At 53.5% G+C, this 138,512-nt stretch overlaps 2 protein-coding genes and 19 non-coding genes across 21 annotated transcripts; 11 read left to right on the top strand and 10 right to left on the bottom strand.

Moving 5' to 3' along the window:
- Positions 1 to 2,956: 2,956 nt before the first annotated feature.
- LOC142005128 (uncharacterized) lies at positions 2,957 to 9,256 on the bottom strand. Its single transcript, XM_074982818.1, has 5 exons — positions 9,110 to 9,256; positions 8,213 to 8,264; positions 7,322 to 7,509; positions 3,769 to 3,786; positions 2,957 to 2,971 (listed from the first exon to the last, which is right to left on the bottom strand). Exons 1-5 carry the CDS (start codon positions 9,254 to 9,256, stop codon positions 2,957 to 2,959), a joined length of 420 nt encoding a protein of 139 aa, XP_074838919.1.
- A 3,709-nt stretch (positions 9,257 to 12,965) lies between these two features.
- TRNAQ-CUG (transfer RNA glutamine (anticodon CUG)) lies at positions 12,966 to 13,037 on the bottom strand. The gene has a single exon. It is a non-coding gene; the product is annotated as a tRNA-Gln (tRNA).
- A 3,048-nt stretch (positions 13,038 to 16,085) lies between these two features.
- Positions 16,086 to 16,167, bottom strand: TRNAS-GCU (transfer RNA serine (anticodon GCU)). Its single transcript has one exon. It is a non-coding gene; the product is annotated as a tRNA-Ser (tRNA).
- A 7,767-nt stretch (positions 16,168 to 23,934) lies between these two features.
- On the top strand, positions 23,935 to 24,007 carry TRNAA-CGC (transfer RNA alanine (anticodon CGC)). The gene has a single exon. It is a non-coding gene; the product is annotated as a tRNA-Ala (tRNA).
- A 6,732-nt stretch (positions 24,008 to 30,739) lies between these two features.
- Positions 30,740 to 30,812, bottom strand: TRNAF-GAA (transfer RNA phenylalanine (anticodon GAA)). Its single transcript has one exon. It is a non-coding gene; the product is annotated as a tRNA-Phe (tRNA).
- Positions 30,813 to 39,341: 8,529 nt separating this feature from the next.
- TRNAL-UAG (transfer RNA leucine (anticodon UAG)) lies at positions 39,342 to 39,423 on the top strand. Its single transcript has one exon. It is a non-coding gene; the product is annotated as a tRNA-Leu (tRNA).
- Positions 39,424 to 46,308: 6,885 nt separating this feature from the next.
- On the top strand, positions 46,309 to 52,095 carry LOC142005133 (C-signal-like). The gene is made up of 6 exons (XM_074982822.1): positions 46,309 to 46,455; positions 47,300 to 47,351; positions 48,053 to 48,240; positions 49,902 to 50,060; positions 51,008 to 51,127; positions 51,982 to 52,095. Exons 1-6 carry the CDS (start codon positions 46,309 to 46,311, stop codon positions 52,093 to 52,095), a joined length of 780 nt encoding a protein of 259 aa, XP_074838923.1.
- A 6,286-nt stretch (positions 52,096 to 58,381) lies between these two features.
- Positions 58,382 to 58,453, top strand: TRNAP-CGG (transfer RNA proline (anticodon CGG)). Its single transcript has one exon. It is a non-coding gene; the product is annotated as a tRNA-Pro (tRNA).
- Positions 58,454 to 61,846: 3,393 nt separating this feature from the next.
- Positions 61,847 to 61,918, top strand: TRNAP-AGG (transfer RNA proline (anticodon AGG)). Its single transcript has one exon. It is a non-coding gene; the product is annotated as a tRNA-Pro (tRNA).
- A 7,906-nt stretch (positions 61,919 to 69,824) lies between these two features.
- Positions 69,825 to 69,898, bottom strand: TRNAI-AAU (transfer RNA isoleucine (anticodon AAU)). Its single transcript has one exon. It is a non-coding gene; the product is annotated as a tRNA-Ile (tRNA).
- Positions 69,899 to 74,449: 4,551 nt separating this feature from the next.
- Positions 74,450 to 74,522, top strand: TRNAA-AGC (transfer RNA alanine (anticodon AGC)). Its single transcript has one exon. It is a non-coding gene; the product is annotated as a tRNA-Ala (tRNA).
- A 7,349-nt stretch (positions 74,523 to 81,871) lies between these two features.
- On the top strand, positions 81,872 to 81,944 carry TRNAK-CUU (transfer RNA lysine (anticodon CUU)). Its single transcript has one exon. It is a non-coding gene; the product is annotated as a tRNA-Lys (tRNA).
- Positions 81,945 to 87,212: 5,268 nt separating this feature from the next.
- TRNAL-CAA (transfer RNA leucine (anticodon CAA)) lies at positions 87,213 to 87,321 on the top strand. The gene is made up of 2 exons: positions 87,213 to 87,250; positions 87,276 to 87,321. It is a non-coding gene; the product is annotated as a tRNA-Leu (tRNA).
- A 12,154-nt stretch (positions 87,322 to 99,475) lies between these two features.
- TRNAS-UGA (transfer RNA serine (anticodon UGA)) lies at positions 99,476 to 99,557 on the bottom strand. The gene has a single exon. It is a non-coding gene; the product is annotated as a tRNA-Ser (tRNA).
- Positions 99,558 to 107,214: 7,657 nt separating this feature from the next.
- Positions 107,215 to 107,288, top strand: TRNAT-CGU (transfer RNA threonine (anticodon CGU)). The gene has a single exon. It is a non-coding gene; the product is annotated as a tRNA-Thr (tRNA).
- Positions 107,289 to 109,130: 1,842 nt separating this feature from the next.
- On the top strand, positions 109,131 to 109,202 carry TRNAQ-CUG (transfer RNA glutamine (anticodon CUG)). The gene has a single exon. It is a non-coding gene; the product is annotated as a tRNA-Gln (tRNA).
- Positions 109,203 to 113,453: 4,251 nt separating this feature from the next.
- On the bottom strand, positions 113,454 to 113,526 carry TRNAA-UGC (transfer RNA alanine (anticodon UGC)). The gene has a single exon. It is a non-coding gene; the product is annotated as a tRNA-Ala (tRNA).
- An 8,707-nt stretch (positions 113,527 to 122,233) lies between these two features.
- Positions 122,234 to 122,307, bottom strand: TRNAI-AAU (transfer RNA isoleucine (anticodon AAU)). Its single transcript has one exon. It is a non-coding gene; the product is annotated as a tRNA-Ile (tRNA).
- An 11,670-nt stretch (positions 122,308 to 133,977) lies between these two features.
- On the top strand, positions 133,978 to 134,050 carry TRNAK-CUU (transfer RNA lysine (anticodon CUU)). The gene has a single exon. It is a non-coding gene; the product is annotated as a tRNA-Lys (tRNA).
- Positions 134,051 to 137,174: 3,124 nt separating this feature from the next.
- Positions 137,175 to 137,247, bottom strand: TRNAV-AAC (transfer RNA valine (anticodon AAC)). Its single transcript has one exon. It is a non-coding gene; the product is annotated as a tRNA-Val (tRNA).
- Positions 137,248 to 138,050: 803 nt separating this feature from the next.
- On the bottom strand, positions 138,051 to 138,124 carry TRNAT-UGU (transfer RNA threonine (anticodon UGU)). Its single transcript has one exon. It is a non-coding gene; the product is annotated as a tRNA-Thr (tRNA).
- Positions 138,125 to 138,512: the final 388 nt, after the last annotated feature.

Consider the following 138,512-nt stretch of genomic DNA (forward strand, 5'->3'; position numbering starts at 1 on the left):
CCTCCCAGGGAAGTGGAGATTAGGAAAGCAGCAGCCAGTGGAGCCGGGCCAAATATTTCTGGCTGCCTCTCACCTGCTTTGCAGCACCTCTGGGCTGTGCTGGAGAGTTCAGAGAGCTGCAGGAGGCAGCTGTCATCGTTCTGGAGGAAGAAGTAACAGACACTGACAGGTGGGCAGCTGAGGTGGCTGCAGAGTGGGCCTGGGGAGCATGGGAGGAACCCCAAAGTCCTCTCTCTGTTACTAAGGCAGGGAGGGGATACCCTTGATTTTTGTTATTCACCAACAGGTCTGTGCAGCCCAGGGCTCGGCATTAAGTCCTGGGCCACTGAGCACTGGGGAATCCCATTCACAGTGTGTATTGCCTCTTGGCCCTCTCCAGACAGGTCACTGCTAACCAGATCCTGCCTCACATTTGTAACACAGACACAATTCCCTGAGCTGACAGGAGCTGCGTTCTGCCCTGTCTGTGGGACCAGCTCCTGCCCCAGACCTGCCTCTGCAGATGCACCCCACGCTAGTGAGTAACAGGGAGAGTCTCACTCCCAGGAGCACACACCCAGCTCTGCCCCCCCAGTGGTAATTCCCCTCTCCCTCAGCTGCCCCCAGTGCTGAACTGATGCACCCGCACTGCCTGGGAGCAGCCTGGGACCCTGGGACCCTTCCTGTGGCTTCCCTTTGCTTCCCCCTCAAAATCTCCTTATCCTGCTGGGATCATAACCCCTGCAGGGACATCAATGGTGCAGGTGGAAACAGGGCAGGATCCTGCACCCACAAGCTGTCTCTGTTCTCACCCAGCCCCTGGGGAGGGCCCAAGGTTTCAGCTGGTGACTGTGCAGTGCAGAGGGAGGAGGAATCCGGCTGCCAGAGGGGAGAGGTGGCAGGTGTGAGGGGAACCCGGGCAGGGCTCATGGCTGAGGGAGGAGGGGAAAAGGGAAGTGGGAGGGGTGGCAGAGTCTGAGGGGACAAGGGGGATCAGGGCACTGGGGAGGGGAAGGAGAGACAGGATCTGAGGGACTCACTGCAGGGCCCAGGACAGCTGGCAAGGGGCAGCTGGGGTTGGGGGAACCCCCAGCTGGGCTCCGAGCAGTGGGGGATGGGTGAGAAAGTCTGAAAGGGGAGGCCAGGCTGGTTGGGGAGGGGAGGAAATCTCAGTCCAGTGGCCCTGCAGCTGCCTGTTGCTCCTTTCCAAGAAGGCCCCTTTGGAAGTACTGCTCAGATAGCCAGAGCGTTTTTCAAATAGCACCCAAGTCATGAGTTCAAGCCCCAGGCTGCCTGTTGAGAGCTGCTTTCTGTTGCCCTTCCCCTAACCCCTCTGGGCAGGAGAACAAAAGAGATGAGGGGAACAGGGTGAGTGGCTGGCAGGGAGCAGGCCAGAGTCACCACCCCAGGCTAAGGGAGGGGCTGCAGATTGGGTGTGGGTGAGGAGAGGATTCCCCATGTTCTCCACAAGGCAACACACACCTCATACAGGAAGGGACAGCGGGAACAATCTGCCAAGGTAACAAGCCTTCCCAACAGCTGCACTGGCTTTTTCTGCTCTCCATTACCTCCCCAGGCCTTCCAGCCTCACCTCAGAGCGCCAGGCGAAGCCAGAGAAAGTTGAATGGCCCCTACAGTCCTCCTGCAGCTTGCTGTGATTGTACAGTGGTTAGTACTCTGCACTGTGGCTGCAGCAACCTTGCATTGAATCCAAGTGGTAGCAGTAATAGCCCAGTGTTTGGGTAGTGCTGCTTTTAGTTCACCAGGAGGATGGTGAAATATTGAAATGCTTTACCTAGACAGGTGGTGCAATCTTCATCCCAAGAGGTTTCCAAGTCCTGGCTTGAGCAAGCCCTGGCTGGGATGATTTAGTTGGAGTTGGTCCTGTTTTAGGCAAAGGGCTGGACTGGATGACCTCCTGAGGTCCTTCCCAGCTCTAGGATTCTATGATTCGAATCTCATCTCCACAGGAATGGGCCTGCACAGCTCAGTCTCTGGCTGGGGGAAGTGCCGTGGGGCACATGCTAAGGAAGCCCAGGGCAGAGAGAGGGAGTCCTGGGAGAAAAAGCAGCTCCAGGAAAGCAATGAGGGCACAGTGCATCCTGCCAGCTGAGGGCCTTAAACATTTCCATTTAAAACAAAGATTAACCTGGATCTGGGGCAGGGCTGGGCCGTCTTTAATCAGGCTCAGCACCTTGTTAGCAGCTTGTGAGCAGCCACGGCTAACCTGCCTTTGCTTTGAAGTAGCCCAGGCACTTTGAAGTACCGGCGGGTTAGTCACTGTGAGAGACAAGCTGGCACTTCCAAGTTTGCTGCTTCAAAGTTACGCGGGGGGGGGAATAGTGCCTATTCCAAAAGAGAGAATGGGGGCTGTATGGACAGGCACCATGGCCGAGCTGCTTAAAGCTTATTTCAGAATTATTCCGCCCAAATAGGCCATTTGATAATGAAGCCTTCACGTGACAAGGAAGGCCCAGAATAAACAAAACGTATTGGAAAACAGCACGTCCCCACACAAGAGAGCCTAGTTCAGATTAGAGCCCTTGAAGCACACTGGCGCTATGGCGACACAGCAGCATTATTTCGGAATATTATATATAATAAACTATTCTTTATAGAAAGAGCCCCAGTTATCTGTCCATACAGCCCCCATTCTCTCTTTGAAGCAGCAAACTTGGAAGTGCCAGCTTGTCTCTCACAGTGACTAACCCGCCGGTACTTCAAAGTGCCTGGGCTACTTCAAAGCAAAGGCAGGTTAGCCGTGGCTGCTCACAAGCTGCTAACAAGGTGCTGAGCCTGATTAAAGACGGCCCAGCCCTGCCCCAGATCCAGGGCTGCTACACAGACTGTGTGTGCCCTGCCCTGCTGTAGGGGTTGAGCCTGACTAATCAGCTGTGGCCCTGCCCTGACCTAGGGCTGGGGCTTACATCTTGACTGCCTAAGTGGGATGTGGCCAATCCTGCCCCACGGACAGGGCCTATATGCTGCCCACCTGCAGCCCAGATAAGGAGGACTGGGCCTTATGGGGACTGCTGCCCGCCCAGAACGAGGCAGGGCTGAGAGTTGGGGAGGTCTTGTGGCCTGCTCCACCCCAGTTGGGGCACACCCTGGCCCACACCGGGACACACTGTGTTAGCAATTTGCCCTGGTTTGGCTTTCTCAGCTGTGCCCAGACAATCCTCCTGTATGACAGACTGATGAAGAGAGACACCCAGTGTATCCAGAGGCTCCTGGCCTCCCCCTCCCAGTGCCCCCTGGGCTGCCTCGGGGGCAGGGGCTTCTTGGCCCAGGTTAGGTAGCATTGGCCAGGATAACTCAGGGTGGCTAATTCAATATACTGCACAAGTGCGGGAGAAGGGGTGTCACTGCCCGTGAGCTCTCCCTGGGCCTCTTCCCTGCAGCAGTGAGGTCCTGGGTGTTTTCCTCACTCTCAGCCACCCTCTCCCAGCTGGACACCCAAAGCTCCTGCCTCACAGACCAGCTCTGGGCTTTGGCTGAGGAGGGAGGTACCAGTGGTCACATGGCATCTCCACCCAGGTGCAGCCGGTGGCTTCCAGGACAGGACAGACCAGGCCAGGCTCAATCAGGGCCTCTGCGTTAGCTCAGTGGGTTTATTGAGGCCAGAGGCACAGCTAACAGCACGGTCACTGGAAAAGCCTGGCCCAGGGCTCTTGGCGCAGGGCTGGGAGCATCTCACCAAGGAAGAACTTTCCCTTCCCAGTTCACAAAGCCTCCATTGTCCTTCTCGCAGAGCGTGGAGAGCACGTGCAGCATCCCTCTGACACTCACCTCCACCGTCACTGGGGCCTGTGGGTGGGGGAAGCAGAGTGAGGTGGGGGAGCTGACTTTGGGAGCATCCCAGGACCCCAGGGGCCCAGAGACAGGACGAAGTTGAGCCCTTGGCCCAGCTGGAGTTCCCTTGAACTGTCCCTCCCCTGAGTGGCATGAATTTTCTTGTGTGTCCCAAGGCAGGGGGTGTGCAAAACACAGCTGTGTTGTGATGCATGACCTTCACCCTGGTGCACGTAACACAATTCATGCGGTGGGAGTGGGGCCAAGGGGTGTGAGTGGGGGTGGGGCTCTGGGCTGGGACAGAGGGTTGGGATGCAGCAGTGTGAGGGCTCTGCCTGGGAGTTTGGGCTTTAGGGAAATGCTGGAAATTAGGGATTTGGGCTACCAGAAGATGTGGAAGGTGCTCAGGACTGGGGGGTGGGTGTGGGGATGGGGGTCCCCGATCTGGGCTGGGGAGCTGGAGTGGGTTTCAGCTCTTGGCTAGAGAGTGGTAAGTTGAAGCTGTCCAGAGTCCAGGATGGGCTTTGGGCTTTGGGGGTACATGAAGATACTGGGTGGAGAGCACAGACTTGACTGCATGAAAGTACCTGTGAGCTGGTGCCCATAAAAACCCCAGAGCAGCAGCAGCAGCAGCTCTGCTCACCTTCACTCTGGGATGCCAGCAGCTTGAGGAACCAAGCAAGCGGCAGCAGGAGGTTGGAAGCCCAGAGCACAGCATGGAATCCCTGAGGGCCTCTGAGTGGGACACGATCCCTCCACGCAGGGCAGAGGCGGAGGGCAGGATGGGTTCCAGCACAGCCATTACCCCTACAATAAACATCTGCTCCTAACACTTGGCAATCACTGTCCTCTCCGAGCGAGGTACCTACCTGGATGGAGTCAGAATTCCCCATGTCTGTCTGTACCCAGCCAGGATGGACAGCGACACTCAGGATCCCGTCTCCACCATACCCCAAGGCCTGGCACTTGGTGAGCATGTTCAGAGCAGCCTGCAGGTGAGACACCATGAGCAGAGACAGCAGAGTGTGTGGGAGGGAATGAGCCTTGTAGGAAACGACCCACCCTCCCGAAGGGAGGGATGGGACAGACAGAGAGACAAAGGTGCGAGAGCAGAGCTCCTTTTGTTTTTGTCCTTCTATGTGCAGAATAAATTTTGTGTGCACTGAAGCATGTGTGGATGGCACCCACCAATGAAAACACACGCTGCCGGCTGTGCGCGCTCTGCTGATCACCTGGGTGGCATGTGAGTTTTTCCAGGATGGCTGCCCAAGGACTCAGCCTGTCAGAAACACTAGTGAGAAGAAAACACTCGTGTGAGCTGCAGTCTCTGATGGGCTCAATGAGGACAGCAAGCCACCGAGATGCAGGTGTGGCTGCACTCTGATGAGCCGCTGATGCTGACAGGCCTGCAGTGAGCCGTGACAGGTGAGCACACATGAGAGCCGTGCTGAGGCTGCTCTCTGTTACGCAGGATCTGGGCAGTTAGAGGAAAGTGGAAATGTGACATCGATGCTCCTTTGGGGTACCCGACATTTGAGCCAGACGCAGCAAGGATCTGACCCCCTTGAGTTGAACTGGGGATGGTCTCAAAATGGGGTATGTCCACCCCAGGGGGGATAGAATTCATAGCTCCGCAGTGACCTTCCCTGAGCTGAGACTGGCTGGACGGGGGCTGAGCTGCCCTGGCCCCTCAGAGTGTGAGGATTTCTCCAGCGGGATACAGGCACAACAGAAAGTTCCTCACCGGATGGGAACTCTGATCTGAAGCCCAAGTGAATTGCAGGCAGACAAAAATCTGCCGGCCCTGCCCAGCACAGCGCTGGAGGCTGGAGTGGTGGCAGTAGGATGGGGAACAAGGGGAAGACACCGACTGACAGGGGTTTGTGCAAGTAGCAAACCCAGGCAGCAGTCCGGCCCTGCTGGGTGTGCCCTGTACCTTGCTGCAGTGATAGGAGATGATTTGGACCATGTCCCAGCCACAGACATTCTGGATGGAGCCAGCCAAGCTGGACATGTTGACGATGGCCGCCTTGCTGCAGCTCAGCCCTGTCTGGGGGCTTCCCTGGGCAGCCTGCTTCAGCAAGGGCAGGAAGGCCTGGGCAGTGGGGAGAGCAGAGCAGCCGTGAGGTCAGAAAAGGAACCAGCCTCGTGCTCGTGAGACAGGCCACCAGAATGCGGTGGGTCTCTGCTCTTCCCCCTGAAACCCAGCCCCTGGCCAGGCCAGAAGTAGGAGCCCCACACAGGCAGGTGTGGGGAGCTGTGGACCCTGCTCGTGCCCAGGTAGGAGCCCAGAATGACCCAACTCATGTGCCCGCCTTCGGAGTCCTCATCCAGGGCAGATAGATGGGGGGGTCTGCGGCTCCCCACAGCTGCCCTCATGGCTCTGAGTATGGCCCAACTGCAGCTCCTCAGCTGTGAGTCTTTGCTGGGCCAGGCTGCAAGCCAGAGCCAGGGCAGGGGAAGAGTCATGTGGACACATGTGGGAACCCCCCTTATATCCTGGGCAGGAGGCCCCGGGTTCAGGGACTCAGGCTGGATGTTGCTCCCCCATGTGCCTACCCTGGGCAGGTCAATGGTTTGAGTTGCCCAGCCAGGCTACAGCTTGTGGCTTGGCCTGGAGCCAGGGTGTGTGGGGAGAAGAGTGGAAGGATGAGGACCAGGGAGGGCACGGAGCCTCCCCACAGCCCTGCCGGGGTTGGAAGAATCTCTTTCCCCTGCTCTGAGGCATCTCCCCACCAGCTGCCCTTGGCGTGAAGCTAACTGGTCTGTGCCGGCTCCGCAGCAGGTGCCTGAACCCCCCGGCCTCTGGCCACACAAGCCCTGACTCCCCGGCCTGTGCCAGACTCAGTCTCCACACACAGGCCAGCTACAGACCCACCCAGCGTGGAGCCCTCTGAGCCTGTCCTGCCCCCCCCCAGCCCCTTGTGCTCCCCCACACGCAGGGTCAGCAGGGCTGCTGCTCGCAAGGCAGCCGAGGTGAGCCCAGCCGGGGGCCATCACTCTGCTGAGCACCCAGCACTGAGATGGGTTTGCAGTGAACACACGGGGAAGCTCATTTTCTGGGCTGTCGAGTTAGTGCCAGTTCCTGGTGCGAGTGACTCAAAAATTCCCTCAGGCTGGGGATGAAGTGGGGGTGGGGCTGAGTGTGGGTGCAGTGTGGGTGGGGCATCAGGGGAACAGGCTGAGTGGGGGCAGGGCATGGGGTGGAGCAGGCACCAGTGGCCCCTCCTTCACCCAGACTCCTGCCAGCGCTCGGACCCAGACCCCCATTTGTGAGCCTCATGAGCTGCCCAGGGGGTCCAGGGGCTTCAGACAGATGCTCACAAGCACTCGGTGCCTTTGGTGTGCAGAGCCTGGGCCATGCAGGGATCTGGGGGTGAGTCTTCATTTCTGAGAGGTTCAAGTCCCATGATGCACCTGCAGCCTTTGTGCTCCCAGCCAAGGCCCCACATTGATCCAGTGACCCAGTCCCAGGGAAGGGAGGATGCCTGGCCCAAGCACAATCAAACCCTGGTGCATCTGGCCATGTGCTTTCTGTCAGGGCCCTTACCTGGCTCACCAGCAAGGGCCCCGTCACGTTGGTCGCGTACACCAGGGCCATGTCCTCTGGTGTCTCTGACTCCAGTGTGTTCAACTTCGCCATCCCAGCATTGTTTATCAGCAGATTCAGCCCCGAGCCTTTCAGGTGTGTCTCAACTCTGGCTGCTGCCGCCTTGATGCTGGCTGGGTCAGTGACATCTACAGCGACAGAGCAGGGGGTCAAGAGCATGATTCCTCCTCTCCGATGTCACCCCCACCAGGGTACGGCCCCCTGGGCCACAGGGCTTCTTCCATTGGGCTCAGAGGTGGGAGAGGGGTTGGGGAAGGGAGTCGGGGGGTGGGAACTGCTGCTGGGTCCAGGCACGAGGAGCTGTGCTGGAGCAACAAGAGGAAAGGCCAGTTCAGAGAGACAATTATGATCATTTCCTTGGACAATCTGAGTAGCCTAGAAAATGGAAATGTGCTGGAGTTAGTGGTTAGTTCATACGTGTGGCGTTGATCTCACCTAGACAAAGGAAGTGGATGATTTAGAATTGCTTGTGATGCATTGTAGGTGAGACAAGTCCCCAGCTGGACGTGCAGGGCTCCATCCCAGAAGTGGGAATGCTGGACAGAGCTGCCCTTATGTGATTTTCACAGAAGCAACCTGCCACATGGTGGTCCTGGGGCTTTCCAGCCTCTCCAGAGCCAACCAACCCTGCCAGAATTTCCACTCACACCTGCCTCCTCTGGGGCTGTGGAAGGTGTCAAAGGGCTCTCAGCAATTACTGACTCTGGTCCTGTTCTCCTCACTGGGATTGGGTGAACCTGGGAGGTGGGGGATGCAGAGAGGGATAGGAACAGGAAGAACATGCCGCAGGGAGATGGAACCTCAGCTCTGGGCCTGGGGCCGGGCACCCACCCAGCGCAATGATCACCAGGTTCGGATGTTTGGCCTCCAGCTTCTGCAATTCCTGAAAAAGAATGAAGTAAATGGTTATTGACATTGGGCCCACGCCCAGGGCCAGGCTGGGCAGAATCCAGATCCCCACTGATCCTGGGAACCAAGTCAATGTCTTAACTGCTTTTCTCCACCAAGCCTCCTTGTGCAACAACCTGCCCTGGGTTCTGCAGCAGTAGGAGGCTTCTAATTGCCCCTGAGCATTTCCAGTGCCATTGTCTAACTCAGGGCGATGGAGTCTGGGACACAAATCACTTCCCCATCACTAATGGGGAGTGGGAGGAAGGGGTTGGAGGGCAGTTCCCCCAGGAGAGGTAAGGGAAGTCCCATCCCAGCAGCTGGGAGTTGACAGTGACACAAGCTCTCATGAGCTGCTTGTGATTGGGGATTTTCTCAGCTGAGGAAGGAGCTGGTGCCATGACCCAGAAGTTACTCAGAACCTGCAGTTCCCCAGGCTGGGTGTGTGAGCAGAGCTGAGAAGACAGAGGGCCTGAGGCAGTGACAGACAAGGGAGGTGTCAGACTCATGAATTGGGCTCCCTGGAGGCTGGTGGGACTGGGTATAGCTGTGCTATAGTCATTATTCACCTATGCTGGGCGAGCCGGTCCACAGCCCCTGGGTAGTTGCCCCAGGCTCAGCCAGTGCTGCCACATCCTCACTGCTCTGGGACCTGAGCTGCCAGGTGTAGACGGTTTGGGGTGCAGTTGTGCACCTTCGAGCTGGAGCAGGGTCTGCAGTCATTGCCTGCTCTAGTGTGTGGGTCTCAGCCCCAAGTGCTGCAACACTGGAAGCCCCTTGGGCAGCTTCTGCTTCCCCCTCCAGCTACTGCTTACTCAATCTCCCTCGCCCCGTTCTCACCTGCATTCGCTCTCCTGCTGCGTCCCGGCAGGTGGCAAAGACCCACTCCGGTGGGTTGGAGTTCCCCAGAAGCTGCTTGACGAATTCCAGACCAATTCCTTGATTGGCCCCGGTCACCAGAACGCTGCAGAGATTCAAGCCAGCCATGGTCCCTCCCTGCCTCTGCTCAGTGAGAGCTGCACTAGTCAGAGCCCTGAGTTCCCTGCCTGCTCACAGCTGGGGTTATGGAATGATACATCCAGGGAAATAACTCTGCTGCTATCAGGTGACAAAACAGAAAGTGCTCCAATAAGCCAGACCTTATTTGTCTATTTGTTAGTCCTCCTCTCAGGTGAGCGGGTTGGTCTGTTTGGTTTGGTTTGCTCCTTCCTCATCTTTTGGTGCAGGGCCAATCAAGTTCTGGCTGCCTTCCTGTGCAGAAGGGCAACACCGCTGCGGTGACCGTGCCCTGACCGAGGAGTCGCTGCAATAATGATCCACTTTCCACAGCTCTCAGAGGTGCTGTACGCAGAAGAGGGAGAAAGTGGGACTGGGTGAAGGACTGTAAGATTATGTAGATGGAGGCCAGGATTTTGCAGTAGAGTTCTGTGGCTTGTTAATTTTGGCTCCAAAGCGGAGGGCAAGGCTGTGCACGGCTAAGGATGTAGATGTGTATTTGTAGAGGCAATGACAATGGGTCAGGTGCCTGTACCCAGCCCCGCTAGAGCTGGAGAAGACCTTACACTGTTGCAAGAGACAAGGTCGGGTTCTTGTCAAGGAGTCTCTTCCACAATCCAAGGCAGCACTTTCCCGAGAGTGACCGTGTTTCCGTTTGCTGAATACGGGACACCCGTAAAATTCCTCAAGTTTGAGCAAGTTCAGTTGGATTCCAGCAGAACGCAGCCTGCAGGGTCACACGCCCAGCCCAGATTTCTGTCAGGGTTCCCATCAGATTGTGCCCAGCAGCAATTTTTGTAATGTGTGTGGGAGGAAAGGGACAGGAGCTGCTTCCAGCCACAGCATATGGGGTGGGTGGGAGGGATGACTTGGCCCATGGCTTTGCAAAGCTCCTCTTTTCTCCCCACCCTCCACTGTGGCTGGAAACAAGTTGTCCTTTCTCGTCTGCACAGAGTCAAAAGGCAGCAAAGAGCTCCAGGCTGCTGCTGTCCACCGACATAAGCCAGCTAGCTCATGTCCCCAGCTCCAGTGTGGACAGGCATTCTGTCTGTCCTGTCCGTGCGCCTGGATCATTTCTGTGTTTCCAGTTTCCATAGGCTGCTTTCCAGGTTGGGTCTATCATAGAGGGGGCATATTGCCTTCTGCCCTGGAAATGATCCCGTGTGCTGATTCTCAGCCAGTCACTCCCAGGCTGTTCTGTGGAGCACTGGTGCTCCATGCAATGGGAATGGCCGTTCTGGGAAAGAATTTCCATGCTCGTGATATTTTTCCTTCTCAAATATTAACTAAGAAGTGACGTGTCTCTAAAAACGCTGATGGGTTTGAATAGTATTTCGGAGGGCTGGGACCAGCAGCTTTCTGCCCTGCGTGGGCTTGTTTTGGTGGGGGGCTACCAAGTGGGAAGAGGAAGGAGGCACTAGAAGCACTTAGCCCCTGGCCTGACACTGCCTTGGAGAAGAGGGAATAAAAACACACCTCCCCCTGGAGAACGTGGGCATCAGTGCTACTGTCTCTCTCGTGCTGAGCAAGCGCTCTACCACTTGAGCCAATTCCCCTCGGGCTGAATGAGCTCTTCTGACCCACTGAACTCATTCCAGAGGTGACAGCGTTCCTGCAGCTGCCTCATGGCTGGGGCTCAGGCACACAAAGTTACGTCTGCACAGTGGTAGTCCTGAAGTTTGACATAGGACTTATCAGTAGGACTGACAAAACCCACGGAAGCATCTGCTCCTAAATAGCTGCTCGTCTGTGAGGCGCCAAAGGACTTCTTGTTGTTTTTATCAGCTACTGGCTCTTTGCTGAAACGTGGTCCTGAAGAGCCCCCAGAGCTCCTTTTCTGAGGGTGGTCTCAGGGTGCGCTTCTTGCTCAGGATGAGAAAGCTCCAGGGTTCCCAAGCCCAAACTAGCCCTTCTTCTGCCTTTCTCTGACAGTGTGTCAGGACAAGTGGGGGCTGGTGTCCTTGTGTGTGTTTTTCTTCCCTTCAATTGCTCAAGATGTGGCCCCTGCTGTGATGACACCTGTCCCGTTTGCTGTGGCAGCACCTCTCACTGGCAGAAGCTGCAAAGGTCCAGCTTTTGACTCAGCACTTGTCTGGATAACTTGGCATTTCCCCCCTCCTGGGACCAAGTCCTTCAATTCTCTGTCACTCCCACAGTGACCCTGCAGTCTTCTCATTCCCTGCCACAGGCCTGGTCCACACCATGACCTCAGTGGCAGCTGGGGGAACCTAGGCCCATCCTCCCTCTGCTCTAGCCCCAGAGGGACCCGACACCCAATACAACTGGGCTTTCCCTTCCCAGCTCTCACTGCTCCTCCCTGGACTCCTTCCTACACCTCCCCCTTCAGTTGGCTGGACTGGCTCTGAACCCTCAGCCACTCAAGTGTCACTCTGTGAATGTCTTGTCTCTTCACTCTCAAGGCCACCTTCTGACCCATGGCAGTGGTGCTGGTGTTAGCCTGCCTCACTCATGGCTTGATTTAGGGGGCTCTGGGCCAATGCATGCAGCCAATGCAAGCCCAGCTTCCCCGACACACTCACTGCCCTGTGGTGTGTGTGCGCCCAGGGACAGGATTGGACTCTGGGGTGTTAATGATATGACTGTAAATGGTTGTAGAGGGACAGTGGAGCTGCACAGGCCAGAGCCCAGATGAGGCCAATTCTCTCTCCCTGTTGTCGGTTGCCCTACAGCACCCGAGGCAGAGGCCCAGGCCAGGCAGCCGCAGGGACATTAGCTCAGCACAGGTGCCCACTGAGTGTGTGTCTGTGGGACAAGGTGAGCCCAGGGCAGGAGCAAAGAAATGCACAATAGCACAGGGGGCCTCTTTAAACAGCCACACCTGCCCCTCGGGTGTCCCCAGCCAGCCAGGGAGTGGCAGAAAGGTTCCTGGCAGTGCTCACCTTGGGATGTTTCAAAAGCCCAGGCACCACTCAGGTGAGGTGGCTGAGTGAAAAAGGAAAAGGATAGCTAATGTGTTGTACTCTGCACACTGCATTCAAATCCCATTATTGTTTGGCCTTTCTGCTTCCTTTCCTACTGACGTCTCTTCTGTGCCTCCTGCTTTGTGCACACCCCATCCCTGACCCTGCTGGCTTCCAGCTCCTCTGCTGGGCAGACTCCAAGCACAAGGTAACTGCATGAGGCTGGAGGGGGATGCTTTAATTTTCCATGGCAGGGCCCAACATATCTCTGATGTCAGTTCAAAAGTGCCGCACTCCCCCCTGCTAAGCAGGGCCCCGAACACACCTGGGGAATGTGATGCCTCAGCCAGGCAGAGGGGAAAGGACAGCTGTGACTCAGCTGCATACAGGGGCATGGGAACCTGCCCGGGAGGGAAGGTCCTTTCCCCAAGGCTGACTCAGGGGCTCTGGTTTCTCCCAGCTGCTGGGCTGGGCTGTGCAGAGCTGGCAAAGGGGCAGACATTTGCCCCAGGGAAATGAATGTGGCACTCCCCTCTCTCTGGCCTTGACAACAATCCATCTATTTGCATCACCTGCCACAGGTCCTCCTGAATTCCCAAAAGGGCTGCTGTGTTCCAGAGACCCAACTTATTGCAGGTATATTAGTGAAACACCCCAACAAGAGACCCAGCACCAGGGGGCCTCATTCATCAACCAGGAGGAAGAAATCCTCACTCACATGCATAAAGATTCACCCCTTGATTTATAGATGGGGAAGAGGCTTACAGTGAACACACAGAAGGCCCCACTGAGATTTGAACTCAGATCGCAGGATTCAGAGTCCTGAGTGCTAACCATTACACCATAGGACCTGTCCATTGGTTTTTCTCTCACCTCCTGTAACTATTTTTAAGCTGGCACCTTGCAGTGCTTGCCACCCTCCAGCTGTTTCACCACTCAGGACACTGCTTCCTGCCCCATCTCTGCTGCTGTCCTCCCCCAGACATCAATCCCTGCTCTTCTTTCTGCTAAGCCCAGAGAGACTAGACAGGTTCATTATTCTTTTCAAGTAACCAGCCTGGAGAGAAGTAAGGGAGAAGCAGAGACAAGAAAGGCTGGTGGTGATTGTCGAGGAATATCTGGGTGAGGGAGGGTACAATAACCCTGGCTCTGAATTCACACACATTTAAAAGTGCGCAGATAGATGTGGCTGAATGGGATACATTTTATAGACTCTCAGTGAGCACCTCTCTGCTCATATCACTCTCTCTTGTCAGCTAAGGGAAGGGTTTCCTAGGGTTATATGCATTGGCGGTAGCAAATGTTGAGGGTTCATGTCCATATGAGAAATACACGTAGAATAGAAATCCAGAATGTGATGGGAAAAGGGAGGTCTTTAGATCTGACCAAAAAATCTCTAAAACTGTATTTAGACAGTCTACCACTGAACTGTACCACCACACAAAGAGTGCCCCTTGGATTCATTCACCTTCACCCTCCTTCAGGACAAACACAGTTTCCCCCAGCTTCTGTCCCTTCCCCAGCTCACAGTGGTTTTACAAATGAGGTTTGATTAAACTTTGTTTCTCGATGCACATATTACAGCTCATCCCCTGCTTCTCTGGCTTCTCCCACGAACAGAGCTACAGCCACTTAGGAAGACAGATTTCCACCATGTGTGGGGCACCTCTCTCTCATCTGCTTGGAGCATCATCTATCATTACAAAAAGAACCTGCTGAAGGACACCCACCAATCAATCAGATGCTGCTGAGTGCAGTCAGTGGCAGTAACTTCTTTATCTCGCACTTTTGATGATCCTGCAGCTTGCTTCCTGGGGATGGTTAGACTGCAGCTGCTATTTAGAGACACAGAGGTACAGACATTTCAGTGCTCTGTTCTGGTTCTGCTCCCCCTCCTGCAGAGAGGGCAAATGGAACCTTTGCAATTGGCCCACATTTCAAATAAGGTATTTCCAGATGAACCATGCAATTGGCAATGCACAAACTGCGCCAGTTATTTTGAGATACACCTGCAGTCTAACCATAGGTGCTCAGTGTCTTTCCTCTTCCTTTTTGGCTGCCACCCCCAAAAAAGCCATGCAGTGGTGAGGGTCTCTGAGCTGTTGATCCAGCCTTGGCAGTGATTGAGCTGAGCTCTGAGGTGTACATATCGGTGAGCTGCTCGTCTTTCAGTAGTGCAATGGCTTGGGGCAAATATTGCAAAGAAACGTTCTGAGTTCAAGTTTCTTCACCTGTACCAGATGCTGTTTGGGAAGAAGGGGCTTTTGAAATCCAGGGGAGTGTTTCGAAGGGTCCCCTATTACACTCACAGTGTGTATTCTGAAAGCAGCACTTTCAAAGCAAGAGTGGCTGCCATTATGTTAATGAGGTGCTGCACATTCATGGCAGTGCCTCGTTAGCATCAGGCGACGTGGCTCATTACCACAGCCCCTCTCAAACAAGAGGCTAGTGTGGCCAGAGCCTCTGTGAACTCCCAACCAAGGCTGTTGTGGCCTCCCTCAGCTAGATATTCCCTACCAATCACCACGGACCTTGCCAATCTTTGCATCTCCATGACTTCTTTCCAGACTGGTAACTGGAAAAGCAAAGAAAAGAAAAATGAGCTCTGGGGGCTTCAGAGAAATGTTCCCCTCTGGCCAGTTGCCGCGAGTAGCAACAAGGGTTGGGAGCGATGTCTGGGAGTAGGCAGGGGGAGATGGGGCAGGAAGGAGCACTCAAGGTAAGTGACTCCCCTGGCATTTTACAGCCTTGCAGCACAACACAACCCCAGCTGCCCCAGCTCTGAGAGCAGTACCTGGATGTGCTGGTGGCTGAGTGCCCTGGGCTGGGGCTGGGAAGTAGCCGTGTCAGCGTCTCACTCAGGTCAATGCTGGAAGGGAGTTTAGCCCATGAAAACAGCCCAGGGGCAGGGAAGTGTTTCCGTGGACTCTCCGGCATTTCAGTGGGTCTGGCTGCTTTGGAGCCAGGACACTGACCAGTCCTGCTGCAATCGTTACCCCAAAGGGGCTTGGGGGTTCCAGTCTCAGACACAGCACACAAAGGTGGGCTCAGCAGCACTGCAAGAGCCACCCCACAGTGTGGCAGCCGCCATGTGCGGTTTGACCTGAAAGCCCAGAGCTGCTCCTTTCCCACAAGGACAGGAGTGTCCAGGGGGCCTGGAGTACTGGCCTGTCACCAGCATGTGAATCTTCAGAACATCCATTGTGGGTTAGAACAAAGGTCCCTCCAGTCCCATGTCCTGTCAGGGCCAACACCTGGTGCTGCAGAAGGTAGCAGCCCGGCACCCCTGGGAGCTGAACCCAGCAGCTCCTGTGTGCTCGTTTCAGCTGTGGAGCAGGAGATATGTCCCAAAGAGGCTTTTCCCCAGCTGCTGAGAAGCACAGAAGAATTCAGGGCTTGCTCAGGGTGAGACAGTTGAATGGAGACCTGCCCCAGGCCCTGTGGCTGGATCTATTGCTGTCAGGGGCAGAGAAACATTCCTTCCCCCTGGGCAATATCTGCTCTTTTCCCAGATGTGCACTGCCCAGCCCAGGAGCTGGGAGAGACCAGAGCACTGCATCAAGCCTTGGGGAACCAGCCCTTCACTCAGAGGCAGCTGCACCTGTGCCTGACCTCAGCTTAGTCAGGGCTGCCCCCTCCTTGCCAGGGAACTACACCCCTGGCTGTGTTTGGGGCCCTGCTTAGCTCCAGGCAGCAGCACTGCAGGGGGCAGAGGTGAGTGGAGCTGACACTGGAGTCAGGCTTGGCACTTTCAGGGTAAATGAAATCATCCCACCCCCACCTCTGGCAGCTGGAGCTCAGCTCAGCCTCACAGAGGTGTCCCGTGTTTGGAGGCAGCAGGCTCAGCTATGGTGGAAGTAGCATCCCAATATAAGGCTGGAAATCAACAAAGAAAGATGCGATGAGGATGGGATTTGAACCCATGCATGCAGAGCACAATGGATTAGCAGTCCATCGCCTTAACCACTCGGCCACCTCATCTTCTCTTGTTATGTGTTTTTCATATGTCCCAAAGTCAACCCTGCCAGGAACCTTTCTGCAATTCACTAGTTGGCCAGGGACACAGGATGGGCAGATTTGGCCCGGCAGTGCTACTCTCACTCCTGTTCCCTGCAGTGTGGATTCCTGGGGTGAGCAGGGCCCCAAATACAGCCGGGGTGCAGCACCCCGGCCAGACATGGGGACAAGGTTGGGGGCAGCCCTGGCTAAGCTGCAGCCACTCACATGGGCAGCTACCACTGAGAGAAGGGCCTGTCCCTCAGGCTGGCTCAGGGGCTCTGGTCTCTCCCAGCAGCTGGGATGAGCTGGGCTGTGCACAGCTGGGAAAGGGACAGACACTTGCCTGTGGGGTTGAATGTCACACTCCCCTCTCTCTGACACTGAGAGCAATAGATCAGTCTGCAGCACCAGCCACAGGGCCTGAGGCAGGTGTCCATGTGGCTGTCCCACCCTGGAGCCCCTGGGGTCCCTGCTCAGCAGTACCCTCAGAAAGGCTGTTTAGAAATAGCATAAGAACATAGCTGCCCTTACCCAGTCTATAAGGTGAACATAAGAACGGCCATACTGGGTCAGAGCAAAGGTTCATCTAGCCCAGTATCCTGTCTGCCAACAGTAGCCAGTGCCGGGTGCCCCAGAGGAGGTGAACCGAAGACAACGGTCAAGCGATTTGTCTCCTGTCATCCGTCTCCCGCCTTCAACAAAAGGCTCAGCACCATCCCTTACCCCTTGCTAATAGCCACCTATGGACCTCACCTCCAAATATCTATCGAGCTCTTTTTTAAACTCTGTTTGAGTCCTGGCCTTCACAGCCTCCTCTGGAGAGGAGTTCCACAGGTTGACTGTGCCCTGTGTGAAGAAAAACTTTCCTTTATTAGTTTTGAACCTGCTACCCATTAATTTCATTTGGTGTCCTCTCCTTCTTATATTATGGGAACAAGTAAATAACTTTTCTGTGTCCACTTTCTCCACTCCATTCATGATTGTACCTACCTCTATCATATCGCCCCTCACTCTCCTCTTTTCTAGACTGAAAAGTCCCAGTCTCTGTTGCCTCTCCTCATGTGGGACCCCTTCCAAACCCTTTGTCATTTTAGTTGCCCTTTTCTGAACCTTTTCTAATGCCAATATATCTTTTCTGAGGTGAGGAGACCACATCTGCACACAGTACTCAAGATGTGGGGATACCATAGCTTTAAAAAAGGGCAAGTATGATAGTCTTATTTCACCCACTGCCATTTTCTCCCTCCCCTGCGTACAACACCACTTACAGCCGTGGAAGCTCACAGCTTTAGATCCGAGTTCCCATCCGGTGAGGAACTTTCTGTTGTGCCTGTCTCCCGCCAGAGAAATCCCCATGCAGTGATGGGCCGGGTGCAGCTCAGCGCCAGTCGAGCCAGTGTTAGCTCAGGGAAGGGTCACTGAGGAGCTGTTAATTCTACCCCTTTCTAAGGGTGGGCGTACCCCATTTACAGACCATCCCCAGTTCAACTGAAGGGGCGCCAGATCCTCACTGCATCTGGAAAAGTTATGGGAAAACCAAAAGGAGCATCCATGTCACTTTTCCACTTTTCCCTAACCAACCAGACCCTGCATAACCGAGAGCAGCCTCAGCACAGCTCTCAGGTGTGCTCACCTGTCACAGCTCACTGGAGGCCTCAGCATCAGTGCCTTATCAAAGGGAAGCTATACCCGCATCTGTGTGGGTTGCTGTCATCACTGAGAGCATGAGAGAGTGCAGCCCACAGGAGTGTTTTGTTCTCACGAGTGCTTCCCAGAAGCTGAGTGCTTGAGTGGCCATCCAGGAGAAATTCAAATGCTGCCCAGCTGATTAGCTGAGCACCCACAGCCAGCAGCATGTGTTTTTATTGGAGGTGCCCATCCACACATGCCTCAGTGGACATAAAATTTGTTCTCAACATGGAAAGACAAAATTAAAATTAATGCCGCCTCACTTCCTTGTCAGCCTTTCCCATCCCTCCCCTCAGAAGGGCAAGTCATTTCCTACAGGGCTCATTCCCTCCCCCACACTCTGCTGTCTCTGCTCATGGCATCTCGCCCACAGGCTGCTCTGAACATGCTCACCAAGTGCCAGGCCTTGGGGTACGGCGGAGACGGGATCCTGATTGTCGCTGTCCGCCCTGGTGCTGTGCAGACACACATGGGGAATTCCGGCTCTGACCAGTTAGCGATCTCGCTGGGAGAGGCCAGTGGTAGCCACATGTTGTGGCGGATGTTCATTGTAGGGGTAATGTTTATGCTGGAACCCACCCTGCCCTCCACCTCTGCCCTGCATGGAGGGATCGTGTCCCACTCAGATGCCCTCAGGGATTCAGTGCTGTGCCCTGGGCTTCCAACCTCCTGCTGCCGCTTGCTTGGTTCCTCAAGCTGCTGGCATCCCAAAGTGAAGGTGAGCAGAGCTGCTGCTGTGAGGAGCTGGAGAGGGGGAGCTGGTCGTCATGTGCACCAGCTCGCAGGTACTTCCATGGGGGTGATATCTGTGATCTCCACCCAGTATCCTCATGTACCCAAAAGCCCAACTCCCAGCCTGGACCCCTTCTACACCCCACTCCCTACCCAGAGCCTAAACCCACTCCAGCACCCCACCTTCAGAGCCTGGACCCCCATCCTCACACCCACCCACAGTCCTGAGAACCTTCCACACCCAGAGCTCACTTGTGGCAGCCCGAATCCCTAATGTCTGGCACCTCCCTAAAGCCCAAACTCGCAGCCAGAGCCCTCACACTTCTGTACCCCAACCCTCTGTCCCAGCCCAGAGCCCTTCCCCCACTCAGACCCCTTGGCCCACTCCCACCACATGAATTGTGTTAAGTGCACCAGGGTGAAGGGGAGGAGTCACACGTCAGCTGCGTGTTGCACCCCCTCACCTCGACACACATAAGAAAATTCATGCCACTCGGGTGTGGGACAATTCAAGGGAATGCCAGCTGGACCCTGCCTGTGGGCCCCTGGTGTCCTGAGTCAGTCCCAGGGCAGGCTCCCCCCTAACTCTGCTTCCCCCCGCAGGCTCTACTGAGGGCGGAGGCGAGTGTCCGAGGGATGCTGCACGTGCTCTCCACGCTCTGCGAGAAGGACAATGGGGCCTTTGGGAACTGGGAAGGGGAAGTTCTTCCCTGGTGAGACGCTCCCAGCCCTGCACCAGGAGCTCTGGGCCAGGCTGTTCCAGTGACCCTGCTGTCAGCTGTGCCTGTGTCCTCAATAAACCCACTGAGCTAACGCAGCAGCCCTGCCTGAGCCGGGCCTGCTCTGTCCTGTCCTGGGAGACACTGGCTGCGCCTGGGTGGAGCTGCCATGTGACCATTGGTTCCTCCCCGCACAGCCAAGGCGCAGAGCTGGCCTGTGAAGGAGGAGCTTTGGGTGGGTGGCTGTCTGGGAGGGGGTGGCTGAGGGTGGCAGCTGGGGTGAGGAGGACACCCAGGACCTCACTGTTGCAGAGAAGAGGGCCCATGGAGAGCCCACGTGCAATGATACCACCTTTCCTGGACTCATGGGCTACGTCTACACGTGCAGCCAACATCGAAATAGGTTATTTCGATGTTGCGACATCGAAATAGTCTATTTCGATGAATAACGTCTACACATCCTCCAGGGCCGGCAACGTCGATGTTCAACTTCGACGTTGCTCAGCCCAACATCGAAATAGGCGCAGCGAGGGAACGTCTACACGTCAAAGTAGCACACATCGAAATAGGGATGTCAGGCACAGCTGCAGACAGGGTCACAGGGCGGACTCAACAGCCAGCCGCTCCCTTAAAGGGCCCCTCCCAGACACAGTTGCACTAAACAACACAAGATACACAGAGCTGAAAACTGGTTGCAGACCCTGTGCCTGCAGCATGGATCCCCAGCTGCCGCAGAAGCAGCCAGAAGCCCTGGGCTAAGGGCTGCTGCCCACGGTGACCATAGAGGCTCGCAGGGGCTGGAGAGAGAGCATCTCTCAACCCCCCCAGCTGATGGCCGCCATGGAGGACCCAGCAATTTCGACGTTGCGGGACGCGGATCGTCTACACGGTCCCTACTTCGACGTTGAACGTCGAAGTAGGGCGCTATTCCTATCGCCTCATGAGGTTAGCGACTTCGACGTCTCGCCGCCTAACGTCGAAGTTAACTTCGAAATAGCGCCCGACGCGTGTAGACGCGACGGGCGCTATTTCGAAGTTGGTGCCGCTACTTCGAAGTAGCGTGCACGTGTAGACGCAGCTATGCAGTGTGTTGAATTAGTTGTGCCGAGATATCCCAGCCGACACTACCTAACCTGGGCCGAGAAGCCCCTGTCCCCAAGGCAGGCAGGGGTCACTGGGATAGGGGGGCCAGGAACCTCTCCATACACTGGATCTCCCTCTCTCTTTATGTGTCTGTAAGATAGGAGTATACTCTGGGCACAGCTGAGAGAGCCTAACCAGGGCAAATTGCTTCAAACTGGGTGTAGAGGTTGGGTCAGGCATGTGCGCCCCCTCTGGGGTGGAGCAGGCCACAAGACCTCTCCAAACCAAGGCACTGCCTGGTTCTGGGCAGACAGCAGTCTCCATGGGCCCCAGTCCCATTTAACAGGGCTGCAGGTGGGCAGTCAAGATAGAAGCCCCAGCCCTAGGGCAGTCCATTAGTCAGACTCAGCCTCTACACACCCAGTGTGTGGAGAAGCCCTGGGCCTGGGGCAGGGCTGGGCGAGGTTTAATCATCCTGAGCAGCTTGTTCACAGGGCAGGGCAGTCCAAACAATATAAGAGCCTTGGGCCAGGGGCAGGGCGGAGCGGTTCAAACAGTATGCCAGTGGGTTTTCCCTGAAGCAGGTCACAGCCCCAAGCACACCACCAAGGCACTCTGGGTTAGGAGAGGCAAAGGAGATGGGGAGGGGGCACATGCACACCAGCTCTGGTCAGTGGGGATCCCCCAAAACACATCGACATGGGCTCTGATGGGGCGTTCCCCCGGCTGCTTCCAACCTCCACCTCCCTTGTCTCAAGGTCCCACTCCGTGTTATCTGGGAGGCTGGGCAGTTCTTTGTCATCTGGGTAAGTCGCCGCCATCAGGTCTGGAAAGTCGGGCATGCCTACGTCAGTGGGCTAGTGCAGTGACAGCAGAGCTGTAGGCTCAGGATGGTTCTGGACCCCTGGGTAGGTCTGGGATGCACAGGTAGCTGGCAGCCAGCAGATCAGGACCTTCCCTGGAGTGATTTCATAGAGGGGCAGAGAGCTCAGGTCAGTCCAGGACCTCTGAGTAGCAGGTAAGCAGGAGGGTCATCTCCACCTCTGGGGTCATGTCAAAGCAGCAGGTGGGCCCTTCTGGCCAATCAGCCACCTGGGTGTATGGTCTTCGGCTCTTGATTCCAGGACCTCAGCCAGGCTCCTCTGCTTGGTGTAGAGGCCACCCTTTTAGTGAGCCCTGGGTCCTGCCATGAGCATGTCCTGTCTCCTGTGTCAGTCTCTGTGGGGCTGGGCACAGGTGTTCTGGGCTTACCCATTGAGGCCTCCAGCAGGCGTCCCCTTCTTCTGGGGATGGGGGTGCAACACCCCTTTGCTTCACAGGGCTGCTTACAGCCCAGCACTGGGTGTTCTCCCCACATGGCACCAAATCAGTCACAAAGACCACATCTGTTGCCAGCCTGGCCAGCAAGAAGTCACACAAGCAGTTTTCTTGCACACCCCAACTTCCTTTGTGCCACAGCCCGTATCCTCCTCACACAGACGTAAACCAATCTCACCAAGTCCACCCAGGTTCTTCCAGTTCCAAAGGACCTGCCACAGCCCCAGGTCAAGGTATCCAGGAGGTCTTACCCAAAAGAGCCCACTGGGCCAATCCTTTTGCTTTTATTAATAATAAGAAGGACAAGGTGGAGGGTAAAATTGCCAAAACAATCAAATAGTTGCAAAGTTTTTGACGCAGACTTGCAGCAGAAATGGGCCAGGCTGGTGTCTTCAAAGTCTCTACAGCTAGCAGAGAACCATTTTCATCCCTTGACCATTGGGTCCTGGGCACAGCACACTTCTGCTACTCCACACCACTCAGCTGTGAAGGCTTTACCCAGCATGCAGTCTGGTGAGTATCCTGCACTGATGCTGGCAGAGGGCGAGTGTCCTACTGGCGAGTGGCTTTGCAGCCATGTGCTAATCCTGTAGCTATTAACCGGAAAGATGGTGATTCAAGCCTACCCAGGGACGGTGCTGTTAAGAGTCTGCTACTGACTACCTTTGTGTGAGTTTCCTTGTTACTGGAAGCAGCCTTCCCTCTCAGCTTCTTACCCAAAAGGGCAGACTGTGCCAATACCGCACAATCTAAATTCGAAAGCTTACTTCAGGAATAAGAAAGGGAGAAAATGTTGACAGTCAAATGGTGAGAGCCATCAAATTACAGAGCCCAATTGCAAAGATTTGGTGCAGGCTTGAAGAGCTGCAGAGTGAACTGCCAGCTGGCTAAAACAAGACTCTAACCACCTTCTCCTCCTCCTCTCTGAGCGTGGCTCAGAAGGCCTTTTGGGCTCACTTCTTAGCAGAGAGGTTCCACAAGAGAGGAATTGGAATGAAGACCAAAGTGGAGGCGCCCACCTGCACTCTGGGGGCTCTTGGTCCCACAGGGGAGTGCATCAGGCTGAAGAAATCAGTTTCCCAAACTTGGTCAGAAAAATCACATGAATATCTGAGAGGTGTCAGGCAAAAGGAGTAGCATTGTCCCCTTCAGTGGTGTAACATCAAACAGTCCCCACCTTCCTCCCCCCATTCAATTCCAGGGCAGGGAGGAAAAGGTTTCTGCAGAACTATCCAGAATAACAGCTTCTGTACTGCATCCATCCAGTGGTCTGGCCACTGGGGGAGGGCAGCAGCCCACGAGCCTCAACCTCTGCAGCTCTCATCCCTTCCTTTGTCAGCCACCAGAGAACCAAGGCCACATCTGTGTTCCCTCGGACATTGCCCATTGTCAGTCTGGTGGAATTTCCTTTGGGGCGGAAAGAATTTTTATGGGTAACACCAATGCTGGGCTCATGTGTAGATTTGCCTCATGGGTACAGATAAACATCCTTGCTATAAATACATATTTGGAACAGCTCATAGGTAGGGAAGACAATCAGATTTAAGCAGCTGATAACTGACAAGGAGCAATGCTTCTGATGATTATTTCATATGACGTCATTCTAAAAAGAATATTAACGCCCCATTTCTGAACCTCTATTTGATCACCCATTCTAACAGCTCCAGCTGTTAAACACACCCAGATGGGACACTCTGAAAATGGCTCGAGAAATAAATCACAGACTTGGCTATTCAGTAAAAGCTTAAAAATATGCCCCAGAGGAAACCCCTCCTCCCACAGACCACTCACTCTCCACTGCAGCTGCTCTCAGAAATGAAGCATCTGCCAAAGCACCGCATGCTACAGACCCCTGCAGTTCACAGAGTCACCCGTTACATGTACCTCACCTGCCCAGGGAGCTTAATCAAGCTGAGTCCAGGGAGGGGACACAGCCCCCAGAACATGTGCAGAGGACACCAGACACTACAAAGCCACAGGAACCTCCCTGTCCAGAGCAGCCAGGCCACTAAGTCAAGATGCCCCAAGGGCTCACCTAGAGCTGGAAACTGTCATTTTGTCATTATTAGCAGCACTGTCTGAACAGCTCAGCCAGCCAGCTGGTAGGAGCGGGTCTTACAAGTGTCGTCTTAGGAAAGGAGCTGGGGAGCTGCAGGGACGTGTGGACTCAACAGTGAGGGGGCTGGGGCAGTAGTCTGGCATACAGTCAGGGGAATTAGCTCAAGTGGTAGAGCGCTTGCTTCGCATGCAAGAGGTAGTGGGATCGATACCCACATTCTCCAATGACTACTTCAGTCTCCACACTTTTCTTCCAAGGCAGTGTGAGAGCAGTGCCTCCTTTCTCCCCTGACTCGGTTACCCCCCAGAAAGCTCTCAGTGTACAGGGGGGATCTGCAGCTCTGTGCTCAGCTGTGTGCAAGGGCTCAAGGGAGCACTTTGAGCATCTCCTCTCCCACCTGTTGGGAACAGACACACATTTGATGTGGAGGCTGGATTTGAAAGAGGAAGCAGTGGCCATGGACCTCCTTGGCTGAGAGAAAGTGGTGATGCACATGTGAGCCATTTACCTCATAGGGAGATACCCCTGCAGCAGGTAGGAACGAGTTGCAGGTGTGTCATTTGGTGGGCAGGCTGAGTGCTGCATACACAGAGGTTCTGGGGTTGGGGTGACAGCTGTGGGGTCTGCTCCTGTGGGCTCTGTGTCTGTGGTAGGAGAGCAGCCAGGGCAGCTGCTGCTCCAAGGCCGTGAGCTGGGAGCAGCTGAGCTCAGGAGCAGGCAGCAGGCTGGGGTCCCTCCACTGGAAGCACATTGCAGTGGGTGGTGATGGTGTTACCCCTCTGCTAGGGAACATGGGCCTTGTTAGTGTCGTTCTCAGGGCAGAGGGGATAGGCAGGGTCTGAGGAAACACCCAGCAGGGGCCTAGGACAGCGGGTGAGGTGAGGGGCAGCAGGGTCTGAGGGAATTCCTAGCCAGGCCTCAGGGCAGTGGGGAATGGGAGACACAGACTGGGGCGGGGGGGGAGGGGAGCCAGGTTGGGGCTCAGGATGGTGGGGGGAGGGGGTTTGGGAATGCGCAGGTGGGATGCTGAGCTGTGGGGGAGGGACAGCGATCTCACTGCAGGGGTAATACTGTCCTTGCAACTGCCAGTTGCTCCTTTCTGAAAGCACCTCGGAGAACCCTGGTCCTCTGTGGGTTGGCTGGCTTGTTTGGTTAACACTGAGCCCTTTGCTACCTCCGAGACAGCTTCAGGGTGCTGGTCTGTTCCCCTTTGCTTGACTGCTAGAGAGAGCAAGAGCCAAAGATCAAGGAAAGGCGTTGAGTGGCTTGTAGGGAGCAGGCCAGAGTCCTGCTGAGAGGAGGTGGCAGGATGCAGATGCTTTGATGGGTGTGGGGGAGGCTCTGACCTTTACTCCCCTCACTCAGTTACCATTCCAAATCCCCTGTCCCTGGGGTGCTGGTGAGTGACAACCTGACTTGCAGTGCTGGGTGTCTTCTGAGCAGCTGCTGCTGTGCCTGTCACAGCCCTGGGTTCATAAGGGGGTTCTACACAGCAAAGCTATTTCAAAATAACTATCCCAGCATCTGCAAAAGTCAACCGCTGCTTTGGAATAATTCAGAAATGAATCGGGGTTGGCTTATTTTGAAAGGCGTAAACCTCCTTGTACGAGAAAGAGCAGCTCTTGGGAACAGGGGCTGCTAAGACAGGGACTGGAGCCTATTTTGAAATCAGCCATAGTACGTGCAATTGCTACATCTGAAATAGGCTTCCTGTGTGTAGACGCTGCATTTGGAAATCTTGATCTTGCCACTCACTGGTTCTGCAGCTGTCCCAAACACTTCCTACACCTCCCACGATATCGACACAACAAATTAAAGATGAAACAATTGACCTCAACATGGAGCCAGTGCAGTCGGTAGAACAGGTCTCTTTTTCATGTACAGCTGCACTGCACATTTCAAGAGACTTTTCTGTGGCAGATGGCCTGGTAGTCCTGCGCCAGAGAAAAAGGCATTAGTGGCTCCCAGACTCTTGCGCTTTCCAGCTCTGAGCCAAGGGAGCTGGAAGAAGAATCCTGATTCATTTACTGTGCGGTTCCATTGGGGATTGCAGAACCTTAAGCTGTTGTTTTCCTCCCTTCAATTTGCCCAGCACCAGCTGGATCAGACTCTACCTTCCCCACAGGGACGTCTGCCATCCAGCGCAGTTAGTGGTGGGGAAGAACACGTCAAAGAGGCTTCTCCTCACGCTCATCTTCCTCACCCTGAGTTCTCTCCCCAGCCTCCAGGGCAGAGCTCTCGAGTAAAAGACTCCCTGCAGCAAAGCCCTGGGGGGCTCTGAGATGGCCCCTGTCCTGCAGCCTGTCCCACCTGGCCATTGTTCTGCACTGTCTGTGAGGTCACCACTTCCCACCTCCTTTAACCAATCAGTGACTGCTATGCAAAAAGCCCTTGTGATGTCACTGCCACACCCACCCCTTGAATTCTGGGGCCCAGAGGTGTGTCACTGTGGAGTGAAGGGCACAAGTCTGTCCCAGTACATAAAGGGAGAGGGACATGGATGGTTCTTAGCCAGGAGAGTCAGAGAGGGGAGCTCATACGCTGGGTGTCCCTAGTCTCTGTGTGCCAGAGGTGTGTGGTGCAATGGAAAACGTTCTGGCCTTCTAAGCTGTCGTGATCACCTTGATCTGAAGCTCATCACCAAAGAGATTGTCTTGTTAGTCTGTAAAGTGCTGCATTTGTGCGGTTTTGTGCTGTGTGGTTACCTTGAGTTAAGGCCAGTCATTCAAAGGGTGTGAGTTCAAATGCTGCCAGACTCACTTTGGTGTGCATTACCCGTTGGGAGGGCTGGTGAAGATGGCAGAGCAGGGACTTCAAACAGCCGGGATCTACACTTCAGAGACCTCAGCTCTGTTTTCTCTTGTCTTACGCCACAACTGAGTGAGGCAGCTTCTGCTGCAGGGAATCTCCTCCATGGGACAGCTGCCCCTTTCCCCAGCATGGCAGTCCCCACTGCCAGGAACCCCTGCTGCATTTCCTGACCCCCGCCCCCGGTGAGAGCTTTCACAGTCCCTTTTCTCAGCACATACCACCACCAGGAGATTCTGGGGCTCCCTCTCCTTTGCTGCCCCTCATCTCTGCTGTTGCACCTCCACCTCTGGTGTCTCTCCATGGGGCACAGCCCCCCATCACCATGGAGCCCTGACACAGGAGAGCAGCTCCCCTATATCTGGAGATGGGTGTCCAGTATTTGCCACAGAGCATTTGACGAAGGCTTTTGACTTGGTCAGCAGGGATGGTCTGTTCAAACTGCTGCACAAGATAGGCTGTCCTCCACGGTTACTCCAGATGATCCAGTCGTTCCATGAAGACATGAGAGAAACCATCCAATATGACGGCGCATTATCGGATGCTTTCAGAATCAGGAGCGGCGTCAAACAAGGATGCGTGCTTGCTCTGACATTGTTCGGGATCTTCTTCGCACTCCTCCTGAAGCATGCCTTTGGATCTTCAACAGAGGGCATCTTGCTGCACACAAGATCTGATGGGAAACTGTTTAACCTTGCAAGGCTGAGAGCTAAGACTAAGGTGCGAGAAATCCTCATCAGAGACATGCTGTTCGCAGACGATGCTGTTGTAGTGTCTCACACAGAAGACCAGCTTCAAAAACTGCTGGATCGGTTTTCCAAAGCGTGCAAGGACTTTGGGCTTACCATCAGCCTAAAGAAGACAAATGTACTTGGTCAAGATGTTGCTGAATCCCCATCAATCAGCATTGACAAGTATACGTTAGAGGTTGTCCACGAGTACGTTTACCTCGGGTCCACCATCACTAACACCCTGTCGTTGGACACTGAGCTGAACAGGAGGATCGGAAAAGCGGCCACAACTCTGTCCAGATTCAGCAAGAGAGTGTGGAATAACAACAAGCTGTACACTCACACCAAAATGCAAGTCTACAGAGCCTGCATCCTCAGCACCCTCCTTTATGGCAGCGAGACTTGGACCCTGTATGACCGCCAGGAAAAGAGGCTGAACTTCTTCCACTTGCGCTGCCTCAGGCGCATCCTTGGAATATCATGGAAGGACAGAGTGACCAACACTGCCGTCCTCGAGCTAGCTGGAATCCCAACCATGCACACCCCCCTCAGGCAGCGTCGGCTCCGCTGGCTTGGCCACGTCCACAGGATGAACGATGGAAGGATTCCAAAAGACATGCTGTATGGTGAGCTAGCCTCTGGCAAAAGAGCCCCCGGACGCCCCCAGTTGTGCTACAAAGATGTCTGCAAGAGAGACCTCAAAGAGGTAGACATCGAGCTGGACAACTGGGAAGAACTAGCAGATGACCGCGGCAGATGGAGGCAGGGGTTACACAAGGGCCTTCAGAAGGGCGAGTTGAAGATCAGACAGCTAGCGAAGGAGAAGCGAGCACACAGAAAGCACAATAACGACTTGCCAGACACCCACTACATCTGCAAGAGATGCAGCAAGGACTGTCACTCTCGTGTGGGTCTTTATAGTCACAATAGATGCTGTAAATGAAGTCTTACATTGAAACTTTAAAGGGAGCGATCCATAGTCTGTGCAGACTGAAGGATGCCTACTGCTACTGCTGCTTGGGCCAATGCATGGGGCTCTGCAGCTGGGAACTGTCAGTGACTTTTCTGAGATGTGTTGGTCCTTTCTGTAGCCCCCACTGTGGGAGGGCTTTGCCTGGTCCTGGGCTGGGTTCTTTTCTGGGGCTTCCAGAAGCTCTGCCCCTGCCAGTTGAATGTTTCTTGGTCACAGACACAGGCTTCGTCCTGTGCCTGGGGTGGGCCCTGACACTGCTGGACGAGTGTGATGAAGCCAAAGTGCTGTGAGCTCAGTCTGAACCAAGTGGCCTTTGTGTGTTAGATTCCTGAGCCCCCTGGCTTGGGGCCTGGTTCTCCTGCCCAGCACAGGCCACTGTGAGCAGGGCCCTGCATATCTGTGATGTACAGTACCCTCGTGTGTTCAATGGAAGAGAACCCTGAGCTTTGCAGGCAGGGAACTGATCTCCGCTGAAGGATAGGTTTGCTCAGTGCTGGTACATTGGCAGAGGAAAATGATAAGTGTTTAAATCTATTTCAAAAATCCAGGGAAAACCCCAAATGGACTGGAGATGAAGATCTATTTCCCTTAAGACAACCATCTGTGAAGGAGCACCTGGGACTTTTTCAGCTGCAGTCAAATGCTCCACCACGAAGCTGTACTCTATACTAGTGGAAAACGGAGAAAGTTTGGTTATGCTGTAGAGGCAAGTGTGATGGAGTGGGAGGAGTGCATGTGTGAGACTCAGGCTGGATGTGTGTGAGAGAAGCAGAGCAACTCCCAGCAACTAAGGATGACCCTGGGGCTATAACCTAGGCTGGCAGGTAACACCTCTGCCCTGAACAAAGAGGAGGGAAGAGCTGATCTGGCTTTGAATCGGAGGGGGCAGTTAGAAGCTGGAGGGGAGAGGGAGCTTGAAGCCAGCCAGCCGGGCAAGGGGGAAGCTACACCACAGAGAGGAACCCCTCAGGCTTCTTTCCCTAGGATGAGATGGAATGACTTTCTCTGATTGCTGCACTGACTCTTCTGTGAGAAACTGGACCTCTGTCACCTAATAAACTTCCTACTCTACCTGCTGAGTGAGAGTCGCTCCTGCCCACGGCCAGGGTGCAGTGCATGGGGACCCCTGAACCCCATCACAGCAACTCTACCTTTCTCAGAAGGAATGCATGTATGCCAGTATCAATAGCCAAGGTAAGCAGGGTGCCAACCTCCAAAGAATCACAGGTGCCCAGAAATTGTTTATCTGCAGGTCCCATGGCGTAATGGCAGTGTTCAGAGCTCTGCATTCTGCAATCTGATTTCAAATCTGTGGGTTTTGCTATAAATCTCTGTCTCTCCAAGGCCTTTCTTCTCCACAGGTACACCTGAGTTGGAGCTTTTTCCTCCTAGTGGATGAGTGAGGCCCTCTGGAGCTCCATCAACAGTATTTTAACTTTAGGGGAACCTCACAGAAAATGGCCTACGTTCCCTAACTGCTTCAAAGCCCTCCCTGTGGACCAAGCACAAATCTCGTGCTGCATTTTGTTGGCTGGAAAAATATGCAAGGGGTTGTGGACTTTGTTGTCACTCCACCATTTCCTGTTTGTCAGACCTCTTTCCCTTTTTCAGCCACCCACTTGCCTGGCCACTCTTTCCTCATCCAGCAGCTTAAAGCTGGAAACTAAGAAAAGCGAGTCCTTAAAGGCTTCTCGGCCCACCACCTCAAAGGGTGTATCAAGTGTGGAGAGGCAATCTCACATCTCAGGGAAGATGGGCGAGCTCAGCACCTTCTGAGCTGGCTGCTTCTTCTTGCTTCAAAGAGAAGAAATCAACAGCATACAGGCACCTAAACGCAGCAAAGGGAACAACTACTGTTGCTGGATGTTTTTTGTTTCACTAATTACAAAAGTGTTCCCATGTCTCATTGAAAGGTACTGCAGGCTGTCTGATTGCTGGCACTCACAGGGGCAGGGAATGCCCGGCTCCAGGCCAGCCACAGAAGCAGGAAAACAGGCCAGGACACAAATGACATACTGTGTTTTTTGCTGATTTCAGCTTGGAGAGTTCTGTGATTACCAGTGCACCACAGAATCTCGTCTGTGTTCCTCTGACCCTCCCCTGCAATGCCATCCACCAGTGTGGCATTTGCTGTGACACCTGGATGGCCCAACCTGGAGAAAGTGGTGGTGAGAGGGCCTCAGAGCTGCCTTTCACTCGCTCGGCGGGTTGAGCAGTGGACTTTTGGGAACACTCAGCAAGATCTGTGAAGTTGGCTGGATCATACTGGGCACAATGGGGCTTTTTTCCTCCCCTTGCTGCGGAAGAGCAAGAGAAGAAAGGAAGAGCACGCTAGCACCTTGGTGTCCCAGAAGGGCTGACAACATCCTTTCCAGGAGCATTTGCCAGGAGTAAGGCACCAAGCAGTCACTAATTGCTCTCTGGCCAAAGTTCAGAAAAGTTCTGCTAAAGCTTGGGATTGAACCAAGGACCTTTAGATCTTCAGTCTAACGCTCTCCCAACTGAGCTACTTCAGCAGCTGTTCATGAGGTTTTCAGGTCATCACCTCAATATTGGAGGTGTTTTTCTCAGCTATTGCTGTGATAGCAACTGTCCTTGGGAGGCAGGAGGAATGTTGGCAGCTTCCTGAGTCAGAAGATTCTGCAGGTGTTTGTCTCTGTCGGAGGGGTTGGAGCAAATGCGGTTATATCTTAATGCTGGGCTGTAGACAATGGATCGTGTGGTGTGTCTGGGATGGAAGCTGGAGGTATGAAGGTAGGCGTATTGGAGATGTTTTTCTCCAATCACAAGGCCTTTTACAGAAGATACTTTACCTACAGCCTGAGTCTCACACATGCACCCACACGCCCCCCCCCCACACTATCAAAATCTGTTTCATTTTTTCACCCCCCCATGTGTTACCTGTGGGGGCGGTGAGTGGGTGGTGGTGGGGGCAATGTGTGTGTGTGATGGGAGGCAAGGTCAGGAGCATGGACTTGAAGGCTTTGCCCTCACTGATGTCACTGGCTGGGAATCACAGAGCTATCTTTGCCCCTCAGCCAAAAGAAGCTGTGCCAGGCAAGTGCCCCTGCCCTATCCCACATGTTCAGTCCCAGCCAGACCCAGCCAAAGCCTGTTCCTGAACCTGCCTCCCATCGGCCCCTCACCGACTGACCTGGCAGAGAAGGGGCCAATCCAGCTGGAGCTGCTGTGCTAACAGAGCAGCTGGAAAGGAGCAGAGCGTGACAGGAGGAGACACAAAGGCTGCAGACCCTGCCCATGGCCCTGCTCTGGACCCACCCAGCAGGGACACATGGGCTGAGCTGTGCTGCTCCCAGGGCAGGGCACCACAGTCCCCTGCTCACCCCAGGAAGCAGCTCTGCAGGGGACATGAGTGATCAAAGGTCTGTTGGGCCAAACCTGCCCTTCCTGTATCCCTGGCCAGCCAGTGAGTGGCAGAAAGGTTCCTGGCAGGGTTGAAGTTGGGACATATGAAAAAGTTCCAGGCACGTTGGGTGAGGCGGCCGAGTGGTGAAGGGGATGGACGGCTAATCCATTGTGCTCTGCAGGGCTTGAATCCCATCCTCACTGAACCTTTATAGGCACCACCCTGCTGAGCTTTGTTGAGTTCCAGTCCTATTGTGTGATGCTACTTCTAGCACAGCTGAGCCTGCTGCCTCCCAGCGCCTGTGCTGGGCAGACTCCAAGCACAGGCCAACACTGTTGCTCACTAGTGTGGGGTGTCTCTGCAGAGGCAGGTCTGGGGCAGGAGAGGGCCAGGAGACAATACACACTGTGAATGGGATTCCCCAGTGCTCAGTGGCCCAGGCCTTAATGCTGAGCCCTTGGCTCCATAGACCTGTTGGTGAATAACAAGAATCAAGGGCATCACCTCCCTGCCTTTGTAACAGACAAAGGGCTTTGGGGTTCCTCCCATGCTGCCCACACCCACTCTGCAGCCACCTCAGCTGTCCACCTGTCAGTGTCTGTTACTTCTTCCTGCAGAAGGACGGCAGCCGCCTCCTGCAGCTCTCTGAACTCTCCAGCACAGCCCAGAGGTGCTGCAAAGCAGGTGAGAGGCAGCCAGAAAGATTTGGCCAGGCACCACTGGGTGCTGCTTTCCTAATCTCCCCTTACCTGGGAGGTCCATGGGCAGGGGAGCCACAGAGCCTCTAGGACTTTTCTCCTAACTCGTTTGGGTTTTGTCAGTGACAAACAAAGGGATGTGAGAGGAGAGTAACTCTCCCTCTCCTGCCCAGCTGAGATTGCGCTGTCAGCAGCTGTGCACAGGCAGTGCCAGAGAGCCACAGGGCTGGGAGGATCAGTCTCTGTTCTTGTAGCCAGAGGAGCCACCTTCCCCACACCAGTTTCCGCTACGTTTGCCTGAGCTCTTGTCTGTGCCTGGATTCTTCCCAATGTTCCTCTCTCATCAGCCTTTGCCTCCCCCAGCCATGACTGGGATTGCCAAGGGAGGGGTTTTTGGTTCCCCAGACACCTGCAGGAAAATGCTGCTCATGATGCACAACAAAGCACCACTGGGAGTTGAACCCAGGATCTCCTGTTTACAAAGCAGGTGCTTTTACCAGTTAAGCCTTGGTGCCCCCCTTGCTTGAGCTGTGGGTCCTGACAGGGAGGTATCTGTGCTCGTCTGTGTCTTCAGCCAAAAAGCCGTCCTGTAGCACTTTAAAGACAACCAAACGAATTTATCAAGTGATGAGCTTTTGTGGGGGCCGACCCACTCTGGTGGATGCCCACAACAACCCCTTCCCATTGCCCAGCACAGACATTGTGCCCGACGGAAGCTGGAGTTGCCGCCGAGAGGACATTGCGGATGAGAGGAAGGAAAAACCCCCTTTCACTTCCTGTCCCCTCTGCCGTGTGCGGATCAGACTCCACCAATCTACCCTCCTCTCACCCCACCTGCCCCAGTGCCAGGGTCCCACCAGCAGAGCCTGGAGTCCTGCCCCCCTTTGCTCCCTCAGCCTGACTTTCACTCTGTGCTCCCCACACCCTCCTTTCTCCCTCTTCACACCCCAGGGGTGGGGCGAGGAGGGCCCAGCTCCGGGGCAGAGTTATCTCCTGTCTCTCACGGAGTGGGGGATGGGCTGTGCTGCCCCGGCTGGAGCTTTTCAGGGTGAGCATTTGCTGCGGTGTAACTAGCAGAACATTTTGCCTTTCTGTCTCCTTCTGCCCTTCAGTCCCACTTGTGACCCTCCACACAACCCCTTTGCTCTATTACCAGCCCAGTGCAAATCACTGTGCCCTGGGGGTGGGGCTGACTTCCCCGCTTTCCCTGTGTGAAACCTTTGAGCAGGGCCTGGGGCTGTTACTGTGCAGTTGCAGGTCGGGGTCCGCTGGGGGTGTGGGGCTCCCAGTCATGTCTGGTGCCCCCGCCCCATGTCACAGAGGTGTGTGCCGTGTGGGGTACATACCTGACCGTCCACTGCCGCAGTTGGGGGTACCCTTGCGTGGGCAAATCCTCCTTGCTGAACAGCTGCAGGTGGGCCATGGCAAGACCCAAGTGGGCATCAGTGGGGAGCCACAGACCCCCCCAATCTGCCCTGGATGAAGACTGTGAATGCAGGGACATGAGCTGGGGATCATTGTTGGCCTCTACAGGGTATGAGTAGGATCCATGGCTCCGCACACCTTCCTGGGTGAGGCTCCTGCTTCTGGGCTGGCCGGGGGCTGGGCATCAGTGGGAAGAGCAGAGACCCCCCCATTCTGGTGCCCGGCCTCACGAGCAGAACTCTGGTTCCTTTTCTGACCCCACGGCTGCTCTGCTCTCCCCTCTGCCCAGGCCTTCCTGCCCTTGCTGAAGCAGGCTGCCCAGGGACGCCCCCAGAGAGGGCTGAGCTGCAGCAAGGCGGCCATCGTCAACATGTCCAGCGAGGCTGGCTCCATCCAGAATGTCTGTGGCTGGGAAATGGTCCAAATCATCTCCTATCACTGCAGCAAGGTACAGGGCACACCCAGCAGGGCCTGACTGCTGCCTGGGTTTGCTACTTGCACAAATCCCTGTCACTCGGTGTGTTCCCCTTGTTCCCCATCCTGCTGTCATCATTCCAGCCTCCAGCACTGTGCTGGGCAGGGCCGTCAGGTTTTGTCTACCTGCAATTCACTTGGGCTTTAGATCAGACTTCCCATCCGGTAAGGAACTTTCTGTTGTGCCTGTATCCCGCCGGAGAAATCCCCACGCTGAGATGGGCTGGGGACAAACCTCTGACCATTTTCCAGTGATAGAGAGCCTGGCTCAGTGGTGGAACACTTGACTGCAGATGAAGCTATACCAGATGCCCCTGTTTGGATGGTTTTTTTAATGGAAATCCGTTTTCATCTCTGGCTCCTGTATGTTTTGGGGTTGCACTGGATGCTTGACATGGATTTAAACACTTCACACTTTCCTCTACAAACGTACAAAAACTGAGCGAACCCGTCCCTCAGCTGCCTCAGTTCCCAGCCTCTGAGGCTCAGGTTTCTGTTCCCATCGATCACACAAAGGTGCAGTAGGATGCACATGCGCAGGGCTCTGCTTGCCATGGGCTGCACTGGGCAGGAGAACCGGACTCACAGCCGGGGGGCTCAGGAGTCTGACACAGAAATGCCCTTGGTGCAGGCTGACACACCTAGGCCGTGTCACACTCAGCCAGCAGCAACAGAGACTGACCCAGGCCCAGGAACAAGCGTGTGGCTCTGAGCAGTAAATAGTCACCAGGCAGGGGGCAGAGCTGGGCAGAGGGCCAGGCAGAGTCCTCCCACAGAGGGAGCTGCAGAAAGGACCAATGCAGCAGAGAAACAAAGAAACATAACTGCCGAGTCTCACACATTGGCTCAGAGCTACCGAAGCAAGATACGAGTGAGCCAGGCTGATGCCAGCCCCACAGCCATGGGTCAGTAATTCGCCCTGAGACTGAAGGGGCGAGAGGTCCCGTGAGTGACTCCTTCCCCCAAAAGGCTCATTTGTGAGTTTACCTCTGGGCACCCAGAGGGAACAGACCCCTTGGGGCACAGCCCATGCACAGCACAGTTTAGTAAGCATGAAAGGAAGCACAAAAATCTACCCCAGGAGCCCCAGTTTGAACTCTTATTGCCAGAGACAACGACATCTCCACTGCGGCTGCTCCCAGAAAATGGAGCATCCACCAAAATGCTCGCAAGTGGCAGACTTGTGCGGTTGACACAACCAGCCCTGTTGCATGTATCTCACCTGCCCAAGTAGCTCAGCAAATCTGTGTGACCAGGCAGGTGACAGGCACAGAAACACAGAGGATGCCAAGAACAGTAACAGCTGGTAACTGCCAGTCACCAGCACCCCTGGACAGAGGCATTTGGAATTCTTTTGGTGATGCCAACAGTGACACCCAGCAACCCCCCACCCTCCAGGCTGACCCCTGCACAGCCCCCTGGGCATCGTAGAGCCTATTTGTCCATTGCAGCCAGGACAACAAGCAAAGGTGAGCTAAAAGGTACTGCAGGACTTGAACCCCTCATGGGAGCATTAGGAGACTCCCAATAACCAGTTCATCTCGCCAGCCTCAGTGGAAAGGAGCCATGGGCAGCTGCAGAGAGTTTGTGGTCTCTGGAATGAGCTGTGCGGGTCAGGACATTTGCTTATTCTGAGGGTCATGCGCTCCAGGGGTAGAACATTTACTAGTGCTAGTGGGTGAGTGCCCAGGGCTGGGGCTGGGAAGTGGCCATGTCAGTGTCTCACTCAGGTCAACGCTGGATGGGAGTTTAGCCGGTGAAAACAGCCCGGGGCAGGGAAGTGTTTCCCTGGACTCTCCGGCATTTCAGTGGGTCTGGCTGCTTTGGGGCCGGGACACTGAGCTCTCCTGCTGCAGTCGTTACCCCAAAGGGGCTTGGGGTTTCCAGTCTCAGACACAGCACACAAAGCCGCCCTCAGCAGCACTGCAAGAGCCACCCCACGGTGTGGCAGCCGCCATGTGCAGTTTGACCTGAAAGCCCAGAGCTGCTCCTTTCCCAGAAGGACAGGAGTGTCCAGGGGGCCTGAAGCACTGGCCTGTCACCAGCCTGTGAACCTTCAGAACATGCATTGTGGGTCAGAACAAAGATCCCTCCAGCCCCATATCCTGTCAGGGCCAACAACAGGTGCTGCAGAAGGTCGCAGCCTGGCACCCCTGGGAGCTGAACCCAGCAGCTCCTGTGTGCTCCATTCAGCTGTGGAGCAGGAGATATGTCCCAAAGAGGCTTTTCCCCAGCTGCTGAGAAGCACAGAAGAACTCAGGACTTGCCCAGGGTGGCACAGTGGAATGGAGACCTGCCCCAGGCCCTGTGGCTGGCTCTATTTCTGTCACGGGCAGAGAAACATTCCTTCCCCCTGGGCAAGTATCTGCTCTTTTCCCAGATGTGCACTGCCCAGCCAAGGAGCTGGGAGAGACCAGAGCACTGCATCAAGCCTTGGGGAACCAGCAATCCACTCAGAGGTAGCTGCACCTGTGCCTGACTGCAGCTGAGCCAGGGCTGCCACTTCCTTGCAAGGGAAATACACCCCTGGCTGTGTTTGGGGCCCTGCTTAGCCCCAGGCAGCAGCACTGCAGGGGGCAGAGGTGAGTGTAGCTGACAGTGGAGTCAGTCTTCACACTTTGAGGGCAAACGAAATCATTCTACCCCCACCTCTGGCAGCCAGAGCTCAGCTCAGCCTCACAGAGGTGTCCTGTGCTTGGAGTCTGCCCAACACAGGAGCTGGGAGGCAGCAAACTCAGGTGTGCTGGAAGTTGCAAACAATGGGGCTGGAAATCAACAAAGAAAGATGCAATGAGGATGGGATTTGAACCCATGCAGGCAGAGCACAATGGATTAGCAATCAACCACCTTCACCCCCTCATCTTCATGTGCTCCAAGTTTTTCATCCTTCCCAAAGTCAACCCTGCCAGGAACCTTTCTGCACGTCACTGGTTGGCCAGGGAAAGAGGATGGGCAGATTTGGCCCAACAGTACTACTCTCACTCCTGTCCCCTGCAGTGCGGCTTCCTGGGGTGAGCAGGGCCCCAAAAACAGCTGGGGTGCAGTGCCCCGGCCAGACATGGGGATGAGGTGGGGGAAGCCCTGGTTCAGCTGCAGCCACTGACATGGGCAGCTGCCTGTGAGAGAAAGGCCTGTCCCCAAGGCTGGCTCAGGGGCTCTGGTCTCTCCCAGCAGCTGGGATGAGCTGGGCTGTGCACAGCTGGGAAAGGGGCAGACACTTGCTTCTGGGGTTGAATGTCACACTCCCCTCTCTCTGACACTGAGAGCAATAGATCAGTCTGCAGCACCAGCCACAGGGCCTGAGGCAGGTGTCCGTGTGGCTGTCCCACCCTGGAGCCCCTGGGGTCCTGTAGCCAGACACAATCCCCCTGGTCCACTCCATCTTGCCCCTTCTAGGTGCCTCTGAGCACACAGCACAAAGGAACAGCACAGTCTTAGAGCGTTTGAAAGCACAGACGCGCCTATCTCAAGCCCAGCGTTTAGATGCTTCAGAACACAGATGTGCAGTGTCAGCATGACCCTGGACTGAAGCGTACAGACAAGGGGGCTAACAGGCTAGATGTTGACCACAGGGCCTCAAATTGCTCTCGGCTGCTACCGATAATTGAGACTCCCACACTGCATGCAAAGCCGAGCTGCTGCGCCTTCAGCTGTACCCCTCGCTTTCCCAATGAGCCAACAAGACAGCAGGGGCTACAGGATGGGCCATTAAGCAGGCGAGGCAGCGTATTGCCCAATCATCTGTGAGTGTGACCCAGAAACCTACCACACGCTCTGTAGCACAGACAGACAGACAGACAGACACATCCTGCACCCAGCTACAAAGGCTGTTCACACACAGAAAAGAGGTTCTGATATTTGACAGCTAAACCATTTCCCTCAAATGTCATATTAAGCACATCTGCCCATCACACAGGCAGGTGGAGGGTTTGTGGTCCCAGTTGCTCACAACCGGACACATCCAAAGCCATGAACCACCAGCCTGGCTCAGTCACAAAGGGACAGTGGTCCCTGCTGCCCCAAGGCTGACAGAGAGCCCCTCAAGACCACCACTGCCCAATCCACCCAGGACCTGCTCCTTACTCACTCAGACAGAGCTTTGCTTGTTTTCCTTCCACCCAGAATCCCACTTCTCTTCCTGGGTTACCAGGAGCCATTCCTGGAGCACCATTGGACAGGCACAGGATTCTGCCTCCCTGCAGCCAGCCTCACCTGCACAGGCTTTGGCAGGAGAGAGAGTGGTGCTCCATTAACTGCACTGAGGTGCTAAGCTGCTCTCCTGCCTGCCTCAGCTTTACTTCCTTCTTCTGCCCCGTTCCAGCCTCACTTCTTCCTTTAGCAAGTCACGCAAAGGAGGCCAGCAGGAGAGCCGGCCTCAGTAGGTCAATCCTCAAGGGCAGAGGAGGCCAAGACACAAGCCTCCTGAAAAAGACCGGCCGAACTTGTGTAGCTTCCCCAGTCTGAGAGCGACGTATATGCTCTGCTGATACCTCTACCCTTTTTCACACAGCAGTTGGGTTTACCCCGGAGACAGAATGAGACCAGCTCTTCTCAGCCCCAAAGGGGAGCAAAGCAACCAAAGCACTGCTGTTTTCATGGGGCTTTAAACAAGTACATTGCACGTGTAAAGCAAATGTAACAACCACAAAGCTACAGAAGTTCTATCTGGGTTGGGTTCCCCTCCCATCACGTCCATCCACAAGTCACTGCTTACCCTGGTCCACGTGGGGAGCCCTTCAAAGGCTCAGCTGCCAGAGCAGAGGATGGCAGCTGCACCCAGGAACTGTGACTCCAGCTTTAAGAGTATCATGACCAGTAATCCCCATCACCTTCCTCTGTGTGTCAGTGTGATCTGGGATAAAAAGCAGCCGAGAGAGACGGCAGGGGAAGGTTAGGATGTGCTAAAAGCCATCTTTTTGGAATACTGTGTCACAGCCCCCTTTTATTGAAAACATGCTGACATTTTCACTAGGTATGACATATGAGGCTTTTTAAAACTTCCTATGTACTCTTGGTGTAAACTGTTCTGAAACTCAGGAAATATCAAGAGAGGTTGATGCTCGCTGGAGGTGCCTTTTGTAGGCATTGTGGCCGAGTGGTCTAAGGTGCTGGATTTAGACTCCAGTCTCATTGGAGGCGTGGGTTCAAATCCCACCACTGCCATCTCTTCATGAACTGGAAGATGGATAGAAAGCTGCATTGATGGCCAGACCCCAAGTGTTGGAACTGACATCTCTGTTTGGAGATGGGTTTCAAATATAATGTCCTCATGATCAGTTCTCTGTCTTGCACGGTTCAACATCTTTATTGAAAAGCTGGATGAGGGGCAGGACTACACCCTTAGCAAACTTGCAGATGACCCTAAACTAGGGGAAGAGGTAGATCTGCTGGAGGGTAGGCATAAGGTCCTGAGTGACTTGGATAAATTGCAGGGTGGGGTCAAAAGAAATGTCATGGGGATCAATAAGGACAAATGGGCTGTGGCCACATTTGGCCAAAACCTCAAAATAACCATGCTAATGGCCAGCTGCTCTGCTGATAGGAATAGGGGGATTTCAAAGTCTGCGGGGTCCTTTGGAAACCTGCTTGTGCACCAAAAGGAGATGATGCCAACACCCAACCCCATTGGATGACTTCACCGTAGTTGCCAACACAACAAGATATTGCATCAGGAACTGGATTTGAGAGAAGGTCTGCCAGATCCAAACGACCACCTGTCTAGACTAGAGACCATGTTATGTCGTATTTCCAGTGCTTTCGATGTAGGATTTCTGCCAACAGTATAGTGGCTTATTCCATATTTGTTGCTGTAGTTAGAATCAGTTTTATTTTAAAATGAAGAGGCTTCTCAAGAGGGGAGGGAATGTGGTGCTTTAGGTGTAAGACTGCTTGTAACTACTAGAACTGTGAATCCAGGCTGCTGGCAGTCTGGAAACACAGAAAACATGAAGAAGAAGTTAGAAGATTCACAGGGGCCTTACAGAGAGCTACAAAATGGTGCAGCAGCTTTGTCAAGAGGTCTCACTTTTGGAAATAAAGTGTGTGGAAGTTTATTCGTGCCTTGCTTGTACGGTACCACAGGCTGGTGGGAGCAGGTCCCTCACAATCCTGGGTGTCCCTGAGGAGCGTCACACTCAGCTTAGAAGATTGAAAAGCTGAGTTCCCTTGTTCCTGCTCTGCCCTGTTTGTGTGCAAAAGGACACTTGCCTCCTCTGTCTGCCTCCACATCAGCTCCAGTAGCTCCGCACCACAGCAGTGGTTCACAATCCGTGACCTGTTTGCAGCTCAGTCAGCACCCACTTGTGACATCCTCACAAACACACAGGTAGTATTGGACACAGCCCACATTATGCACTGTGGTTTCATATGCAGCCTACAGTAGTGAACAAGTTGAGAACCATTGTGCTCGAGATGCTCAGAAGAGCCAAGTTTGGGTTAAAATTCCCCTCTGGCTGGTTCACCACCCATTCAGCCCAGCCCAGACTCTGGGAATGGGAAAGAAAGTAACTTCTGGAGGACATGAAATACCCTCAACAAGTTCAGCAGCTCCAGATCAACCAAGAGATTATCAGAGTGAGAATCGGGTGCTAGATAGAGGGGTCTGTAACTGTACCCGCTGAGCCCCAGGGGAGGGAAACCAGCATTCATTGCTTCTGTGAACTCCAGCACAGACAGAGAACTGCTGCCTGGTTCTTCTTTCCCCTGCAAGTTGTGTAGGGACAGAGGTCATCAATGGCCTTGGAAAGAAGCTGTAACATTTGTAAGTTCTCCCTGGTTGTTTACACAGCTTTTCATTCCTGTGCTGGCTAAAGTAGGGCCAGCCAGCCAGTCAGCTGCTCTGGGACTGTCAATAGGGCTGCAGGGAGTTGCCTCATCAGAGACCTTGGCTTCATTACCTGCTTGCCAGAGGGTGGTCTGGAGGGTTGTTACTCATTTAAACCCTGACAGTCTGACATTGGGATTTCTGAGTGCCCCAGAACACACCTTACTGTCTCCTCTTCACTAGCAAGTAGCCCCTTTTTGATTTTTTGTCACATGGCTGTCAGTGTGAAGAGGCACAGCGAGGTGAAGTGCATGCACGGTCCCCCGCCCTGCTCATGAACTCTCTGCAGGGAGACACCAGCTAATCTCCTGCTTCTCAGAAATTTTCTTCTTCCTGTAAAGAATGTGCCAACAGGAGCTTTGTACTGCTGAAGGATTTGGGGAATGTGTCCTCAAATGTAAAGGTGAGCCCATGTAATGCCTTGAAAACAAAGCCTGATGGGAGCAAGTGAAGCAAAGCGTTTTCATCTCTTGTAAATAGCTTGTTGTTGGAAAGTCACATTTTATGACTTTACCCAATGTAAGAACTGAGGAATCTCACCAGTGCTTGAAGTTGTTGTGGGCTACAGGGCACTCATGACTGCTGTGTCAGATATGGATTACAGAGGGATCCCTTCATGGAAACATTATGAAGTGAAAAAGGGTAGGACTAGTGGTTGATTCAGCTTGCTGGAAGCCTTTGGGCTATACAGCGGTAAAACTGGTTTGACTATTTCTTCCCCCCGCTGTTAGAAGGTGGACCTAAAAATGGGTCAATAACTATTCTGCTAGAATTCATCCTGGTGAATACCGAGATGCTGCACCTCGATGCAGAGCTGAATACCAGTGTGAATCGAAATCCCCTATGAGCTGGTAGCTGAAGCCCTGGAGTGCTTCAAACACAGGGTTCTGTCTATTGCAAAACCCACAAGACAGGAGAGGGACGTCTGGTGTGAGATGCAGCCAGCAGGTGTGAGCGGCGGGTGGGCAGCTGGCAGGGGATGCGGAACGCCGGTCCAGCACGAAGGTTGCGTTACCTCCAGTTCAGAGAGGGAATGCAGCAAGGGCCATGTCCACACTAGCCTGTTCCTTTCGGAAGGGGCATGGTGATGAGTGAGGTCGGAAGATGATAATGAGGTGCTGCCATCAACGTGCAGTGCCTCGTAAGCATAATGGAGCACAGGGCGATTGAAAAGTGCCACTTTCGAATCTTGTACCATTTGTTTGGGGGGGCCTGTCGAAAGGACCACCTATTATTCAAATGTCCCTTCTTCCTGTTTTGTTTTATGAAGGGGTGAGTGTAGACAAGTCGAAAGTGATGTGTCAGGGAGTGCAGGGACTGGGGAGACTTGGAAGTGGGGCATTTGAAGTGGATAGGGAGAAAGCTTGGGTGTGTGGATTGGCTCTTTCCAGTATAGGACGGCTGAGCCTGAGAGGGAAAGGGCACTGCTCCATCTGCTTGAGCTGGGATACTTACTTGAGGCTTGGTTGTGAACTCTGGGTGTGGTATTTTCCCCAGCTTATGCCATATGACTTTTCTGCCTCTTTCATTAAAAGCTCATTTTCTACACTCAGACTCTGTGCTTGTGAGTGGGGAAGCATTGCCCCTGCGAGGCACCCAGGGCTGTGCAAATTTCCCAGGCTTCTGGGTGGGGGCTCCAGCCGGTTCTATGTGAAATGGATGAAAAGGGACCCCTCGATGTTGAAACAGACCCTGGTTGCTGCCGACTCATTCTGACAAAAGGCTTACATTACACAGCTGTAGACCCTCTTATCAGACTGAGCTCCTTCATGAGTCCCTCAGTAAATCAAAGGGGTGACTATCCTCCAGTCTCTTTCACAGAGTACTAGAAGTGGAAGGGACCTCACGATTTCAACAAGCCCAGTTCCCTGCACGTTTCCTCGCACAGAGTCCCCAAATGTCAATCAAAACTCCAGTAGCTGAGATTTATTCCCCACAAAAAGATCATTTGCATGTATTTCGAGGTGATATTGGTGCAGGAGTCCAGAACTGTTACAAGAGAAAGAAAAGAGAAATTCCGGTCTAATTCCTAAATATGCTCATGCTGAGCCAGATTGGAAGGTTTCCCTTCCTCATAACTTCTAGCAGTTTGTGCTTCCTGGGATGCTTTTCTGATTAGGCCACGTCAAAGGCTTCTTTGTCTTTCCAATATTGTTGCTGCCTTCATTGTAGGTACAGGAGGAGAGGAGAAATGATCATGACAACGTCCCTTTCTTTACACGCTCCTCTGGGTGCCAGAAAGATCCTCGGTGTGTCTCAGAGCCAAGCAGCTCATGGTGTCCAGCCCATTGAGCAGCTGCCTTTCATGGCCATTGTGAACCTGTCACCTACATGTCCCTTCCTAGTGAATGACCAGGGATGGTAACTTAACATCTAGCTGAGTGTGGGTCACTGCTTTGTTGCTACTGCAGAGTTAATCTCTGGGCATTTCTCAGATTCTGAACAAAGAAAGAACAAACACAAAGAAAGAGCAAATGTTTTGTCTTCCAAGGTAAGAAACGTACGTTTTTGAGAGAGAAATTTATCCCTTATTGCTTCTACCTACCTGAGTGGCCTAATGGATAAGGCGTGGGCCTCTGAAGCCAAGGATTCTGTGTGCAAATCCTAGCTGGGGTAAAGCCCTTTTTCCTGACTGTCAATCTCAAGATAAATGAAAATGTGGGCTTTTAAAATCAGACAGGGTCACTTCAGCAATTGTGCATCACTGGTGCTCTTGAAGTGCCTGAGGTTGGCTTCATATGAATGAGTTGCTGCATATTCATATCACTGCCTCATTTGTATCTGTCATGGGGTTCAGGCTTCCCCAAACTCTGCACCCCATCTACAGGCAGGAGTGACTCTTACTCAGCAGGAGAACAGCAGGTTTATTAGCTGACAGGACACAGCATCTTACAGAGGAGTCAGTACAGCAGGCAGAGGCAGCCAGTCCAATCCATGCTGGTGAGAGGAGGCCCTGAGGGCCCCCAGAGCTGGGTCCTTCCCCCCTCCTTTGTCTCTCTCCCTCCCAGCCCAGACGAACTGCTTCCCACCTCCCAGTTTCAATTTAAACTCCTTGGGCTCGACCTCCCCCTTTGTCTGCAGTACAAAGGTGTTACCTGGTTGCCAACTTACCTCCAGCAGGAGCCCCACACCCTCTGTGAGCCACTCACATAAACACACACACATACCCCCCACATCACAGCATCTTCTGAAGTGGCACACTCCCATAGCCCCTGCAAAAGAGAGGCTAAAGTGGCCCCACATCCTGCATGTATCAGACAGAAGTTGGGCTGTGGAGAAGGAGAAAGGGGTTGCTTGAGAAGAAGCAGATCCTGAAAATAGGCCACTGTGGGAAAGGAAGACACTCAAAGCTGTGGGTACCCAAAAGGCTCCTGTTACCACCTGCCTTCAGCCTGAGGAGACGGATGGAGTGAGACCTCTCCTGCTGGCAGCACAAACACTCTCCTGTTCCTGCCCTGGGCTTTGCCGTTCCTCTGCATGCAAGTGACAAACACTCTCTTTTGAGTCATTGATCTTCAGACCCCTGCAGGACAAACCCGGCTTCCCCAGTTCCTTTTCCTCCCCACGTCCAGAGTGGTTTTACAAATGGAGTTTAATTAAACTTTCTCTCTCTGGAACAAAAAAAGCAGTAAAGTAGCACTTTAAAGACTAACAAAATAATTTATTAGGTGAGCTTTCGTGGGACAGACTCACTTCTTCAGACCAGAGCCATAGCAGAACACACTCAATATTTAAGGCACAGAGAACCAAAAATAGTCATCAAGGTTGAAAAATCAGAAAAAAATCATTATCAACGTCGGTAAATCAGAGAGAAGAGGGGCGGAACGGAGGGGGGGGGAGTCAAGAATTAGATGAAGCCAAGTATGCAAAAGAGCCCCTACAGTATCTCAGAAAATTTGCATCCTGAGTGAAACCACATGTTAATGTGTCGAATTTGAATATGAAAGAGTTCATCACGAGCATGGAAATTCTTTCCCAGAACAACCATTCCCATTGCATGGAGCACCAGTGCTCCACAGAGCAGCCTGGGAATGACTGGCTGAGAATCAGCACACGGGATCATTTCCAGGGCAGAAGGCAATATGCCGCCTCTGTGATAGACCCAACCTGGAAAGCAGCCTATGGAAACTGGAAACACAGAAATGATCCAGGCGCACGGACAGGACAGACAGAATGCCTGTCCACACTGGAGCTGGGGACAGGAGCTGGCTGGCTTATGTCGGTGCACAGCAGCAGCCTGGAGCTCTTTGCTGCCTTTTGACTCTGTGCAGAGGAGAAAGGACAACTTGTTTCCAGCCTCAGCGGAGGGTGGGGAGAAAAGAAGAGCTCTGCAAAGACAAGGGCCAAGTTATCCCTTCCACCCACCCCATATGCTGTGGCTGGAAGCAGCTCCTGTCCCTTTCCTCCCACACACATTACAAAAATTGCTGCTGGGCACATTCTGATGGGAACCCTGACAAAAATCTGGGGTGGGCATGTGACCCTGCAGGCTGCGTTCTGCTGGAATCCAACTGAACTTGCTCAAACTTGAGGAATTTTACAGGTGTCCCATATTCAGCAAACGGAAACATGGTCACTCTCGGAAAAGTGCTGCCTTGGATTGTGGAAGAGACTCCTTGAGAAGAACCCGACCTTGTCTCTTGCCACAGTGTAAGGTCTTCTCCAGCTCTAGAGGGGCTGGGTACAGGCACCTGACCCATTGTCATTGCCTCTACAAATACACATCTACATCCTTAGCCGTGCACAGCCTTGCCCTCCGCTTTGGAGCCAAAATCAACAAGCCACAGAACTGTACTGCAAAATCCTGGCCTCCATCTACATAATCTTACAGTCCTTCACCCAGTCCCACTTTCTCCCTCTTCTGCGTACGGCACCTCTGACAGCTGTGGAAAATGGATCTTCATTGCAGTGACTCCTCGGTCACAGCACGGTCACCGCAGTGGTGTTGCCCTTCTGCACAGGAAGGCAGCCAGAAGTTGATTGGCCCTGCACCAAAACATGAGTAAGTAGCAAACCAAACCAAACCGACCAACCCGCTCACCTGAGAGGAGGAGTAACAAATAGACAAATAAGGTCTGGCGTATTGGAGCACTTTCTGTTTTGTCACCTGATAGCAGCAGAGTTATTTCCCTGGATGTATCATTCCATAACCCCAGCTGTGAGCAGGCAGGGAACTCAGGGCTCTGACAAGTGCAGCTCTCACTGAGTAGAGGCAGGGAGGTGCCATGGCTGGTTTAAATCTCCGCAGTGTTCTGGTGACAGGGGCCAATCAAGGAATCGGCCTGGAACTGATCAAGCAGCTTCTGGGGAACTCCAACCCACCAGAGTGGGTCTTTGCCACCTGCCAGGACCCAGCAGGGGAGCAAATGCAGGTGAGAACGGGGCAAGGGGGGTGGAGTTAGCAGTAGCTGGAGGGGGAAGCAGAAGCTGCGCAAGGGGCTTCCAGTGTTGCAGCACTTGGGGCTGAGACCCACACACTGGAGCAGGCAATGACTGCAGACCCTGCTCCAGCTCGAAGGTGCACAGTTGCACCCCAAACCCTCTACACCTGGCAGCTCAGGTCCCAGAGCAGTGAGGATGTGGCAGCATTTGGTGAGCCTGGGGCACCGACCCAGGGGCTGTGGATCTTCTTGCCCAGCATAGGTGAATAATGACTATAGCACAGCAATACCCAGTCCCACCAGCCTCCAGTGAGCCTAATTCATGAGTCTGACACCTCCCTTGTCTGCCACTACCTCAGGTCCTCTGTCTTCTCAGCTCTGCTCCCACACCCAGCCTGCAGAACTGCAGATTCTGAGTAACTTCTGGGTCATGGCACCAGCTCCTTCCACAGCTGACAAAATCCCCACTCACAACCAACTCCTGAGAACTTGAGACACTGCCAGATCCCAGCGGCTGGGGGGAACCCCCCTTACCTCCCCTGGGGGAACTGACCTCCAAAAGCCTCCTCCCAGTCCCCATGAATGATGGGGAAGTGATTTGTGTCCCAGACTCCATCACACTGAGTTAGACAATGGCACTGGAAATGCTCAGGGGCAATTAGAAGCCTCCTACTGGTACAGAAACCAGGGCAGGTTGTTGTACAAGGAGGCTTGGTGGAGAAAAGCAGTTAAGACATTGACTTGGTTCCCAGGGTCAGTGGGGATCTGGATCCTACCCAGCATGGCCCTGGGCATGGGCCCAATGTCAATAACCATTTACTTCATTCTTTTTCAGGAATTGCGGAAGCTGGAGGCCAAACATCCGAACCTGGTGATCATTGCGCTGGGTGGGTGCCCGGCCCCAGGCCCAGAGCTGAGGTTCCATCTCCCTGCAGCATGTTCTTCCTGTTCCTATCCCCCTCTGCATCCCCCCTCCCAGGTTCACCCAGTCCCAGTGAGGAGAACAGGACCAGAGTCAATAATCGCTGAGAGCTCATTGATACCTTCACCAGCCCCAGAGGAGGCAGGTGTGAGTGGAAATTCTGGCAGGGTTGGTTGGCTCTGGAGAGGCTGGAAAGCCCCAGGACCACCATGTGGCAGGTTCCTCCTGTGAGAGTCACACATGGGCAGCTCTGTCTGGCATTCCCACCTCTGGGATGGAGCCCTGCACGTCCAGCTGGGGACTTCTCTCACCTACAATGCATCACAAGCAATTCTAAATCATCCACTTCCTTTGTCTAAGTGAGATCAACTCCGCGCGTATGAACTAATCACCGACTCCAGCACATTTCCATTTTCTGGGCTACTCAGATTGTCCAAGGAACTGATCATAATTGTCTCTCTGAACTAGCTTTTCCTCTTGTTGCTCCAGCACAGCTCCCCATGCCTGGACCCAGCAGCAGTCCCCAACCCCCACCTCCTTTCCCCAACCCCTCTCCCACCTCTGAGACCAATGGAAGAAGCCCTCTGGCCCAGGGGGCTGTGCTCTGGTGGGGGTGACATCGGAGAGGAGGAATCATGCTCTTGACCCCCTGCTCTGTCGCTGTAGATGTCACAGACCCAGCCAGCATCAAGGCGGCGGCAGCCAGAGTTGAGACACACCTGAAAGGCTCGGGGCTGAATCTGCTGATAAACAACGCTGGGATAGTGAAGTTGAACACACTGGAGTCAGAGACACCAGAGGACATGGCCCTGGTGTACGCGACCAATGTGACGGGGCCCTTGCTGGTGAGCCAGGTAAGGGCCCTGACAGAGAGCACGTGGCCAGATGCACCAGGGTTTGACAGTGCTTGGGCCAGGAGTCCTCCCTTCCCTTGGTTTGGGTCACTGGGTCAATATGGGGCCTTGGCTGGGAACACAAAGGCTGCAAGTGTATTGAGGGACTTGAACCTCTCAGAAATGAAACCTCACCCCAGATCCCTGCATGGCCCTGGCTCTGCACACACACTGCTTCAATCCCTCACTTTTCACACCCAGAGCATCAGTGCAAGGACAGCGTCATTCATGAAGCCCCAGTTCCCTTACTTGAGAGACCTCTGTCTCCCCAGTCCCGCCACTATGTGTGGCCTTAAGAGGACTCTCTCCCCATCCCCTCAGATGTGGCCCAGCCGGCAGAGGGGCATCTGTCTGCTCCGGGGCTGAGGGTGACTGCAGCACGGAGCTGCGAGATGGTCTCTGGCTGGCCGGGCTGGGGTCATGGACGTAGGTCCACAGCCAGGAACTACGGCCCTTCGAACTGTGAGGACAGAAACGTGTCCTTTCTCCTTGACAAATAGTCCCCAGTGGGATAAGCAGCAGGAAGGGGCTATCAGGGCTGGTTCCCTCTTTTACCAAAGGCACCGAGTGCTTGTGAGCATCTCTGTAAAGCCCCTGGACACCCTGGGCAGCCCATGAGGCTCACAAATGGGCACCTGGGTCTGAGTGGCGGCAGGAACTGGCACAAACTCGACAGCCCAAAAAATGAGCTTCCCCGTGTGTTCACTACACACCCATCTCTGCTGGTGCTCAGCAGACTGATGGCCCCAAGTGGGCTCACTCCAGGTGCCATACGAGCTGCAAGTGGCAGCGCACAAGGGGCTGGGGGGGAGCAGGACAGGCTAGGAGGGCTCCACGCTGGGTGGGTCTGTCACTGGCCTGTGTACAGAGACCGAGTGTGGAACAGGCCGGGGAGTCAGGGCTTGTGTGGCCAGAGGCGGGGGGTTCAGGCACCTGCTGCGGAGCCGGCACAGACCAGTTAGCTTCACGCCAAGGGCAGCTGGTGGGGAGATGCCTCAGAGCAGAGGAAAGAGATTCTTCCAACCCCGGCAGGGCTGTGGGGAGGCTCTGTGCCCTCCCTGGTCCTCATCCTTCCACTCCTCTCCCCACACACCCTGGCTCCTGGCCAAGCCACAAGCTGTAGCTTGGCTGGGCAACTCAAACCATTGACCTGCCCAGGGTAGGCAGGTGGGGGAGCAACATCCAGCCTGAGTCCCTGATCCCGGGGCCTCCTGCTCAGGATATAGGGGGGGTTCCCAGAGGTGTCCACATGACTCTTCCCCTGCCCTGGCTCTGGCTTGCAGCCTTGCCCAGCAAAGACTCACAGCTGAGGAGCTGCAGCTGGGCCATGCTCAGAGCCATGTGGGCAGCTGTGGGGAGCCGCAGACCCCCCATCTATCTGCCCTGGATGGGGACTCTGAAGGCGGGAACATGAGTTGGGTCATTCTGGGCTCCTACCTGGGCATGAGCAGGGTCCACAGCTCCCCACACCTGCCTGTGTGGGGCTCCTACTTCTGGCCTGGCCGGGGGCTGGGTTTCAGGGGAAAGAGCAGAGACCCACCGCATTCTAGTGGCTTGTCTCACGAGCACGAGGCTGGTTCCTTTTCTGACCTCACGGCTGCTCTGCTCTCCCCACTGCCCAGGCCTTCCTGCCCTTGCTGAAGCAGGCTGCCCAGGAAAGCCCCCAGACAGGACTGAGCTGCAGCAAGGCGGCCATCGTCAACATGTCCAGCGAGGCTGGCTCCATCCGGAATCTCTACCTCTGGCATCTGGGACAAGTCATCTCCTATCGCTGCAGCAAGGTACAGGGCACACCCAGCAGGGCCGGACTGCTGCCTGGGTCTGCTACTTGCACAAACCCCTGTCAGTCGGTGTCTTCCCCTTGTTCCCCATCCTACTGCCACCACTCCAGCCTCCAGCGCTGTGCTGGGCAGGGTTGGCAGATTTTTGTCTGCCTGCAATTCACTTGGGCTTCAGATCAGAGTTCCCATCCGGTGAGGAACTTTCTGTTGTGCCTGTATCCCGCTGGAGAAATCCTCACACTCTGAGGGGCCAGGGCAGCTCAGCCCCCGTCCAGCCAGTCTCAGCTCAGGGAAGGTCACTGCGGAGCTATGAATTCTATCCCCCCTGGGGTGGACATACCCCATTTTGAGACCATCCCCAGTTCAACTCAAGGGGGTCAGATCCTTGCTGCGTCTGGCTCAAATGTCGGGTACCCCAAAGGAGCATCGATGTCACATTTCCACTTTCCTCTAACTGCCCAGATCCTGCATAACAGAGAGCGGCCTCAGCACAGCTCTCATGTGTGCTCACCTGTCACGGCTCACTGCAGGCCTGTCAGCATCAGTGGCTCATCAGAGTGCAGCCACACCTGCATCTCGGTGGCTTGCTGTCCTCATTGAGCCCATCAGAGACTGCAGCTCCCACGAGTGTTTTCTTCTCACTAGTGTTTCTGACAGGCTGAGTACTTGGGCAGTCATCCTGGAAAAACTCACATGCCACCCAGCTGATCAGCAGAGCGCGCACAGCTGGCAGCGTGTGTTTTCATTGGTGGGTGCCATCCACACATGCTTCAGTGCACATAAAGTTTATTCTGCACATAGAAGGACAAAAATAAAAGGAGCTCTGCTCTCACACCTTTGTCTCTCTGTCTCTCCCATCCCTCCCTTCGGGAGGGTGGGTCGTTTCCTACAAGGCTCATTCCCTCCCACACACTCTGCTGTCTCTGCTCATGGTGTCTCACCTGCAGGCTGCTCTGAACATGCTCACCAAGTGCCAGGCCTTGGGGTATGGTGGAGACGGGATCCTGAGTGTCGCTGTCCATCCTGGCTGGGTGCAGACAGACATGGGGAATTCTGACTCCATCCAGGTAGGTGCCTCGCTCGGAGAGGACAGTGATTGCCAAGTGTTAGGAGCAGATGTTTATTGTAGGGGTAATGGCTGTGCTGGAACCCATCCTGCCCTCCGCCTCTGCCCTGCGTGGAGGGATCGTGTCCCACTCAGAGGCCCTCAGGGATTCCATGCTGTGCTCTGGGCTTCCAACCTCCTGCTGCCGCTTGCTTGGTTCCTCAAGCTGCTGGCATCCCAGAGTGAAGGTGAGCAGAGCTGCTGCTGCTGCTGCTCTGGGGTTTTTATGGGCACCAGCTCACAGGTACTTGCATGCAGTCATGTCTGTGCTCTCCACCCAGTATCTTCATTTACCCCCAAAGCCCAAAGCCCATCCTGGACTCTGGACAACTTCAACTTACCACTCTCTAGCCAAGAGCTGAAACCCACTCCAGCTCCCCAGCCCAGATCGGGGACCCCCATCCTCACACCCACCCCCCAGTCCTGAGCACCTTCCACATCTTCTGGTAGCCCAAATCACTAATTTCCAGCATTTCCCTAAAGCCCAAACTCCCAGGCAGAGCCCTCACACTCCTGCATCCCAACCCTCTGTCCCAGCCCAGAGCCCCTCCCCCACTCACACCCCTTGGCCCCATTCCCACAGCATGAATTGTGTTACATGCACCAGGGTGAAGGTCATGCATCACAACACAGCTGTGTTTTGCACACCCCCTGCCTTTGGACACACAAGAAAATTCATGCCACTCAGGGGAGGGACAGTTCAAGGGGACTCCAACTGGGCCAAGGGCTCAACTTGGTCCTGTCTCTGGGCCCCTGGGGTCCTGGGATGCTCCCAAAGTCAGCTCCCTCACCTCACTCTGCTTCCCCCACCCACAGGCCCCAGTGACGGTGGAGGCGAGTGTCAGAGGGATGCTGCACGTGCTCTCCACGCTCTGCGAGAAGGACAATGGAGGCTTTGTGAACTGGGAAGGGAAAGTTCTTCCTTGGTGAGATGCTCCCAGCCCTGCGCCAAGAGCCCTGGGCCAGGCTTTTCCAGTGACCGTGCTGTCAGCTGTGCCTCTGGCCTCAATAAACCCACTGAGCTAACGCAGGGGCCCTGACTGAGCCTGGCCTGGTCTCTCCTGTCCTGGAAGCCACCAGCTGCACCTGGGTGGAGATGCCATGTGATGACTGGTTCCTCCCTCCACAGCCAAAGCCCAGAGCTGGTCTGTGAGGCAGGAGCTTTGGGTGTCCAGCTGGGAGAGGGTGGCTGAGAGTGAGGAAAACACCCAGGACCTCACTGCTGCAGGGAAGAGGCCCAGGGAGAGCTCACAGGCAATGACACCCCTTCTCCCACACTTGTGCAGTATATTGAATTAGCCACCCTGAGTTATCTTGGCCAATGCTACCTAACCTGGGCCAAGAAGCCCCTGCCCCCGAGGCAGCCCAGGGGGCACTGGGAGGGGGAGGCCAGGAGCCTCTGGATACACTGGGTGTCTCTCTTCATCAGTCTGTCATACAGGAGGATTGTCTGGGCGCAGCTGAGAAAGCCAAACCAGGGCAAAATGCTAACACAGTGTGTCCCGGTGTGGGCCAGGGTGTGCCCCAACTGGGGTGGAGCAGGCCGCAAGACCTCCCCAACTCTCAGCCCTGCCTCGTTCTGGGCAGGCAGCTGTCCCCATAAGGCCCAGTCCTCCTTATCTGGGCTGCAGGTGGGCAGCATATAGGCCCTGTCCGTGGGGCAGGATTGGCCACATCCCACTTAGGCAGTCAAGATGTAAGCCCCAGCCCTAGGTCAGGGCAGGGCCACAGTTGATTAGTCAGGCTCAACCCCTACAGCAGGGCAGGGCACACACAGTCTGTGTAGCAGCCCTGGATCTGGGGCAGGGCTGGGCCGCCTTTAATCAGGCTCAGCACCTTGTTAGCAGCTTGTGAGCAGCCACGGCTAACCTGCCTTTGCTTTGAAGTAGCCCAGGCACTTTGAAGTACCGGCGGGTTAGTCACTGTGAGAGACAAGCTGGCACTTCCAAGTTTGTTGCTTCAAAGTTGCGCGGGGGGGGGGGCCCCGCGGGAATCGAGAATTAGCTTAATGAAGTGCTGCTTTTGCATCACAGCACTTCGTTAGTAATCTCACAACACCCTATTTCCCATGCTCCCTTCCAAGATGGGAGCCAGTGCAAACACAGCCTGAGACAGCCGGGCAGGTTACTGAACTAATTAGAAATAGTGGATGGCTTTTTTTGAGGTCTTTAAGCCTCATTCTACTAGGAATAGTGCCTATTCCAAAAGAGAGAATGGGGGCTGTACGGACAGATAACTGGGGCTCTTTCAAAGAATAGTTTATTCCAAAATAATGCTGCTGTGTCGCCATAGCGCCAGTGTGCTTCAAGGGCTCTAATCTGAACTAGGCTGTCTGGTGTGGGGACGTGCTGTTTTCCAATAGGTTTTGTTTATTCTGGGCCTTCCTTGTCGCGTGAAGGCTTCATTATCAAATGGCTTATTTGGGAGGAATAATTCTGAAATCAGCCATTCTGATATAACTCTGTAGTGCAGACAAACCTGGAAAATCTCTGCCCTGGGGAATAACAGTGGTGGTGAACTGGCAATGTGTAAAGACAAATTCCTGATTACAACCAGTCACAGTGTGGGATTATTTTGGGTGTGTCGACACTACAGAGTTTATATATATATATGTATGAGGATACACATGTCATAGAACTGGAAGGGACCTCAGGAGGTCATTGAGTCCAGTCCTCTGCCCTCCTGGCAGGACCCAACACCTTCCCTGACAGTTTTTTTTTTTTAACTCTATATAGGGCTTGTCTACACTACCTCTACTTCCCTACTTGGAAGGGAGCATGGTACGAAGGGGGTAGGGAGATTGTTAATGAAGTGCTGTGCTGCACAGGCAGCGCTTCGTTAAGCTAATTCCCCCCCACCAGCAACTCTTTAGTGTCGGCTGGTGTGTAGCTGTGGCTCACCTGCCCGTACTTTGCACTGCCTGGGGTACTCCAAAGTCCCCTGAGTCCTCAAAGTTTGGAGGAGTTTAACACTTTGGAGTTGCCGGGGGCGGGGGAGAATTAGCTGAATGAGGTGCTGCGTATGCAGCACAGCACTTCATTGATGATGTCCTCACGCCCTGCTTACCAGCCTCCCTTTGAAGGAGGGCAGTGGTGGAGACAGACCCATTTGCCCCAGACTCCTAAATGGCTCCCCTCAAGGGCTGAGCTCACCCCCCTGGGTTGAACAGGCCAATGCTCAAAGCACTGAGCTCGCCGGCCTGCAGAGCAGGACCTTGGAAATGAGCAACAGGCAGCTGCAGGGCCCCTGGCCACTGGACTGAGATTTCCTCCCCTCCCCCACCAGCCTGGCCTCCCCTTTCAGACTCTCTCACCCATCCCCCACTGCTCTGAGCCCAGCTGGGGGTTCCTGCAGCCCCGGCTGCCCCTTGCCAGCTGTCCTGGGCCCCGCAGTGGGTCCCTCAGATCCTGTCTCTCCCACCCCTCCCCAGTGCCCTGATCCCCTTGTCCCCTGAGACCCTGCCAACCCCCCCACTGCCCTTTTCCCCTCCTCCCTCAGCCACAAGCCCTGGTCGGGTTCCCCTTCACACCTGGCACCCGTCCCCCCTGGCACCCGGCCTCCCCCTCCCTCCGCACTGTTTGTCACCCACTGAGGTCTTGGGCCCTGCCACAGGCTGTGTCAGAACAGAGATGTCAGGGATTTTTCATCCCTCGGGCATTATCGTCCCCGTGGGCCAGGGGAAACAAGCCTTCGGCCTTTAAATGTCATTACAGGGGCAGGTAGACTCTAAGAGGTACATAGGCTGCCAGTTAGCAGCCCCCTGTAACGGTCACTCTGTGTCAGTTGGTTTCCCCGGTAACCTGAACTCACAAACACTTCAAAATCATGGATTTGAAATCCAGGCTCCTCATTGGATACAGGTGAGGCAGCTTCTAGAGGAGGACCTGTTTGAAAGCAGGACCTTCAGAATGTTCATATGTAAATAGCCTCATGAATAATGTATGAGATCATGGAATATAAGGCGGCGCCGCACGGCGCTCGCCGGCCCTTGGTGCAGATACGACTCTGCCACCTACACGGGGAGGTGCTGGCCCCTGAGGCGTCCACCAGCCCCAGGCCAGCTGCCTCTGAGGCGAAGCCTTTTCGAAGAGCTCCTGCCTTTTCAAAGACTCCTTGAAGCAACTCCATCTCCACCCAGCAGGGCCCGCCTGCTGAGGTACCAACCGTATCTAACACACTAAAGCTGCGTCTACACGTGCACGCTACTTCGAAGTAGCGGCACCAACTTCGAAATAGCGCCCGTCGCGTCTACACGCGTCGGGCGCTATTTCGAAGTTAACTTCAACGTTAGGCGGCGAGACGTCGAAGTCGCTAACCTCATGAGGAGATAGGAATAGCGCCCTACTTCGACGTTCAACGTCGAAGTAGGGACCGTGTAGACGATCCGCGTCCCGCAACGTCGAAATTGCCGGGTCCTCCATGGCGGCCATCAGCTGGGGGGTTGAGATATGCTCTCTCTCCAGCCCCTGCGGGGCTCTATGGTCGCTGTGGGCAGCAGCCCTTAGCCCAGGGCTTCTGGCTGCTGCTGCTGCAGCTGGGGATCCATGCTGCATGCACAGGGTCTGCAACCAGTTGTCGGCTCTGTGTATCTTGTGTTGTTTAGTGCAACTGTGTCTGGGAGGGGCCCTTTAAGGGAGCGGCTGGCTGTTGAGTCCGCCCTGTGACCCTGTCTGCAGCTGTGCCTGGCACCCTTATTTCAATGTGTGCTACTTTGGCGTGTAGACGTTCCCTCGCTGCGCCTATTTCGATGTGGTGCCGCGCAATGTCGAAGTTGAACGTCGACGTTGCCAGCCCTGGAGGACGTGTAGACGTTATTCATCGAAATAGCCTATTTCGATGTTGGCTTCACGTGTAGACGTAGCCTAAAAGAGCAAAGGCAGCAGCTCTGAGGTAAATTAGGCGGGAGGCGAACTGGCCTCACCCCTAGGGTGAGGTACTGCGCTCCTGCCTGTTAGCACCCAGAACCTGCCATCACTGCGGCACCCTCGACCTCACCGCCAACAAGCAGCTCAAAGGTGGATCTGGTGTGTGACGAACTGGCCTCACCCTTAGGGTGAGGTACTGTGAACACACCAGCTGAAGCTTAGAGCCTGCCAACTTCATGGCACCTACGCTCCCACCGCCCGCCATCTTGATTCTTCTTCACCGGACTGGACTTTGACAGAACTGGACTTAGACACGTAAACTTACTTTACTTTTATACCCACTTCCACCTGGGAACTTGGGACCCTCTACGAGGGAACGGAGGGTGGCTCCTCTGTTGTTCCCTTCCTTGACGAGGGGAGGGAAGTACCCGGGGACTTGACCATCTGTGGCCGGGTCTGGACATTCCAGGCAGGGATTACCACTGCAGCCAAATACCAGCACATTTAGTTAATAATTGAGGTACGTTGTGAAGGTTTAAGTTGTTATAGTTACATTACTCTTAATAGAGCAAAGTATAAATTTTAACTAACCCTCTTCCTTTATCCTGTCCCCCTTATCCTTGCTCACCCCTACTCCATATACTGCAGGAGAAGGCACTGCCTCCCTGTCTCCCTATCTGTTTATCCTACCCAGTGACCTGGGAAAAGCACAAGCCTCCCAGGAACACTTGTTGGGCCCATTAAGAGGGTACCGGGGACCCCTACAAAATAAAGGGACAGTCCTGACTGGCTCTCAGGTACCAACCCCTTGGGTCGGGCTAGCAACTTGCCCCCGCACGGAGGTGGGGTTTAGCACCCCCACCCCGGCTCTGTAAGGAAACAGCAGGGACCTTCTAAAAACCTAATAACCCTCATCCCTATAAACCTCTCCCCCTCCTCTTTTATCCCAATAATCAAATCCTTTTTATTTTGCGGAAAAATAAAAAACAGTTCAAGACTTAAGACCAAGCTGTCAAATGGATACTGTTATGAATGTACGTATCATTAGAGTATAAGAGAGTTACATTTAGAAAGTTGTTACTTGTTATAGATTTAATCCTGTTGTGTTTTTTAATAAAGCTTGTGGTTACTTTGTTTAAACCAGTGCACCCTTGTCCTAGTCTCACTGTTCCTGCTGGCCACTCCCTTCCAGGAGGCTCGGGGCGGAGCCCAGGCGCTCACCTGTGTGGGCATTATCCGGGCTGGGTTTTGTAGCAGGGTTTTGGTTTGGGTCTCGGCGTCCAACGCATAGGGAGTCTGCTCCCTTGTTCAGGGACTCATTAAAATATTCTTAATTACTTTCTCATCCAGAGAGTCCCATCAAGAGACAGCCCGTGGGTGCAGCCCCTGCCTGGGGGGATACTGCGGCTGTGTCGTCATGTGCCGCTGCTTCCAGAAGTGGCGTAATAACGAGCTGTCCAGGAGATGCGAATGAGGCATGGATGGAAATGTTCTGTACCTCATTAGCACATGGGCGCATTATTTGGAGTCCAGAAGAAGCTCTTCCAAACTCCAAAACACACGTTCAGACGCGCGTCCCACGGGGATCTTACAGAAGGAAACGCTCCCTCCAGAAGCCCCTGCTGTATTTGATCATCTCTCCCATGAGCTTATCATTTCCAGGGCTTTTGTTTTTCTTTAGTCATCTCACTGCTCTTTCTGCTTCGTCCTTCTAAACACCAGATGAAGCTCTGCTATGTGCACACGCCTGACTCCCTGCCAGCCCCAACTCCTGGGCCTGCCCAGCTTTGATGGAGTTTGGATCTTGTAATGCATGGGAGCAAGCTGAGCTTTTTCTGGGTGGAGTCACATGGACCAGGCAGGTAAAGAGTGGTGAAGGACTGAGCCCAGCCACACCAGCCCCCTGAGCTGGTGAATCTCACTCCAACCAGGAGGGAGTGTGGGGAAGTCCTGGGCAAGGTGAAGCCAGGTGCAGCTGGTGTGTGGGGCTGTTTGGTTTTACTTTTGTCTAAAATTGTGAGAAGTGACGTTCGCTTTTTGTCAGAAGCCGGGTTTGTTTTGCAAGGCCAAGTGTTGCTCAGGGAGCAAGAAGTCTTGAGTTGAACTCCCTGATGCTCCCCCCATAGAGTGTGTTTGTTTCTCTCCCTGACCTTGTGTTGCCTATATTTTTCTTACACACAGTGTGGTTTGTGATCTGTCCTGAGTGTGCAGTTGGTTTCTTGGTCCAAAGCTGTGAGGAGAGCTTGGAAATGACCTTGGAAAGGTGAAGTTAAGTGTAGGATTTATCAGAGCACTGGGGGTTTATTGAAACCTGATTCTGTGGAAAGCCCAGTGCTTCATTTTTCAGGCAGGGCTTGTTGGTCTAGGGGTATGATTCTCCCTGCGGGTGGGAGAGGTCCTGGGTTCAAATCCCAGACAAGCCCTTGTTCTACTGTTGTCTAATAGTTGATCCAGACAGTTTCAGGGTTCTTGTCCTCTTATGTGATTTTCCTCTGTTCATTTGCTCAGTGTAATGCAACAGCCACTTGTTTCTGGATGGCTCAGCTCAAGCACCAGCTCTGTCAAGAGATGGTCCTGCCAGTGACTACACCTCTCCTGTTCACTGTGGCAGCCCGTCTGGGTGGTAGAAGCTGCCACTGTCCAGCTTCTGACTCCCCTTTTGTCTGGATGACTTGGCTGTTCTCCCTTCTGAGCTACAGTCCTTCATTTCTCTGGCACTCCCAGTCACCCAGACAATCCTCTCATTCCCTGCCACAAGCCTGACCTGTGCCCTCAGTGGAGTTGGTGGAACCCAGGTGCTCCCTCCCTCTGGTTGCAGCCCAGCAGGGACCCTACACTGAGCACTTCTGGACTTTTTCCTCCCATCTCTCCCTGCTCCTTCCCTGGACTGCTTCCTAGAACTCCCACTTCACTTCTCTGAACTGGCTATGAACCCTCAGCCATACCAGTGTAAGGAATGTGCAAGCAGGCACTCAATGCTGCTGAAGGCTGGAAGAAATGTGTCTCCCACAGACCATTTGCATCAGTGCAAAGGGGTGCATATGTGACACCTTGCAAACAAAACCTGATCAGTAGCAAGGAAGCAATGAGCATTGTCTATTTTAAACACATTGTTGTAAAATCAAAATTTATGCTCACACTCAGCATAAGAATTGTAAAATCTCATGAATGCTCCAAGCTGTAGTGCGGGACAGGGCAGTCATCGTAACTGCACAAGACATGGATTGCACAGGGCTCCCCTGCTTTAAAACATTGTGAAAGAAAAGGTACAGAAGTATGGATTGAGCTAGTTATCTGAATGCTTTTGTAATAATGTTCTGAACTTGGTTTTATTACTTTTCCATACCTGATAAAGTTAAGAGTGAAAGCCAGTGTTTTTTATGATCCCCAAGAGCTGCTATCATAGGTTTTTGTCCCAGGGGAACACCCCAGCAAATAGATTGCCAAGCAGTTGGTTATTAGCACCAGCAGTGGATGGGTGGGGCAGCTGAGAGGGAACAAACTGAATGCTGGACCAACGCATAGGTGGTCTTGGCTGAGGTTCAATGAGGGAATGCATCAGTGTGATGTGTGGAGTCTGCATAAAATACAGACTTGATGGGTCACTTTTCATCCTTTGTCATCTGAATGCTAAAACCAAAATGCTTGAGAGGCGCATCATGGAAGCCCTTTTTGCTGATGACTGTGCACTTTTGGCACACAAGGAATCTGATCTCCAGCTCATCGTCAACAAGGTTCCTGATGCCGCTTGCCTCTTTGGTTTGACCATCAGCCTAGGAAAGACTGAGGTCCTGTTTCAACCTGCTCCAGGATCTGTGGCTTTTCCCTGCTTCAAACTTTTTTAAAGGGAGAGAGTTAAAAACAGGAGAGGAGTTCAATTACCTTGGCAGTGTGATAGCCAATGCTGGCTCCCCTGTCAAAGAAATAAAAGCTGGGCACCAGGATGTCTTTTAGGAGGCTTTCCTACAGAGCATCAGGCAGAAATGGTACCTTTTAGTTTTACAGCCCTTCCACTTGGAGTTTTACTAATGCCTGAGATTGAACCAGGGACCTTTGGATTTTCTATCTAACTTTCTCCCTACCAAGCTACTTCAGCATCTGCCCAAGCCCTTCTGAGGACATCCTTTCTCACTTGGAGATGATTCTGTCAGCCATCCCAAGCAAGAAATAAGTTATGGCAAGTGGCCATGCCTGCTTCCCTCAGCTTGACTCACTTCATTGTCCTTTCCTACTTTATTTCTCACATTGACCCAGTGGTCACAGGGGACTGCAGCACATTGATGGTGGGGAAGCAGATGGGCTGTGACATGACAACCGACAGGCAAAAGGATCCGACTGCCTCCTTCTAACAGGATCCTGGTGTGACCTACGGGTGGCCAAGCTTTTGGGGAGGGGAAGGAGATAGGCAGGGCTACTCTTGTATGAAAGGGCTAAGAGTTACAAAGATGAAGCGGGTGTTTGCCCACAAAAGTTTATGCCGCACAATATCTCTCAGTCTGTCAGCTGCTTCAGGACTTCTGGTTGTTTTACTGAAACAAAGCACCCCCGAGATGATCCTTTGAAGAAGTGACCTGTAGGAATGCAGGACCCAATTCTGTGACTGCCTGAGGGAAGTTGGGAGAGGTTGATTTCCCAGAGGAAGGTGAAATCTCAAACAACAAGCTGGTTTGATCTTCTAAAAGTGAAGGTCTCTGCCAGACTCTCAGCCTGTTTCCTTCACCTCTTCTGGCCTCCCTGACTTTTGCAGTCAGGTAACTAAAAGCAGGGAATCGCCTGAAAATTGGCTTCACCCCATGACTTTAACACTGTGAGCACCATGTTCAAAGCAGCTGAGGTAGCTGAGTGACTCACAAGGAGGAGTTTTGTAAAGGAGCAAGAGGCAGCTGCAGGGATATTGTTGCCTCTGGAATGAGATTGCTGCTGCTCCCCACTGCTCTGAATCCCATCCAGGCATCCTGTCAGAGTGTCCCCCGCCATCTGAACACCAAACTGGCATCTCCTCAGACTCTGTCACCCATTACCCACTGCTCTGAGCCACTGCCCAGAGACCCCTCAGACCTGGATGCCCCCATCATGCTGTCCTGCTGGAAACCCCTCAGACCCTGCCACATCTCAACCACCCACACGACCCTGGGCCAGACCTCACTATCCCCTCAGATCCTGCCACCTGTCGTCCACTGCCCTGGGCCCTGGCTGGGTGCCCCTCAGATGCTGCCCCTCCTCCTCACTGCCTTGATCCCTGAGCAGGTATCACCACAGACTGTTAGACACGCGGCTCAGCAGTGGGACTCCCCCCCCAACTCCGCCCACGCGCTGGGAGCCAAGTTTGCTGTTGCACGTCTGTGTTTCTATGATGGTAACCCTGGGCCCTGTGATTATTTCCAGTTTATCTGGTCTTGCAAAAGCGTTGGCGTCCTGGCTGAGTAGATAAAACTGTGGGGCAGACACCCTATTGGATTTCTTTTCTCATGTTCAAATCTCGCTTGCAGAGAGGCCAAAGCTTTGGAAAAACCCCTAACCAGGACAATTCACTTCACTAGTGTTTCCTACAATCTGTGCACTTTGGCGTCCATCCAGGAGAAATTCAAATGCCTCCGAGCTGATTAGCAGAGCATGCACAGCCGATAGCCTGTGTTTTCATTGGTGGTGCCGATCCTCACATGTCCCGAATGTGTAGCTGCTTTCTTGCTTCAAAGCTGTGAGGAGAGCTTGGAAATGAGCTTGGAAAGGTGAAGTTAGGTGGAGTGTTTATCAGAGCACTGGGGGTTTATTGAAACCTGATTGTGTGGAAAGCCCAGTGCTGCTCCTACAAGAAGGGCTTGTTGGTCTAGGGGTATGATTCTCCCTTAGGGTGAGAGAGGTCCTGGGTTCAAATCCCAGACAAGCCCTCTTTCTGCCATTGTCTTACAGCTGATCCAGAAAGTTCAGGGAGTCCTGTCCTCTTATGTGATTAACCTCTCTTCGTTTGCTCAGTGTAATAGAACAGGCACTTGCTACTGGATGGCTCAGCTCAAGCATCAGCTCTGTCAAGATAAGGTCCTGCCAGTGATTCCACCTCTCCTGTTCACTGTGGCAGCCCTTCTTGCTGAGAGAAGCTGCAACTGTCCAGCTTCTGACTCTCCCTTTTGTCTGGATGACTTGGCTGTTCTCCCTTCTGAGCTACAGTCCTTCATTTCTCTGTCACTCCCAGTCACGCAAACAATCCTCTCATTCCCTGCCACAAGCCTCATCTTTGCCCTCAGTGGAGTTGGTGGAACCCAGGTGCTCCCTTCCTCTGGTTGCAGCCCAGCAGGGACCCTACACTGAGCACTTCTGGGCTTTTTCCTCCCACCTCTCCCTGCTCCTTCCCTGGACTGCTTCCTATAACTCCCACTTCACTGCTCTGCACTGGCTATGAACCCTCAGCCGTACCAGTGTAAGGAATGTGCCAGCAGGAACTCAATGCTGCTGAAGGCTGGGAGGAATGTGTCTCCCAGAGATCATTTGCATGAGAGTGCAAAGGGGTGCATATGTGATACCTTGCAAACAAAGCCTGATGGGTAGCAGGGAAGCAATGAATATTGTCTATTTTAAACACATTGTTGTAAAATCACAATTTATGCTCACACTCAGCATAAGAATTATAAAATCTCACCAATGCTCCAAGTCATTGTGGGGGAAAGGGCAGTCATCCTAAATGCACAAGACATGAATTGCCCAGGGCTCCCCTACTTTAAAGCATTGTAGAACAAAAGGTAGAGAAGGAGGGTTGGAGCTAGTTATCTGAATGTTTTTGTCATATTGTTCTCAACGTGTTTTTTTTTTACTTTTCCCCAGCTGATAAAGTTAATCATGAAAACTAGTGTTTTAGTGGTAGCTAAGATCACCAAGAGCTGCTATCATAGGTCTTTGTCTCAGGAGAACACCCCAGCAAACACATAGAGAAGCAGTAGGTTATTAGCACCAGCAGTGGATGGGTGGGGCAGCGGAGAGGGAACAAACTGAATGCTGGAGCAGTGCAGAGGTGGCATTGGCTCAGGTTCAATGAGGGAATGCATCAGTGTGATGTGTGGAGTCTGCTTAAAATACAGACTTGATGGGTCACTTTTCAACCTTTGTCATCTGAATGCTAAAACCAAGATGCTTGAGAGGCGCATCATGGAAGCCCTTTTGGCACACAAGGAATCTGATCTCCAGCTCATCATCAACAAGTTTGCTGATGCCGCTTGCCTCTTTGGTTTGTCCATCAGTCTAGGAAAGACTGAGGTCCTGTTTCAACCTGCTCAAGGAACTGTGGGTCTTCCCTGCTTCAAACTTTATTTCAGGAAGAGAGTTAAAAACAGTCGAGGAGGTCAAGTACCTTGGCAGTGTGATAGCCAATGACGGCTCCCTCGTCAAATAAATAAAAGCCAGAATACCTGGGCATTAGGATGTCTTTGAGGAGGCTTTTCTACAGAGCTTAAGAAAGACTCAGTACCTGTAGTTTTACAGCCCTTCCACTTGGGGTTTTGCTGAAGTCTGGGATTGAGCCAGGGACCTTTACATCTTCAGTCTAATGCTCTCTTTACTAAGCTACTTGAGTGCTTCTGAGGACATCTGTTCTCAGCTGGGGATGGTTTTGTCAGCCATCCCAAGCAAGAAATAAGTTATGGCAAGTGGCCATACCTGCTTCCCTCAGCTTGACTCACTTCATTGTCCTTTCTGACTTGTCCACATTGTCCCAGTGGTCACAGGGGACTGCAGCACATTGATGGTGGGAAAGCAGCTGGGATGTGACATGACACCCTAGAGGCAAAAGGATCCGACTGCCTCCTTCTAACAGGATCCTGGTGTGACCTGCTGTTGGCCAAGCTTTTGGGGAGGGGGAGGAGATAAGCAGGGCTACTCTTGTGTGAAAGGGCTAAGAGTTACAAAGATGAAGCGGGTGTTTGCCCACAAAAGTTTATGCCCCACAATATCTCTCAGTCTGTCAGCTTCTTCAGAACTTCTTGTTGTTTTACTGAAACAAAGCACCCCCGAGATGATCCTTTGAAGAAGTGACCTGTAGGAAGGAAGGACCCTATTCTGCCCCTGCCTGAGGGACGTTGGGAGAGGATGAGATTTCACCTTCCCTCTGGGAAATCAAACAATCAGCTGGTTTGATCTTCTGAAAGTGGAGGTCACTGCCCAATTCTCATCCTGTTTCCTTCACCTCTTTTGGCCTCCCTGACTTTTGCGGTCAGGTAACTAAAAGGGGGGAATCACCTAAAAATTGGATTCACCCCATCACTTTAACACTGTGAGCAGCATGTTCAAAGCAGCTGAGCTCGCTAGCTGCCTCACAAGGAGGAGTTTTGTAAAGGAGCAAGAGGCAGCTGCAGGGATATTTTGGTCTCTGGAATGAGATTGCTGCCGCTCCCCAATGCTCTGAATCCCATCCAGGCATCCCGTCAGAGTGTCCCCCACCATCTGAACACCCAAATGCCATCTCCTCAGACTCTGTCACCCATTACCCACTGCTCTGAGCCACTGCCCGGAGACCTCTCAGACCTTGTAGCCAGACAGAGTCTCCCCCTTAGAAGCCAGCTTGCTCGTTGCCCCCCCCCCCCACTGACGAGCACACAGGGCACGGAAATGGCTGCTGACAGCACAGTCTTTGATGCCCTCATTGAGGCCCAGATATGCTTACTTATCGTGACCCTGAGAAGCAGAAAGTACAGCTAGAAGGCTAACAGGCCAGACTGTCAACATGACGGGGGGGGGGACCCTCAGAAATCACCCCAGCTGGCATTGATCAATATGATGCACACACACAATCACCCAGAAGGGGACGTGCCCCGCCCGCACAAAAGAATGTCCTCTACTCCTAAATTGCTTATCTCTTGCCTTACAAGTGCAAACTAAGTAGAAATGCCCTTGTAACAAACTGGAGTCACAAAGACAGACCAGTATGATCTGGCACCATAGATAAGAAAGAGAATACGTAACCCAGAAGGGGTATAAAAGATGGGTCCAGCAGAACTCTAACTTTGAGTGCATTCCACCAACTACCTGCTGGTCGGGTCAGGTGATTGCCTCCCGAGGTCCACAGCTGGGGACGCCCAACCTCGTATTCGTCTTTCCGCGGAATTGAGTGACCGATCCGGCTTGGCTACGCTGGTACCGAGAGACGCAGAGAGGGTAAGATACACCCATGCTAGGTCTCTGACTTTTTTTTTGTGCACAGCTAAAGAATTAGAGCTCTGTAACTAGTGTCAAGATATCATTGTGTTAGATGGTAACAGATATCTTTGTATTGGATTGTAACGTAACTTGTTAACACCTGTACTTTGCTAGCATATAAGAAGTAAACAATAGCCTTTTGTAACCACACGCTTATAACTGTAGCTTAAATAAACTTGTAACTAGTTAAGCTCCAAGCCTAACCATTTTGTTAACCCTTTTGTCACTGCAACACAGCCGGCACAACAAAAAGAACTTTAACCGTTTGGTCACTACAGCCTGGCCGTGGGTGAGTGTGCTAGGAGCTGCCTGCTCTAACAGTAAAAAACTGGGTTGTTTAGGACCCAGGGGAGTACCTCACCGCACATTACCTGGCCACCCGCTAACAGACCTGGATGCTCCCATCATGCTGTTCTGCTGGATACCCCTCAGACCCTGCCACATCTCAACCACCCACACGACCCTGGGCCAGACCTCAGTATCCCCTCAGATCCTGCCACCTGTCTTCCACTGCCCTGGGCCCTGGCTGGGTGCCCCTCAGATGCTGCCCCTCCTCCTCACTGCCTTGAACCCTGAGCAGGTATCACCACAGACTGTTAGACACACGGCTCAGCAGTGGGACCCCCCCCCCCAACTCCGCCCATGTGCTGGGAGCCAAGTTTGCTGTTGCAAGTCTGTGTTTCCATGATGGTAACCCTGGGCCCTGTGATTATTTCCAGTTTATCTGGTCTTGCACAAGCATTGGCGTCCTGGCTGAGTAGATAAAACTGTGGGTAACACATCCTATTGGATTTCTTTTCTCAAGTTCCAGGGAGTCTCCTTCTTGAGAGCTCTGCCCTGGAGGCTGGAGAGAGAATTCAGGATGAGGAATGTGAGCACGAGGAGGAGCCTTTTTCGCGTCTTCTACTTTCCCACCACTAACTGCGCTGGACGGCAGACGTCTGTGTGGGGAAGGTCAGAGTCTGATCCAGCTGGTGCTGGGCAAAGCGAAGGCAGGGAAAACACTCGGTTAAGGTTCTGCAGTCCCCAAAGATACTAAATAGCAGAAGTGAATGAGGGTCCTCCTTCCAGCTCCCTTGGCCTAGTGCTGTTCAGTGCAACTGTCTGTGAGCCACTAATGTCCCTTCCTCTGGAGAGGAGCAAACAGAACACACACCACACAAAACTCTCTTCAAAAGTGCAGTGTAGCTGTGTATGAAAAAGAAACGTGTTCTACTGACTGCACTGGCTGCACGCTGAGGTAAATTGTGTCAGACTTAATTTGTTGGACCTACATTGCTCTAGGTGCATGAATTGTTAGGAGAGCTAACAGCACCGGTGAGTGGCAAGACCAATGTTTTCAAATACAGCATCTGCACACAGGAAGCCTATTTCAAATACAGCCATTAGATGCACTACAGTGGGTTGCTTTGTGTAGATGCTGGGATAGTTATTTTGAAATAAATTTGCGGTGCAGAACCCCCTTATGAACCCAGGGTTGTGAAAGGTTCAGCAGCAGCTCCTCAGAAGACACCCAGAACTGCAGGTTAGGTTGTCACTCATCAGCACCCCAGTGAAGGGGCATTAGGAAGGGTAATAGAGTGAAGGGAATAAAGGGCAGAGACCCTGCCAGCAACGCAGAGTGAAGCCTCCTGAGAAAGACTCTGGTCTGGTCTCCAGAAGCCACTCAACTTCCTTCATGTCTCTGGACATTGCTGCCTATAGCAGTCCAGCAAAGGGTAACAGAGCAACACCCTGCACTTGTCTTCTGGCTAGCAAGGGCTCACACCCTTGGTGTTGTGAGAACCATGCGCCACCCACCTAAACTATCCAAGCTACAGAGAAACAGCTCAGAAGAGGCAGCTGCTGTATGGCTCCTGGAGTGAGACTGCTCTCCCTCCCTCCCTCCCTCTTCAGCACCCCAACCAGGCATCCACTCAGCCCCTCCCCCACCACCCTGAACCCCAACCTGGCATCTCCCACTCAGACTGCTTATTCCCTTCCTCCGCTGCCCTGAGCACGACATTAACACGGCCCATGTTCCCTGGCAGAGGGGTAACACCATCACCACCTGCTGCAATGTGCTTCCTTTGGAGGGACCCCAGTCTGCTGCCTGCTCCTGAGCTCAGCTGCTCCCAGCTCACCCAGAGCACATGGCCTAAGAGCAGCAGCTGCCCTGGCTGCTCTCCTACCACAGACACAGAGCCCACAGGAGTCACCCCAACTCCAGAACCTTCTGCCTGCTAAACCTGCCCACCAAAAGTGATGCAGACACAACTCACCCCGTCCCCTCCAGGGGTGTCTCCCTGTTAGGTGCATGGGTCACACGTGCATCACCACGTTCTCTCACTTGTTTCTTTGCTGGTGCCTGGCAGCCTGGCTTTGCAGTGCCTGGTGCCCTCTGAACAGCTGCTGCTGGCTGGCTCACCTCCCTGGAGACATAGTTTTGCTCAGCTACAAGGACAGTGTCACCAGATCACACCAGCTTGAGGCCTCTCAGGATCTCTGGGCACACTGCCAAGTTCCAGAACACCAGCTGATTGCCCCAACCCCTCCAGCCAGCTCAGCCAAAGACCTGGATCCAGCAGGCATGAGTCACCTCGCTGTCTCTCACGCATGGGATGAGAGAGGGAAGCAGCACAGACTGCTTGCCAAGGCAGCGCCAGCAGGTGCCTCTGACCTTGAACTTGGGCTGCAAGAAACAGAGTCCTGAATGGTGGCCTGCACCCCTCCCCAGTTGCTTCTTACACCTTTGAACAGGCTGGCATTGCATGCTGGGCACCTCTCACCCTCAGCTGGCAGCAGCACTCTGCCCTCATTGCTTCTCTGCAGCTGCTCTTTCTCCCACAGCTCCTTTTCTCCATCCTGGGCTTCCTGAGCACGTGGCCCCACGGCACTTCCCCGAGTCAGAGACTGAGCTGTCCAGGCTCCTTCCTGTGGAGATGAGATGAGAATCATGGAATCCTAGGGCTTGGAGGGACTTCAGGAGGTCAATCCAGTCCAGCTCCCTGCCTAAAGCAGGACCAACCCCAACTAAATCATCCCAGCCAGGGCCTGTTCAAGCCAGGACTAGAAAACTTCTTGGGATGAAGATTGCACCACCTGTCTAGGTAAAGCATTGCAGTGTTTCACCATCCTCCTGGTGAAATAAAAGCAGCACGACCCAAACAGTGGACTATTACTGCTGTCTCTTGGATCTGAAACCAGGTTGCTATAGCCACAATGCAGAGTACAAACCCTTGTACGATCACAGCAAGCTAGAGAAGGCCGGTATTGTGCTTTTTTTCTTTCTCGGGTTTCACCTGGCAGTCTGGGACCCAGCACATGGCCCCAGGCATGAGCAGGGTTCTTGGCTTCCTGATGCACAAGGGAAGGTGAATGCAGCTTTCCCAGCCTGGGACTCAAACCCTGAAACCTCCAAATAAGGTTCTAACTCTGAGAGAGCTGCGCAGGTAACTGAAATAATTTAGAAATAGCAGACAGCTTTTTGCACGGCTGTAAACCTCATTCTCCTAGGAAGAGTGCCAATTCCAAAACAGAGATTTTGGAATAGGGGCTGTAGAGTCAGGAAATTGGGGCTATTAAAAACTAACTTTTTCAAGAATATTGGATTCCAAAACAACGTTGCTGTGCAGTTACATCCCCGGCATGCCTCCAGGGTCTCTATTCACAGACAGGCTCTGTTGTGCATGGACGTGCCGTTGTGAAATATGTTTTGTTTATTCTGGGGCCTCCTTGTAGTGTGAAGGCGTTATTGTGAACTAGATTATTTTGGAGGAATAACTCTGCACCTCTCTGGTCAGTGCCTGTCAGCATCATGTAAAGCACCAGAATGGCCATTGTGGCCTGTGACAGCTGCACGGGGGAGGCTGGTGCCAGTGCTGGAAGCTCCTGAGGAGTGGGAGGGGATCTGGTTTGCTTGGCCTGTTCCCTCTCAGGCCACCTGTGCTCCTCCTCCCATTTCACCTCTTCCTATCCCAGCTCTGCCTCTTCCCCTGAGCTCTGCCACCAGCAGCCTGCTGCTCTCTCCTCTTCTCCCCACAGGCCTCTCCCCCTTCCCCAAGGACCACCAGCCAACCCCACCTCTGCAGAGACCCACCCACCCATCCTGTCACCTCTACCTCTCTGCCCCTCTCCTGAGCTCCCATGGCCAAAGCTGCTCATCATGGACTTCCTCCAGGGCCTGCTCCTTGTGCTTCTGCACCCCACCCCCAAGGGCCCTTCCTGTGCCTTCCCCAGCCCTCTGCCCACCAGAGCAGCAGCTGGGGGACCTGAGTGAAGAAGCAGAACTCATGAGGGAAGAGGAGCAGGGCAGGCAGGGACTTTACACTGGTGAGATATCTGGGAGGGAGCCTCTGAGGCCAGGGAGATGGGGAACACAGAAAGCCAAAGGAGCTGCTGTAGGGGCTGGGGCCCTTGGCAGAGGGCTCCTGATGTTACTTGCAGGGTGAGGTGTGTTGCAGCATTGGGAATCTGGGGATCCTCACCTCTCCCAGGCCCACTCTGCAGCCCTTCCCTCAGCCTGGGGTGGTGACTCTGACTTGCTCCCTGCCAACCTCTCAGCCTGGTTCCTTCAGCTCTTTGGGCCTCCTGCCCAGAGCAGCAGCAAGAAGGAAAGCAGAAAAGTCGTGCCCATGGCCAGCATGGGGCTTGAACCCATGACCTTGGCGTTATTAGCACCACGCTCTGACCAACTGAGCTAGCCGGCCAGACACAAAAAGTCTCACACGGGGCCTTTTTGGAAAAGAGCAACAGGCAGCTGCAGGGCCACTGGATGGAGATTTCCTCCCCTCCCCCACCAGCCTGGCCTCCCCTTTCAGACTCTCTCACCCATCCCCCACTGCTCAGAGCCCAGCTTGGAGTTCCCCCAGCCCCGGCTGCCCCTTGCCAGCTGTCCTGGGCCCTGCAGTGGGTCCCTCAGATCCTGTCTCTACCGCCCCTCCCCAGTGCCCTGATCCCCTTGTCCCCTCAGATCCTGCCGATCCCCCCACTGCCCTTTTCCCCTCCTCCGTCAGACACAAGCCCTGCCCGGGTTCTCCTTCACACCTGCCACTTCTCCCCCCTGACAGCCGAACTCCTCCTCCCTCTGCACTGCACAGTCACCAGCTGAAACCTTGGGCCCTGCCCAGGGGCTGTGTCAGAACGTCTCCCACCTGCACAATTCATGTCCACTGCAGGGGGTTTTTCTTCTCAGCAGGGTTAGGAAATGTTGGGGAGGAAGCAGAAGGAAGCTACAAGAGGGATCTCAGGTGTGTCAGGTCAGCACTGGGGACAGCTGGGGTTTGAGGTGAATTACCACTGGGGTGGGGGCAGAGCTGGGTGTGGCTGGGAGTGAGACACCCCCTGTCACGCACTAGTGTGTGCACATGGTGTGCAGGGACAGGGCTGGGGGGTGTCTCTGCAGCGGCAGGTCGAGGGCAGGAGCTGCTCCCGCAGACAGGGCAGAACAGAGCTCCTGCCGACAGGGAATTGTGTCTGTGTTACAAACGTGCTGGAGGAGCTGGCTGGCACAGGACTCCCCAGAACGACAAAGCTGTGAGGCACAGACTCTCTTCTGGCAGCCACAGCAGCACCTTCCCCACACCCATCACAACTGCCTTTTCCTGAGCTCCAGGCTGTGACTAGATTCTTTCCAATGCTCCTTTTCCATCAGCCTTTACCTTCCCCAGCAGGGAGAGAGATTGCCAGGGGAGGTCTTCTCTGCTCCCCAGCCAGACGTAGGGAAACATTCAGAAAGACCTACAACAGGGCACCACCGGGAGCTGAATCCATGATCTCCTGTTTATTAGTCAGGTACGTTAGCCAGCTAAGCCACCTTATTACGTCACTGCTTGCTGATAGGGAGGTGACTGTGTTAGTCTGTATCTTAAACCAAAAAAATGGTCTTGTTGCACTTTAAAGAAATGTGTCTTTGTGGGGCCAACGCACACGGTTGGACTGTCCACAACAACACCTTCCCATTCCCCAGCACAGACATTGTGCCAGAGGAAAGCTGGAGTTGCTGCCCAGAGGACATTGAGGACGGGAGGAGTTAAAATTCTCCTTTCACTTATTGTGCCCTCTGCAGTGGACAGGTCAGAATCCACCAGTCTCCCCTCCTCTCTCCCCACCTGCCCCAGTGCCAGGATCCCACAGGACACTGACGATGGGAGGAGTTAGGGGTTTTCGTGTTTCTTATGTGCCTTTTTTGTTCCAGACCCTTGGGGAGCGTTTGCAGAGGGGGCTGCCAGGGGCGGGACATGAGCCCTGCAGGGCACTGGTGGGTGTGTCTGTGACATCACAAGGGCCTTTGGAAGAACCTCAGATGATTGGCTAAAGGAGGTGGGGAGGTGGTGACCTCACAGACAGTCCAGCACAATGGCCAGGTGGGACAGGCTGCAGGGCCGGGGCCATCTCAGAGACCCCCCCCCAGGGCTTTGCCTCAGGGAGTCTCCTTCTTGAGAGCTCTGCCCTGGAGGCTGGAGAGAGAATTCATGGTGAGGAACGTGAGCGCAAGGAGGATCCTCTTTGGCCCTTTCTCCTTTCCCACGACTAACTGCGCTGGACGGCAGCGTCTGTGTGGGGAGGGTCAGAGTCTGATCCAGATGATTGGTTAAAGGAGGTTTACTCTCGGTAATATTACTCTGGTTGCTTTAAGTGTTTGGGAGAACTGCAGCACCAGTGAGTGGCAAGACCAAGATTTCCTAATACTGCATCTACACACAGGAAGCTAATTTCAGATGCAGCCAATGGACACACTATGGCTTATTTCAAACTTGGTTTTACCCCTGTCTTTGCAGCCCGTTTCCACAAAGCTGCTATTACTTGTACTTGTACTTGTACTTGTACAAGGAGGTTTACCCATTTCAAAATAAGCCGTCCCCTATTTATTTCTGAATTATTTCAAAGCAGCGGTTGCCTTGTGCAGAGGCTGGGATAGTTTTTTTGAAATAACTTTGTTGTGTAGAACCCCCTTATAAATCCAGGTCTGTCACAGGCACAGCAGCAGCTGCTCAGAAGATAACAAGCCCTGCAGGTCAGGTTGTCACTCATCAGCACCCCAGTGAAGGGGCATTAGGAAGGGTAATGGAGTGAAAGGAATAAAGGGCAGGGCTCCTCCCTGCAAAGCAGAGTGAAGCCTCCTGAGCAAGACTCTGGTCAGGTCTCCAGAAGCCACTCAACTTCCTTCATGTCTTTGGACATTGCTGCCTACTGTCCAGCAAAGGGTAACAGAGGAACACCCTGCACTTGTCTACTGGCTAGCAAGGGCTCGACCCCTTGGTTTTACGAGCACCATGTGCTACCCACCTAAACTATCCAAGCTACAGAGAAACAGCTCACAAGGGCCCTTTCAGAAAGGAGCAACAGGCAGCTGTAGGTACAGTGTGGTTCCTGGAGTGAGATTGTTGTCCCTCCCCCACTGCTCAGCATCCCACCCAGGCATCCCCACAGCCCCTCCCCCACCACCCTGAACCCCAACCTGGAATCTCCCCCTCAGACTCTGTCTCCCATTCCCCACAGCCCTGAGCCCTGGCTCGGAATTCCCTCAGACCCTGCTGCCCCTCACGCAATGTACTAGGCCCCTGCCAGGTTTCCCCTTGGACCCTGCCTGTCCCCTCCCTCTCTTCCCCTGAGCACGACATTAACATGGCCCATGTTCCCTGGCACAGGGGTAACAACATCAGCCCCTGCTGCAATGTGCTTCCTTTGGAGGGACCCCAGTCTGCTGCCTGCTCCTGAGCTCAGCTGCTCCCAGCTCACCCACAGCACACGGCCTTGGAGCAGCAGCTGCCCTGGCTGCTCTCCTACCACAGACACAGAGCCCACAGGAGCAGACCCCACAGCTGTCACCCCAACTCCAGAACCTTCTGCAGGTGCAGTGCTAAACCTGCCCACCAAAATGACCTACCTGCAACTTGTTCCTACCTGCTCCAGGGGTATCTCCCTTTTCAGGACATGGCTCACCTGTGCATCACCACTTTCTCTCACCTGAGGCAGCCCATGGCCCTGACTTCCTCTTTCAAATCCAGCCTGCACGTGAGAGCACTTCCTCTTCCCACCAGCTGGGAGACAAGATGATGATAGTGCTCTCTTGTGCCAGTGCACATCACTCAAAACAGACAAACCCAAACCCCCTGTACATTGTGAGCTTCCGGCGGGTGGGCCGCAAAAGCAGCTCCCCTTGATTCCTTGGGCAGGAAGTTACAAGGACAGCAGTTTTATGGGAGAATGTGGGTATTGATCCCACTACTTTGTGCAGGCTGAGCAGGCGCTCTACTATTTGAGCGAACACCCTCTAGAAAATGGGATGTTCTGCCCCAGTCACCTCATTGCTGACTCCATACGTCCCTGCAGCTCCCCTGGCTCCTGTCCAAAGATGACCCTTGTTAGCCCAGTTCCTACCAGCTGGCTGGCTGAGCTCTTTAGACACAGCTGCTAATTATGCCATGGTGACGGTTTCAAGCTCTATGTGAGCCCTTGGTGCATATTGACTAAGTGGCCTGGCTACTGTGGATGGGGAGGTTCCAGCACACACAGGGATCTGTGCAGTGCCAGCCTTGTGGGAGGGCTCTATGGGAATCCCTGCCTGCATCACAATGCCACTGCCTGGGGCTGCTGGTGCCTGGCAGCCTGGCTTTGCACTGCCTGGTGGCCTCTGACCGTGTCATCTCCCTTGGCTCAGAGTTTCACTGATCTTCATGGGCAGGTGATATACCTGCAACAGGGGTGGCTCTGTGAAATGCAGAGGTCTGTAGCATGTGGTGCTTTGGCAGATGCTTCATTCCTGAGAGCAGCTGCAGAGGAGATCATGGACAGTCAGTGTCTGTGGGAGGAGGGGTTCACATTGGGGCTCTGGGGTATATTTTTATGCTTCTAATTACTGGCCACGTGTGTGATTTATTTCTAGAGCTCTTTTTGGAGTGCCTCATCTGGGTGTGTTTACTAGCCAGAGCTGTCAGAAAGCACCCGCCAGCACCGGCATTGTGATGCAGGCAGGGATTCCCATAGAGCCCTCCCACAAGGCTGGCACTGCACAGCTCCCTGTGCATGATGGAACCTCCCCATCCACAGCAGCCAGGCCACTTAGTCAAGAGGCCCCAAAGTCTCACCTGGATCTTGAAACCGTCACTGTGACATTATCAGCAGCACTGTCGAAACCGCTCAGCCAGCTGGTTGGAACTGGTTTTACAAGTGTCATCTTAGGAAAGGAGTCTGGGGAGCTGCAGGGACATATGGACTCAACAATGAGGTGGCTGGGGCAGAACATTCACTTGCCCAGGGGGGAATTAGCTCAAATGGTAGAGCGCTTGTTTAGCATGCAAGAGGTAGTGGGATCGATACCCACATTCTCCATTGCTGGCCTTTCTTCCAAGGTAATAGGAGACCCCTCCCCACTTCCTTCTTCTTGGCTGCTCCCCAGGAAGCTCTCCATGCAGAGGGGCCATTTGGAGGTGCCTGTGCTCAGCTGTGTGCAAGGGCACAAAAGAGCACTTGGACCATCTTCTCTCCCACCTGCTGTGGGGATTCTGAGCAGTGGGGGAGGTGTAACAAGCCAATTCCAGAGGCCCCAGGGACCCTGCAGCTGCCTCTTGCTCCTTTCTGAAAGGGCCCTTGTGAGCTGTCACTGTGCAGGCTGGCTTGCTCAGTTGGTGTGAGTATGACTCTCCTAACACCAAGAGTGGGGTCCCAGTAAAAGGGAGGGCCAGAGCTGACATGGTCTAATCTGTCCAGGTGGAAATGGCCCATGATCAGTAGTTTGTATCAAAAGAGGAAAAACCAAGTCAGGTCACACAGGGGGATGTGGCCCATTGTCAGAGTCTAAGATGGAGCTGTTCACACCCAGGGCAGAGAAGCTGCTTTTTTTAGGAGCCAGCCACTCCCAGTCTCTGTTTAATCCTTGGTTGATGGAGTTAAATGTGCAAATAAACTGCAGCTCAGAGATTTCTCTCTTGATTTGATTTTTAAAATGTCTTTGTTGTAGGACTGCAACTTTTAAATCTGTTACTGAGTGTCCAGGGAGATTGAAGTGCTCTCCCACACATTTGTTTAATTTACCCTTTCTCATTTCTGATTTATGTCCATTTACTTTTTTACATAGAGACCGTCCAGTTTGGCCAATGTAAATTGCCGTGGGGTATTGCTGGTGCATGATGGCATGTATTATATTAGTAGATGTGCATGTAAAGGAGCTCCTTATGGTGTGGTTGCTTTCAGGTCCTGTGAGGATATTCGTGGTGTAGATATGCAAGAAGAACTGGCAGCAAGGTTTGTTGCAGGGCTTGGTTCCCAGTTTGGAGTTACTGTGTTGTGATCTTTAGTTGGTGGTGAGGATTTGTTTCATGTTGGCAGGCTGTCTGTCGGCGAGGACAGGCCTGCCTCTCCAGGGCTGTGAGAGTGAAGGATCATTGTCCAGGATGGTTTGCAGATCACTGATGATGTGTTGGAGAGGCCTTAGGTAGTGGCTCTTTGTGATGGCCAGTGGTGTTCTCTTGTTTTCCTTGCGAGACCTGTCTTGTAGCAGGTGGCTTCTGGGTACCCGTCTGGCTCTGTCAATCTGTTTCCTCACTTCCTTCGGTGGCTATTGTAGTTTGAGGAAAGCTTAGTAAAGGTCTTGTACATGTTTGTCTCTGATGGAACAGAGCAAATACGGTTGTACCTTCGTTCCTGGCTGTCTACAATGGATGATATAGTCTCCTCTGGATGGAATCTGGAGGTGTGTAGATAAGCAAAGAGGTCTGTGGGTTTTCAGTATAGGGCGGTATTTCTGTGACCATCCCTTATCTTCTGCACACTAGTGTGCAGGAAGTGGATCTCTTTTGTGGACTGGTGCAGACTAAGGTTGATGGTGGGGTGGAAACTGTTGAAATCCTGATGGAACTCTTCAAAAGCCTCCGTCCCAACCAATGAAGCACTTGCCCAGCTTTGATGGTGTTTGGATCTTATAAGGCACCGGAGGAAGCTCAACTTGTGCTGAGTGGGGTCACACAGACCAGGCAGCGCTGTGAATGACTGAGTCCAGCAGCACCAGCTGAATCTCCCTCCAGGCAGGAGGAAGTGTGCGGAAGGCTTTGGCAAGGAGAAGTCAAGTGCAGCTGGCATTTGTGTGGCGGGGGTTGGTTGGTTTTGTTTTTGTCTAAAACAGTGATATGTGATGTTTGCTTTTCCTCCAAAGATGAGTTTTGCAAGGCCGAGTGTTGCTCAGGGAGCAAGAAGTCTTGAGTTGAACTCCCTGATGTTCCCACCACAGAGTGTGTTTGCTGCTCTCCCTGACTTTGTGTTCCCTGCGTTTCTCTTACCAACATGCGCCAACAATGCTCAGATGCTTTGTATATTGGACAGACTTCTAAGTCCCTTAGACAAAGGGTTAATGGGCACAAAACAGACATCAAAACACTCCAGATCCACGAACTAGTTAGTCAACCTATTAATGTGGTGGACCATTCTATTAATGACTTAAGAGTATACATGTTACTGAAAAAATTTTTTCGCACCGCTATTTAAAAGGAAACAGCTGAGTTGTCGTTAATATTCAAATTCGGCACATTAACACATGGTTTGAACCGGGATGGGAATTTTCTGAGTCACTAAAAGGGCTCGTTTGCATACTTGGCTAAATCTAATTCTTGACCTCCCTGCCTCCCCCACTCCTCTACTCTCTGATTTGCTCACCTTGGACGTGTTTTTCTGATTTGTCCTCCTTGTCTACTGTTTTTGGTTCTGTTTGCCTTACATATCGAGTCTGTTCTGGTTTGGCTGTGGTCTGAAGAAGTGGGTCTGTTCCACGAAAGCTCACCTCAGGAATTATTCTGCAATTCCTTAAAGTGCTACTTGACTGACTTTTGTTTTGACAGAGTGGTTTGTGATCTGTTCCGAGTGGGAAGTTGGTTTCTTGCTTCAGGGCTCTGAAGAAAGCTTCGAAATGACCTTGGAAAGGTGAAGTTAGGTGCAGTACTTATCAGAGCACCGGCTGATGGTGGCTTGTTGGTCTAGGGGTGGGAGAGCTCCTGGGCTCAAGTCCTTTCTTCTGCCTTTCTCTGATATCTTACCCAGACATTTGGGGGGACTGATGTCTCTTTGCATGTTTTCCCTCTGTTCATTTGCTCAGTACAATGAAGCAGCCTTTTGCTACTGGATGGCTCAGCTCAGGCATTAGTCTGTCAAGATGTGCTCCCAACATCTATGTCCCTCCTGGTCATTGGGACAGCACAACTTGGTGGCGGAAGCCGCAAATGTCCAGCTTCTGGCTCTGCCTTTTTCTGGATTACTTGGCATTTCCCCCTTTCTGGGCTACAGTCCTTTAATTCACTGTCACTCCCACAGTGACCCAGGCAGTCCTCTTGTTCCCTGCCACCCCCTCAGTGGCTGTTGCAGAAATCCCTCCTTCTGGTTGTAGCTCAGCATGGGCTCCACATCCAGCGCTTCTTGGCTTTTCCTTCTCAGGTTTCACTCCTCCTTCCCTGGACTGCTTCCTACAACTCCCCTTCATCTGGATGCGCTGTCTATGAACCCTCAGCCCTACAAGGGGCTGCCCTTTTCCAGCAGCCTCTGTCTTTCCAGCTTCCATCCTTGATTTATAGCCCCATCTGCTCCTGCTGACAATCTCTGCTCCCAGCCTCTTCCTGCAGGTTCAGCCTTGGCAGTGATTCAGCCTTGCTGGCCACCTTAATCCTTGCAAGCCTGTGTTGGGAGGATTGGTTTGGTGCATTCTGAGGACTGAAAGTTGTGGTCTCTTCATGTGTTTTTTTGCTCTCTGTGTTTGTTCTGACCTAGGTTCTTTTTTGTGGCCTATCTGAGCAGCAGGGGACATGCCAGGCAGCTGTTCCAGGTAAGAAACCCCTCTTCCTCTACACTCTGGCCTCTCTGGGAGCCCCAGGGTTTACTCATAAATGAGTCTTTGGGGCAGGAGTCACTGCATGGACTGCTCATTCTTTCATTCTCAAGGCAAGTTCCTGACCCTGGCTGAGGGTCTGGGGTTAACCTGGTTCGTTCATGTCTTGCTTTGGAGGCTCTGGGCCAATGCATGGTGCTCTGCAGCTGGGATCTGTCAGGGACTTTTCTCTGCTGTGTTGGTCCTTTCTTCAGCCACCATTTGTGTGTTTGATGGGAACAGAAACCTGAGCCTTGCAGGCTGGGAACTGATCTCAGCTGAGGGACAGATTTCCTCAGTGCTGGCACATTTGCAGAGGAAAATTTTAAGAGTTGAAATTCATTGCAAACATTCAGGGCAAAAACTGAATGTTCTGGAGATAGAAATGAAAATATATTTTCCTGAAGAAAACCACCTGAAATGGAGCCCCTCTTCAGCTGCAGTCAAATGCTGCACCTCTGAGCTCTGCCCCTCTTTACCAGTGGAAAATGGTGAGAGTTTTGTTTCTCTGGAGAGGCAACTCTACCTTTCTCAGAAGCAATGTGCACATGACAATCTGGCAAGCCAAGGAGTGCAGGGTGCCAGTCAATGAAGAGTCACAGGTGCCCAGAAAAGATTCAAACGACAGGTCTCAGGGTGAAGTGGACAGCATTTAGAACTCTGAAAATTTCTATCTCAGTTCAAGTCAATGTGGGACCTCCTGGTAGCACAGCGGTTACCTGGAAATCTCTCTTTGTCCAGGGTCTTGGTTTTCTTATCCACAGGTGCACCTGAGTAAGGGCTTTTTCCTCCTGCTGGATAAATGAGTCCCACCAGAATTCCTCCCCCATTATCTCAGCTTTTTGGGAACCTCCCAGTAATTGGCCTGCATCCCCCACTGGTTCAAAGCCCTCCCCTTTCGTGAAGCCAAAGGGGTCTTGCTTCTATGTTCACCTGATTTCCTCTTAGGGAGGCCACTGCTGTGGCTGAAACCCTCCTGTCTTCTCCTCCCATTGAGCCAGCCACTGTTTTACTAGGGGGACGGGGACCCTCCAAAGCTCCACCATCTTCCCCCACCAGTGGCATGACAAACCTGCACTGGGCTTTGTTGGAAGGAAAACAGTTAAGCTAGTTGTGGACTTTGTTGTCACTCCACCAGTTCCTGCTGGTCTGTCCTGTCCCCTGGTTCAGCAACCCACCGGCCTGGCCGCTCTCTTCCTCATCCAGTAGCTTAGAGCTGAAAACTCAGAAAGCAGAGCCCTGGAGGGCTTCTAATCCCACCACCTCCAAGGGAAGGAAGGGAGTGTCGGGGGGGGAAACTCAGTCTCACTTCTTGAGGAAAGGTTGCAACCCAAAGACATTCACAAGATTTGTAGTTACGGCTGATCAACCCACACCAGCAGGAGAATGAAGTCCCACCACCCTGAACGTCTCTGAACCACTTGTGTAGAACAGCCAGACACTCAGACGCTTGAATGTCACTGAAGAGGATTTGCAGAGTTCCACAACAACCTCTGCAGAAGAGCTGGGGACCATGATTGGCTGGGGCAGTGGTCTCCTGTGTTTCTCACTTCCCTGATTCCTAGAGCTTTGAGTCCAGCAGAACTGGGGAGAAAATGGACATTAAAGAAAACTACTGGAGCTGCTGTGGAGAGCAGGTGCCACTTGGCAGGGTGCTCCTACTGCTCTTTCGTGTGGGAGGTGTGTGGTGCAGTGCGAGCTCCTGGGGGGCTGGCTTTGTGCTTTGGGAGTCTGGGTCCAGGCAAGCCCCAGCCTCACCTGGCCCAGACCCACTAGGAAGCCTGTCCCTTATGTAGAGGTAGTGACCATAAAGCCTTCCTCTGCCACATGGACTGGAGACCCTGTCTCTGGTAGGGTGTTTTTGGACAGCAAGAATTTGGCCGTCAGGTCAACAGAGTGGGGACAGGACAAGAACCTTGTGATCAACATCATCTCCTGGGCTGGGGAAAGGCTGGCCAGGCTGTGTCCAGGGCCCAAGTTCTTCTCAGTCAGATGTAGTAAGTAGCCAAGCGAGAGGAGGGATGGAGATGGCCAAAGCCCGTTTCCAACAGGCTGGCCAGCCTCACCACATGTGCATGCTGGAATCTCCTCCCATCAGGGCTCTAGATTGCTCCCTGCCAGCAAAGTAAACGGTGGCAGGGCCTTCCTTACCCAAATACTGACTGCACAGCTGCATAGGGCACCTCAGCATTTCCCATTTCATTCCATTCATTGCAATGGGAGCTGGGCACCTGAGTCCCCAGCCTCAGCCCTGTGTTCCTTCTGTGCTGTGTGGGCCATGCTGCCAGGGGACAGCGAGGCCCTGGAGATGCCAGAACTGCCCTGACAGGAAATATTTCCTAATGTCCAACCTCCTATGCTGCAATTAAAGGGGAATTCAATTTAAGTAAAATTAAAGGGGAGGATTTTATGATTTGTAGCTGTATTCTCAATTCGATAGATTGATTGATTGATGTTTGGTGTCTATCTATCTGTCTATCTATTGGTCATTACTCTGGCCAGATTACGGATTGGAGAACTCACTGCTCAAAGAATTAAATTTAAGCTTGAGAGAGAAATAAAATTGTGGAATGTGCAGACCTGAGCACAGAGATGTTCTGCATGTGAATTATGATACAGACCCAAAAGTGTGGATTTTGGGTCCTTTCCCTTCCTGTCACTGCATTAATGTCCTCCAAACACCCCGGGGCGTGGGGCTTTCTCTCGCCCTGGGCGCCTTCCAGTGCAGACCAAGTGCCTGTCTGGTGTGCGCTTTGGTGCCACACTCCCGACTGCACCATACAGGAGGCCTGTGATCTGCAGAGGCGTCAGATGAGATGATCTCTGCAAAGAGCCTGTGGCACAGAGCAGCCTCTGGTGTTCCCATGTGCAGCCGGCTAGAGCCCCAGAATATCCCTGAGAGAGTGGGCGGTGACACAGGGGTAGCAGCTCAGCCATGCAAAGGGGCTGCCAGGGGCAGGACATGAGCCCTGCTGGCCAGGGGCAGGTGTGGGAGTGACATCACAAGGGCCTTTTACAGCACCTCAGCTGATTAGGTAAAAGACTTTGGAAGGTGATGACCTCATAGAGAGTCCCTGACAGCAGCCATGTGGGACAGGCTGCAGGGCTGGGGCCATCTCAGACACCCCCGGGGCTTCCCCACAGGGAGTCTCCTTCCTCAGCTCTGCCCATGAGGCTGGAGAGGAACCAGGGTGAGGAAAATGAGCATGAGAAGGAGCCTCTTTGTCCCGTTCTCCTTCCCTCTTGACTAACTGCGCTGGACGACCGACGTTCACCTGGGGCAGGTCAGAGCCTGACCCAGCTGATGCTGAGCAAATTGAAGGCAGGGAAAACACTCGGTTAAGGTGCTGCCCTCCCCAGTGGAACTGAAGAGTGAATGAATCAGGGTCCTCCTTTCTCGTCCCATCGCTCATTGTTGTAAAGCACAACAGTCTGTGAGCCACGAATGCCCCTTGCTCTGGAGAGTCACTAACAGGCAATTTCCCACAGAAAACTCTCTGCAAATGTGTGTTCAGTCTTTATGAAAAAGACACGTGTTCTACTGACTGCACCGGCTCTGCGCTGAGATCAATGGTGTCAGCATTCATTTGTTGTGCAGAAATTGCCGTAGGTGCGTGAGGTGTTCGGGAGATGTAGCAGCACCAGTGAGAGGCTTGGCCAAGATTCACTCCAACAGTCTGTTTTCTTTGCATCTCACCTCCTGCAGCCCAGATAACAAAGACTGGAGTCCGGCCCTTGTGAGCACTTTGCCCCACACGTTTGACTTTTGCCCAGCTGACAGGCACATTTGACTCTTTCTACTCTGTGATAGGCTGTATGGAGCATTTTATTTGTGGCCTGGCTAGCTCAATTAGCAGAGCGTGAGACTCTTAATCTCAGGGTCATAGGTTCAAGCCCCATGCTGGGTGCTTCTGTTCTTGCACTAATGTATTCAGCGTACCAAACAGTTTTCACTGTTGTCCTGGCCTCTGTCAGGAAATGTGTTCTTCTCCTTGGCTCTAGTACAAACAAAGACAGTACAAGGAGGATTGGTGTAGACATTCTGCAGCCCTTGACTTGGAAGTTGTGGGGTCTGCCATGGCAGGAATCAGCTCTTAAAGCTGCAAGGACCTGGAAACCCTCAATCAGGAAGCTGAGACCATGCAGGCAGCAGCCATACCATGAGGTGCTCCTCCAGAGACCAGATGTCAGCCAGCCCCCTGAGTGCCCCCAGGGCTCCCCCACCAGGCCATCCCATGGCTCTCAGGCCTCCAGCCATTGGAAGAGGAAGTGGGGCCTGTCCTGCACTGAGTCTGAGCTCTGTGACCTCTGGAGTGAGGAGGAGGTGCTCCACGTAATGGGAAGCAAACAATGGAATGCAGAAGTGTTCACCCAGCTGGCCAAGGGCCTGACCACCTGGGGTCACCCTTCCTGCCCAGCTCACCATATCAGGAGTAAGGTCAAGGAGTTGCAGCAGGGTTATGCCCGGGTGCAGGACTCAGCCATCTGGTCTGGGGGTTGTCCCCAACACTTGCCCTTATTACCGGGAGCTCAAAGCCATCCTAGGCCCCAGGGACACCTACTCTCTCCTGGTCTTCCTTGACACCATGGCCGAGGAGCCCCAGCAGAAAGTGAAGCCTGAGTCAGGACCAGAGCCCAGCTCCAAACCCCCAGGGCCAGAGCAAGGACCATCCGGCCCAGCACCACGTGACCCAGCGAGGAGGTTGAGCTTTTGCTGGACGTCCCATCCCACAGCTCCAGCCAGACATCTGCCCAATGGTCATTCCCAGACCATGGCGATGGACTGTCCGGCATGAACCCCACAGGGCACCGCCCCCCCCGCCCCCCGAGGGCATGACCCTGGCATGCCAGAGCCTGGGCACACCGCAGCCCATGGATAAGGCCACGGCCATCAGCACCCTCACTCTTGGAAAGTCCCATGTGCCCCATGTCACCCCCCCCATGTAAATAGTTAGTGTATATAGTTATCCCCCCATTGTACATAGTTAGTTCTGATGGTGGTTGTTATGTTCCATGCTCAGAGGTGAGCTTTTAGGTTGTTTAACAAGGAATCAGTTTAATTTTTCACCCCCACCCCCAGGTGTTATGTGTGGGGATGGTGAGCAGGTGGTGGGGGCAGTGAGTGAGTTGTGGGGGCAGTTTGCAGGTCATGGTGGGAGTGTGCAGGGTGTGCACTAGGGTGGTCTGGGTTGTGCTCACTTGATCCCCCAATCAAAGTACTCCCATAGGGCCTCCCAGACATGGACCCACTCCTGGAACGCCTGATGGCTGCAGGCAGCAGCCCAGCTCACCTCTCCTCCTTTGGGCACCTGGAGGTGCAGCTGCTGGTACTGACACATCCATGGGATGGCTCTAATGCCACAGAGCACCTCAGCACAGCTTAGGAAGGAGGGAGGACCATGACGACATGTGGCCAGAGGACTTCCACAAAGAACCCCACCCCCCTCCCCCGCCTGGCTTCTCCCCTCCACCAAACCCACCCCCAAAGCAGCAGGCATGCTGAGGCCAACATCACAAGGTGGTAGAAAATTGAGTAATCCCCAAGTGGGGCCTCTTAACAGTGGGGCTCCTTTTACCTGTGGGGCAGGAGATATGTCCCAAAGGGGCATTCCACAGCTTTTGAGAAGCACAGAAGAACTCAGGGCTCCCCAGGGTGGCACAGTCGAATGGAGACCTGCCTCAGGGCCTCTAGCTGGTGCTGTGGAAGAATCTATTGCAGTTGGGACAGAGAAACATTAATTCCCCCTGGGCAAGTGTCTGCTCTTTTCCCAGCTGTGCACTGCCCAGCCCAGGAACTGGGAGAGACCAGAGCCCCTGATTCAGCCTTGGGAACAGGCCCTTCCTCATAGGCAGCTGCCCATGTCACTGTGGGTCACTTCCCCACCTTGCAGTTGTGCCCTGGGATAGCTGTTTGGTCTCAGCCTGTGGGCAGAACAATTCTATGCAAGGGGGAGGGAGCCCCACACCTGTCTGTGGTGCTTGTGGTGCCCTCGTGGGAGAAAGGGAAAGATGCTCAGTCCTGCCCCACACCGCTCACACAGGGGATGGGAACTGTGGTGGGAGTGGCAATAGCCTCAAGGGGCTCAGAAAGAGCTACAGGTGGTAACTCGACCCTGTGACTGTCTAACATGAATGAGGGTAAATAGGGCTGCCAGGCTGGTGCAGGGTTGCTCTGAGGACGCCCATTGACCGTTTCCTCTCCCACCTGGTGGGCAAGGGAACAGCTGTGCCTAGGGGGCTGCATTTGAAAGAGGAAGTCAGGCCTAGGTACTGCCTTAGCTGAGAGAAAGTGGTGATGCCCATGTGAGCCGTGTCCCGAATAGGCAGACAGCCCTGGAGCAGGTAGGAGTCAGTTGCAGGTGGGTCATTTCAGTGGTAGAGAAATTCTGTTGCTCTATCTCAGTTTTCATTCGTTTTTTTGGAAAGTCCTCGAATCCTTATTGCATCTAAAATAACCTCCAGAATATGAAACTAGTATAAACGATGCAGCAGAGTCTGAGTTTTCAGAGAGGGGTGAACCTGCTCATTCATCTCAATGAGGTGTTGACTTGGAAACCAAATCACAACTCATGGAATGACAGTATTAGTGATTGAAGTGCTGATTCTCCAGCTAATGTCTGCTTCCATTGATGCTGGATGTAGTGACAGGTATTCTGGCACAGCACAGTGAGGAGTCCAAGCCTATTAACCCAGGTGTTAAGTGTCCCTTGCAAAAAAATGAGGCGAGAGGAAGAAGAAATTCATTCCCTGTTTCGTACCAAGATTCTCATCTTCCTCCTGAGCACGAAGCCTTCCTGGGCAGGTTTAGCACTGCACAGGCACAAGGTTCTGGAGTTGGGGTGACAGCTGTGGGGTCTGTTCCTGTGGGCTCTGTGTCTGTGGGTAGGAGAGCAGAAAGGGCAGTTGCTGGTCCAAGACCATATGAGCTGGGAGCAGATGAGCTCAGGAGCACGCAGCAGGCTGGGGTCTCTCCATCAATAGCATATTGCAGCAGGTGGTGATTGTGTTCCCCCTATTCCAGGGAACATGGGTCGTGTTAATGTCGTGCTCAGGGCAGTGGAGGTAAGGGGATAGAGAGGGTATGAGGGGACACCCGGCAGAGGTCTAGGACAGTGAGTGAGGCGCAGAAGGGTCTGAGAGTTCTCTGTTTGACCCTTTTCCCCCAAGGGTTGACCTGGTGCCTGTAATTCTTCCTGCCTGCACTGTCCACCCAAATGCTCCCTCACAGGGCATGTTTTGCAGCTCATGCCACAGAGGGAGGTGTAATTGTCACCAGCTCAGGCTAAGGGAGATGCTAAACTGTGGTTCCAAGCCATGTAAGTCTGGGGCTTAGCTGGGCAGAGGCAGTCACTGGAGTAGGGGGCGGAGAGCCATGAGCAGCAGGTGGGCAGGCCTGGGGGGAATACAGGAGAGAACAGCAGAACGCAGGCTGGTGGGAGGAGAGGTGAGAGCAGGAGGCAGACTGCAGCGGAAGAGGCAGAGCAGGGATGGGAAGAGGTGAGCTGGGAGTGAGGGGAGAGCACAGGTTGGACCTCAGAGGGAGGAGGCTGAGCAATGTATCTGGCGGGGATATGGGCACAGTGAGCAAACCAGTGCCTCCCCCATACTTCTACAGAGCTCCAAGTGCTCACATGAAGCCTCCACTTCTCGGGACCTTCCCGCCTTGGCACCAGCCGTTTGGGAAGAAGGGGCCTTTGAAATCTGTGGGTCCTTTTGAAAGGCCCCCGTTTACATGGGCAGGGTGTGTTGTGAATGCGGCACTTTTGAATCACTCGTGGACACCTCTATGCTAACGGGGAGCTGCATGTTCATGGCAGCACCTCATTCGCATCTGCAAAAATCCCTTATTACCTTTCCCCTTTTGAAAGGAAGGGGCAGTGGAGACAGGCCCTGTTTGTGCGTCTCCTAAGTGCTGTGGGAACAACCTCTGGCACACAGAGAATCCATTCCTGGTCTTGCAGAATGGTTTCCTGTTTTGTTGAAGGAACCCCAGTTGGTAAGAAGGAAATGTTGAGTGGATGTGAACATTGTTGGTTGGAAGGTTTGGTTGTGTTTTGTCTCCTCAGGAGAAGTGCAAACTGGGGAAGCTATTGCACCATTGCTATTGATGAAGTTTTTAAAAGTTCTTGGTGCCCTTTGCTTTCCCGTTCTTCAAAGGGAAAGTGGCTGATGCACTGGCTTCTGAGAAGACTTTAGAAAAGTATCCAAAATGTCTCAGGAGGTATTTTCTGCAGCTGAACACTTATCACATTTGCCTAACAAATAAGTAGTCACTTGTTCAAAACCAGACAGAAACCGTCCTGCTTTCTCTTGTTGTTTCTTCTGTGGGATGAGCTAATTTCTGAAAGAATCCTGAACAGCTCTGCTTTCTTCCTCATTGCTCTTTTTTCTTTCATGAAACTTTAACACTTGAGGGATAGTGGGGAATAACAGCCAAGAAGAAGTCCCATCACTTGAGCACTTGATTGCCACGTATTTAAGAAATATGAGCATAGAAGAATTCCAACCCTCAGACTGTGTCAACATAAGTGAGTTCTTCTGAAACATTTTTTGAATGAAGGGGGCTCTTTCAAAAGAGCTCATGGATTGTCTTCACTCAAAAACCATTCTTTTGAAAGGAAATTGAAAGAATGCGTTGCTCCTTCTGCAATCAGTCGTCCTTTCCTGTTTCAGGAACAGCACCTCCTTTCCAAAGCTTCTTTTGAAACAACATGTGCATAAATGCTTTGCAGGGCCTGTCTTTTGAAAGAACCGTCTTCATTTAGGATCCCTGGTCCATTCTTTCGAAAGAGCGGGGGCTGTGTGGATGCTCGCTTTTGAAAGAGCAGATCACTCTTTTGATAGTCTTCTTTGTGTGTGGACGCACTCTTTGAAAGAAGTTCTTTTGGATGAGATCTTCTGGAGGGCTTCTTTCAAGGGATCTCTGTGGAGTACCCATAGCCTCAGCGTGGCAAACTGGCAGTTCCTCCTTCATCCATTTCTTTTCAGCTAATGGCAAAGTACCTCCCAGCATTAGATCATATTGGGGAGATTGCGTATGAAAGCCAGCTGAGCTGGAGAATGGCTCTTTGCTGTTGAAAGATTTGTGCTACAGATGAGTACAGAATGAATTGAGCCTGCCTGGCTCATCAAATATTAAGCAAAACTAGCATAAAGAGAGTACCTTCTTCAGCTGTGTCAGGATGGCCGAGTGGTCTAAGGCGCCAGACTCAAGGTACTGTCTTTCCTTCACCTGGGGGTTCTGGTCTCCTGAAGGAGGCATGGGTTCAAATCCCATTCCTGACACCACTTTCATTTTCTACATGCCAAACTGGCCTCCAGAGGCTCCTGGAAAGAACTGACCTGTCAGCATACTTCCACTGGCTGGAGTCTACCAAGCCTTGCTTTGGATTTCTGTTAGAGCAGTACCAAGACAGGCATAACTCTGACATGAACTTGGTGGGCAAGTGATGGTGAACCTGCAGTGTCAGTTTGACACTTGGAAGTTGCTGTGGGAGGAATATGTCTATTTGGGAAAGGATCCTGAGTCCTTATCCCAGCCATGTGCCTGCGCACAAAGAGCAATGGCCCCTGCAGGAGGTGTGTCATAGGGATAAGAGTTACCCCCACAAAAAGCACCACACTGGTGAAGGAAAAGACTTCTCTGTGTTTAGGCGGCTGACATTCAGCTGTATTGAATTCAATAAGGCAACAGATGAGCCGAACTGGACACCAGTAAGGCCATGTCCAGCAAGGCTGCTTGATGCAGCTAACTGGAGTATTTTATACCCTCACACAAACAAGTCCAGGGCCAGAAGCAGTTAGTTCGAGAAACATGAATCATTTTCAGAGAGAAAACCGTTCTCAGCAAGGAGGAACAGGCACTAGGGAGCAAGAGCCCCAAATGCAAGGAGTTCAGTGAGGCATTCCACTGAGCTCACCCTCCCTGCCAGGCCCAAACAGGTGAGGGAAAGTTCAAGCTCTTGTGCACATGCAGAAATAAGAAACAAGAAACGGCGTCGATCTAAGGTGGCTTCCACAGCACCTCAGAAAAGAAAACGGCTGTGACGTGACCCAACCAACCCGGCCGCACACCCAGCTCAGCATCCCCAGCTGGCCGCCCCCAAACTCCCAGCGAGGCCCAGCACACAATGAACAGCCCTCCCTTGGCCTGGCTGGACACCCACAGACATTGTTCCCTCCAGCCTTTTCCACCCATGTGTGCAATAAATTTTAGACGCTCTGAACTACGCACCAATGTGCACCACCAACAGAAACAAAAGCCTCAGTGGTGAGCGCTCTGCTAATCAGCTGGGCAACACTCGAGTCTCTCCGAGCAGTCACACAAGGGCACAGATAAGAGGGAACCCAGCCACAGCCACAGCACCGCACCCAGCCCTGCCCTGATTTGCCTCACTGCTGGGCACAAGGGCTCAGCTCCCTGGGATGCACTGAGTGAGGCAGCCGACTGGCGGGAGGGGTCCGATGCCCTCACAGCTGCAGGGCAGGTCACCCACCTGCCCCTGAGCTCAGCCCGTGCGGGAGGCAGCCGGACAGCTTAAGGAGAACATAGTGTCAGATGGGGCGGGGGGGCTCCTGAGTGCTGCTTCCCAGCCGCGTGCGTCAGCCATGGCCCTGACTTCCTCTTATAATCCAGCCTCCCGGTCAGAGCTGTTCCCGTTCCCTCCACGGGGAGGGGAGACGGTCAAGGTGCTCTCCTGTGCCATTGCATATGGCTGAGCACAGAGAGCCCCAGATCCCCACCAGTCCCGTGCGCTGGGAGCCAGGTGGTTGTTTGAATTCTGTTTTGCTGAAGACATCAGGCCTGGGCCCTCTGATTATTTACATGTCTCTGGCTTAACAGCTGGCAGGGCCGTTCAGCTGTGATGGTGGAGTGGTTAAGGTGTTGGACTAGACCTCCAATAGGGTTTTCCCTGGGCAGGTTCCAATCCTGCTCACAGCGAGGCCTGTGTTAGCCACACTCCTACCCTGGCAATGCAGACAGGCACTCTGAGCACAGCCTGAGCTTGCCACACAAAGGTGTCTGTGCCTGGGGCAAATGCTGAGGCTGTGATGCAGTTGCTGCTCCAGACACACACTGGCTGCTGCTGTTTGGGGGAGCCTCTCCTCCGTACCGCTTGCTGGAGGACCGAGGTGCAGACAGGTTTGAAGGAGGCGTCTGGGAGCTTTGAGTATCTCTGTGGAAAGCTGGTCCCAGGTGGGAGGGCCTGCGAGGGAGAGAGCAGGAAACGTGTGTGTGGCTGATCCAAGAGGCGATGGAGGGTGGGGTGAGGCTGACAGGAGGTGGGACCTGAATGGGGGTAGCAGTAGCGCAGGGCGGTCGCTCACGAAGGGCCAGGTGAGTGCAGAGCTGCAGCCTGTGTTTGAGGAGGTGAGAAGTGGGAGTCAGCGGAGGCTGCAAGGACAGGGGAGCTGTGTGAGCAGCAGGCCAGGAGAAGGCCCATTTTGCAAACGCTGTGCTAACGGAGCAGCTGCAAAGGAGCAGAGAGTGTCCGGGGAGACACAAGAGCTGCAAACCCTGCCCAGGGCCACCCATAGCCCCTGTCTGTACCCGTCCAGCAGGGACACATGGACAGAGCTGGTGCAGGACCCAGCCCCAGAGCGGAGCCTGCCCAGGTCCGGACTGTGCTGCTCCCAGGGCAGGCACTGCAGCTGGGGTTTTGTTCTCAGTGGAAGCAGGGGAAGAGGGAGCTTTGGTCTGGGCCTCGCCCAAGGTCCTTCCATCAGGGTTTTCCTTTCCACTGCACAGAGGCTCTGGGTGCAGTGGGGTGAGTGGCAACTTGGGAAGGGTTGAAACAGCTCCCCCTCCGCCCCAAGCCCTGCCCTCGCCTCTGGCTTTACCCCTTTCCTGCACCTGCCCCACCTGCCAGTGGGAACAAGGTTTGGGCTCCAGGCCCTGTGTGTGTCTCTGCGCCCTCAGGACTTTCTCTCACCCTTGGGGTTTGTCCCCTCACTCTCTGTGCACAGCCTCATGTGCTCCCCACTGGCACTTTCTCAGGAGCTCCCCACACTGCATTTAGTGCAGCCAGGGGCCCTATTCTGCCTGGGCTGTTGTGCCGGTGGGGAAGTGCCCAGCTCCCAGGGCAGCAGGAGAAAACGGCACTTTCAACAGCCTTTCTCTGGGCACTGCTGAGCAGGGACCCCAGGGGCTCCAGGGCGGGACAGCCACATGGACACCTGCCTCAGGCCCTGTGGCTGGTGCTGCAGACTGATCTATTGCTCTCAGTGTCAGACAGAGGGGAGTGTGACATTCATCTCTACAGGCAAGTGTCTGCCCCTTTCCCAGCCCAGCCCCTGGGAGAGACCAGAGCCCCTGAGCCAGCACTGGGGACAGGCCCTTCTTTCACAGGCAGCTGCCCATGTGAGTGGCTGCAGCTGAGCCAGGGCTGCCCCCACTTTACCCCCCTGTGTGGCTGGGGCACTGCACCCCAGCTGTGTTTGGGGCCCTGCTCACCCCAGGAAGCCGCACCGCAGGGGACAGGAGTGAGTGTAGCCCTGTGGGGCCAAACCTGATGTCCTGTGTCCCCGGCTGACCAGCCAGTGGCAGAAAGGTTCCTGGCAGCATTCACTTTGGTGAATATAAAAGGCTCATAGAGGTATCAGGTGAGGTGGCTGAGTGGTGAAGGTGATAGACTACAAATCCATTGTGCCCTGCATATTATGCAACCCTTCTATCAATGGCAGGTGCTTGCCAGAACAGCCGGGTTCAACTCCTGGGGGGTTTCTTGTCAAGAACACAACCAATCAGCTCAAGCCCCCACCCAGTGGCCTGGGACAATTTCAGCCCACTTGCTGGGTGCCTGTAAGGCGGTTCTCCCCCCCGCCCCCCCGCACCAGCACATAGTCTGAGATAGAAACAGCTTATTTAATAGCAATGACCATAACGTACCCCAAGGTTACAGTGACAGATGCCATGTGTCTAAGCAAAGAAGAGACAAACCCCTTTACCCAGATCCCATCCCCATACGCTGTAGAACCAAGTCTCTTGCTGGGGCTCTTGGCCCTTTACCCCACACACAGTTTCAGGGTGTACCTCCTGCGGTGCATCCCGAACCCAGAGCCCATAGATACGTCACAGGGGCAGTACGAGCTGCCCACTTGTCTGCAGCATCCCACTGGCTGCCCCTCCTACAGGCCAGCCAGCCACCCACCCACCGGTTGCGGTCATCCGCACTCTTCCTACATGCCATCCACCGCTGCTCCTACCAGCCAGCCACCTGCCAGTCAGCATTGTCCCTCCCTCACCCATCACACTGCTGGGGATTGCCCTGAAGTAGAAACCTGTGATTTCAGCTCTATGTGATCTTAGCTGCTACTTTGCAACTTCAGCTCTTAATACCTCCAGAAGGGCTTCATGAACACCCTAGCACCCAACTCTTTGTTGCAACAGGTAGTAACAGCCAGACCAAACCAGACCTACAGCTTTACAACCAACCAACAGACAAGACCAAATCAGCAAGCAAGCCAACTAACCTAATTAGTCCTGCTCCTCAGATGTTTACAATGCTTTAAATCAGGGAGCCCTTCATTATCAATGTCTTTTGCAGCTGTGGCAACTGCTCTGTCCACTACAACAACCCAGAGCATTGGTGAGATCTCACAACTCCCACACTGAGTGTCAGCTTAAATTGTGATTTTACAACAACGTGTTTACAATAGACCGAATCTCATGGCTGACTTGGGACCCATTAGGCTTTGCCTGAAAGGTATCACACACGCGCACCTTTGCACTCTCATGCAGATGGCCTCTGGGGGACACATTCCTCCCAGCCTCAGTAACCTTGTGTTCCTGCTGCCACATTCCCTACACAGAGGTTCAAATCCCATTATCATTGAATCTTTATAGTCACCAGCCTGCTGAGGTTTGTTGAGTTCCAGCCTGTGTGTGTGATGTTGCTTCCTACACACCCCCTCCCTCTGCCTGCTGCCTCCCAGCTTCTCTGCTGGCCACAGGAAAAGCACAAACCAACTCTGTGAGGCTGAGCTGAGCTCTGGCTGCCAGAGGTGGGGGTGGGATGATTTCATTTGCCTGACAGGGCCCAGCTTGTCTCCAATGGCAGCCCAACAGTGCAGTGCTCATCTCAGTCCCCTGCAGTGCTGCTGCCAGGGCCTCAGCAGGGCCCCAAACACAACCAGTGGTGCAGTGCTCTGGCAAAGAGGGGCAGTCCTGGCTCAGGTGCAGCCAGTGACAGGGGAAGGGCACCTCCCCAAGGCTTCATATGGTGCTCTGGTCTCTCCTAGCTCCTGGGCTGGGCAGTGCACATGTGGGAAAGGAGCAGGTACTTGAGCAGGGGAAATGAATGATGCTCTGCCATGGACAGTAATAGCTCCATCTACAGCCCAAGTCACAGGGCATGAGGCAGGTCTCCTTTCAACTGTGCCACCCTGTGCAGGCCCTGAGTTCTTCTGTGCTTCTCAGCAGCTGGGGAAAAGCCTCTTTGGGACTTATCTCCTGCCCCACAGCTGAAAGGAGCCCCACAGTTAAGAGGCCCCTTTTGGGGAGAGCTGATTTTCTATCCCATTTTGATGCTGGCTGCAGAGCACATGCTGCTTTGCAGGTGGGAACAGCCAGGTTCTGTGATCTTTAGAGAAGTCCTCTGGCCACTGCAGTCATGGCCCTCCCCTCCTCTTGTGCTGGCCTTGGGTGCTCTGGAGCATTAGAGCATCCCATGGAGGTGTCAGAACTAGCAGCCCCTGCTCCAAGGGCCCAGAGGGGGACAGATGAGTTGGGCTCTAGCCTGGAACTCTTCCTCTCACCTGCTGTCCCCTGACTTTCTTAGCCTGCTCTGGATGGTCCTTCCTTTAAATGCCAAGTGTGCAATAGGAATTGCCTGGCAGCTCCAGGTGCTGGCAACAATTGGGTGGCAATCAGGAGAAGCTGTGAAAAACACAACCTCACGCCTCAGGTATCTCTTCACAGACTGGTAAGTTGCAGGGGCTCGACCTATTGCAGCCATGTTGGTGACTCAGCCCAGCCAGAGTCCTATCTAACTCCAGTGGGCCTCACTCATCCAGCAGGAGGAAAAAAAAACTTCCTCAGGTGCACCAGTGAATAAAGAAGCCCAAGCTTTGGAGAGACAAAGATTTACAGCAACAACACAACCAACCAGCCGTCCACTGAGATTTGAACTCAGATTGCAGAGATCAGACTTCTGAGTAGTGCTTTTTACACCTCAGGACCAACCAAACGTAACTCCTTGGAGCACCTGTGACTCTTGACAGGCTGGCACCCTGCACTCCATGCCACCCTCCAGCTGTTTCACCTCTCAGGACACTCCTTCCTGCCCCATTTCTACCACTCTTCTCCCCTAGACATTAAGCCCAGCCCATCTTGCTGCCAGCTCCACCTGGTTGTAAGGCAACATTTCTTAGAAGCCCCCAAAAGGTGAAAAGGGTTAATATTTCTTTTACAATTACCAGCCTGCAGGGAATTAACAGAAATGAAGAGACTGGGGAGCTTGCTGGTGCGTGTGTATGAATATCTAGCTGAGGGAGGACATAAAGGCCTTGGATGTGAATTCCCAGAATAATTGACATCCTCTCGACACACACATTTACAAAGTGTGCAGAGACCTTTCCTGCTGGAAGTGATGTATTTGATAGACTCTGAATGAGCACCTCTTTATGGAAATAAGACCCAAAATTCTTCATGTCAGTCTCAACTGTCAGTTTCGCTGTGTAGCCAGATTTCAACAAAGGGAGGGGTTTGCTAGGTTTATCTGCATTGGCACTGACAAATGTTAAGGGTTCATTTCCATTTTCAGGATCCCCATACGATAGAAATCCAGAGCATGTTGGGAAAGGTGATACAACTATTGTCATACAAGTGGCTGCCTTTGAAAAGGGGAGCATGGATTAGAAAGAAGATCACTTTACCTGGAATCAAATACTCTATCACTGGCTGACATCCATATTTCACTCTTGCTTGAATCGCTAATCTTCAGATCCCTGTAAGACAAACTCTTCTTCCCCAGGCTCCTTTTTCTGTCCCAGCCCAGAGTAGTTTTTCAAATGGGTGTTGATTAAACTTTCTCTCCTCACGGGCACACCACAGCTTCCCCACTGACCTAGGTTCTCCCACTCACATAGCTACCATCACTCAGGAAGGCAGATTTCCTTTGTGTGTGGGACAGGGTCCCACAAAATTGCCCAGGCTCGTGACTGGAGAGGTACTCCAGCATCTGCAGTAGCTTTGTTGATTTTCAAAAGACATTTGACAGGATAGATCAGAAAGTGACTTGGGTGCTGTTGGAGTCACAGGGAGTGAATAGAAGACTGATCGGTTGTTGACAGGTATCAACAACAATGCTCAGGCAGTGGTAAGAATGTGTGGAGGGATGGGCATTTGGTTATAACAAGTATCTTCATCGTGCATCTTGACAAGATGGAGGAAAAAGTAGACGGAGTAGCTGCTCGGGATGATAATCTACAAGCTGAGGTTTGTGGATAATATAGTTCTCATTGAAGATGATGAAAAGAAGGAAACAAGAATGGTGCAGGTGCTAAATGAGGAAGGGAAGTGGTAAAGATGGATTATGAATATTGTTATACAAAAACAACGATATATGTAGATTAGAAAATTAGAAGGGAGATCAGTGCAGATGGGATCGAAGTAGAGAAGATCACATATGTGGGAAGCAACATCATATATGCTCTGGGCTGTGAGAAGGAAATAGCGACTTGAATTGTGAAAGCAAGTGCGTGTCTGAAGGCAATGGATGAGAACTGAAGAAACAAAGCAATTATGTTAGGAGCAAAGCTGAGTGTCTCGAACACGTGTGTATTCAGCAGCATGATGTGCGGTTGTGAGACATGGGTGATCAGGAAAGATTCAAAGAGAAGGATATTGGCATTTGAGAGGAGCTGTTATAAAAAGATCCTGATAATGGGAGAGATGCTGAAGCTCACCAATGAGGAATTCTACAGAAAGAAGAAACTGAAAGAAAACCTATTGCAGAAGGTTATGCAATGGAAGTTACAGGAATTTGAGTCTATCTGCAGAATGCAGGAGGAAAGAAAAATCAAGACCCTGGTATTTAACATTATGAATGGTTCAAACAGGAAAGGCAGAGCCCACAGAGAATGGGTAGATGGTGCACTAGATGGGTGTGGAGTTTGTCTACAGAAACTAAGCTGTTTCACACTGGACAGGGAAAGAATGAAGGAAATTGTATGGGAGTCATTGGCCACCAGTGAGCACTGAGCCACTGGTCCTTGAGGGTCTGTGGATTAGCTGGTTGAAGCGCGTGTCTTAGAAGCAGAGGAGCCTGGGTCCCATTCCCAGTAGTGCCTGGGTTTTAGCAATGGCGATGGGCTCTGTGGCTTAGCTGATGAATGCATGACCTGGCATCCACCCACCCTCAGGCTCTGTCTCCCATTCCCCACAGCCCTGAGCCCTGGCTAGGAATTACTTCAGACCCTGCTGCCCCTCACCCGTTGCGCTAGGCCCCCGCCGGGTGTCCCCTCAAACCCTGCCTGTCCCCTCTCTCTGCTGCCCTGAGCACAACATTAACATGGCCCATGTTCCCTGACAGAGGGGTAACACCATCACCACCTGCTGCAACGTGCTTCCTCTGGAGGGACCTGCTCCCAGCTCACCCACAGCACATGGCCTTGGAGCAGCTGCTCTCCTGCCTGCTCTCCTACCCACAGACACAGAGCCCGCAGGAGCAGACCCCACAGCTGTCACCCCAACTCCAGAACCTTCTGCGAATGCAGCACTAAACCTGCCCACCAAAGTGACCCACGTGCAACTCACTCCTACCCGCTCCAAGAGTATTACCATATTAGGTACACGGCTCACATGTGCATCACCACTTTCTCTCCCCTGAGGTAGTCCATGGTCCTGACTTCCTCTTTCAAATATTGCCTCCAGAGCAAACGTGTGTGAGTTCCCAGCAGGTGGGAGAGGAGATGTTCAAAGAGCTCTCTTGTACCCTTGCACACAGCTAAGCGCAGACGGCCCCAAATCCTGCCTCCACATTGAGAGGTTCCATGGGGGGAACCCAGCTGTAAGAGGAAGGGGCTCTGGTCTCACTTTGCGTTGGAAGAAAAGGCTGGAGAATACAATCCTCACTGGAGAAAACAGGCATTGATCCCACTGCCTTTCACGCGCAAAGCGTGTGTTCTACTTTTCGAGGTAATTCCCCAGGGTATGAGATAAAGCCCTGCCCCAGCCACCTCACTGTTGAGTCCATATGTCCCTGCAGCTCCCCAGCTCCTTTCCTAAGCCAACACTTGTAAGACCCGTTCCTACCAGCTGGCTGGCTGAGCTGTTCAGACAGTGCTGCTAATAACACCAAAATGACAGTTTCCAGCTCAAGGTGAGCCCCTGGGGCATCTTGACTAAGTGGCCTGGCTGCTCTGGACAGGGAGGTTCCTGTGGCTTTGCAGTGCCTGATGTCCTCTGAACAGGTTCTACTGGCTGCGTCAACTCCCTGGACTCAGCTTCATTGAGCTCCGTGGGCAGGTGATATCCATGTAACAGGTGGCTCTGTGAACTGCAGAGGTCTGTACAATGCGGTGCTTAGGCAGATACTTCATTTCTGAGAGCAGCTGCAGTGGAGATTGTGGAGAGTTCGTGGTCTGTGGGAGGAGGTGTTTCCATTGGGGCTCTGGGGTGGATTTTTATGTTTCACTGAATGGCCATGTCTGTGATTTATTTATAAGGCCATTTTCAGAGTGCTTCATCTGGGTGTGTTTAACAGCTGGAGCTGTAAGAAAGGGTGATCAAATAGAGGTACTGAAATGGGGCATTAATATTCTTTTTAATATGACGTCACATGAAATAACTATTAGAAACATTGCTCCTTGTGAGTTATCCCCCGGTTACATGTGTTTGTCTTCCATACCTTTGATCTGTTCCAAACATGTATTTATAGGTAAGGATGTTAATCTGTACCCATGATGCAAATCTGCACATGACCCCAGCATTGGTGTTGCCCCTAAAAAGTTCATCCCACCTTAAAGGAAATTCCACCAGCCCGAGGATGGGCAATGTCCGAGGGAACACGGATGTGGCCTTTGTCCTCTGGTGACTGAAAGAGGATGGTGTGAGTGCTGTAGCTGGTGAACCTCGTGGGCTGCTGCCCACCCACAATGGTCAGACCACTGGAAGGATGCAGAGCAGAAGCTATAATTCTGGATAGTTTTGCAGAAAATGTTTGCTCCCGGCCCTGGAATTGACTGGGGCTGAGGGAGGTGCGGACTCTTCCATGTTACACCACTGAGGGGACAATGCTACTCCTTTTGCTTGACACCTCTCAGATTATTCATCTGATTTTTCTGGCCATATTTGGGAAACTGATTCATTCTGTCTGGTGCACTCCGCTGTGGGAACAAGAGCCCCCGGAATGCAGGGAGCAGTGTCTGGGAATGGATATATTGCTTGGCATTTAGCCACCAAGGTCATGAGGTGCAGTGCCTCAGTTTCCCCTGCCCCACCGCAATGCAGGCTTGTTATCCCTTTCCTGCGCTACCCAGTTGAAAGCCTGTCTAAAGGTCGTGGTTTACAAGCTGCCTCCTTCTGGGACTGCTCTGCTCCTCCCCCAGCATGTCCACAATCTTTCTCCCAAAATCACGTGTGTCACACACTGTTAAAGGATTCACCATCATACCTGGCCCGCAGACAGCCACAGACACCCCCAGCCAGGCTGCTCCCCACCCCCTGGAAGGCTCAACACTGACCAAAGGCCTCTCACAGATCAGCCTGAGGGCAGATCGGCAGAGACACCCCCAGCCAGGCTGTTCCCCTGACTCTGGCAGGCCACACAGTGACTGAAAGCCTCCCCTCAACCAGAATGGGGCCAGCTGCTGCCAGTCTGCTCCCAGTGTCAGGAGAGCACAGAAAGCAGAGCCAGCTCCTCAGCAGCTTTGTCACCACTCCTGCTTATGGGTCTCAGTTTGGCAGTGGGGCAGGAGATGTGTCCTCAAGAGCTTTCTCACCTTCGAATGAGAAGTGAAGAAACCCCAGTACTGCAAAGGGGCTAGTAAATGAGCTCTCTCCTGCACAAGGACAGGCACCATTTGGAAGAGGGAAACTGCCCAACACACAAACCTGATCTGCCCCACCTCTTCTTTGGCAAGTCCAGAAAGGTCATGGCTCAGTGGGAGCAGCCAGGGCTCATGCCTGACCAGCGACTGCTTCCCAGAGTCCAGTTGGAGCCAAACCATTGCTCAGAGCAGCCAAGGAGAAGGTTGCAAGCTGTGGGCAAAGGCTGCACAGAGTGAGTGTAGACCAAGTATGACCACATAGGAACGCAGACCACCAATGGTCTCATCTGAAGTCCAAGACTGGATCCAATTGGCCACACAGAAAAGAGGCGCCTGAGCCCTCCTTTCTGGCAGGCAGATGTTCTGCTTCTTATGCCGTTTTGCAATGAGCAGAGACTCTCTGGGCTCCCATCAGTAAGTGGTGAGGACGGAGTCTCAGCATTAGAGGAACCTCCCAGAAATCAGCCTGCATCCCCCGCTGGTACACAGCCCTCCCATGGACCAAACCCAAAGGGGCCTTGCTGTTGTGTTCACCTCAGCTGCTCTGAGGGAGGCCACTGCTGTGGCCCAAACCTTCCTGCCCTCACACCCCACTTTGCCATACCCTGAAAGTCACATCTGACCTGGTATCGGAGTAGACAGGCTGTGTTAATAAAGGGGGGGGTCCTTCTAATCTGTGCTACCTTCCCCCACCAGCAGCCCCAAACCCTGGCACTGCACCAAGTAGGATGGAAAACTATGGTCAACTATGAACCTCCTTGTCATCCCAATATTTTCCACTGGGCCTGGCCTGCCCCTGCCTCAGCCACTCACTGGCCTGGCCCACATCCCTCCCCATCCAGCAGCTTGAACTCCCATCTCCAGAGACGGCTGCGACCAGAAGACACCATCTTAGACAGTTCAGCCAACCACCTCCCAGCTTTTACCCTGTTCACCCCACAACCCCCTCTGTCCACTTTGCACCTGCCTCTCCCTGCTGTCAGGCTCTCCCCAAGAGGTTCCTCTGCCCCACTTCAGGCTCCCCCCAGCCCTAAACTGTCAGTGGGGCAATGAGGGCCATGGCCAGGCCTTTGCCACTATTTCCTGCCTGAACAGAGCTGGATGTGGCCCCGGGGGAGAAGGTGGGGCAGGGACTGGTGGAGGCAGACACCAGCAGACACTGGGGGATGAAGCAGACGGGTGCAGGCAGAGACAGAGCAGAGCAGGACAGCATTGCAGAAGCAGAGCAGAGTGGGGCATGGGAGAGACGCCTACTTGTCTGGAGCTTTGCTCACAGCAGGTGGCAGCAGCCAGCTTGTGTCTGGAGCAGTGACAACATCACAACTGTGGCATTTCTCCCCCGAAGCAGCCAGCCTTTGTGAAACAGGATTAGGGACCCAGCCTCTTGCATTTGCCACGCACACAGGGTGCGCCAGGCTGAATTGCCCTGGGTGGGGGTAAAAGGCTTCGCTGTGAGCAGGATTTGAATCTGCACAAGGAAACCCTATTGGATTTCACGTCCAACACCTTAACCACTCGGTCATCACAGCTCTGAGCTCCTTAGTATTTTGTTATCATGGATACTGGACAATAATGAGACAATGTCATTGGCAATACAGAATTCAAACAGCAACCTGGCTCCCAGCATAGCAGGGATTTGGGGACCTCTGTGCTCAGCCAGGTGCAATGGCACAAGAGAGCACCTTGAACATCTCCCCTCCCCCGGGAGGGAACGGGAACAGCTCTGACCTGGAGGCTGGATTTGTGAGGAAGTCAGGACCATGGACAAAGCACATGGCTGGGATGCAGCACTCAGGATCCCTTCCCCAATAACACATATCTACTCCCCATCGGACACTGTGTTCTGCTCAATCTCCCCGGCTCCCTCCAGCATGGGCTGAGCTCAGGGACATGTGGTTAACCTGCCCTACAGATGTGAGGTCATCAGCTCCCTCCCACCAGTTGGCTCCTGCACTCAGTGTATCCCAGGGAGTGAGCGCTTGTGCCCTGGGGTGACCCAAAGCAGGGCAGGGCTGGGTGGGATTCTGTGTCTCTGGCTGTGTTCCCTGTCACATGCTGGAGTCACTTTCCATCAGAGCTTTAGTTTGCGTCCTACAAGCCTTTTGGTCTGTTTCTCTTTGGGCCTCTCTGTCCATTGCAGCCAGTGCAGAGAGCACAGTCTATCTGGCCAAGGCTGTTGGCTGATGTTTTTGGTTCATTAATTACAAAACTGCTCCCTCTCTTGTGGAAAGGTATTGCAGGTTCTCACTTTCAGGAACTCATAGGAGCAGGGAAAGCTAAGTCACAGACTAGCCATAGAAGCAGAAATCCCTGCCAGGATAGAAATGAGTTGCTGTGTTTGTTGCTGAGTTCAATGGGGGGACTTCTCTGATATCCAGTGCACCACAGAATCTCACCTGGATTCTTCTTCCTCTCTCCTGAAATGCCATCACCTGGGTGGCACTTGTCATAACACGTGGGTGGGTTGAACTAGCTACAGGAGTGGGCAGAGGGCTAAGTGCAGCATTTCAATAGCTCAGCTGGTAGAAAGGAGGACAATAGGGAGTCTTCAGCAAGTTCTCCTCAGTTGTCTACTTCATGTCCGGTGCAAGTGGGCTCTTCTTTTTCCTCCCCTTGCTGAGGAAGACAAAGAAAAGGAAGGAGCAGGATGCTGCCACCTAGACACCATGCACAGGCTGACAGCGTTCTTCTCAGGAGCATTCAACAGTGTCAGAAAAAGCAGGAATGGTGTGTAATAGGACAGGAGCCATGGGCACTTGTAGAGAAACCAGCCCAGGGGACCTTTGCTCAGAACCCAGGCCACTTACAACCCCAGGCTGGGATTTCCTTCTTTCTAAGGCAAATTCCAACAGCCACTCTTCCACCCCCACTGGCCAGCCAGAACTCCCACCAGCAAACCCACAGACTTGTCAGTTGCTATTCCACCTTCGACCACAAACCCCAAATTCAGGTGATTTGTTGGAAGAAAGGCAAATGTGAAACCACACACACCCAAGTGTTGTCTGGCAACACACAGGGCCCTTGAACACATGGCTTTAGTAGTGTTAGAAGCACCCCCTAACCAACTGTGCTCGGTAGCTTATGGGACATAAGCAAACAAGGGATCCTTCTGGACAATAAAAAGGCAGTTGCTGGGCTGTTGTGATCTCTGGAATGGGATTGCTGCACCTCCCCTACCACCCTGCACCCCAGTCTGGCCTCCCCTCAGACTGTCACTCTCTCCTCATTGTCCTGTGCCCAGCCAGGAGTCCCCTCACACCCTGCTGTCCTGTGCCCACTCTCTTGGGCTCCTGCCTGCTGTCCCCTCAGATCCTACCACTTTTTTCTAGATGACCTATGCCACTCAGAGCAGAAGGGTTTAAGTCAAATGAAGTCACAGCCAAGAAGGAGGTGCTGGCGGGCACAGCCTGGGTGGTGCACTGGACTGTATGCTGGTAATCTTACCTGTGGTTATTATGTGGCCCCCAGACATTCCAATTTTGTGAGATCAAATGCCACCAGTACAGGCACCGACTCCTCCAGCTCTGCCCTGCTGCTGCTGAAATAATGGAACAATATTTAACAGGTTTAAAGGTGAGAAGGGCCTGACTCCAGAACAAGGCCCCCAGAAGTGTCAAAATTCAGATGGGGCAATGTGGCTGGGTCCCCCCGAGGAGCACTTCCAGTAGTTCTTAATAGCGGCAGGTCTTTGGGGATCTCGTGGACTGACGGTTGGCTTCCTGGACTTATTTCTATGGACTAAGGGGATTTCAAAGATGGCGGGGTGCTTTTGAAAAGGACCCCCCTCTGGAGGTGCCACGTGGGAGCAGGAAGTGGGAATTGCAAAGTGCTGCAGCCGGCAGCTTTTTAATGAGGTGCTGAATATACATTTCAGTGCCTCAGAAGTAATCTTCCAAATGGGCATTAGCACGGCAATTTCAAAGATTTCTCCAAGTGTAGGCACAGCCCTTCTGAAAGAGTGGGCTGGGTCAGTCGTTCATCTGTACTCCTAAAGAAGCAAGTGTTTCCTTCCCATTCCCCTGGAGATACCATCACGGTTTCAGCTTAGGGACTTGTCCCACTGGGTGTTTTCCCCAGATGGAATAGTTTGTAACAGCGGAAAAGCACGAAGGTTTGAGTCACACTGGTAGCATTTAAAACTACAAGGAAGCCCCAGAACATCTCCTCTAAGCCCCTGCACATCCCAGGCCGCCGCACCTCACCGCATGTCCGTTCTCGTGTTCTTTCTCCACCCTGGCTGGGAAGGTAAAGGGGATTTCTCTGGGGTGTAGAGGGTAAGGAGAGTAGCCTGTCTGAGGAGTGTGGAGCTGGATTACTCTGGTTAGGGGTGTGGCTAAAGGACACACCTCGTTGTGAGCAGGATTTGAATGTGCACAAGGAAACCCTATGGGATTTTTAGTGCAATGCCTTAACCATTCAGCCATCACAGCCAGGGAAAAAATACATCTCCACAGGCCAGAGATCACAGGGTCTAGGCCTGATATCATCTGAAATAAAGAATTCCAACAGCTCCGTTTCTTCCAGCGCACAGGAGGGTTTGGGGGTGTACAGGAGTCCCTCAAAATGTGTAAGTAACATTAATGTGAGTTAAGCACAACTCAAAATCCCCCTCTCCCGGTACGGGATCACCTCCCCCAGCCTGGCGTAGTCCCAGTTCAAACCTTTGCATAGCCCTGGCTCACCACCCACTGTGCAGCTCTGACTCACCCCAGCCATGTGCAGATCCAGCTCCATCCCCTGCAGGGCTGCATGGCCCTGGCTCATCTAAATCATCTGCAGCTGTAACCCAGCCCGGCTTCACCCCACTACTCCCCTGTCACGGCCCCAGCTGCCCCCACAACCCCAGGACTTACCTTTCCAAAGGAGCTCCAGGAGCTCAGATGCTCCTGCTGCTTCCCGGCTGCAGAATGGGCCTTCTTGTGGGAAAAAAGCTGGGTCCTAACTTATGCAAAATTCAAGTGATGTGATGGTGCTGGGAACACAATCCTGGCAGAGTTGGAGGGACAGCTGTACCTGCTCAGCCATGTGATTAAACCACAAACCAGCTTCCTGCTGTGGGCGGTCTGTGATTGTGACCCCCATACACCCTTCCAAAGCACCGATCCATTACGGGCCTTGCTGTCTTGATTCTGTCCATAAGGCTGTGCTGCCCTGCAGAGAGCATTTGGAGTATTGACTGTGGCCGCTAGTTTACACTGCCCTGAGAAACATAAAGGGGGTTCGGAATACACCACCCCGACAAGACCATAAAGATGAAAACACTATTTACTCCTTACAACATGAGAACTAGCATCACTGAATGAAATTAGTAGGCAACAGATCTCCCAGAACCAAAAGGAAGCATTTTTCACACAACTCACACTCAACGAGTGGAACTCCTCAGCAGAGGGTGTTCTGAAGCTCAAGATTAGTCCAGGATTGAGAAGCGAAGTGGATAAGCTCATGCGCACACTCTCAGTCATTGCTTTTCTCACTGCTTCACCTCAAGCCCACAAGTTTGGCCCTTTCACTTCCACTCAGCTTTGTCCTTTGTCTCCATGATGCTAAAGGAAAAAAGCCGCTCAGGCCAGGCAGACAAGTCAGGTGAAAGCAGGAGGGAGGAGGAGTCGCAGGCTTCAGCCCAGCACAGCCCCCCTCCTCGGGACACCTGCAGCAGGAGGCAACTAATGTGGACAACTCCATGTGGAGGCTGAAAAAACACAGAGTAGCAAAGGTGGGGAGAGGTCTGGCCTGCAGACAGCCACAAACAGCCTCCCAACCACCAGGCCCCTAACCCCACCAGCATCTGGGTGGCTGGTGACACTCAGGGACCAGCCTGAAGTAATGCAATAACTACTCAGCAGCAGACTTGAATCTAGGACGCCTGGAGCTCCGTATAGGAGCCGGGAGCACTGAGGGGTCAGCAGCTCTGTAACAAATCCCTTTCAGCATCATGGAAACCAGGAGAATGCACATTGTGGGTCATATCTCACATCCACATGACCCAATGTCCTATCTGCCGAGACTGGCAAACACCAGGTGCCCCAAAAGCCCCACAGCCAGGTACCACTGGGAGTTGAACCAAGGGTCTCATTTTTACAAGGCAGCTGTTTTAAGAAGCTAAGCCGTGGCGCCTGCCTCTGGGTAAGGTTTGCTGTCTGTCCAGGCCTGACTCCTGCCAGCCCCACCTGGGCCTGCTTAGCTCAGCCGGAATTTAGATCCTGTCAAGCAGAGAAGCCTGTGGAGTTTAACTCCCAAGCGGGGGTTGATTCTTTGGACAGGTCTGGGCTAGAAAATTAGGTGGTGTCACTCCATGACACAAGGGTATAAAAACCATTGTACTGGGGAGGCTGTGGTCAGTACTGGCAGTGCCCGAGAAATGAGGAAACAGTGACATCTGAAACGTTAAGTAATCATAGCACATGCCCCTGGTTAACCTGTGTTTTAAACAGAAATATGTAAGGACAAGGAGGCTGGGGTCCAGCAGCTTTCTAACCCAAATGGGCTTCTCTTTTTACAGGGGGCTGTCGGGTAGGAAGAAGAAGGGGACACTGGAGAAGGGCAGCTTCTCATCTGACCCTGTCTTGGAAAAGAAATGCAAGTGCTTTTAAAGAATGTGGGTATTGATCCTGCTTCTTCAAGCACATAAAGCAAGCGCTCTACAATTTGAGCAAATTCCTCTGTGAAAGGAATACTTTCTAATCCACCTATCTCATTCCAGAGGCCACAAAATCCCCATGACTGCTCATGGCTCTTGCTAAGGGACCTAAAGGCTTTGTCTGCACAGCAGCTTTACTCCTGAATAAGCGATTGCAGACGAGGTATTCCACAGTAGCTGATTCCAATATAGCTCAGTAACACACATTAATTTGGAAATACTGCTCTGCTATTTCGACATTCAGCACCTATAAACAAAGGAGCCTGTTCTGAAGTCCCTGCTTCAAAAGAGCGATTTGAACAAGCTAGAATCATGATGCAAAGACATGCCCAGCCAAGGCTCTGCTCTCTCTCTCTCTTTCTCCCTCTTCTTTGAATTCCTGGCCTTAGGCAGGAAAAGTGTCTTCTTGTCCTCAGCTCCAGAGAGGAGTAATTCATATTTCTATCACCCTCAGAGTCTGTCTACACTAGCTGGCAACGTCAAAGAAACAGGCAAAATGTTAAAATAGCGGGTTGTGTCTACGTGTTGTGATTCTATGCACCATCAGCTATTTCGACGTTGAAATGGAAGTGAGGTGGCGAGACATCGAAATCACTATTCTCATCCAAAGATGGGAATCGCGCCCTACCTCAATGTTGAACGTCAAAGTTGGGCGTGTGTAGACGATCCGCATCCTGTTACTTCGAAATAGCAGGGTCCTCCATGGCAGCAATCAGCTGAGGGTTTGAGATGTGCTGTCCAGCCCCTGTGCAGCTCTATGATTACTGCGCGCAGCAGCCCTTAAAGCACCACGGACCCAGATTTCCTGTGGCAGAAAGCTGAGAGCATGCAGGCAGCAGCACACGCACATGCTAGCCCTGCAAGCCCTCCACCGACCTCGACCCAACCACCCAGCACCATGGCATTGAGCCAGCCCCCTGAGTGCCCCCAGGCTGCCCCCTCTGAGGGGACCCAGGGACCCCCAGCAGCCAAACGGGGGACAAAAAGCGGTGGGACACCTCCTGGTTGGAGGTCGAGCTCTGAGACCTGTTGGGGCTCTGGGGTGAGGAGGACGTGCTGCATGTGATGGGGAGCATGGAGCGGAAAGCAGAAGCATTCACCTGACTGGCCGAGGGCCTGGCCACCTGGAGTCACCCTGCCCGCACTCCGGATCATGTCCATAGCAAGGTGAAGCAGTTGTGGAAGGGTTATGCCTGGACCCGGGACTTGGCCAGCCAGTCTGGGGCTGCCCCCATTGCTTGCCCCTGTTACAGGGAGCTCAGGGCCATCCTGGGCCCCAAGACACCTGCTCCCCCCAGGGTACATTGGAAACAGCAGCAGAGGAATCCCGGCAGGTCTTGGAGCTGGAGTCCATCCCGGAGGCCAGCCCAGCACCCCAGGGCCCACCCAAGGAGCCAGCCGTAAGGACGGCAGAGGAGGGGTCCAGCAACAAGGCAGGGGGAATCCTCATAGACCTCCATTCCCGGAGCACCAGCCGGGCGTCCACCCACCTGTCTGCTGTGCACAAGCCCTTGTGCACCCCCACTCCTGCACCGTCAGACTGAGGTGACACCGAAGCACCAGGCGGGTGGGGAAGGGGCAGATATCGCCTCTCCTCGGGGTGAAGGACACTGAAAGACTTGGCCTGAGGGCACTTTCGAGCTGGGCTCCCAATGCCAGTTCTATCTACACAGCTCCACACTGCCTGCAGGTGAGTGACTGTCGTGTGGAGGGTCCAAAGGGCAGCTGGTCCCTGTAAGAGGAGTCTGGGACCGGGCCCTAGGTGGGATCTCCTGGAAAACCAAGAGCCCAAGGGAGGCCATTGATTGGCTGCCAAACCCCTGGCCCTGCTCAAAGGTTTCACACAGGGAAAGCTGGGAAGTCAGCCCCACCCCCAGGGCACAATGATTTGCACTGGGCTGGTAATAAACCAAAGGGGTTGTGTGGAGGGTCACAAGTGGGACTGAAGGGCAGGAGACAGAAAGGCAAAATCTTATTCTTCTAGTTACACTGCATCAAACGCTCACCCTGAATAGCTCCAGCTGGGGCAGCGCAGCCCATCCCCCACTCCGTGAGAGACAGGAGATAACTCTGCCCCACAGCTGGGCCCTCCTCGCCCCACCCCTGGGGTGTGAAGAGGGAGAAAGGAGGGTGTGGGGAGCACAGAGTGAAAGTGAGGGGGGGAGTCAGGCTGAGGGAGCAAAGGAGGGGCAGGACTCCAGGCTGTGCTGGTGGGACCCTGGCACTGGGGCAGGTGGGGAGAGAGGAGGGTAGATTGGTGGAGTCCGACCCACACACTGCAGAGGGGACAGTAAGTGAAAGGGGCCTTTTTGTTCCCTCATCCTCACTGTCCTCTCGGTGCAACTCCAGCTTCCGTCGGGCACAATGTCTGTGCTGGGCATTGGGAAGGGGTTGCTGTGGGCATCCATCACAGTGTTTCAGCTGCATGAAAGTTCATCACTTGGTAAATTAGGTTGGCAACCTTCAAAGTGCTGCAGGACGGCTTTTTGGTTGAAGACACAGACTAACACAGATACCTCTCTGTCAGGAACCACATTACAAACAAGGGGGGCACCATGGCTTAGCTGGCTAAAGCACCTGTCTCGTAAACAGGAGATCCTGGGTTCAACTCCCAGTGGTGCCTTATGGAAAGCCTTTGACAACATTTTCCCACATGTGTCTGGGGAACTGAAGAGCCCTCCCCTGGCAATCCCAGCCATTGCTGGGGAAGGTGAAGGCTGATGGTAGAGGAGCACTGGAAACATTCAGGTACAGAGCAGCGCTCAGGAAAACACAGCTCTAACTGGTGTGGGGAAGGTGGTGCCTCTGCCTGCAAGAACAGAATCTGATTCTTCCAGCTCTGGGGCTGTCTGTGCACAGAGGGTGACAGTGCAACCTCTCCAGGTGGGGCAGGGCAGGAGAGGGAGAGTTACTCTCTTCTCACATCCCTTTGTTTGACACTGACAAACTCCAAACTCCAAACGAGTTAGGAGAAAAGTCCCAGAGAGGCTCTGTGGCTCCCCTGGCCATGGACCTCCCAGGTACATGGGGATTAGGAAAGCAGCAGCCAGTGGTGCCTGGCCAAATCTTTCTGGCTGCCTCTCACCTGCTTTGCAGAACCACTGGGCTGTGCTGGAGAGTTCAGAGAGCTGCAGGAGGCAGCTGCCATCATTCTGGAGGAAGAAGTAACTGACACTGACAGGTTCAAGAAGTTGCAGTTCACGTTAACTCTTAATGCTAACATTACCTTGTTTGGTAGATTTTCCCAGAGGCTTGCTCCTGGTTCATTAGATAAGGGGTTGGGGGGTGCAGGCTTTTCCACCCCTAAACTTTCATGAACAAAGTTCTTCCTCAGTTGATCACTGCAGTATTTAAGTCCAAACTCTGAATGGACTAATGGGTTCCATTTCACTGGAACTCTCCTGGGGACTATCCAACAGGTCACAGCACCCTCCTTCTGAAAACAGATTTACATTGTCACTAGGTCTGACATTTTAGCACAGTAGAAGCTCCTTTATTCAGCAACCCCAAGCAAGCTGCAGGATCATCAAAAGTGCCAGACAGAGAAGTTACTGCCACTGATTGCAAACCCAGCCACATCTGATTGATTGGTGGGTGTCCTTCAGCAGGTTCTTTTTGTAATCATTGATGATGCTCCAAGCAGATGAGAGAGAGCTGCCCCACACATGCTGGTAATCTGTCTTCCTAAGTGGTTGTAGCTCTGTTAGTGGGAGAAGCCAGAGAAGCAGGGGATGAGCTGTAGTATGTGCATGGACAGACAAAGTTTAATCAAACCCCATTTGTAAAACCACTGTGAGCTGGGGAAGGGGCAGAAGCTGGGGGAAACAGTGTTTGCCCTGCAGGGGGCTGAAGATGAAGGAATCCAAGGGGCACTCTTTGTGTGGTGGTGCAGTTCAGTGGTAGACTGTGTAAATACAGTTTAAGAGATTTTTGTTCAAATCTAAAGACCTCCCTTTCCCATCACATTCTGCATTTCTATTCTATGTGTGTTTGTCATATGGAGATGAACCCTCAACATGTGCTACTGCCAATGCATATAACCCTAGCAAGCCCTTCCCTCAGCTGACATTAGAGAGTGATATGAACAAAGAGGTGCTCACTGGGAGTCTATAAAATGTATCACATTCAGTCAGATGTATCTGCGCACTTTTAAATGTGTGTGAATTCAGAGCCAGGCTTATTGTATCCTCCCTCACCCAGATATTCCTCGACAATCACCACCAGCCTTTCCAGCCTCTGCTTCTCTGTTAGTTCTCTCCAGGCTGGTTACTTTAAAAGAATAGTGAACCTGTCTAGTCTCTCTGGAATTAGCAGAAAGAAGGGCAGGGATTGATGTCTGGGGGAGGACAGCAGCAGAGATGGGGCAGGAAGCAGTGTCCTGAGTGGCGAAACAGCTGGAGGGTGGCAAGCGCTGCAAGGTGCCAGCCTAAAAAGAGTTACAGGAGCTGAGAGAAAAAAAGTGCCAGGTCCTATGGTGTAATGGGCAGCACTCAGGACTCTGAATCCTGTGATCTGAGTTCAAATCTCAGTGGGACCTTCTGTTTGTTCACTGTAAATCTCTTCCCTGTCTGTAAATCAAGGGGGATTCTTCATGCATGTGAGTGAGGATGACTTCCTCTTGGTTGATGAATGAGGTCCTGTGGAGCTCTGTCTCCTGTTGGGCTGGTTCACTAATATACCTGCAATAAGTTGGGCCTCTAGAACACAGCAGCCCTTTTAGGAATTCAGGAGGATCTGTGGCAGGTGCTGCAAATAGATGGATTGCTGTCAAGGCCAGAGAGAGGGGAGTGCCACATTTGTTTCCCCAGGGCAAATGTCTGCCCCTTTCCCAGCTCTGCACAGCCCAGCCCAGCCCAGCAGCTGGGAGAAACCAGAGCCCCTAAGTCAGCCTTGGGGAAAGGGCCTTTCCTCCCAGGCAGATTCCTATGCCCCTGTCTGCAGCTGGGTCACAGCTGTCTTTTCCCCTCTGCCTGGCTGAGGCATCACATTCCCCAGGTGTGTTTGGGGCCCTGCTTAGCAGGGGGGAGTGTGGCACTTTTGAACTGACATCAGAGATAGGTTGGGCCCTGCCATGGAAAATTAAAGCATCCCCCTCCAGCCTCATGCAGTTACCTTGTGCTTGGAGTCTGCCCGGCAGAGGAGCTGGAACCCAGCAGGGTCAGGGATGGGGTGTGCACAAAGCAGGAGGCACAGAAGAGACTTCAGTAGGAAAGGAAGCAGAGAGGCTGAACAATAACGGGATTTGAATGCAGTGTGCAGAGTACAACACATTAGCAATCCTTTTCCTTTTCCCCTCAGCCACCTCACCTGAGTGGTGCCTGGGCTTTTGAAACATGCCAAGGTGAGCACTGCCAGGAACCTTTCTGCCACTCCTTGGCTGGCTGGGGACACCCGAGGGGCAGGTGTGGCTGTTTAAAGAGGCCCCCTGTGCTATTGTGCACTTGTTTGCTCCTCCCCTGGGCTCACCTTGTCCCGCAGACACACACTCAGTGGGCACCTGTGCTGAGCTTATGTCCCTGCAGCTGCCTGGCCTGGGCCTCTGCCTCGGGTGCTGTAGGGCAACCGACAACAGGGAGAGAGAATTGGCCTCATCTGGGCTCTGGCCTGTGCAGCTCCACTGTCCCTCTACAACCATTTACAGTAATATCATTGACACCCCAGAGTCCAATCCTGTCCCTGGGCGCACACACACCACATGGCAGTGAGTGTGTCGGGGAAGCTGGGCTTGCATTGGCTGAATGCATTGGCCCAGAACCCCCTAAATCAAGACATGAGTGAGGCAGGCTAACACCAGCACCACTGCCATGGGTCAGAAGGAGGTCCTGAGAATAAAGGGATGAGACATTCACAGCGTGACACTGGAGCTGAACTGAGATTTTTGGGAGCTGGGTGGAAGAAGTGTCTGGGAAATCCCAAAGCAGTAGTGCTGTGACATGGAGCCTCTCATCAGGAGCAGGTGCGTCCACCCTGGTGTGTGAGGGTTGCGACCTGGCACTAAGGGATGTGACCTTGAGACAGATTAAAGATCTCAGGATGTGGAAGTTGGTGTTAAGCAGAAGTGCGTTGCATCCAATGGTGGGCAGTATGGAGTCCCCAGAGATGTAGCACAGGGAAACTGGGACATTGCAGAAAAGGAAGTCGAGAGTAACCACTCTGCTTTGTGGCAAACACCAGACACCAACCTCTGGACATAGCTTAGAAGGCCAGACCGCTTTCCATTGCACCACACACCTCTGGCACACAGAGACTAGGGACACCCAACATATGAGCTCCCCTCTCTCACTCTCCTGGCTAAGAACCATCCATGTCCCTCTCCCTTTATGTACTGGGACAGAGTTGTGCCCCTCACTCCACAGTGACACACCTCTGGGCCCCAGAATTCAAGGGAACAATTCCAGAACTATGAGAAAGATCCCTGCAGGGCAGAACATTTTGAAGAGAGACACAGACGGACAGTCAGACAGACAGAGAGACAGACAGATTATTTGGGTTCTTTTTTATGTACCTCTTTTGTTCCAGAGCCTTCGGGTGTGTTCACCCAAGGGGCTGCCGGGGTCAGGACATGAGCCCTGCAGAGCAGGGGTGGGTGTGGCAGTGACATCACACGGACCTTTTGCAGAGCAGTCGCTGATTGGTTAAAGGAGGTGGGGAGGTGATGACCTCACAGACAGTGCAGAACAATGGCCAGGTGGGACAGGCTGCAGGACAGGGGACATCTCAGAGTCCCCCCCAGGGCTTTGCTGCAGGGAGTCTTTTTCTTGAGAGCTCTGCCCTGGAGGCTGGGGAGAGAATTCAGGGTGAGGAAGATGAGCGTGAGGAGAAGCCTCTTTGGTGTGTTCTCCTTCCCCACCACTAACTGCGCTGGATGGCAGACGTCCCTGTGGGGAAGGTCGAGTCTGATCCAGCTGGTGCTGGGCAAATTGAAGGTAGGAAAACAACATCTTAAGGTTCTGCAATCCCCAATGGAACCACACAGTAAATGAATCAGGATTCTCCTTCCAGCTCCCTTGGCTCAGAGCTGGAAAGCGCAACAGTCTGGGAGCCACTAATGCCTTTTTCTCTGGAGCAGGGCTACCAGGCCATCTGCCACAGAAAAGTCTCTTGTAATGTGCAGTGCAGCTGTACATGAAAAAGAGACCTGTTCTACCGACTGCACTGGCTCCGCGCTGAGGTCAATTTTGTCAGCCTTAATTTGTTGTGTCGATATTGCGGGAGGTGTAGGAAGTGTTGGGGAGAGCTGCAGCACCAGTGAGCGGCAAGATCAAGATTTCCAAATACAGCGTCTACACACAGGAAGCCTATTTCAGATGCAGCCATTGGATGCACTACGGCTGATTTCAAAATGGGCTCCAGTCCCTGTCTTAGCAGCCCCTGTTCCCCAGAGCTGCTCTTACTCGTACAAGGAGGTTTACACCTTTCAAAATAAGCCAACCCCGATTTATTTCTGAATTATTTCAAAGCAGCGGTTGCCTTGTGCAGACGCTGGGATAGTTATTTTGAAATAGCTTTGCTGTGTAGAACCCCCTTATGAACCCAGGGCTGTGACAGGCACAGCAGCAGCTGCTCAGAAGACACCCAGCACCGCAAGTCAGGTTGTCACTCACCAGCACCCCAGAGACAGGGGATTTGGAATGGTAACTGAGTGAGGGGAATACAGGGCAGAGCCTCCCCCACACCCAGTAAAGCATCTGCATCCTGCCAGCTCCTCTCAGCAGGACTCTGGCCTGCTCCCTACAAGCCACTCAACCTCTTTCCTTGATCTTTGGCCCTTGCTGTCTCTAGCAGTCAAGCAAAGGGGAACAGACCAGCACCCTGAAGCTGCCTCCGAGGTAGCAAAGGGCTCAGTGTTAACCAAACAAGCCAGTCAACCCACAGAGGACCAGGGTTCTCCGAGGTGCTTTCAGGAAGGAGCAACTGGCAGTTGCAAGGACAGTATTACCCCTGCAGTGAGATCGCTGTCCCTCCCCCACAGCTCAGCATCCCACCTGCGCATTCCCAAACCCCCTCCCCCCACCATCCTGAGCCCCAACCTGGCTCCTCCCCCCTCACCCCAGTCTGTGTCTCCCATTCCCCACTGCCCTGAGCCCTGGCTAGGAATTCCCTCAGACCCTGCTGCCCCTCACCCACTGTCCTAGGCCCCTGCCGGGTGTTTCCTCAGACCCTGCCTATCCCAACTCCCACTGCCCTGAGAACAACACTAACAAGGCCCTAACAAGGCCCATGTTCCCTGCCAGAGGGGTCACAGCATCACCACCTGCTGCAATGTGCTTCCAATGGAGGGACCCCAGTCTGCTGCCTGCTGCTGAGCTCAGCTGCTCCCAGCTCACCCACAGCACATGGCCTTGGAGCAGCAGCTGCCCTGGCTGCTCTCCTACCCACAGACACAGACCCCACAGCTGTCACCCCAACCCCAGAACCTCTGTGTATGCAGCACTAAACCTGCCCACCAAATGACACACCTGCAACTTGTTCCTACCTACTGCAGGGGTATCTCCCTATGAGGTAAATGGCTCACGTGCGCATCACCACTTTCTCTCAGCCGAGGCAGTCCATGGCCACAGCCTCCTCTTTCATATCCAGCCTCCACATCAAACGTGTGTCTGTTCCCACCAGGCGGGAGAGGAGATGCTCAAAGTGCTCTCTTGAGCCCTTGCACACAGCTCAGCTCAGCGAGCTACAGATCCCCCCTGTACATTGAGAGCTTTCTGGGGGTAACCGAGTAGGAGGAGGAAGGAGGCACTGCTCTCACACTGCCTTGGAAGAGAAGTGTGGAGACTGAAGTAGTCATTGGAGAATGTGGGTATCAATCCCACTACCTCTTGCATGCAAAGCAAGCGCTCTACCATTTGAGCTAATTCCCCTGGCTGTGGGCAAAGTTTGTGCCCCAGCCCCCTCACTGTTGAGTCCCTATGTCCCTGCAGCTCCCTGGCTCCTTTCCTAAGACGACTCTTGTAAGACCCGTTCCTACCAGCTGGCTGGCTGAGCTGTTCAGACAGTGCTGCTAATAATGCCAAAATGACAGTTTCCAGCTCTACATGAGCCCTTGGGGCATCTTGACTTAGTGGCCTGGCTGCTCTGCACAGGGAGGTTCCTGTGGCTTTGTAGTGCCTGGTGTCCTCTGCACAGGTTCTGGGGGCTGTGTCCCCTCCCTGGACTCAGCTTGATTAAGCTCCCTGGGCAGGTGAGGTACATGTAACGGGTGACTCTGTGAACTGCAGGGGTCTGTAGCGTGCGGTGCTTTGGCAGATGCTTCATTTCTGAGAGCAGCTGCAGTGGAGAGTTAGTGGTCTGTGGGAGGAGGGGTTTCCACTGGGGCATATTTTTAAGCTTTTACTGAATAGCCATGTCTGTGATTTATTTCTCAAGCCATTTTCAGAGTGTCCCATCTGGGTGTGTTTAACAGCTGGAGCTGGTAGAATGGGTGATTAAACAGAGGTTCTGAAATGGGGCGTTAATATTCTTTTTAGAATGACGTCATATGAAATAATCATCAGACTCATTGCTCCTTGTCAGTTATCAGCTGCTTAAATCTGATTGTCTTCCCTACCTATGAGCTGTTCCAAATGTGTATTTATGGCAAGGATGTTTATCTGTACCCATGATGCAAATCTACACATGACCCCAGCATTGGTGTTACCCATGAAAAATTCATTCCGCCCCAAAGGAAATTCCACCAGCCCGAGGATGGGCAATGTCTGAGGGAACACAGATGTGGCCTTGGTTCTCTGGTGGCTGACAAAGGAAGGGATGAGGGCTGCAGAGGTTGAGGCTCGTGGGCTGCTGCCCTCCCCCAATGGCCAGACCACTGGACGGATGCAGTACAGAAGCTGTTATTCTGGATCGTTCTGCAGAAACCTTTTCGTCCCTGCCCTGGAATTGAATGCGGGGAGGAAGGTGTGGACTGTTTGATGTTACACCACTGCGGGGAATGTACAGACTGTTTGATGTTACACCACTGAAGGGGACAATGCTACTCCTTTTGCTTGACACCTCTCAGATATTCATGTGATTTTTCTGGCCAAGTTTGGGAAACTGATTTATTCAGCCTGGTGCACTCCCCTGTGGGACCAAGAGCCCCGCAGAATGCAGGTGGGCGCCTCCACTTTGGTCTTCATTCCAACTCCTCTCTTGTGGAACCTCTCTGCTAAGAAGTGAGCCCAAAAGACCTTTTGAGCCACGCTCAGAGAGGAGGAGGAGGTGGTTAGAGTCTTGTTTTAGCCAGCTGGCAGTTTACTCTGCAGCTCTTCAAGCCTGCACCAAATCTTTGCAATTGGGCTCTGTAATTTCATGGCTCTCACCATTTGACTGTCAACATTTTCTCCCTTTCTTATATCTGAAGAAAGCTTTCGAATTTAGATTATACAGTATTGGCACAGTCTGCCCTTTTGGGTGAGAAGCTGAGAGGGAAGGCTGCTTCCAGTAATAAGGAAACTCACACAAAGGTAGTCAGTAGCAGACTCTTAACAGCACCATTCCTGGGTGGGCTTGAATCACAATCTTTCCGGTTAATAGCTACAGGATTAGCACATGGCTGCAAAGCCACTCGCCAGTAGGACACTCGCCCTGTGCAAGTATCAGTGCAGGATACTCACCAGACTGCATGCTGGGTAAAGCCTTCACAGCTGAGTGGTGTGGTGTAGCAGAAGTGTGCTGTGCCCATAACCCAGTGGTCAAGGGATGAAAATGGTTCTCTGCCAGCTGTAGAGACTTTGAAGATACCAGCCTGCCCCATTTCTGCTGCAAGCCTGCATCAAAAACTTTGTGACTGGGGTCTGCAATTTGATTGTTTTGGCAATTTTACCCTCCACCTTGTCTTTCTTTTAATTAATAAATGCAAAAGGATTGGCCCAGTGGGCTCTTTTGGGTAAGACCTTCTGGGTACCTTGACCTGGGTCTGTGGCAGGTCGTTTGGAACTGGAAGAACCTGGCTGGATTTGGTGAGATTGGTTTACGTCTGTGTGAGGAGGATACCGGCTGTGGCACAAGGGAAGCTGGGTGTGCAAGAAAACTGCTTGTGTGACTTCTTGGTGGCCACGCTGGCAACAGATGTGCTCTCTGTGACTGATTTGGTGCCATGTGGGGAGAACACCCAGTGCTGGGCTGTAAGCAGCCCTGTGTAGCAAAGGGGTGTTGCACCCCCATCCCCAGAAGAAGGGGATGCCTGCTGGAGGCCTCAGTGGGTGAGCCCAGAACACCTGAGCCCAGCCCACAGAGACTGACACAGGAGACAGGACATGCTGATGGCAGGACCCAGGGCTCATTAAAAGGGTGGCCTCTACGCCAAGCAGAGGAGCCTGGCTGAGGTCCTGGAATCAGGAGCCGAAGACCATACACCCAGGTGGCTGATTGGCCAGAAGGGCCCACCTGCTGCTTTGACATGACCCCAGAGGTGGAGATGACCCTCCTGCTTACCTGCTACTCAGAGGTCCTGGACTGACCTGAGCTCTGTGCCCCTCTATGAAGTCACTCCAGGGAAGGTCCTGATCTGCTGGCTGCCAGCTACCTGTGCATCCCAGACCGACCCAGGGGTCCAGAACCATCCTGAGCCTACAGCTCTGCTGTCACTGCACTAGCCCAATGACGTAGGCATGCCCGACTTTCCAGACCTGATGGCGGCGACTTACCCAGACGACAAAGAACTGCCCAGCCTCCCAGATAACACGGCGTGGGACCTTGAGACAAGGGAGGTGGAGGTCGGAAGCAGCCGGGGGAACGCCCCATCAGAGCCCATGTCGATGTGTTTTGGGGGATCCCCACTGACCAGAGCGGGTGTGCATGTGCCCCCTCCCCATCTCCTTTGCCTCTCCCAACCCAGAGTGCCTTGGTGGTGTGCCTGGGGCTGTACCCTGCCTCAGGGAAAACCCACTGGCATACTGTTTGAACCGCTCCACCCTGCCCCTGGCCCAGGGCTCTTATATTGTTTGGACTGCCCCACCCTGCGAACAAGCTGCTGAGGCTGATTAAACGCCGCCCAGCCCTGCCCCAGGCCCAGGGCTTCTACACAGACTGGCTGTGTAGAGGCTGAGTCTGACTAATGGACTGCCCTAGGGCTGGGGCTTCTACCTTGACTGCCCACCTGCAGCCCTGTTAAATGGGACTGGGGCCCATGGAGACTGTTGTCTGCCCAGAACCAGGCAGTGCCTTGGTTTGGAGAGGTCTTGTGGCCTGCTCCACCCCAGAGGGGGTGCACATGCCTGACCCAACCTCTACACCCAGTTTGAAGCAATTTGCCCTGGTTTGGCTCTCTCAGCTGTGCCCAGAGTATCCTCCTGTCTTACAGACACATGAAGAGAGAGAGAGATCCAGTGTATGGAGAGGTTCCTGGCCCCCCTATCCCAGTGACCCCTGCCTGCCTTGGGGACAGGGGCTTCTCGGCCCAGGTTAGGGAGTGTCGGCTGGGATATCTCAGCACAGCGAATTCAATACACTGCGTGAGTCCAGGAAAGGTGGTATCATTGCACGTGGGCTCTCCCTGGGCCCTCTTCTCTGCAACAGTGAGGTCCTGGGTGTCCTCCTCACCCCGGCTGCCACCCTCAGCCACCCCCTCCCAGACAGCCACCCACCCCAAGCTCCTCCTTCACAGGCCAGCTCTGCGCCTTGGCTGTGCGGGGAGGAACCAATGGTCACATGGCAGCTCCACCCAGGCGCAGCCAGTGTCTCCCAGGACAGGACAGAGCAGGCCCGGCTCAGGCAGGGCTGCTGCGTTAGCTCCGTGGGTTTATTGAGGACACAGGCACAGCTGACAGCAGGGTCACTGGAACAGCCTGGCCCAGAGCTCCTGGCGCAGGGCTGGGAGCGTCTCACCAGGGAAGAACTTCCCCTTCCCAGTTCCCAAAGGCCCCATTGTCCTTCTCGCAGAGCGTGGAGAGCACGTGCAGCATCCCTCGGACACTCGCCTCCGCCGTCAGTAGAGCCTGCGGGGGGAAAGCAGAGTTAGGGGGGAGCCTGCCCTGGGACTGACTCAGGACACCAGGGGCCCACAGGCAGGGTCCAGCTGGCATTCCCTTGAATTGTCCCACACCTGAGTGGCATGAATTTTCTCATGTGTGTCGAGGTGAGGGGGTGCAACACGCAGCTGACGTGTGACTCCTCCCCTTCACCCTGGTGCACATAACACAATTCATGTGGTGGGAGTGCGGCCAAGGGGTCTGAGTGGGGGAAGGGCTCCTGGCTGGGAGAGAGGGTTGGGGTACAGAAGTGTGAGGGCTCTGGCTGGGAGTTTGGGCTTTAGGGAGGTGCCAGACATTAGGGATTCAGGCTTCCAGAAGGGAGCTCTGGGTGTGGAAGGATCTCAGGACTGTGGGTGGGTGTGAGGATGGGGGTCCAGGCTCTGAGGTGGGGTCCTGGAGTGGGTTTAGGCTCTGGGTAGGGAGTGGGGTGTAGAAGAGATCCAGGGTCCTGGCTGAGACTTGGGTTTTGGGTACATGAGGACACTGGATGGAGATCGCAGATATGACCCCCATGGAAGTACCTGCGAGCTGGTGCGCATGACGACCAGCTCCCCCTCTCCAGCTCCTCACAGCATCAGCTCTGCTCACCTTCACTCTGGGATGCCAGCAGCTTGAGGAATCAAGCAAGTGGCAGCAGGAGGTTGGAAGCCCAGGGCACAGCTCTGAATCCCTGAGGGCTTCTGAGTGGGACACGATCCCTCCGTGCAGGGCAGAGGTGGAGGGTAGGATGGGTTCCAGCACAGCCATTACCCCCAACAATGAACATCTGCTCCTAACACTTGGCTACCACTGGCCTCTCCCAACGAGGCACCTACCTGGATGGAGCTGGAATTCCCCATGTCTGTTTGCACCCAGCCAGTAAGGACAGCGACACTCAGGATCCCATCTCCACCATGCCCTAAGGCCTGGCACTTGGGGAGCATGTTGAGAGCAGCCTGCGGGTGAGAAGCCATAAGCAGAGACAGCAGAATGTGGGGGAGGGAATGAGCCCTCTAAGAAATGACCCACCCTCCCACAGGTGTTCAAGGGTCTGAGAGCAGCGTTCCTTTTAATATCATCTTTCCATGTGCAGAATAAATTGAACGTACACCAAGGCATGTGCGTGTGCGCACCACCAGTAAAAACACACCCTGCCAGATGTGGGTGCTCTGTTTATCAGCTGGGCTGCATTTGAATTTCTCCTGGATGGCCCCCCAAGCACTCAGCTTCTAGAAAACACTTGTGAAAAGATAACAATAGTGTGAGCTGCAATCTCTCAAGAAGGGCAGCAAGCCACAGAGATGCAGAGGGAGCTGCACTTTGACGAGCCATTGATGCTGAGAGGCTTCCAGTGGGCTGTGACAAGTGAACACACCTGACAGCCGTGCTGAGGCAATTCTTGGTTATGCAGGATCTGGGTAGGTCGGGGAAAGTGGAAATGTGACATTGATTCTCCTCTGGATTCCATTTTACCAGGCCCCCTTGAGTTGAACTGGGGATGGTCTCGAAGTGGGGTATGTCCAACCGTAGGAGGGGTAGAATTAACAGCTCTGCCGTGGCTCTTCCCTGTGCCACGACTGGCTGGACTGGGGCTGAGCCATCCCTGGCCCATCTCTGCATGGGGAGTTCTCTGGCAGGATATGGGCACTGTGCCTTGAGTGAGGAGCCACTGCAATCATGATCCATATTCCACTGCTCTCAGTTGTGCTGTGTGTAGAGGATGGAGAAAGTGCATGAAAGGCTGGAAGAGCGTGTGGTTGGAGGTCAGGAGTTTCCTGTAGAGTTTTATGGCTTGTTAATTTTGGCACCAAAGCGGAGGGCAAAACTCTGCACAGCTAAGGATGTAGATGTGCGATTGTCGAGGTAGTGAGAATCAGTCAGGTGCCTGTACCCAGCCCTGCTAGAGCTGGAGAGGTTCCTACACTGTTAGAAGACGCAAGGTCGAGTTCTCCACAAGGGGTCTCTTACACAATGCAAGGCAGCACTTTCCCTTGCATGACCTTATTTCCATTTGCTGCATGCGGGACACATGGTAACATTACGCAGGTTTGAGCAAGCTCACGAGCAATCCAGCAGACCGCAGGCTGCAGGGTCACGCGCCCGCCCCAGATTTCTGTCAGGGTTCCCATCAGAATGTGCCCAGCAGCAATTTTTGTAATCTGTGTGGGAGGAAATGACGGGAGCTGCTTCAGGCCACAGCATATGGGGTGGGTTGGAGGAATGACTTGGCCGATGTCTTTGCAGAGCTTTTCTTTTCTCCTCACCCTCCTCTGTAGCTGGAAATAAGTTGTTTTTTCTTGCCTGCCCAGAATAAAAGACAGTTAACAGCTGCAGGCTGTTGCTGGCCACCAACATTAGCCAGCCACCTCCTGTCCCCAGACACAGTGTGGGCAGGCAGGGATTGAAACCGAAGACTGCAGTGTTCAGCAGGGCCCAGAGGGCCTGAGTGGGTGGGGTTCAGATGACTCAGCCCGAGAGGGGGCTTAACAGACAATCCATAGAGCAGCCCCTTGCATATTGGGACAGGTGTTGGAGAGGGGCTTGGGAGTGTGTGCAGAAGGTCTTAAGCTCTTGTCCGGGGGTTGCTGTGGATCCTACGTTTGTGGTGCAAACAGCCTGGAGATAAATATCTCAAGACAGTTCCCACTCAGCAGCACAATGGGCATAAAACAGGCTCCCTGCCTGCTCTAGCTCCAAGCTGCCCCTAAGGTTGCGTCTACACTAGCAAGTACATTCGAAATTAGAATTGGAAGACCGAGCTCTTTCGAAAGAACCCACGGAACGTCCACACACACCCTGCGCCTTTTCGAAAGTAAGTTTGAAAGAACTCCCGTGTTCTTTCGAAGTCGGTCCTCCATTCCCAGGATGGGAAGAGCGCCCTCCTTCGAAAGACATCAAGTGTAGACACTCCGCGGCCCGCTCATTCAAAAGGGAGAGTCCTCCACGGCAGCAATCAGCCGGCAGGCGGCAGCACCGCTCACAGCACAGACGGAGCTCTGTGGTTCTAGTGTCCGACCACGCTTAAGAGGACGCAGGCTCCCAGAAACCCTCAGGCAGGAAGCTGAGAGCGTGGAGTCAGCAGTGAGACCACACTACTCTCCAGCTCACCAGCCACCACGACCGACCGCCAGTCCCCCACACCACCCAGACCTATGGCCAGCCACCCAGACTCCCACCCACCCCAGGGGCCCTCCAAAGACAGCGGGGAGTTGTCCCAGGAGGCGGCCCAGGCCCTGAATCATCGAGCCCCCTCCTGGACAGAAGCCGAGATCCCGGACCTCCTCTCCCTCTGGAAGGATGAGGAGGTCCTCTAACAAAGGGGGGTCCTTTGCCGCAATGCGGTCACCTTTCAGCGGCTGGCAAAGGGGCTGCTTGGCCATGGCCACCCCACCTGCACACTGGACCAGGTCCGGTCAAATGAAAAGAACCGCGGCAGGGGTATTGCAGGGCCTGGGACGCAGCCGGGAGGGCGGGGGCAGCCCCCACAAGCTGCCCATACTACAAAGAGGTCCACTGCCTCCTGGGGCCGAAGTAGGCCGGACCTCCCACCATCTTCCTCAACACATCTGTCAGGGACACTGAGCCAGAGACAGCGACCGAGGGCGAGGAGCATCCGGGGTCGTTCGCCAGCACCAGGCGACCACGGACAGCACAGCCACTCGACCCCACCAGCGATGACAAGGGCTCAAGCGAAGGGGCTCTCGTCATTGATCTCCCATCCAGGCCATCCAGCTGGGTCCGGTCCGACTGTGCCTCACCTGCCTTCCTGGAGGGACCCCTAGGTAGGTGCCATGAACACCAGCCTCCCTAGTGCTCAGGGAGGGAGTGTCAGGTCCCACCCGGGGAGGCCACAGGCATCCCACAGGGCCACCAGTCCAGGTGCATGTGGACCCTGGACAGCTCTGTTCCCCGGGCTCTCAGGGGGATGATGTGTGGCACTCAGCACCACATAGATGGGACAGCATCAGGGGCTGCCCAGACATGGAGGCAGCAGGGAAACAGCATCCGGGGGGGTGCGTTCCCCCAGGACTGTCAGCCAACCCCACCTCTGCAGAGACCCACCCTGTCACCTGTACCTCTCTGCCCCTCTCCTGAGCTCCCGTGGCCAAAGCTGCTCATCATGGACTTCCTCCAGGGCCTGCTCCTTGTGCTTCTGCATCCCACCCCCAAGGGCCCTTCCTGTGCCTTCCCCAGCCCTCAGCCCACCAGAGCAGCAGCTGGGGGACCTGAGTGAAGAAGCAGAACTCAGGCAGGAAGAGGAGCAGGGCAGGCAGGGACTGGCACCACTGGTGAGTTACCTGGGCCTGTGGTGCTGCAGTAGCAGGTGTCCAGGGAAGGAGCCTGTGAGGCCAGAAGTTCTTTTGGGGGGAGATGGGGAGCAGAGAAAGCCAATGGAGCTGCTGTAGGGGCTGGTGCCCTTGGCAGAGGGCTCCTGTTGCTCCTTCCTGTGGGAGGTGTGTGTTGCAGAGCTGGGAATCTGGGGATCCTCACCTCCCCCAGGCCCACTCTGCAGCCCTTCCCTCTGCCTGGGGTGGTGACTCCCACTTGCTCCCTGCCAGCCTCTCAGCCTGGTTCCTTCAGCTCTTTGGGCCTCCTGCCCAGAGCAGCCGCAAGAAGGAAAGTAGAAAAGACCTGCCCATGGCCAGCATGGGGCTTGAACCCATGACCTTGGCGTTATTAGCACCACGCTCTGACCAACTGAGCTAACCGGCCACTTGCAAAAAGTCTCTCACAAGGGGCCTTTTTGGAAATGAGCAACAGGCAGCTGCTGGGCCACTGGGCTGAGATTTCCTCCCCTCCCCCACCAGCCTGGCCTCCCCTTTCAGACTCTCTCACCCATCCCCCACTGCTCTGAGCCCAGCTTGGAGTTCCCCCAGCCCCGGCTGCCCCTTGCCAGCTGTCCTGGGCCCTGCAGTGAGTCCCTCAGATCCTGTCTCTCCCACCCCTCCCCAGTGCCCTGATCCCCTTGTCCCCTCAGACCCTGCCAACCCCCGCACTGCCCTTTTCCCCTCCTCCCTCAGCCACAAGCCCTGCCCGGGTTCCCCTTCACACCTGCCACCTCTCCCCCCTGGCAGCCGAACTCCTCCTCCCTCTGCACTGCACAGTCACCAGCTGAAACCTTGGGCCCTGCCCAGGGGCTGTGTCAGAACGTCTCCCACCTGCACAATTCATGTCCACTGCAGGGGATTTGCTTCCCAGCAAGGTTAGGAAATGTTGGTGAGGAAGCAGAAGGAAGCTACAAGAGGGATCTCAGGTGTGTCAGGTCAGCACTGGGGACAGCTGGGGTTTGAGGTGAAATACCACTGGGGTGGGGGCAGAGATGGGTGTGGCTGGGAGTGAGACGCCCCCAGTCACGCACTAGTGTGTGCACACGGTGTGCAGGGACAGGGCTGGGGGGTGTCTCTGCAGCGGCAGGTCGAGGGCAGGAGCTGCTCCCGCAGACAGGGCAGAACAGAGCTCCTGCCGACAGGGAATTGTGTCTGTGTTACAAACGTGCTGGAGGAGCTGGCTGGCACAGGCAGTCCCCAGAACCACAAAGCTGTGAGGCACAGACTGTCTTCTGGCAGCCACAGCAGCACCTTCCCCACACCCATCACAACGGCCTTTTCCTGAGCTCCAGGCTGTGACTAGATTCTTTCCAAGGCTCCTTTTCCATCAGCCTTTACCTTCCCCAGCAGGGAGAGACATTGCCAGGGGAGGTCTTCTCTGCTCCCCAGCCAGACGTAGGGAAGCATTAGGGAAGACACACAAAAGGGAACCACTGGGAGTTACCCTGAGATCTCCTGGTTTTTTAGCAGATATGTTACCCAGCTAAGCCACAAGAACCACCTTGTTAAAATACAGCTTGCTGATAGGGAGGCGACTGTGTTAGTCTGTATCTTAAACCAAAAAACAGCCCTGTAGCACTTTTAAGAACTGTGTTTTCGTGGGGCCAACCCACACGGCTGGACTGCCCACAACAACACCTTCCCATTCCCCAGCACAGACATTGTGCCGGAGGGAAGCTGGAGTTGCTGCCCAGAGGACATTGAGGACGGGAGGAGTTAAAATGCTCCTTTCACTTATTGTGCCCTCTGCAGTGGACAGGTCAGAATCCACCAGTCTCCCCTCCTCTCTCCCCACCTGCCCCAGTGCCAGGATCCCACAGGACACTGAGGATGGGAGGAGTTTGGGTTCTTGTGTTTTTTATGTGCCTTTTTTGTTGCAGACCCTTGGGGTGCGTTTGCAGAGGGGGCTGCCAGGGGCAGGACATGAGCCCTGCAGGGCACTGGTGGGTGTGTCTGTGACATCACAAGGGCCTGTGGAAGAACCTCAGATGATTGGTTAAAGGAGGTGGGGAGGTGGTGACCTCACAGACAGTCCAGCACAATGGCCAGGTGGGACAGGCTGCAGGGCCGGGGCCATCTCAGAGACACCCCCCCAGGGCTTTGCCTCAGGGAGTCTCCTTCTTCAGAGCTCTGCCCCGGAGTCTGGGGAGAGAATTCATGGTGAGGAACGTGAGCGCAAAGAGGATCCTCTTTGGCCCATTCTCCTTTCCCACGACTAACTGCGCTGGACGGCAGCGTCTGTGTGGGGAGGGTCAGAGTCTGATCCAGCTGGTGGGGGGCAAAACAGAGACAGGGAAAACACCAGATTAAGGTTCTGCCCTCGTCAGTGCTAATTTGTGTCGGCCTTAATGTGTTGTGCCAATATTACTGTGGGTGCATGAAGTGTTTGGGGAGCTGCAGCACCAGTGAGTGGCAAGACCAAGATTTCCTAATACCACATCTACACACAGGAAGCTAATTTCAGATGCATCCAATGGACACACTATGGCCTATTTCAAATTAGGCTCAAGCCCCTGTCTTAGCAGCCCCTGATTCCAAATAGCTGCTGTTACTTGTACTTGTGCTTGTAAAAGGAGGTTTACTCATTTCAAAATAAGCCGTCCCCTATTTATTTATTTCTGAATTATTTCAAAGCAGCGGTTGCCTTGTGGATAGGCTGGGATAGTTATTTTGAAATAACTTTGTTGTGCAGAAGCCCCTTATAAATCCAGGGCTGTGACAGGCACAGCAGCAGCTGCTCAGAAGATAACAAGCCCTGCAGGTCAGGTTGTCACTCATCAGCACCCCAGTGAAGGGGCATTAGGAAGCGTAATGGAGTGAAGGGAATAAAGGGCAGGGCTCCTCCCAGCAAAGCAGAGTGAAGCCTCCTGAACAAGACTCTGGTCTGGTCTGCAGAAGTCACTCAACTTCCTTCATGTCTTTGGACATTGCTGCCTATAGCAGTCCAGCAAAGGGTAACAGAGCAACACCCTGCACTTGTCTCCTGGCTAGCAAGGGTTAGAACCCTTGCTTTTATGAGAACCATGCGCTACCCACCTAAACTATCCAAGCTACAGAGAAACAGCTCACAAGGGCTCTTTCAGAAAGGAGCAACAGGCAGCTGTAGGTACAGTGTGGTTCCTGGAGTGAGATTGCTGTCCCTCCCCCACTGCTCAGCATCCCACCCAGGCATCCCCTCAGCCTCTCCCTCACCACCCTGAACCCCCACCTGGAATCCCCCCCTCAGACTGTGTCTCCCATTCCCCACTGCCCTGAGCCCTGGCAAGGAATTCCCTCAGACCCTGCCGCTCCTCACCCGCTGTCCTAGGCCCTGCCAGGTGTCCCGTCAGACCCTGCCTGTCCCCTCCCTCTCTTCCCCTGAGCACGACCTTAACATGGCCCATGTTCCTTGAGAGAGGGTAACACCATCACCACCCACTGCTGCAATGTGCTTCCGATGGAGGGACCCCAGTTTGCTGCCTGCTCCTGAGCTCAGCTGCTCCCAGCTCACCCACAGCACATGGCCTTGGAGCAGCAGCTGCCCTGGCTGCTCTCCTACCACAGACACAGAGCCCACAGCTGTCACCCCAACTCCAGAACATCTGCGTACGCAGCGCTAAACCTGCCCTCCAAAATGACCCCCCTGCAACTTGTTCCTACCGTCTCCAGGGGTATCTCCCTCATCAGTACATGGCTCACCTGTGCATCACCACTTTCTCTCACCTGAGGCAGCCCATGCTCCTGACTTCCTCTTTCAAATCCAGCCTCCAGGTGAGAGCACTTCCTCTTCCCACCAGGTGGGAGACAAGATGTTGATAGTGCTCTCTTGTGCCATTGCACACAGCTCAGCACGGACAGCCTCAAACCCCCATGGACATCGTGAGCTTCCTGGGGGGGCAAAAGCAGCCCTGAGGAGCTCATCTTGATTCCTTGGGCAGGAAGTTTCAAGAATATCAGGTTGATTAGAGAATGTGGGTATTAATCCCACCATCTCTTACCTGCTGAGCAAGCGCTCTACCATTTGAGCTAATTCCCCTCTGGAAAAGGAAAGGTTTTGCCTCAGCCACCTCATTGCTGAGTCCATATGTTCCAGTTCCAGCCCAGTTCCTACCAGCTGGCTGGCTGAGCTCTTTTGACACAGTTGCTAATAATGCCAAGGAGATGGTTTCAAGCTCTAGGTGAGCCCTTGGGGCATCTTGACGAAGTGGCCTGGCTGCTGTGGATGGGGAGGTTCCAGCACGCACAGGGAGCTGTGCAGGTCCAGCCTTGTGGGAGGGCTCTGTGGGAATCCCTGCCTGCATCACAATGCCACTGCCTGGGGGTGCTGGTGCCTGGCAGCCTGGCTTTGCAATACCTGGTGTTCTCTGAACAGGTTCAACTGGCTGTGTCACCTCCCTGGTCTCAGAGTTTCACTGATCTACATGGGCAGGTGATATACACGCAGCAGGGGGGGCCCTGTGAACTGCAGAGGTCTGTAACGTGGTGCTTTGGCAGATGCTTCATTTCTGAGAGCAGCTGCAGAGAAGATCAAGGACAGTCAGTGACTGTGGGAAGAGGGGTTCAAATTAGGGCTCTGGAGCATATTTTTAATGCTTTTAATTACTGGCCATGTGTGTGATTTATTTCTAGAGCTGTTTTCAGAGTGCCCCATCTGGGTGTGTTTTCTAGCCAGAGCTGTTAGAAAGCACCCGCCAGTACCCCCAGGCAGTGGCATTGTGATGCAGGCAGGGATTCTCATAGAGCCCTCCCACAAGGCTGGACCTGCACAGATCCCTGTGCGTGATGGAACCTCCCCATCCATAGCAGCCAGGCCACTCAGTCAAGATGCCCCAAGGGCTCACCTGGAGCTTGAAACCGTCACCGTGAGGTTATTATGACCAATGTCGAAACCGCTCAGCCAGCTGGCTGGAACTGGTTTTACAAGTGTCATCTTAGGAAAGGAGTCAGGGGAGCTGCAGGGACATATGGACTCAACAATGAGGTGGCTGGGGCAGAACTTTTCCTTTCCCAGAGGGCAATTAGCTCAAATGGTAGAGCGCTTGCTTAGCATGCAAGAGGTAGTGGGATCGATACCCACATTCTCCAGTACTGACTTTTCCCCCAAGGCAACAGGAGACCCCTCCCCACTTCCTTCTTCTTGGCTGCTCCCCAGGAAGCTCTCCATCGACAGGGGCCATTTGCAGGTGTTTGTGCTCAGCTGTGTGCAAGGGCACAAAAGAGCACTAGGACCATCTTCTCTCACACCTGCTGTGGGGATTCTGAGCAGTGGGGGAGGGGTCGCAAGCTAATTCCAGAGGCCCCAGGGACCCTGCAGCTGCCTCTTGCTCCTTTCTGAAAGGGCCCTTGTGAGCTGTCACTGTGCAGGCTGGCTTGCTCGATTGCTTTGAGCATGGTTCTCTGAACACCAAGAGTGGGGTCCCAGTAAAAGGGAGGGCCAGAGCTGACACGGTCTATTCTGTCCAGGTGGAAATGGCCCATGATCAGTAGTTTGTATCAAAAGAGGAAAAAACAAGTCAGATCACACAGGGGGATGTGGCCCATTGTCAGAGACTAATGTGGAGCTGTTCACACCCAGGGCAGAGGAGCTGCTTTTGGAAGGAGCCAGCAACTCCCACTCTCTGTTTAATCCTTGGTTGATGGAGTTAAATTTGCAAATAAATTGCAGCTCAGAGATTTCTCTCTCGATTTGATTTTTAAAATGTCTTTGTTGTAGGACTGCTACTTTTAAATCTGTTAGTGAGTGTCCAGGGAGATTGAAGTGCTCTCCCACAGGTTTGTTTCCAGGACCCTTTCTGAAGTCTGATTTCTGTCCTTTTAGTTTTTTACATAGAGACTGTCCAGTTTGGCCAATGTACATTGCAGTGGGGTATTGCTGGTGCACAATGGCATATATTATATTAGTAGATGTGCAGGTAAAGGAGCCCCTGTTGGTCTGGTTTCTGTTAGGTCCTGTGAGGACATTCGTGGTGTAGATATGCGAGGAGAAGTGGCAGCAAGGTTTGTTGCAGGGCTTGGTTCCCTGTGTTGTGATCTTTAGTTGGTGGTGAGGATTTGTTTCAGGTTGGCAGGCTGTCTGTAGGCGAGGACAGGCCTGCCTCTCAAGGGCTGTGAGAGTGAAGAGTCATTCTCCAGGATGGTTTGCAGATCACTGAAGATGTGTTGGAGAGGCCTTAGGTTGTGGCTCTATGTGACGTCCCGTGGTGTTCTCTTGCTTTCCTTGCAAGAACTGTCTTTTAGGAGGTGGCTTCTGGATACCCATCTGGCTCTGTCACTCTGTTTCCTCACTTCCTTAGGTGGGTATTGCAGTTTGAGGAACGTTTGGAAAAGGTCTTTTAAATGTTTGTCTCTGATGGAGCACAGCAAATATGGTTGTACCTTCGTGCCTGGCTGTGTACAATGGGTCATGTAGTCTCCTCTGGATGGAATCTGGAGGCGTGTAGATAAGCAAAGAGGTCTGTGGGTTTTCAGTATAGGGTGGTATTTATGTGATCATCCCTTATCTGCACAATAGTGTGCAGGAAGTGGATCTCTTTTGTGGACTAGTCCAGACAAATGTTGATGGTGGGGTGGAAACTGTTGAAATCCTTATGGGACTCTTCAAGAGCCTCCTTCCCAATCAATGAAGCAGTTACAGATGCCCTTGTTCTTTCAGCGCCTTTCTCTGCTATTAATCTTAGTGTCTATTTGCTGTATGGTTCTTTTATCTTTCTCAAATCTCACTTGCTTGCCTATTAGATGTTCTTTTATTTTTGATCTCAATCTCTCCATCAGTATCATCAGCAGTAGCTTGCCTAGATGACTTGTTAGGGCAATCCTTCTGTGCACTGCCTTTCTTGTGTATTGTCGCCAGCACGGTTGTTGTCCATTCCTCAGTGGACTTTCCTTCCTTCCCTGCAATCTTATATAGTCGGTGTATTTCCTGACACGTACTTTCTCTGCTGTATTTGATCATCTCTCGCATGATCTTATCATTTCTCGAGCATTTGTTTTTCTAAAGTCGTACCACTACTCTTTCTACTTCTTTCCTTGAAATATCAGATAAAACTCTGCTTTGTGCCCACACCTGACTCCCTGCCAGCCCCAACACTTGGGGCTGCCCAGCTTTGATGCTGTTTGGATCTTATAAGGCACCGGAGGAAGCTCAACTTGTGCTGAGTGGGGTCACACAGACCAGGCAGAGCTGTGAATGACTGAGCCCAGCAGCACCAGCTGAATCTCCCTCCAGGCAGGAGGAAGTGTGGGGAAGGCTTTGGCAAGGAGAAGTCAAGTGCAGCTGGGGTTTGTGTGGCGGGGGTTGGTTGGTTTTGTTTTTGTCTAAAACTCTGATATGTGATGTTTGCTTTTCCTCCAAAGATGAGTTTTGCAAGGCCGAGTGTTGCTCAGGGAGCAAGAAGTCTTGAGTTGAACTCCCTGATGCTCCCGCCACAGAGTGTGTTTGCTGCTCTCCCTGACTTTGTGTTCCCTACGTTTCTCTTACCATCATATGCCAACAATGCCCAGATGCTTTGTGTATTGGACAAACTTCTAATTCCCTTCAACAAAGGGTTAATGGGCACAAAACAGGCATCAAAACACTCCAGATCCACAAACCAGTTTGTCAACATTTTAATGCACTGACCATTCTATTAATGACTTAAGAGTATGCATGTTACTGAAAAAAGAAATCCCACCTCTATTCAAAGGGAAACAGCTGAGCTGTCTTTTCTACTCAAATTCGGCACATTGACACATTGTTTGAACTGGGATGGGGATTTTCTGATTCACTAAAGGGGCTTATTTGCATACTTGGCTTAATCTAATTCTTGACCACCACCTCCCGGCTTCCAGCCCTCTACTCTGTGATTTGCTCACCTTGATCATTTTTTTCTGAATTGTCCTCCTTGATTACTGTTATAGGGTCTCTGTGCCTTTAATATCGAGTCTGTTCTGGTATGGCTATGGTCTGCAGAAGTGGGTCTGTCCCGTCAAAGTTTGCCTCCTAAATTGTTTTCCTTGTCCTTAAAGCGCTACTTGACTGGTTTTTGTGTTGACAGAGTGGTTTGTGACCTGTTCCAAGTGGGAAGTTGGTTTCTTCCTTCAGGACTGTGAAGAGAGCTTGGAAATGAGCTTGGAAAGGTGAAGTTAGGTGCAGGACTTCTCAGAGCACTGGCTGTGTGTTCCAGACTGGTTCTGGAGTATGCCCAGTGCCTCCATTCTGATGGTGGCTTGTTGCTCAAGGGGTGGGAGAGCTCCGGGGCTCAAGTCCCAGACAAGCCCTTCTTCTGCCTTTCTCTGATATCTTACCCAGACATCTGGGGGGACCGATGTCTCTTTGCATGTTTTTCCTCTGTTCATTGGTCAGTACGATGAAGCAGCCTTTTGCTACTGGATGGCTCAGCTCAGGCATTAGCTCTGTTAAGATGTTGTCCTCCCAGCGTTTATGTCCCTCCTTGTCACTGGGGCAGCACCACTTGCTGGCGGAAGCCGCATATGTCCAGCTTCTGGCTCTACCTTTTTCTGAATAACTTGGCATTTCCCCCTTTCTGGGCTACAGTCCTTTAATTCCCTGTCACTCCCACAGTGACCCAGGCAGCCCTCTTGTTCCCTGTCACAAGCCACATCTATGCCACACCCCCAGTGGCTTTTGGAGGAATCCCTCCTTCTGGTTGCAGCTCAGCATGGACTCCACATGCAGCACTTCTCAGCTTTCCCTTTTCAGCTTCCACTTCTCCTTCCCTGGACTGCTTCCTGCAACTCCCCTTCATTTGGCTGTGCTGGCTATGAACCCTCAGCCCTACAAGGGGCTGCCCTTTACCTGAAGCCTCTGTCTTACCAGCTTCCATCCCTGAGTTCTAGCCCCATCTGCTCCTGCTGACAATCTCTGCTGCCAGCCTCTTCCTGCAGGTGCAGCCTGGGCAGTGAGTCAGCCGGACACTTCGACACTTGAATGTCACTGAAGAGGATTTCCAGAGTTCCACAACAACCTCTGCAGAAGTGCTGGGGACCACGATTGGCTGAGGCAGTGGTCTCCTGTGTTTATCACTTCCCTGATTCCTGGAGCTTTGAGGCCAGCAGAACTGGGGAGGAAACGCAGATTAAAGAAAACCACTGGAACTGCTGTGGAGGGCAGGTGCCACTTGGCAGGTGCTCCTGCTGCCCCTTCCTGTAGAAGGTGTGTGGTGCAGTGTGAGCTTCTGGGGGGCTGGCTTTGTGCTTTGGGAGTCTGGGTCCAGGCAAGACCCAGCCTCACCTTTTCCAGACCCATGAGGAAGCCTGTCCCTTATGTAAAGGTAGTGACTATTAAGCCTTCTTCTGCCACATGGGCTGGAGACCCTGCCAGGGGCAGGGTGTATTTGGTCAGTAAGAATTTTGGCCATCAGGTCAACAGAATGAGGACAGGACAAGAACCCTGTGATGAAGAACATCTCCTGGGATGGGGAAAGGCTGGCCAGGCTGTGTCCTGGGCCCAAGTCCTTCTCAGTCAGGTGAAGTAAGTAGCCAAGCCGAGAGGAGGGATGGAGATGTCCAAGGCCCCTTCCCAACAGGCTGGCCAGCCTCACCACATGTTCATGCTGGAATCTCCCATCAGGGCTCTAGATTGCTCCCTGCCAGCTAAGGAAGCCATGGCAGGGCCTTGATTACCCAAATGCTGACTGCACAGGTGCATAGGGCACCTCAGCATTTCCCATTTCATTCCATTCATTGCAATGGGAGCTGGGCACCTGAGTCCCCAGTCCCAGCCCTGTGTTCCTTCTGTGCTGTGTGGGCCATGCTGCCAGGGAACAGAGAGGCCCTGGGGATGCCAGACCTGATATACAGGCTCAGAGACTCTGCGTAGACAGTCCTGTGCCTCCAGCAAATCCTCCAGGGGCTGCAGGGCATTGGGCTGCAGCAGTATCTCTTCCTGGCCAATGGGAAATGCAGGGGCGATTCCTGCATTTGTGATTTCCCCCTTCACTGCCTCCCCCAGGGGCTGCAGGGGATGTGTCAGACACTAAAGAGAATAGTTGAGACTCCAAGGCCAAGGAGCAGGGCACAGAAGATCCAAAGTCTGAAGAAGTGAAGCAGGGCCAGCGTCAGTGGGAGCCACAGACTCAGAGGGCTCAAAAATTGGAAAGGACCTGAAGTGCCCATCGAGTCTAGTTCCATTTCCTCATGACAGGACCAAGCACCATCTCTAGTGGGGTGAACAAACCTCAGGGGGCCTGAAATTTCATAAGGGGGGCACAGCCCAGTGAGCTGCTGGGTCTCAGGTTCACCCGCCTCATTAAAAATGACAAAATCTGTGACTGTTTCGTTGTCTGCGTCATCATATTTATACACCGATGAATGAAGTTTTTCCGTTCTACAGACTTGTTTTCTTACACACGCCCAAATGGGCTTTTATACATATGAACATCACTGACATTTCTGTAGGTTCTGATGACATGAGACAGGTTGTGGGGGAGCTGCTCATTTCAGGGATGAAAAGTGGGGACCAAAGTAAAAAGTTTCCTTCTTTATATTTATCCAATTTCTAAAATATCTCCAAAGATGGAGATTTTGCCCTTACCCGAGGCAATTTATTCCAGCGCTTAACTGCCCTGACAGGAAATATCTCCTAATCTCCAACCTCCCTTGCTGCAATTAAAGGGGAATTCAAGTTAACTAAAATTAAAGGGAAGGAATTTTATGATTTGTTGCTGTATTCCCAATTCGATAGACTGATTGATCGATGTTTGGTATCAATCTGTCTATCTATCTATTGGTCATTACACTGGCCAGATCAGGGATTGTAGAACTCACTGCTCAAAGAATTAAATTTAAACTTGAGAGAGAAATAAAATTGTGAAATGTGCAGACCTGAGCACAGAGATGTTCTGCATGTGAATTATGATACAGACCCACAAGTGTGAACTTTGGGTCCTTTCCCTTCCAGTCACTGCATTAATGTCCTCCAAACACCCCAGGGGTGTGGGGCTTTCTCTAGCCCTGGGCGCCTTCCAGTGCAGACCAAGTGCCTGTCTGGTGTGCGCTTTGGTGCCACACTCCCGACTGCACCATACAGGAGGCCTGTGATCTGCAGGGGCGTCAGATGAGAGGATCTCTGCAAAGAGCCTGTGGCACAGAGCAGCCTCTGGTGTTCCCATGTGCAGCCGGCTAGAGCCCCAGAATGTCCCTGAGAGAGTGGGGGTGACACAGGGGTAGCAGCTCAGCCATGCAAAGGGGCTGCCAGGGGCAGGACATGAGCCCTGCTGGCCAGGGGCAGGTGTGGGAGTGACATCACAAGGGCCTTTTACAGCACCTCAGCTGATTGGTTAAAAGAAGTTGGAAGGTGATGACATCATAGAGAGTCCCTGACACCAGCCATGTGGGACAGGCTGCAGGGCTGGGGCCATCTCAGACACCCCCGGGGCTTCCCCACAGGGAGTCTCCTTCCTCAGCTCTGCCCATGAGGCTGGAGAGGAATCAGGGTGAGGAAAATGAGCATGAGAAGGAGCCTCTTTGTCCCGTTCTCCTTCCCTCTTGACTAACTGCGCTGGACGACCGACGTTCACCTGGGGCAGGTCAGAGCCTGACCCAGCTGATGCTGGGCAAATTGAAGGCAGGGAAAACACTCGGTTAAGGTGCTGCCCTCCCCAGTGGAACTGAAGAGTGAATGAATCAGGGTCCTCCTTTCTTGTCCCATCGCCCATTGTTGTGAAGCACAACAGTCTGTGAGCCACGAATGCCCCTTTCTCTGGAGAGTCACTAACAGGCAATTTCCCACAGAAAACTCTCTGCAAATGTGTGTTCACTCTGTATGAAAAAGAAACGTGTTCTACTGACTGCACCGGCTCTGCGCTGAGATCAATGGTGTCAGCATTCATTTGTTGTGCAGAAATTGCCGTAGGTGTGTGAGGTGTTCGGGAGATGTAGCAGCACCAGTGAGAGGCTTGGCCAAGATTCACTCCAACAGTCTGTTTTCTTTGCATCTCACCTCCTGCAGCCCAGATAACAAAGACTGGAGTCCGGCCCTTGTGAGCACTTTGCCCCACACATTTGACTTTTGCCCAGCTGACAGGCACATTTGACTCTTTCTATTCTGTGATAGGCTGTATGGAGCATTTTTTTTGTGGCCCGGCTAGCTCAGTTGGCAGAGTGTGAGACTCTTAATCTCAGGGTCATGGGTTCAAGCCCTATCCTGGGCACTTCCATTCTTGCACTACTGTTCTCAGCCTACCAAACAGTTTTCACTGTTGTCCTGGCCTCTGGCGGGAAATGTGTGTTCTTGTCCTTGGCTCTAGTACAAACAAAGACAGTACAAGGAGGAGTTGCGTAGACATTCTGCAGCCCTCTCCTTGGAAGTAGTGGGGTCTGCCATGGCAGGAATCAGCTCTTAATCCTGCAAGGACCTGGAAACACTGAATCAGGAAGCTGAGACCATGCAGGCAGCAGCCATACCATGAGGCGCTCCTCCAGAGACCAGATGTCAGCCAGCCCCCTGAGTGCCCCCAGGGCTCCCCCACCAGGCCATCCCATGGCTCTCAGGCCTCCAGCCATTGGAAGAGGAAGTGGGGCCCGTCCTGCACTGAGTCTGAGCTCTGTGACCTCTGGAGTGAGGAGGAGGTGCTCCACGTAATGGGAAGCAAACAATGGAATGCAGAAGTGTTCACCCAGCTGGCCAAGGGCCTGACCATTTGGGGTCACCCTTCCTGCCCACCTCACCATATCAGGAGTAAGGTCAAGGAGTTGCAGCAGGTTTATGCCCGGGTGCAGGACTCAGCCATCTGGTCTGGGGGTTATCCCCAACACTTGCCCTTATTATCGGGAGCTCAAAGCCATCCTAGGCCCCAGGGACACCTACTCTCTCCTGGTCTTCCTTGAAACCATGGCCAAGGAGCCCCAGCAGAAAGTGAAGCCTGAGTGAGGACCAGAGCCCAGCTCCAAACCCCCAGGGCCAGAGCAAGGACCATCCGGCCCAGCACCCAAGTGACCCAGCGAGGAGGTTGAGCTTTTGCTGGACGTCCCATCCCACAGCTCCAGCCGGACATCTGCCCAATGGTCATTCCCAGACCATGGCGATGGACTGTCAGGCACGTACCCCACAGGGCACACACTCCCAGGGCATGACCCTAGCATGCCAGGGCCCGAGCACACCGCAGCCCATGGATAAGGCTACGGCCACCAGCACCCTCACCCTCGGAAAGCCCCATGTGCCCCCTGTCTCCCCCCATGTAAATAGTTAGTGTATATAGTTATCCCCCCATTGTACATAGTTAGTTCTGATGGTGTTTGTTATGTTCCATGCTCAGAGGCGAGAATTTAGGTTGTTTAACGAGGAATCATTTTCATTTTTCACAACCCCTGCATGTTCTATGTGTGGGGGGCAGGGAGCGGGTGGTGGGAGTAATGTGTGGGTGTTGGGGGCAGTGAGTGAGTGGTGGGGGGGGTGGTATGCTGGTGGTGGTGGGAGTGTGCAGGGGAAGCCTGGATGGTGCTCACTTGATCCCCCAATCAAAGTACTCCCATAGGGCCTCCCAGAAATGGACCCATTCTTTGGGGGCGTGAAGGCTACGGGCAGCAGCCCAGCTCACCTGTCCTCCTTTGGGCACCCGGAGGTGCAGCTGCTGGTACTGACACATCCATGGGATGGCTCTAATGCCACAGAGCACCTCAGCACAGCTTAAGAAAAAGGGAGGACCATGACTACGTGTGGCCAGCTGACTCCCATAAAGAGCTTCCCCCGCTCCCCCTGCCCCGGCCTGGCTTCTCCCCTCCACCAAACCCACCCCCAAAGCAGCAGGCATGCTGAGGCCAGCATCACACGGTGGTACAAAATTGGGCAATCCCCAAGTGGGGCCTCTTAACTGTGGGGCTCCTTTTAGCTGTGGGACAGGAGCTGTGGCCCAAAGACGCATTCCCCAGCTGCTGAGAAGCACAGAAGAACTCAAGTCTTGCCCAGGGCGGCACAGTCGAATGGAGACCTGCCTCAGGGCCTCTAGCTGGTGCTGTGGAAGAATCTATTGCAGTCGGGACAGAGAAACATTCATTCCCCTCTGGCAAGTATCTGCTCTTTTCGCAGCTGTGCACTGCCCAGCCCAGGAGCTGGGAGGGACCAGAGCCCCTGATTCAGCCTTGGGAACAGGACTTTCCTTAGAGACAGCTGCCCATGTCACTGGGTGCAGCTCAGCCAGGGGTGCCTCCACCTTGCCATGCTGTCTGGCTCGGGCACTGCACCCCTGCACCCTGGCTGCAGGGGACTGAGGTGAGCGTAGCACTGTTGGTCTGACACTGGAGATGGGCTGGGCCCTGTCAGGCAAATGAAATCATCCCACCCGCCCCCCCCCCACCTGCCACCCCACCACCTCTGGCAGCCAGAGCTCAGCTCAGCCTCACAGAGTTGAACTGTGCTTGGAGTCTGCCCAGCACAGGAGCTGGGGGGCAGCCGGCTCAGCTGTGCTAGAAGTAGCATCACACAAGAGGACTGGAACTCAACAAAGCTCAGCAGGATGGTGCCTATAAAGGCTCAGTGAGGATGGGATTCAAACCCTGCAGAGCACAATGGATTAGCCGTCCATCCCCTTCACCACTCGGCCGCCTCACCCAACGTGCCTGGAACTTTTTCATATGTCCCAACTTCAGCCCTGCCAGGAAGTCTGGCCGGGGACACGGGATGGGCAGGTTTGGCCCAACAGGGCTACGCTCACTCCTGTCCCCTGCAGTGCTGCTTCCTGGGGTGAGCAGGGCCCTGGAGTGCCCTGGCCTGGGAGCAGCACAGCCCGGCCATGACCATTCTCTACTCTGGGGCTGGGCCCTGCCCCAGCTCTGCGCATGTGTCCCTGCTGGGTGGGTACAGACCAGGGCCATGGGCAGGGTCTGCAGCCTTTGTGTCTGCTCCTGACATGCTCTGCTCCTTTCCAGCTGCTCTGTTAGCACAGCAGCTCCGGCTGGATTGGCCCCTTCTGTGCCAGGCCTGTCTGTGAGGCAGGGAGCTGATGGGAGGCAGGTTCAGGAGCAGGCTGTGGCTGGGAGGGAACACGTGGGATAGGGCAGGGGCACTTGCCTGGCACAGCTTCTGTTGGAGGAGGGGCAAAGATAGTTCTGTGGTTCCCAGCCAGTGAAATCAGTGAGGGAAAACCCTTCAAGTACATGCCAGGAGAGAGCTTCTGTGCACAAGCAGCAATGCATCTGCTGGGCTCCCCTCCTGGACAACAGGGACTGGTTCAACTTCTTCTGTCACATGGGTGTTGGGCTTGTCAGAGGGAGAGGCTACAGGAGAAAGAGATGAGCCCTCAGGGGCATAAGAGAAAGTGAGACGAACAGAGATGCTCCTGCTTCTGCCTGGTTTTGACCCAGGGACCTTTTGCGTGTTAGGCAAACGTGATAACCACTACACCACAGAAGCTCACCTTGCCCAGTAGGTGTATCTTGCCCTCTGCTAAATTGCATCCTCAAGCCACTGCTTCCCCTCCATTTGTGGATGGGGGACCTAATAGAAATTCAGGGGAGTCCTTTACTGGCTCAGCTGCTGGAGGAGAGGGAAGCAGCTGCACTCACAACTGGGACTTTCAATAGCAGCTCTTCCAGAATTGAGGTCCCGAGTCATTATGCAAATGAGACATGCAATATTTAAGTCTGCAACTCATTTGCATTTCCTATTGGCCACATTTCCATGCCACTTCCAAAAGGGCTGGACAGTGTAGCCACAGCCTTCCTGTGTAGATTCTCCACAGGACTTTTTGAAAGAGCTGCGGCTTTTTTGAAAAAAGAGCTCTCTCGTGCAGACATAGCTGTGGGGAAAAAAGTAGAAAAGCAGAGCCAGGCTCAAGCTGAAACATTTGCAACAGCTGATAACAAAGAAATGTGTGTGTGCGTAACAGAACACTAGAATTCTTTTAACAACTACAGAACATACAAATGTTTAAACTCCAGTTTTCTTCTCTCTCTTCACACTTGCTTCAAAAAAAGTAATTCTCAGCACACTGAAATGTCTATCAAAAGGTTCCCATAAGAGCTATTTACTTGGGCCATGGCTTCACTTTTGAAAGGGAAATGCTGATGAGGCTCTGCCATTCCACACAGAGGAGCCAGGAGCACTGAGCTTTTAGCAGCCCTCCCCACATAAAGGGGATCATCAATGTGTATTTTGGGGGGTCATAGCTAACATGCCCAGTGCCGCATCCTGTCCACAAACAGGGGGCCCCATGAAGGCACCACTGGGAGTTGAACCCAGGATCCCCTGCTTACAAGGCAGGCACTTTAACCAGCTAAGCCATGGTGCCTGCATCTACGCAAGCTCTCCTGTTTGCCTGCACCTGACTCCCACCAGCCCCACCTGGGCCTGCTTCGCTCTGCTGGAGTTTCAATCCTGTCAGGCAGAGGAGCTGGGGAAGTTTAACTCACAAGGGGGGTGACTCTTTGCACAGGTCTGTGCTCAAGAATTAGGTGGTGTCACTCAGGGGTGTAAGAAACTGTCCCCCACCTCCGGAAGAAAACAGACCTACTCCTGTGCTCAGACTGCCATGGCAACCACAGGGCCTTCATGGTCCACATTGGTTGGGGAAGGTCCTTGGCCAGTGAAGACCCAGAGGACAGGTGTCCTGTGACTGCTGTACTGGGGAGACTGTGGTCAGCGCTGGAAGCTCCCTAGAAATGGGGAACTGGCGACAT

The sequence above is a fragment of the Carettochelys insculpta genome, chromosome 33 (genome assembly GCF_033958435.1).
Source record: "Carettochelys insculpta isolate YL-2023 chromosome 33, ASM3395843v1, whole genome shotgun sequence".
In the NCBI taxonomy this organism is placed as follows: domain Eukaryota; kingdom Metazoa; phylum Chordata; order Testudines; family Carettochelyidae; genus Carettochelys; species Carettochelys insculpta.

What these genes read in the sequence shown, in the direction of transcription:
- LOC142005128 (XM_074982818.1), bottom strand. Translation starts at nt 9,256, where the DNA reads ATGGCTGGCTTGAATCTCTGCAGCGTTCTGGTGACCGGGGCCAATCAA. An exon ending in CAGCAGGAGAGCGAATGCAG is followed by an intron (nt 8,265 to 9,109) that starts GTGAGAACGGGG and finishes ATTCTTTTTCAG; the next exon opens with GAATTGCAGAAGCTGGAGGC. An exon ending in CCTGGTGATCATTGCGCTGG is followed by an intron (nt 7,510 to 8,212) that starts GTGGGTGCCCGG and finishes CTGTCGCTGTAG; the next exon opens with ATGTCACTGACCCAGCCAGC.
- LOC142005133 (XM_074982822.1), top strand. Translation starts at nt 46,309, where the DNA reads ATGGCTGGTTTAAATCTCCGCAGTGTTCTGGTGACAGGGGCCAATCAA. An exon ending in CAGCAGGGGAGCAAATGCAG is followed by an intron (nt 46,456 to 47,299) that starts GTGAGAACGGGG and finishes ATTCTTTTTCAG; the next exon opens with GAATTGCGGAAGCTGGAGGC. An exon ending in CCTGGTGATCATTGCGCTGG is followed by an intron (nt 47,352 to 48,052) that starts GTGGGTGCCCGG and finishes CTGTCGCTGTAG; the next exon opens with ATGTCACAGACCCAGCCAGC.